The sequence below is a fragment of the Pristiophorus japonicus genome, chromosome 2, assembly GCF_044704955.1.
Source record: "Pristiophorus japonicus isolate sPriJap1 chromosome 2, sPriJap1.hap1, whole genome shotgun sequence".
In the NCBI taxonomy this organism is placed as follows: domain Eukaryota; kingdom Metazoa; phylum Chordata; class Chondrichthyes; family Pristiophoridae; genus Pristiophorus; species Pristiophorus japonicus.
In genome coordinates this window covers 14815047-14959225 of record NC_091978.1, presented here as the reverse complement: position 1 = coordinate 14959225, position 144179 = coordinate 14815047, and positions in this window count along the sequence as shown.

Below are 144179 nucleotides of genomic sequence, written 5' to 3'. Positions count from 1 at the left end.
ACCTATTTGCTATGTTTCTATGTTTTGTTCCCATTAATAGCACTGAGAGCTCATAGCTACACGAGTCTCAGTGCTATTAATGGGAACCTGTGAAATACTTACCTGATTGGCTGAGCAGTCACATGTGACTGCATCTTCTGTATGGGACGGGAGTGCGCTCCGCAGCGCAGGAAGGGAAGGCCTCCCTCCCGGAATCCAGGGTGCCCCCTCGACCACCAGGTACTTTCGTAAAAATTCTCCGGTCGGGAGGTAATTGCCTGCGGGAAGACCTCGAGAGGAATTTCAGCCTCCCTTTTGTCCTTTAATCACTTCTGCCTTCCACCCTGTCACCCTATCACAAACCTTCCACCTTCAACATTCACTCCCTCCACCACCGGTGCACCGTGGCTGCAGTGTGCACCATCTACAAGATGCACTGCAGCAACTCGCCAAGGCTTCTTCGGCAGCACCTCCCAAACCCGTGACCCCTACCACCTAGACGGACAAGGGCAGCATACTACTTGCTTTACCAGATTTATTTAACTAACTGAATTTAAATTCCCCCAGCTGCCGTGGTGGGATTTGAACTGACGTCTCCGGATCATTAGTTTGGGCCTCAGGAACCACTATGCTACCCTACCTCTCGTGTCAATAGTTTCTGCTTATTTACTCCTGTACGGCTTCTAAAGTGCAGCAGTTACTTTTTGTGAGCTGCCTTGCTGATTAATGCCTGGGAAAGGGTTGACAGTAGCTGGCCTGACTGATACATTGCTCAGGTTGGTCACAGTGAGATACATCCCACCGATTCGCCCGGTCTAAGCTGATGTACGGGAAGAGTAAGACTGAAAAGCTGCCCGCAGGAAGCTCGAGTTTCTAAGACTCTCCTTGGAGCAGCGAGGGTTAAGGGGAGATTTAATAGAGGTGTTCAAAATCCCGAGGGGTTTCGATAGAGTAGACAGGGAGAAACTGTTTTTCCAGTGGCAGGAGGGTGGGTAAGCAGAGGACACATATTTCAGATAATTGGCAAACAAACGTCAGGGGGGCGCTGAGAATGAGGAGTTGTGATCGGGAACGCGCTGCCTGAAAGGGCAGTGGAAGAACATTCAATAGTAACTCTCATAAGGGAGTTGGATAAATATTTGAAAAGGGATCATTTGCAGGGCTACGGGGAAGGAGCAGAGGGAAGTGGGTTAGTTCCCTCTTTCAAACAGCCAGCACAGACTCGATGGGCCGAATGGCGCCTGCCTGTGCTGTATGATTCTATGATCTAAACATTGCTTTCCCCTCTCAGCAACTCCTGCTGTTCTATGAAAGCCCTAAGCCAGTCTGAAACCTCGAATCTGAGGAGGCGCTCCCAGTATTTTGGCCGGAGTTTACAGGCCGGAGTCTTTGGCTTGATAAGCATTCTTCCTTTGACTCTGGTCGTCATAGGCAGTCCCTTGGAATCGAGGAAGACTTGCTTCCACTCTTAAAATGAGTCCTTAGGTGGCTGAACAGTCCAATACGAGAGCCACAGTCCCTGTCACAGGTGGGACAGATAGTCGTTGAGGGTAAAGGTGGGTGGGACTGGTTTGCCGCACGCTCCTTCCGCTGCCTGCACTTGGTTTCTGCACATTTTCGGCAATGAGACTCGAGGTGCTCAGCGCCCTCCCGGATGCTCTTCCTCCACTTAGGGCGGTCTTTGGCCACGGACTCCCAGGTGCCGGTGGGGATGTTGCACTTTATCAGGGAGGCTTTGAGGATGTCCTTGTAACGTTTCCTCCGCCCACCTGGGGCTCGCTTGCCGTGTAGGAGTTCCGAGTAGAGCGCTTGCTTTGGGAGTCTCGTGTCGGGCATGTGGACTCTGGTATCAGGCCTCTCTCTCCCTCTCTCACACGCCACTACATCCTTCCTTGGGTTTCTCTGCTTTATTGATGCCACTTTGAACTTTCCTCTCTTGCTCCTGTCAGGTTCCGGGCCCATCCTCCCACACGCTCTTCACTTCCCGACATCCTCATCGAGTTGAAATGAAGATTCATCGCACCGGGCCATTCTGCCTCAATCCTGTTCAAAATGATGGAATGCTTTAGGCCCTCCCTGTCCACACCCCTGCCCCCATACACTCCCCCCCCCCCAACCCGGCTTGTGCACCCCCTCCACCTCCAGCCCTCCCCCACCCCCACGCTCCCTCCCACTCCCTGCCCCGTCAACCTTGCACCTCCCCACTCTGCCCTGCATCCATCATTGACTATATTTAAGATGGAGATAGACAAATTTTTGAATGATAAGGGAGTAAAGGGTTATGGGGAGCGGGCAGGGAAGTGGAGTTGAGGCCAAGATCAGATCAGCCATGATCTTATTGAATGGCGGAGCAGGCTCGAGGGGCCAAATGGCCGACTCCTGCTCCTATTTCTTATGTTCTTATGTTATGTTCGTATGCATCCCCCGAACCTTAATCCAACACTATAGGGGCTAAACTTCCCTTTTGTTTTCGGCGAGTTCGCGGCGATTTTCCCGGCAGTACAGCTGTTTTTCCACCTGGCGAAAGTTTCCCCTTTTATTTTTCAATGGTAGCACTCAAAGCGCCCGCCGGGACCAAACCGCCGACGTGCAACACCCGAGAGAATCGCCAGGGTGTAAGTTTGGCCTCAACGGAAGCCCGTCCAGATCGCCGAGGGAACCGCCCTGTGAAAGCTGCTTCAACAAAGCGGTAGGTCAGCACTCTGCAAAGAAAGGTAAGTTAAAGGTTCTTTATTGATTTTTAAAACATTTTTGAATGACGATTAGGGGTAAAAGTATCTTGGGAATGCTATTTAACTTTTTTTTTGTGAAATTTCTTTTTAAAGTTTCCCCCCCCCTCCCTAGGCCCAACCGCAGCCTCGGACTACATTTTTTAACAACTGCCCGTTTTACTTAGTTTACCTTTAACCACCGAGAAAACCGCCGACAATAAAGGTTCAAGGCCCATTTTCTCGCAGGGTGATTAATTTTAATTAGTTTTACTTAAAAGTGGAAATTTTTACCAGCGTTACTTACCAAACGGTAGCGGTTTTTCTAGGCGGGCAGTCGGGCGTTGAGGGGCTCTCGGGAAAGTCTAGCCCTAGGGCATCGATGAGGGAAGGCCACACCCTTTCATTTGCCCTTGGTGGGATCTTGCTGTTCCAACAGCTGCTGCGTGCGACTATTTAACACGAGCGGCCGCATAGCGAAAGGGAATTAGCGGGCTGCAAAGCACTCTGGGGTATGTTGAGGATGAGTAGCGTTGAGTAACTACACGTCCTTTCTTTCAAGTACAGGTGCAACGTCCCGAATCAAGAACGCCAGAAACCGCAATTGTCTGAAAACCGGATATTTCGGCGGGCAGCGAGGCCGGGAATCCGGCAAAGCCCGAAATCCATCACGGAATCAGTCCCGAGGATTCCCGATTTCAGACTATTAAGTTTCTTGTCTGAAATCCGGAAAACCCCAAAAACTGGCACAGGCTCAGTCCCGAGGTATCCGGATTTCGGATGTTATACCTGTACAGACTAAAGTCTAACAGTTTTTAATGCACAATTATAATTAATGCACAATTTACAGTGTCACGCTCACCCCTGAGTCAGAAGGTTGTGGGTCCAAGTCCGACTCTGGGGATAGAGAATCATGGAACCGTTACAGCACAGAAGGAGGCCATGCGGCCTGTCGAGCCCGTGCCGGCTCTCCACAAGAGAACTTCAGTCAGTCCCACTCCCCCGCCCTTTCCCCATAGCCCTGCAATTTATTTTCTTTCAGGTATTTATCCAATTCCCTTTTGAAAGTCATGATTAAGTCTCCCTCCACCACCCCTGTCAGGTAATGCATGCCGGATTCTAACCACTCACTACGTAAAAACGTTTTCCCTCATGTCGCATTTGGTTCTTTTGCCAATCAACTTAAGTCTGTGTCCTCTGGTTCTCGGCCCTTCTGCCAATGAGAACAGTTTCTCTCCAATCTATCCTTTAGTGCATATTGCCTCTCCTCCTACCGAAATGTATTGCTTCGCACTTTTCTGCGTTAATATTCATCTGCCACGTGTCCGCCCATTCCATCATCCTGTCTATGTCCTCCTGAAGTCTTTCACTCTCCCCCTCACTGTTCACTATACTTCCAAGTTTTGTGTCACCTGCAAATTTTGAAATTGTGCCCTGTACACCCAAGTCTAAATCATTGATATATATCAAGAAAAGCAGTGGTCCTAGAACCGACCCTTGGGGAACACCACTGTATACCTTCCTCCAGTCCGAAAAACAGCCATTCAGCACTACTCTCTGTTTCCTGTCACTTGGTCAATTTCGTATCCATACTGCCACTGTCCCTTTTATTCCAAGGGCTTCAATTTCACTGGAAAACCTATTATGTGGCTTTTTGTCAAATATCGTTTGAAAATCCATGTACACTATGTCAACCGCATTGCCCTCATCAACCCTCTCTGTTACCTCATCAAAATATTCAATCAAGTTGGTTCAACACGATTTGCCTTTAACAAATCCATGCTGGCTTTCCTTAATTAGTCCACACTTGTCCAGTGACTGTTCATTTCTTCCCACTTTGGGCCCAAGTTTCCACAGGATAAAAAACGGGCGCCCCTCCGAGCTGGGCGCCCGTTTTTCGCGCCTAAAAAAAAACTCGCAATTCTGGAGCGTTCTGCAGCTCCTTGTCTGCCTGGCGCGGCGCCCAGGGGGGGCGGAGCCTACACTCGCGCCGATTTTGTAAGTGGGAGGGGGCGGGTACTATTTAAATTAGTTTTTTTTCCTGCCGGTAACACTGCGCGTGCGCGTTGGAGCGTTCGCGCATGCTCAGTGTGAAAAAAACATTGACACTCGGCCATTTTTGTAGTTCTTTGTAGCTGTTTAATTTTTGAACATTTTTTTAATAAAAGCACATTAGCACTTGCAGCCTTCTCACTGTCTCCTCCCCCCCCCCCCCCCGCGGGAACCAAGCGACTGTTTAATTCCCCCCCCCCCCCCCCCCCCGCGGGAACCAAGCGACTGTTTAATTCCCCCCCCCCCCCCGCGGGAACCAAGCGACTGTTTAATTCCCCCCCCCGCCCCCGCGGGAACCAAGCGACTGTTTAATTCCCCCCCCCCCCCCCGCGGGAACCAAGCGACTGTTTAATTCCCCCCCCCCCCCCCGCGGGAACCAAGCGACTGTTTAATTCCCCCCCCCCCCCCCGCGGGAACCAAGCGACTGTTTAATTCCCCCCCCCCCCCCCCGCGGGAACCAAGCGACTGTTTAATTCCCCCCCCCCCCCCCGCGGGAACCAAGCGACTGTTTAATTCCCCCCCCCGCCCCCGCGGGAACCAAGCGACTGTTTAATTCCCCCCCCCCCCCCCCGCGGGAACCAAGCGACTGTTTAATTCCCCCCCCCCCCCCCACAGGAACGAAGCGACTGTTTAATTCCCCCCCCCCCCTCCCCACGGGAACGAAGCGACTGTTTAATTCCCCCCCCCGCCCCCGCGGGAACCAAGCGACTGTTTAATTCCCCCCCCCCCCCCCACGGGAACGAAGCGACTGTTTAATTTCCCCCCCCCCCCCACGGGAACGAAGCGACTGTTTAATTCCCCCCCCCCCCCCCACAGGAACAAAGCGACTGTTTAATTCCCCCCCCCCCCCCACAGGAACGAAGCGACTGTTTAATTCCCCCCCCCCCCCTCCCCACAGGAACGAAGCGACTGTTTAATTCCCCCCCCCCCCCCACAGGAACGAAGCGACTGTTTAATTCCCCCCCCCCCCTCCCCACAGGAACGAAGCGACTGTTTAATTCCCCCCCCCCCCCTCCCCACAGGAACGAAGCGACTGTTTAATTCCCCCCCCCCCCCTCCCCACAGGAACGAAGCGACTGTTTAATTCCCCCCCCCCCCCCCACAGGAACGAAGCGACTGTTTAATTCCCCCCCCCCCCCCCACAGGAACGAAGCGACTGTTTAATTCCCCCCCCCCCCCCCCACAGGAACCAAGCGACTGTTTAATTCCCCCCCCCCTCCCCACGGGAACGAAGCGACTGTTTAATTCCCCCCCCCCCCCCCACGGGAACGAAGCGACTGTTTAATTCCCCCCCCCCCACAGGAACGAAGCGACTGTTTAATTCCCCCCCCCCCACAGGAACGAAGCGACTGTTTAATTCCCCCCCCCCCCCCCCACAGGAACGAAGCGACTGTTTAATTCCCCCCCCCCCCCCCACAGGAACGAAGCGACTGTTTAATTCCCCCCCCCCCCTCCCCACGGGAACGAAGCGACTGTTTAATTCCCCCCCCCCCCCCCGAGGGAACGAAGCGACTGTTTAATTCCCCCCCCCCCCCCCGAGGGAACGAAGCGACTGTTTAATTCCCCCCCCCCCCTCCCCACGGGAACGAAGCGACTGTTTAATTCCCCCCCCCCCCTCCCCACGGGAACGAAGCGACTGTTTAATTCCCCCCCCCCCCACACAGGAACGAAGCGACTGTTTAATTCCCCCCCCCCCTCCCCACGGGAACGAAGCGACTGTTTAATTCCCCCCCCCCCCCCCACAGGAACGAAGCGACTGTTTAACTCCCCCCCCCCTCCCCACGGGAACGAAGCGACTGTTTAATTCCCCCCCCCCCCCCCACAGGAACGAAGCGACTGTTTAATTCCCCCCCCCCCCCCCCACAGGAACGAAGCGACTGTTTAATTCCCCCCCCCCCCCCACGGGAACGAAGCGACTGTTTAATTCCCCCCCCCCCCCCCGGGAACGAAGCGACTGTTTAATTCCCCCCCCCCCCACGGGAACGAAGCGACTGTTTAATTCCCCCCCCCCCCACAGGAACGAAGCGACTGTTTAATTCCCCCCCCCCTCCCCACGGGAACGAAGCGACTGTTTAATTCCCCCCCCCCCCCCACAGGAACGAAGCGACTGTTTAATTCCCCCCCCCCCCCCCCCACAGGAACCAAGCGACTGTTTAATTCCCCCCCCCCTCCCCACGGGAACGAAGCGACTGTTTAATTCCCCCCCCCCCCCCACAGGAACGAAGCGACTGTTTAATTCCCCCCCCCCCCCCCCCACAGGAACCAAGCGACTGTTTAATTCCCCCCCCCCCCCCCCCCACAGGAACGAAGCGACTGTTTAATTCCCCCCCCCCCCCCCCCACGGGAACGAAGCGACTGTTTAATTCCCCCCCCCCCCCCCACAGGAACGAAGCGACTGTTTAATTCCCCCCCCCCCCCCCCCACAGGAACCAAGCGACTGTTTAATTCCCCCCCCCCTCCCCACGGGAACGAAGCGACTGTTTAATTCCCCCCCCCCCCCCCCCCACAGGAACGAAGCGACTGTTTAATTCCCCCCCCCCCCCCCCACGGGAACGAAGCGACTGTTTAATTCCCCCCCCCCCCCCCCCACAGGAACCAAGCGACTGTTTAATTCCCCCCCCCCTCCCCACGGGAACGAAGCGACTGTTTAATTCCCCCCCCCCCCCCCCACAGGAACGAAGCGACTGTTTAATTCCCCCCCCCCCTCCCCACGGGAACGAAGCGACTGTTTAATTCCCCCCCCCCCCCCCCACGGGAACGAAGCGACTGTTTAATTCCCCCCCCCCCCCCCACAGGAACGAAGCGACTGTTTAATTCCCCCCCCCCCCCTCCCCACAGGAACGAAGCGACTGTTTAATTCCCCCCCCCCCCCCCCCCACAGGAACGAAGCGACTGTTTAATTCCCCCCCCCCCCCCCCACAGGAACGAAGCGACTGTTTAATTCCCCCCCCCCCCCCCACGGGAACGAAGCGACTGTTTAATTCCCCCCCCCCCCCCCACGGGAACGAAGCGACTGTTTAATTCCCCCCCCCCCCCCCCACGGGAACGAAGCGACTGTTTAATTCCCCCCCCCCCCCCCACGGGAACGAAGCGACTGTTTAATTCCCCCCCCCCCCCCCACGGGAACCAAGCGACTGTTTAATTCCCCCCCCCCCCCCCACGGGAACGAAGCGACTGTTTAATTCCCCCCCCCCCCCCCACAGGAACGAAGCGACTGTTTAATTCCCCCCCCCCCCCCCACCGGGAACCAAGCGACTGTTTAATTCCCCCCCCCCCCCCCACGGGAACGAAGCGACTGTTTAATTCCCCCCCCCCCCCCACAGGAACGAAGCGACTGTTTAATTCCCCCCCCCCCCCCCACGGGAACGAAGCGACTGTTTAATTCCCCCCCCCCCCCCCCCCCCGGGAACGAAGCGACTGTTTAATTCCCCCCCCCCTCCACGGGAACGAAGCGACTGTTTAATTCCCCCCCCCCCCCCCACGGGAACGAAGCGACTGTTTAATTCCCCCCCCCCCCCACAGGAACGAAGCGACTGTTTAATTCCCCACCCCCCCCCCACGGGAACGAAGCGACTGTTTAATTCCCCCCCCCCCCCACAGGAACGAAGCGACTGTTTAATTCCCCCCCCCCCCCCCACGGGAACGAAGCGACTGTTTAATTCCCCCCCCCCCCCCCACGGGAACGAAGCGACTGTTTAATTCCCCCCCCCCCCCCCCGGGAACGAAGCGACTGTTTAATTCCCCCCCCCCCCCACGGGAACGAAGCGACTGTTTAATTCCCCCCCCCCCCCCACGGGAACGAAGCGACTGTTTAATTCCCCCCCCCCCCCCCAGGAACGAAGCGACTGTTTAATTCCCCCCCCCCCCCACGGGAACGAAGCGACTGTTTAATTCCCCCCCCCCCCCCCCACAGGAACCAAGCGACTGTTTAATTCCCCCCCCCCCCCCGCGGGAACGAAGCGACTGTTTAATTCCCCCCCCCCCCCGCGGGAACGAAGCGACTGTTTAATTCCCCCCCCCCCCCCCCCACGGGAACGAACGGCTGCAGAATTCTCCCTGCCTGAAGCACTTTCACACAGGTAGGAAGATGGTTTATTTAATCTTTTCTTTGCTTATAAATGTTTATTCAGGTTGGATTTATTTGTATAATATTTGTAGAAGTATAAATAAGGATTTATTGTAGAATTTAATGAGTTCCCTTCCCCCCCCCCCCCCCCCCACCCACCTCGTTCTGGACGCCTGATTTGTAACCTGCGCCTGATATTTTAATGTGTAGAACAGGTTTTTTCAGTTCTACAAAAATCTTCACTTGCTCCATTCTACTTTAGTTTGGAGTACGTTTTCACTGTGGAAACTTTCAAATCAGGCGTCAGTGGCCGGACACGCCCCCTTTTGAAGAAAAAATTCTGTTCCAAAGTAGAACTGTTCTACCTGACTAGAACTGCAGAAAAAAAAATGTGGAGAATTGCGATTTCTAAGATAGTCCGTTCTCCACCAGTTGCTCCAAAAAATCAGGCGCAAATCATGTGGAAACTTGGGCCCATTGTTTCTAAAAGCTTCCCCACTGTTGTGTATCTGTAAAGCATGTACTCCCATGTTCCGCCACCAGGGAGCGCATCCCCTGAAGTCTCAAGGGATCCCAGCATCCCTTGGGAGCACTGTATATAAGCCGGCCTCTAAGGCCTGTTCCTCACTCTGGAGTGTCTTAATAAAGACTGAGGTCACTGTTACTTTAACCTCCCTGTGTGCAGTCTCATCTGTGTTAGGAACACAATACCCACTACTGAGGTTAAACTGACTGGTCTGTAGTAGCTGGGTTTATCTTAACACCCTTTTTTGAAGAAGGATGTACCATTTGCAATTCTCCAGTCCTCTAACGAGGATTGGAAGATTATGGTCAGTACCTCTGCCATTTCTTCCTTCACTTCCCTCAGCATCCTAGGATGCATCCCATCTGGTCCTGGTGACTTATCTACTTTTAACAACAGTCTTTCTAGTACCTCATGGCCACTTTTCAAAGAAGAGCAGGGGAGTTCTCTCCAGTGGCCTGGGGTCAATATTTATCCCTCAATCAACATCACTAAAACAGATCATTGGGTCATTATCACGTTGCTGTTTGTGGGAGCTTGCTGTGCAAATTAGCTGCCCCGTTTCCTACATTACAACAGCGACTACACTTAAAAATGTACTTCATTGGCTGTAAAGCACTTTGGGAATTCCTGAGGTCATGAAAGGTGCTATATAAATGCAAGTCTTTCTTTCTTTATCTCTGCAACAAGCTGCCAAGCAAATGTCCTGCTTTCAGAGCACACCATGCCACCTACACCCAATTGACATTAAGGCATATGTATCTGAATCAGGATACCTTGGGTCTGCCTAGGACTTTAGGAACTCTTGCTTGTGTTTCAGATCTACTTCTGCACCGCGAAGACTTGTAGAGCTGGAATTGTCTCCAGAACTAATTATCCTGAGGTCATTTAGCTCATTGCTGCTGGGGGTACATTGCTGTGCGCTGATTGCTGTCCTGGCCAATAGTTATCCCTCAATCAACATCACTAAAACAGATCATCTGGTCATTATCGCATTGTTGTTTGTGGGAGCTTGCTGTGCACAAATCGGCTGCCGCATTTCCTACATTGCAACAGTGACTACACTGCAAAAGGTACTTCATTGGTTGTAAAGCGCTTTGTGTCGTCTGGTGCTCGTGAAAAGCGCTATAGAAATGCAAGTCTTTCTTTATTTAATTCTAGATTTTTCTTTAATAGGTTACCTTTCTTTTCCTCGCCAATTAAAGTCTCCCTCAACAATCACCTGAAGTGGAGATTAAAATAATTAACCTCGACGCAGTCTGTTAGGAATCAAACACTTTGCAAGGGAGAAACAGGCCCGTAAGTCAGTCCCTACTGAAACCTTCGCACCCGTTCTCTCAGTACAAAGAACACACAGAGTTTTTATACAGTTACTCGGCCTATAATGGCCGGACATTCAATACATGAGACATACATTGATTTGAATGGACACAGCCCCTTGTCACTCAAGGCGAAGATGATTTCTATTCCACCTTTCCCCTACAGTTCTCAACCTAATTCTTGTTTCTACGTGGTTTAGTTTGTAAGGACTGCTTCTGATTTCTGCACGTATACACTTTAACCCTCGGGGGCCAGACTTTCCTATCATTCTCGGCGATTTTCCCGGCGCTACAGCTGTTTTTCCCCTTTAGTTTTTTATCGGTAGCGCCCAAATCTAAAAACGCCCGCCGGGACCAAACTGCCGACGTGCAAAGCCGAGAGAATCTCCAGGGCGTAAGTTTGGCCTCAATGGAAGGCTGTCCAGATTGCCGAGGGAACCGCCCTGTGAAAGCTGCTTTAACAGGGCGTTGGTGAGCACTCTGCAAAGAAAGGTAAAGTTAAAGGTTCTTTATTTATTTATTTTTTAATTTTAAAATGGCGATTAGGTGCAAAAGTATCTTGGGAATGCTTTTTATGTTTTTATTTTTTTTTAATTGAAATTTTTTTTTAAAGCTTTCCCCCCTCCCGAGGCCCAACCGGACTAAATTTTTTAACAACCACCCGTTTTACTTAGTTTCCCCTTAGCCACCGAGAAAACCGCCGAGAATAAAGGTGCAAGGCCCACTTTCTCGCCGGGCGATTAGCTTTAATTAGTTTTAACATAGAAGTGGAAATTTCTCGCCAGCCTTGCTTACCAAACATTCGGGTTTTTTTTTTCTGAGCGGGTAATCGTGCGTTGAGGGGCTCTCGGGAAAAGTCTAGCCCATTGTCCCATGTCTGAAATCTTCAGTGTGACCTTTGACCCCGGGTGGCAGCAGTGCACACCTGATTGTTAGCGTCGACATTTAGTCGTGGCTGTATTCCCCGAGTCGTACACTTGAGTCGCAGCTGCTCCAGGTAATAGTGAAGCTGTCATCCATCAGCAGTTAATAGGGTTTGGTTGAATCATTCAGAAGGCAGCAGTAAGTATTGTTTTGTAGGTTCAATCATGTTGCCAGATGTTACTCTCGTTCAGTTTGCTGAGTCGTGCCAATTGGCGCCAGCCCTGCGTGGCATCCATTCTGAGCCATGACCTGCCCCAGCATTCCACATTTATGCTGCAGGCATCTGATACTTGCACCTGTTTCCTGCGTTGCTCTGTCGCTTATAAACAATAGTTTAAACCTTGGCAGGTAACGGTACAGTCTGGAAACCACCCCTCAACCAGAGGGTGGGGCCATTTAAAGGGGCGAGCACAGTTGCAGGCAGGCAAACGTGAGGAAACGTGAATTCGATTTGGCCTGGCTCCAGTCTGAGGACGCCCCCCCCTCCCCTCCGCCCCCTCCTGGCCTACTGCGCAAATTTGTCAGCTTTCCAAATTGGTCCGTCTTTTACTTTAAGAAAACGTCCGTGCAACTGACTTGCTGCACAGTGAGTGGGAGAGCGGAGTTGTATGAGGTGGTCCAGCCAGGTTAGGCCACAGATGAGGCCGATCAGTAGATATTGGGATAGAAATTGTTCTTTGGTCATCTCATAGGGGCTGCCATCTTGGTAAAGGCAGATTTGCGGGCGTCCCGGGCGGCCTCCTAAAGCTGGTCCTAGGCCCCTTGCCGCTGTATCTGAGGGGGCCTGATCTGATGCCTGTTCCAAGGCTTCCCCGCCCTCAGGCAGGTATCGGTTAGGATCGGGCAGCTGCAGGAGCCGGGTCTGTTCCACTCAGGGTACTCGGTCGCCGTGGAATAAGGGGAGGAACTTTTGTTTTATTTTTTAATAGAGATGTTCCCGTGAAGCCAGCTGGATCAGGAGTGCTTACCCTGACTCCACAGCACTTGTGGCATCCGGCCTAACTCCCCACTCAGCACTCCCTCCCTTCCTGTTCGCTGTGGCTCAGTGGGCAGCACTCTCGCTTACTGAGTCACAAGGTTGGGGTTCACAATCCCCACTCCAGAGACTTGAGCACAAACATCCAGGCTGACACCCCCAGTGCAGTTCTGAGGGAGTGCTGCACTGTCAGAGGGACCGTCTTTCGGATGAGATGTTAAACCGAGGCCTTGCTACGCGCTCAGGTGGACGTAAAAGATCCCACGGGAATATTTTGAAGAAGAGCAGGGGAGTTCTTCACGGTATCCTGGGCCAATATTTATCCCTCAACCAACATCATTAAAAACAGATTATCTGATCATTGTCACCTTGGTGTTTGTGGGAGCCCGCTGTGCGCACATTGGCTGCGGCATTTTCTACATGACAACAGACTATGCTTCACTATTGTGACTGAAGCTGAGCATTATTGAATCGTCATCAAACAGCATCATTTTGACCTTATGATGGAGGGAAGGTAATTGATGAAGCAGCTGAAGATAGTTAGGCCATGGGCACTTTCCCGATGAACTCCTGTAGTAATGTACTGAGACTGGGGAACATACTGTGATGTACTGAGACTGGGGAACATACAGTAATGTACTGAGACTGGGGAACTCCTGTAGTAATGTACTGAGACTGGGGAACTCCTGTAGTAATGTACTGAGACTGGGGAACATACAGTAATGTACTGAGACTGGGGAACATACAGTGATGTACTGAGACTGGGGAACTCCTGTAGTAATGTACTGAGACTGGGGAACGTACAGTGATGTACTGAGACTGGGGAACATATAGTGATGTACTGAGACTGGGGAACATACAGTGATGTACTGAGACTGGGGAACATACAGTAATGTACTGAGACTGGGGAACATACAGTGATGTACTGAGACTGGGGAACATACAGTGATGTACTGAGACTGGGGAACATACAGTGATGTACTGAGACTGGGGAACTCCTGCAGTAATGTACTGAGACTGGGGAACATACAGTAATGTACTGAGACTGGGCAACATACAGTGATGTACTGAGACTGGGGAACTCCTGTAGTAATGTACTGAGACTGGGGTACTCCTGTAGTAATGTACTGAGACTGGGGTACTCCTGTAGTAATGTACTGAGACTGGGGAACTCCTGTAGTAATGTACTGAGACTGGGGAACATATAGTGACGTACTGAGACTGGGGAACATACAGTAATGTACTGAGACTGGGGAACATACAGTAATGTACTGAGACTGGGGAACATACAGTGATGTACTGAGACTGGGGAACATACAGTAATGTACTGAGACTGGGGAACATACAGTGATGTACTGAGACTGGGGAACATACAGTAATGTACTGAGACTGGGGAACATACAGTAATGTACTGAGACTGGGGAACATACAGTGATGTACTGAGACTGGGGAACATACAGTAATGTACTGAGACTGGGGAACATACAGTAATGTACTGAGACTGGGGAACATACAGTGATGTACTGAGACTGGGGAACATACAGTAATGTACTGAGACTGGGGAACATACAGTAATGTACTGAGACTGGGGAACATACAGTGATGTACTGAGACTGGGGAACATACAGTAATGTACTGAGACTGGGGAACATACAGTGATGTACTGAGACTGGGGAACATACAGTAATGTACTGAGACTGGGGAACATACAGTGATGTACTGAGACTGGGGAACATACAGTGATGTACTGAGACTGGGGAACATACAGTGATGTACTGAGACTGGGGAACATACAGTAATGTACTGAGACTGGAGAACTCCTGTAGTAATGTACTGAGACTGGGGAACATACAGTGATGTACTGAGACTGGGGAACATACAGTGATGTACTGAGACTGGGGAACATACAGTAATGTACTGAGACTGGGGAACATACAATAATGTACTGAGACTGGGGAACTCCTGTAGTAATGTACTGAGACTGGGGAACATACAGTGATGTACTGAGACTGGGGAACATACAGTGATGTACTGAGACTGGGGAACATATAGTGACGTACTGAGACTGGGGAACTCCTGTAGTGATGTACTGAGACTGGGGAACTCCTGTAGTGATGTACTGAGACTGGGGAACATATAGTGACGTACTGAGACTGGGGAACTCCTGCAGTAATGTACTGAGACTGGGGAACATATAGTGACGTACTGAGACTGGGGAACTCCTGTAGTAATGTACTGAGACTGGGGAACATATAGTGACGTACTGAGACTGGGGTACTCCTGTAGTGATGTACTGAGACTGGGGAACATATAGTGACGTACTGAGACTGGGGAACTCCTGTTGTAATGTACTGAGACTGGGGAACTCCAGTAGTAATGTACTGAGACTGGGGAACTCCAGTAGTAATGTACTGAGACTGGGGTACTCCTGTAGTGATGTACTGAGACTGGGGAACATATAGTGACGTACTGAGACTGGGGAACTCCTGTAGTGATGTACTGAGACTGGGGAACATATAGTGACGTACTGAGACTGGGGAACTCCTGTAGTGATGTACTGAGACTGGGGAACATACAGTAATGTACTGAGACTGGGGAACTCCAGTAGTAATGTACTGAGACTGGGGAACATACAGTGATGTACTGAGACTGGGGAACATACAGTAATGTACTGAGACTGGGGAACATACAGTAATGTACTGAGACTGGGGAACATACAGTGATGTACTGAGACTGGGGAACATACAGTAATGTACTGAGACTGGGGAACATACAGTAATGTACTGAGACTGGGGAACTCCTGTAGTAATGTACTGAGACTGGGGAACATACAGTGATGTACTGAGACTGGGGAACATACAGTGATGTACTGAGACTGGGGAACATACAGTGATGTACTGAGACTGGGGAACTCCTGTAGTAATGTACTGAGACTGGGGAACATATAGTGACGTACTGAGACTGGGAAACTCCTGTAGTGATGTACTGAGACTGGGGAACATACAGTAATGTACTGAGACTGGGGAACATATAGTGACGTACTGAGACTGGGGAACTCCTGTAGTAATGTACTGAGACTGGGGAACATATAGTGACGTACTGAGACTGGGGAACTCCTGTAGTGATGTACTGAGACTGGGGTACTCCTGTAGTGATGTACTGAGACTGGGGAACATATAGTGACGTACTGAGACTGGGGAACTCCTGTTGTAATGTACTGAGACTGGGGAACTCCAGTAGTAATGTACTGAGACTGGGGTACTCCTGTAGTGATGTACTGAAACTGGGGAACATATAGTAACGTACTGAGACTGGGGAACTCCTGTCGTGATGTACTGAGACTGGGGAACATATAGTGACGTACTGAGACTGGGGAACTCCTGTAGTGATGTACTGAGACTGGGGAACATACAGTAATGTACTGAGACTGGGGAACATACAGTGATGTACTGAGACTGGGGAACTCCTGTAGTGATGTACTGAGACTAGAGATTACTTGAGAATGAGGAACTCCTGCATTGATGTCCTGGTGCTATAAAGACTGACCTTTGACAACATAGCCACATTTCCTTTCTGTCGGGTATCATAGAATCATAGAAATTTACAGCACAGAAGGAGGCCATTTCGGCCCATCGTGTCTGCACCGGCCGACCAAGAGATACCCAGCCTAATCCCTCTTTCCAGCTCTTGGTCCTTGGTCCTGTAGGTTACGGCACTTCAAGTGTACGTTCAAGTACTTTTTAAATGTGGTGAGGGTTTCTGCCTCTACCATCCTTTCAGGCAGTGAGTTCCAGACCCCTACCACCCGCCGGGTGAAAATATTTCCCTCCAGATCACCTCTAAACCTTCTACCAATTACTTTAAATCTGTGCCCCCTGGTTGTTGACCCATCTGCTAAGGGAAATAGGTCCTTCCTATCCACTCTATCCAGGTCCCTCATAATTTTATACACCTCAATGTCTCCCCTCAGCCTCCTCATTTATGAAGCAGCTGAAGATGTTTGGGTTCCAGTATGATTCCAGTCATTTAAGGCTTTTCCCTTTGACACCCACTGACCTCAGTTTTGCAAGGCTTGTTGGTGCCACTCTCGGTTAAATGCCACCTTGATGTTGAGGGCAGTCACTCTCATCTCTTCTCCGGCATTTAGCCCTTGTATCCAAGATTGGATCAAGGCTGTGATGAGGTCTAGAGATGGGTGGTTTTGGCGGAACCCAGTGAGTGGGTTATTGCCGAGCAAGTGAAGTCAACGGGAATCAGGGGGAAAACGCTCCACTGGCTGCAGTCATACCTAGCACAAAGGAAGATGGTTGTGGTGGTTGGAGGTCAATCATCCCAGCCCCAGGAGATCGCTGCAGGAGTTCCTCAGGGCAGTGTCCTAGGCCCAACCATCTTCAGCTGCTTCATCAATGACCTTCCCTCCATCATAAGGTCAGAAGTGGGGATGTTCGCTGATGACTGCACAGTGTTCAGTTCCATTCACAACTCCTCAGAAAATGAAGCAATTCATGCCCGCATGCAGCAAGACCTGCAACATTCAGGCTTGGGCTAATAAGTGGAACATAATATTTGTGCCCCACTATCTCCAACAAGAAAGAGTCTAACCACTGCCCCTTGACATTCAGCAGCATTCCCATCTCAAAATCCCCGACCATCATCATCCTGGGGGGGTCACCATTGACCAGAAACTCAACTGGACCAGCCACATAAATACTGTGGCAACAAGAGCAGGTCAGAGGCTGGGTATTCTGCGGCCAGTGTCTCATCTCCTGACTCCCCAAAGCCTTTCCACCATCTACAAGGCACAAGTCAGCAGTGTGATGGAATACTCTCCACTTGCCTGGATGAGTGCAGCTCCACCAACACACAAGAAGCTCGACACCATCCAGGGCAAAGCAGCCGCTTGATTGACCCCCCATCCACCACGTTAAACATGCACTCCCTCCACCACCGGCGCACCGTGGCTGCAGTGTGTACCATCTACAAGGTGCACTGCAGCAACTCGCCAAGGTTTCTTCGGCAGCACCTCCCAAACCCGCGACCTCTACCACTGAGCAGGACCAGGGCAGCAGGCGCATGGGAACACCATTACCTGCAAGTTTCCCTCCGGGTCACACACCATCCTGACTTGGAAATATATCACCGTTCCTTTATTGTCGCTGGGTCAAAATCCAGGAACTCCCTCCCTAACAGCACTTTGGGAGTACCTTCACCACATGTTTCAAGAAGGCGGCTCACCACCACCTTCACAAGGGGCAATTAGGGATGGGCAACAAATTTGCACGCAGCAAGGTCCCAGAAACAGACCCGAAGGTGTGGAATTCCCTCCCCGAACCTATCCACCTCTCTGTCCTCCTTTAAGATGGCTCCTTAAAACCTCAGTTTGTCAATTTCTTGTCTGGGAAGAGACTTGGGGTTGTTTTACAATGTTCGAGGCGCTATATAAATGCAATTCGATGTTGTGGCTGCTCAACTTTCCTTATTCCAAAGTTATCTCCCTCTCTGGGTATAGATGTTCTGCCTCTTGCTCTGATTGCCTGATGGGGCAGGACTGTGGATTTGTGCCCCAGTTGCAGAGTCTTGCCATGCAGGAGACCATGACAGGCGTTCAGGGCGGGGCTCCCTTGTCCCACACCCCGTTTGGTGCCAACCTTCCGCCGAAGGTAACAGCGCAATGGCCGCTACCACTGGACGAGACTCCGTGCGGGCGCGCACAGAATTTAACGGGCCCGCGCAGGGAAAAGAGCGAGAGGCAACTTTGTTTGGTGTCATTAAGAAAGAAAAAAAGCCTTGCATTCGTATAGCACCTTCCACGACCACCGGACGTCACAAAGCACCTTACAGCCAATGAAATACCTTTGGGAGTGTGGTCACTGTCGTAATGTGGGAAACGCGACAGCCCACTTGCGCACAGCAAGCTCCCACACACAGCAATGTGATAATGACCAGCTAATCTGTTTTGTCAAAATTGATTGAGGGATAAATATTGGCCCAGCACACCAGGTTCTTATTCGGAATAGTGCAGTGGGAATCTTTTACGTCCACTTGCGCGAGTAGCAGGGCCTCGGTTTAACATCAGAAAGACGGCACCTCTGACAGTGCAGCGCTCTCTCAGTACTGCACTGGGAGTGTCAGGCCTGGATCATGCACTCTGATATCGGGAGTGGAGTGGAGAGGAGGCTGCCGGCAATGTGGTTTTAAAGTAGAGCAGAGGGAGCGAAAGAAAAGGGTGAGAAAATAAGGTTCACAATGTGGGTAATCGCCCTTTACGACCGGGACAGAGCTCAAGGCCTCGTTGTTCCCTCTCTTCTCCACAAACCCGCATGGTAGAATCAAGTCTAAAATCTGATTCTGATTAGGCGTAGTGGCGACTGACAAGTGTTTCCTAATGTAAGTGTGCGATTACGTGTGTCTGAAGTGTTAGCACCAGACACCAACACAGTTCACCTCCAATTAAAAGTCAAATGAAAAACAGACACAGCCCCGAGTCCAATATTTCAAACTGCCAGACACGCATCTTGGCGCACTGCCAATCTTTAGCTGAACAATGTGTCGGGTGAGGTGATATAATTTCTGGGCAATAAGTTGGTTCTGTTATTTACCTTTTGCTTTGGAGAGGCAAAAAAAACGTTAACATTTTTTTTTTAACAGGGGAACAATGTATTCTTTCATGAATGGCCCTGGTACCCCGAGCTCGAATCTGCCTTCAAACCTCTCGAAAGGAATGTTTTGACAGCTGCTTCGAGAAGTCCCAGCTCTACAGTAAAAACCACTCCTGATGGAACGCTGAAGTGGGGAGTGAATAAGATCATTCTTGGCAGCTCGCGGAGTGAGGCCTTCGTTCACCGAACACCTCGAGTTTCAGGCCTGGGGAGGACGGAGAATGGGAAGGTGGTGGGGGTGGGGGGGGGGGTGGGAAAGGATAAAGGGCAGGGGGGGGTGGGTGGGGGGCAAGGGGTGGGGGGGGGAAGAGACATCGGTGAACCGGTCACATTGTAAGACATAAGTTCGTAGTTTAGGTGAGTTAGGAGAGAATCTTTAGCTGTGAGGAATGATTGGATAGGCTTTCGTTGTTTTCTTCGCAACAGAAGAGGGTGAGGGGAGATTGGTTACGGTGTATAGAAGTGGGAGGCGTTTCAAGAGCCTCCTTAATAAAGTGCAACATCCCCACCGATACCTGGGAGCCCCTGGCTAAAGACCGCCCTACGTGGAGGAAGAGCCTCTGGGAGGGCGCTGAGCACCTCGAGTCTCGTCGCCGAGAGCATGCAGAAAACAAGCGCAGGCAGCGGAAGGAGCGTGCGGCAAACCAGACTCCCCACCCACCCTTTCCTTCAACCACTGTCTGTCCCACCTGTGACAGAGACTGTAATTCCCGTATTGGACTGTGCAGTCGCCTGAGAACTCACTTTTAGAGTGGAAGCAAGTCTTCCTCGATTTTGAGGGACTGCCTGTGATGATGATGATAAAATTATGAGAGGCCTGGATAGAATGGATAGGAAGGACCTATTTCACCTCAGCAGAGAGGTCAATAACCAGGGGGCATAGATTTAAAGTAATTGGTAGGAGGTTTAGAGGGGAGCTGAGGAGAACTTTATTTTCACCCAGAGGGTGGTGGGGGTCTGGAACTCACTGCCTGAAAGGTTGGTAGAGGCAGAAACCCTCACCACATTTAAAAACTACTTGGATGTGCACTTGAAGTGCCGTAACCTACAGGGCTGGAAAGTGCGATTAGACTGGATAGCTCTTGGTCGGCCGGCACGGACAAAATGGGCCAAAATGGCCACCTTCTATGCCGCAAATTGTTACAACTGTACAGGGTATTGGTGAGGCCACACCTGGAATGCTGCGTACAGCTTTGGTTTCCATATTTAAGAAAGGATATACTTGCTTTGGAGGCAGTTCAGAGAAGGTTCACTAGGTTGATTCCGGGGATGAGGGGGTTGACTTATGAGGAAAGGCTGAGGAGGTTGGGCCTCTACTCATTGGAATTTAGAAGAATGAGAGGTGATCTTATCAAAACGTATAAGATTATGAGGGGGCTTGACAAGGTGGATGCAGAGAGGATGTTTCCACTGATGGGGGAGACTAGAACTAGGGGGCATAGTCTTAGAATAAGGGGCCGCCCATTTAAAACTGAGATGAGGAGAAACTTCTTCTTTCAGAGGGTTGTAAATCTGTGGAATTCTCTGCCTCGGAGAGCTGTGGAAGCTGGGACATTGAATATATTTAAGACTTAAACGATAAGGGGATAAGGGGTTATGGGGAGCGGGCAAGGAAGTGGACCTGAGTCTATGATCGGATCAGCCATGACCTTATTAAATGGCGGAGCAGGCTCGAGAGGCCGTATGGCCTACTCCTGTTCCTATTTCTTATGTTCTTAAATGGTAAATCATTCAGATTCTCATATGACCACGGCACCGCATGTACTCACTGCATAGCTCTTGAGATCTACGAATTATGAAGCTGGTGCCATAAAAAACACCAAGCCTTCATTTTCTTTCATTAACCCCCCACCCACTTCCCCACCTTCACTTTGTAACCCTCCGCTGCCCCCCCACCCCGAAACCGCTCGCTTTCGCAGGGGCACGGGTTGGTGGGTGCTCGCAGCGCAGCCCCCTTGCACTCCTCCTCCCCCTCCCTCTCATCTCCGCTTCCTCGCCCACTCCACCTCCCTCTCCCTCTCCCCCTCTGCTCCCTCTCCCACTACCCCTCCCCCTCACTCTCCCCATCCCCCTCACTCTCCATCTCGCTCTCCCCCTCCTACTCCCTCTACCCCTCCCTCACCACTCCCCGTCTCTCCCCTCCCTTTCCCCTCCCCCTCCCACTCTCCCTCCCCCTCCCTCTCCCCCTCCCCATCCCCTCTCCCCCTCACCCTCCCGCTCCACTCAACGTACCCTCACTCTCCTTCACCACCTCCCCCCACTCTCCTCTTCCCCTCCCTTTCCCCCTCCCTCTCCCCCTCCCCCTCCCTCACCCCTCCCCCTCTCTTCCCCTCCTCCTCCCTCTCTCCCTCCCTCTCCCCTCCCCCCTCTTTCCCCCTCTCTCTCCCCTCCCCCAGCATCTACCCCTCCCTCTACCCGTTCCCCTCCCTCCCCTCCCTCTCCACTCACCGCCCCCTCACTCTCCCTCACCCCCCCCTCCCCCTCACTCTCCCCTCCTCTCATTTTCTCGCTCCCCTCCCCCTTCCCCTCCCTCCCACACTTTCCTCCCACTCCCTCTCACCTCCCCCTCCCTTTTTCCCTCCCCATCCGCCTCCGTCTCCCCTCTCCCTCCCTCTCACCCTCCCCCTCACTCTCCCCTCCCCCTCCCCCTCTCTCCCACTCTCTCTCCCCCCTCCCCTCCCTCTCCCCTCCCCCTCTCTCTCCCCCTCTCTCTCCCCTCCCCCACCATCTACCACTCCCTCTACCCGTTCCCCTCCCTCTCTCCCTCCCCCTCCCTCTCCACTCACCGCCCCCTCACTCTACCTCACCCCCTCCCCCTCCGTCTCCCTCTCCCCTCCGTCTCCATCTCCCCCTCCCCCTCCCCCTTCATCTCCCCTCTCCCTCCCTCTCACACTCCCCCCTCTCCCCTCCCTTCCCCCTCCTTCTTCCTCTCCCCCTCCCTCTCCCTCTCCTCCTCCCCCTCCCTCCCTCTCCTTCCCCCTCTCCCCCTCCCTCCCCTCTCCCCTCTCCCTTCTCTCCTCTCTCTCTCTATCTCTCCCCCTCTCTCTTCCCTTCCCTCTCTCTCCCCCTCCCGCTCCCCCTCCCTCTCCCCTCCACCTTCCTCTCCCTCTCCCACTCCCCCTCCCTCTCCCCTCCCCCTCTCTCTCCCCCCTCTCTATCCTTCCCCTCTCTCTCCCCCTACCCCTCTCTCTCCCTCTCCCTCTCCCTTTCCCCCTCTCTCTCCCCCTCCTCTCCCTCTCCCACTCCCACTCCCCCGCTCTCTCCCTCTCCTCCCTACCCTCCCCCTCTCTCCCCCTCTCTCTCCCCTCCCCCTCTCTCTCCCCCTCTCTCTCCCCTCCCCTAATACCCCTCCCCCTCACTCTCCCCCTCCTTCTCCCCCTCCCTCACCCCCTCCCTCTCCCCCTCCCTGTACTCCTCGTGTTCCCCCTCCCCATCCCCCTTCCCCTCTCTCTCCCCCTCTCTCTCCCCTCCCCTTCTCTCTCCCTCTCCCTCTCCCTTTCTTTTGATGGTGTCGTGTTTGCGGACAAGAATATTGACAAGACAGCGGGACCCCAAAATCCTCCCCCAAGCTCTTTTTCAAATCGGTTACTCGCTAAAGTAACCTTGATTCTCATATTCGGCTCATGCCGAACCAGACTGTGTCTACCTTTGACTTCCTGTTTGACCCTGGCGTCTGCTTTTCAACTCCAGATCCCAGCCATCACCAGTGCTGTTTACTTCCATCTCCACTGTCTCCCCGGCCACTTAAACTTCGCAGGGGAATCTAGAACTAGGAGCTGTCGTTTCAGAATAAGAGGTTACCCATGTAAGATGGGTTCGAGGAGAAATTTTTTCTCTCAGTGGGTCGTGAATCTTTGGAATTCTCTGCCCTCGAGAGCTGTGGAGGCTCGGTCTTTGAATATATTCAAGGCTGAGATAGACAGTTTCTTGAACTATAGGGGAGTCAAGGGTTATGGGGAACAGACAGGGAAGTGGAGTTGAGGCCAAGATCAGATCAGCCCATGATCTTATTAAATGGCGGAGCAGGCTCGAGGGGCCGTATGGCCTATTCCTGCTCCGATTTCTTATATTCTTTTGAAACCCTTATCTATTTGTGGTCACCTCAATATCTGACTTCCCTCGATGTCTTCCTGAACTCCTGTGTAGGCAGACCTCTTTTTATTAATTCACCTGCAGAACATGGGTGTGACTTGCCAAGCCAACATTTATTGCCCATCCCTAGTTGCCCTGAGTAGGCCTTCTTGGACCACTTTTCTTTGTAGTGGTTTGATGCAACAGAATGGCTTGCTAGGTCACTTCAGAGGAGGCTTAGGAATCAACCACATTGGTGTGGGACTGGTGTCACATACCGGCCCAGACCGGGTAAGGACGGCAGGCTTTCCTCTCTAAAGGACATAAGTGAACCAGTTGGGATTTTACGAAAATTTTAATGGTCATTTTCACTGATACCAGTTTTCTATTCCCAAGATTTATAAAAATGCAATTCAAAATTCTTAAACTGCGACAGTGGGTTTGAACTCTCGTTCCACTCTGAATTAGTAGCTCAGGCCTCTGGATTACTGTTCTACTAACAGAGTCACTGCACGACTGCACCCGAAAGCTTACTCATTTATCCTACCCCTGGACCAAGACCTGCTCACCCACCACCCCAATCTCTGCCAACCTCTCCTGCATCCACCTGCTCCAACACTCGGAATTTAATTTCCTTGGCCTTGTTTGCAAAACTCTCCATGATCTCGCCTTGACCCTACCTTCCGCTCCACGTCACTTGGTCCTTGGTCCCCTCCAATTTCTCATCGCCAGGCTGCCCCTCGGTGACATCACCCGGTGACACAGTGTGAGTTTTCACAGGTACGTTGATGATGCCCAGCTCTACCTTTGCTCCAATTCTCTCAAACCCTCCACAATCTCTATAAGGGCTAGGGTGGCATAGTGGTTATGTTACTGGACTAGTAATCCAAGAGATGTAAGTTCAAATCCCACCACGGCAGCGAGGGGAATTTAAATTCAATTAAATAAATCTGGAATCAAAAAGATAGTATAGGTGAACTTCCCTTATCTGGGGACCTGGCCTGTTCTGGATAAGGGATTTTTCCGGATGAGGGGTGGTCTTTGGATGGTATAAGTACTGAGCAAGGGGATATCGGGACTAGCTAGCTGGGAGTGTGGCAGAGAGATCATGGGGGGAGGGGCAGTGGATTGTTGGGTCAGGCCAGTGATTGTGGGAGTCGACAGCAAGGAAGGATTTCAATTTGTTCATGCTGCCGTTCTGTGCATGTGCCACCTGTGTAGTGGTTCTGGATAAGGGAAGTTCAACCTGTATCAGTAATGGTGACCATGAAACTACAGGATTGTCGGAAAAACCCATCTGGTTCACAAATGTCCTTTAGGGAAGGAAATCTGCCGTCCTGACCCGGTTTGGGCCTATATGTGACTCCAGACCCACAGCAATGTGGTTGACTCTTAACTGCCCTCTGAAATGGCCGAGCGAGACATTCAATCGTACCAAACCGCTACGGCAAAGTGACTGTGGGAGCACCTTCACCACATGGACTGCAGCGGCTCACCATCACCTTCTCAAGAGTAATTAAGGATGGGCAATAAATGCCGGCCTTGCCAGCAACGCCCACATCCCAGATAACAAAAATAAAAAAATACTCTCAGACTAACCCAGCACTGGCTGAGCAGAAATTTCCTCCAATTAAATATCAGAAAGACCGAAGCCATTGTCTATGATTCATGTCGTTCCCTTGCCACCGATTTGATCTGCACAGTACAACGATAATAAGGTAATGAAATAAGTGGCAGGCCAGATCAACGGGAGGCTTGCCGGGGTTCTGTGGGCACCGTCAGCTTTTTACGAATGATCACAAAAGCATTAAAATTAAACATCCATTAAATTTAAGCGTACAATATATTACAGGAAGCATTTTTTTTTAGACAAAGTTCTCTCCTGAAGTATTACATTCTGCTTTCTAAGCAGATTTAACGAAGGTTGAAGCCTTTGAGGGCCTACCTGCCATAATTCATGTAACTAAAACTTTATTTGTTTGACATTCAGTCTCAGCATGAACAATTTTGTGTTTTTTTTTTAACTTCTTAGAGGAGTTGCTTCTTTTGTAAGCTTTCTCTTGGCTCAGTACATACATAACAACGTAAGAAATAGGAGCAGGAGTCGGCCATTCGACCCCTCGGGCCTGCTCCACCATCGTGGCTGATTTTCCAAAAAAGACAGCGCCTCCGACAGTGCAGTGCTCCCTCAGCACTGCACTGGGAGTGTCAGCCTAGACTTATGTGCTCAAGTCTCAGGAGTGGGACTTGAAAACATAACCTTCTTGACTCAGAGGCGAGGGTGTTACCCACTGAGCCATGGCTAACACTTGAGTAGATAAGAACATAAATAGGAGCATGGGTCGGCCATTTGGCCCCTCGAGCCTGCTCCGCCATTCAATAAGATCACGACTGATCTGATCATGGACTCAGCTCCACTTCCCCGCCCACTCCCCATAACCCTGTGCTCCCTTATCGCTCAAAAATCTGTCTATCTCCGCCTTAAATATATTCAATGTCCCAGCCTCCACAGCTCTCTGGGGCAGAGAATGCCACAGATTTACAACCCTCTGAGAGAAGAAATCCCTCCTCATCTCAGTTTTAAATGGGCGGCCCCTTATTCTGAGACTATGTCCCCTAGTTTTAGTTTCCCATATGAGTGGAAATATCCTCTCTGCATCCACCTTGTCGAGCCCCCTCATTGTTTCGATAAGATCACCTCACATTCTTCTGAACTCCAATGAGTATAGATAGGCCCAACCTACTCAACCTATCTTCATAAGTCAACCCACTCATCTCTGGAACCGAGCGAGCCTTCTCTGAACAGCCTTCAATGCAAGTACAGGTACCTCTCGTTTATCCGGATATGGATCTAACGGAAAACCTGCTGTAACAGAATTTAAAATATTGCGTCTCCATTTCTCACCGGCTGTTTTGATTAACATGGAGTTCATTTTAACCAATGGATAGGTTTAATTTTCTACTTTGCCACCTGAATGGTAACTTGGAAGAGCAAATCACCCATCTGCTGTAGACCCTTCTGTCGCAAAATCCCTCCTCTGCCCTTGCTTTGCCGATGTGTGTGTACGCTGTCCCTCACGGCTGCTGCTGACATTGGGAACGGGGACAGGGCCGGCACCGGGTTCCAGGCTCAGAACGCAGCCCAGAGAGCGCGTTCCGGAACCCCGGAGCTAGACAATCTCCTCCTCGAGGCCACTTGCAGCCATTCCCAGTGCAGCATTCATCCCTCTGCGATTACAGTCCAGGGGAAGTACGTGCATGCTGGTAATGTCCATCTTTTGCACACTTACCTGCCTTGTTACTGTTTGTAGCTGATTGTATTTATTCATTAAAGTTTAAACTTTAAAAAGTAAACTCGTCCGAACGGAAAATTCCTTTACCCGGAATTGCCGAACCCCTGAGCGATCCGGCTAAACGAGAGTTCCCTGTGTATCCTTCCTTAAATACGGACACCAAAACTGTACGCAGTACTCCAGGTGTGGCCTCACCAATACCCTGTACAATTGTAGCAGGACTTCTCTGCTTTTATACTCTATCCCCCTTGCAATAAAGTAAAGAGTAGCAGTTGCAGTGAGGAGGTTGTGAGTTGAAGGTCTATCCCAGAATTTGAGGACTTCAGCTAGACTGGCACTGCAGTGCAGTACTGAGGGAGCTGCTGCATTGACGGAGACAATGTCCTTTAGATGAGACAGACATACCTCATTGCTGTTTGTGCAATCTTGCTGTGTGCAAAAAGGGTTGCCCAAATTATGTTTTGCCTGTCTACAGTCACTGCCCTTCAAAGTAAATCAATGTATGCAAAGCCCCTCAAGCCCCCTCGGAGACAGGATCAGGATTTACCTTTGATGAAGGAAAATTAGTTATATACGTGCAGGGGAAAGAAAAGAAAGAAAGACTTGCATTTATAAAGCGCCTTTCATGGCCACCGGACGTCTCAAAGCGCTTTATAGCCAATGAAGTACTTTTGGAAGTGTAGTCGCTGTTGTAATGTGGGAAACAATGCAGCCAATTTGCGCACAGCAAGCTCCCACAAACAGCAATGTGATAATGACCAGATAATCTGTTTTTGTTGTTGATTGAGGGATAAATAATGGCCAGGACACCAGGGATAACTCCCCCTGCTCTTCTTCAAAATAGTGCCATGGGATCTTTTACGTCCACCTGAGAGGGCAAATGGGGCCTCGGTTTAACGTCTCATCCAAAAGACAGCACCTCCGACAGTGCAGCACTCCCTTAGCACTGCACCGGGGTGTCAGCCTAGATTTCTGTGCTCAAGTCCCTGGAGTGGGACTTGAATCCACAAACTTGCTGACTCAGAGGTGACGAGGCTGCCCACTGAGCCACAGCTGATAGCTGAAGAGCAGCGGGACTGAGGCTAATTGTCAAAGATCAGGCACAGGCAAGATGGGCCGAATGGCCTCCTTCTGTTGTCTCATTTTATGATTATGAATGCAAGGTATCCTTTCATCTTTCCTGTCTCCCTTGAAGATTCCAGGACGGCCATCATCAGAACCGGGGCCAGAAATTTCCTTGAATCCTCCCCATTCCACCATATCTTCCGCCACACTTCCGGGAACAGCAGCACTGGGAAATTCTCCAGTCCAGGACTCCGACCAACGAAACAATTCCATCATGCCTTTGCCATACTGCTCTGGGACTATAGAAACATAGAAAATAGGCCCTTCGAGCCTGCGCCACCATTCAATATGATCATGGCTGATCATGCAACTTCAGTACCCCACTCCCGCCTTCTCTCCATACCCCTTGATCCCTAGATCCTACCTTTGTTTTCACTTATGCTACCAGGGACTAAAGGGTTAAATTATGAGGATAGTTTGCAAAGATTCAGTGTATAGTCCCTTGAATATAGAAATTAGGGGGGTGAGCTAACTGAGGTGTTTTAACATGATTAAAGGATATCAGAGGGTAGATAGAGGGTGTGATGTATTTGCTTCATGGGTGCATTGCTTAAGAATTCATAGCAACACATTGCTCTTAAGAACGAGTTGGTTTATTAGCAAAGGTTCAACAATCACGCTACACATTACATGTTCATCCACCAGGCTCACAACCACCTGCCTCATCGTGGATCCCTCGAACCCAACTGACTGGGGTTTTATTGAGTCTTGTGAACATCACGTGACTGGTTAAGCCACTCACAACTCAACAGCTCTACAACTATTTTGTTGTAATCAGTAATCAAGTGTCCCCTGATTAAAGGGGGGAACACTCCAAAAACTTTTTAAGTGCCCCCTTGGTTTTTTTTGAGGGCACTAGAAACACAAATTATACAAGTGCCCCCTCGCTAAAAGGGGGGGGGGGGGGCGGAGGGGGGGCGGGTACACTAAAACCAACAACTTAAACAAATTAAACTTTAGACATTAAAATCAAATTAAAATGTGGTTGCCGAGGGTGATAATGCACTCCAGTCCCTCCGGCGCCCAGCTCTCGCGGAAGGCCGCGAGCGTACCGGTGGACACTGCGTGCTCCATCTCCAGGGATACTTCAGCAGCTCTACAAACCTGTGGGCATACTCACAGGTTCATACGTTACAGAGTGAAACTATTTCCTCTGGTGGAGGAGTCGAGAACAAAGGGGCATAACCTTAACATTACAGCAAGGCCTTTCAGGGGATTATGTCAGGGAGCATGTCTTCACTCAAAGGGTACTGGAAGTCTGGAACTCTCTCTCCCCAAAAAGCTGGTGAGGCTTTCAAAACGGAGATTGATAGATTTTTGTTAGGCAAGGGTACTAAGGGTTACAGAACCAAGGCGGGTCGATGGATTTAAGATACCGATCAGCCGTGATCTAATTTAATGGCGGAACTTGCTCCACAAGCTCTGCATTTAGGATTAGGGTTACCTAACCCTAAATGGCCTCTTCCTGTTCCCACATTCTTACGGAAGGTTCGGGTTGCCTCCTGTGCCTGTAGGACACAGGAGAGCAGGAGGAGGGGAAGAAGGAGGAGGAGGAAGAGGAGGAGAGGGAGAAAAAAAAAGAGAAGGCAAAGGAAAGGAAGAATAAGATGATGATGATGAAGAAGAGGGAGAAGGAGGCCGCAACACGTTGGGCTGGGTTTTTGCTCTCCCGCCGCCTCTCTTAGCGCCCTAGAGGGGCGGCAATGGTGGCGGAAAGCACGTGCCCGGGCGGGAGGCCAGCTTCCAGCGCCCTGCGAGGACATTCGGTGCCTGTATCGACAGGGCACGGAGCAGTACCGCCCGTGAGAGGCGAGCCGATGTGCAATGGCCCTGGTTGTGACACTCGGTTTTTGGTTGATGCCCGACCCTTGGCGCTCTGTAGCGCCCCCTGGTGGGATCGCCTGTGAAAGTGGGCTTTCCGAGCTGTAGCGGCCGCAATGATAACCTCGTGTAAGCGTGATTGTTTTTTTTAGGGTTTTTCTTTTTGCGATTTATGTTGTGGTGGCGTGAGCTATGGATTAGGAATGTTTTTTTTTCACCCCACCAGGCCTCAATTAGGGCGCATGGGAATTTTAGTTGCTCACCTGGCCGAGTGCCCTAAGAGAGGTGTGCAACGCCTCTCTTCGTGCTCCGCTCCAAACTCCGGACCCAGCTGGTAAATTTTGCGGAGGCAGACGCAAACCATTTGTCGGTGCAAAATTTACCGCTCCGCCCGGGACAACACCCCAACTGAGGCGCGATCGAATTTCCCACCCCTGGGCCTCATTTGGGCCTGTGGCCTTCACTGCAGGGTTCACAAATCAAGAAGAAGTATCTTTGGCAGAAAAGAACTGGTGTACATAAGCTTCTCTCCCCGATCCACATGTGTGGTATAAAGTGTGTTAATACAATGCCAAGTGCTCCCAGTATATCCAGCTCTAATTAACCGCAGTTCATTAGAAGACAGAAGAACACTTTCTTGGCAAGCGAGCGAGCCTGAATTATGCAGTCCTGATCACAAAGGTATTGAGGATGAGATGCTCAACTCATGCATTTTCGTAGAAAAATTAATTACTTGGTGCTTTTTTTTTTCCCCTTTCCAACAAAAAAAAGTTACAACTAACTGGTTTGGCCAGATGTTTAGCAAGGCCCCGATCTACACAACAGCCAGGCGTTCTCTCGGATCACATTTTTATTGATTTTTTTTTTTTATTTTCAGTCTTAGCAGCTAATTTCAGATCATGTGCCCACAGAGACTTGCACAGAACCTTGCTGTCGCTTTTCCAAGGCTGCCGTCCAACTCTAATATTTGTAGAGAAAGCCACACGAAGGGTGTTATATACGCAGACTATATATATATATATATTCTCTGTGCAGTCACTGTATAGTTGCATAAGATGGAGACTTGTTACCTGATGTACTGTCAATAAGGTTTACACTGTGTATACATGCTGGCACCACTAGAGGGTGCAACTGGTGGAGACCGGGGTTTCCTGTCCTGGTGGCAGGGGCTGTATATAAAAGGCTGCCCACCATGCTTGTGCCTCACTCTGGAGTTACGAATAAAGGACCAAGGTCACTACAGTTTGAGTACAACACATTGCCTCGTGGAGTCATTCATAGGTACATTACAGGCATAACAAAGGGGCCTGAAATTGGTGAAGGCTGCCCAAAGGACCGCCAATGGCCGCCAAGGTACCTAGCGGTACTTTGGGCGGGATTTTCGACACCAAGTTTCTTCAAAGGGCAGCGGGCGGCAAATCAGGGACTTACGCCGGCAATCTGGGCGGCAGCCGGCGGAAGCTCCCGATCTCGACGGTAAAGGCGCTTGCCGCCCAAGTGCCGCCGATGATGGATTCGGGCCCAGGGAGGATCAAAGACCCGCAAAGAAAAACAATTAAAAAAAAAAACATCGGAACACCTTCCGGGGACCCAGATAAGTCCCTATAAAGCAAAAAATTAAAAAAAATGTTCACTCACCGTTTTTTTCCAGGATCTTCATACCTACCGTCGGGGACAGACCAGCCTCCTCCCCGCGGTCCACCGCCGTTCTGGCACCGACTCCCTCCGACTCCCGCCCGCAGCAATCGGGCACCTCGGGGGGGGGGGGGGGGCGGGAGTGCACTTACGCCATCATCATCATAGGCAGTCCCTCGGAGTCGCGGTTGACTTGCTTCCACGTTAAAAACGAGTCCTCAGGTGACTGATGAACTCATTTTAAAGGGCGGAAGATGCCTGTGGATTTTTTTACCGTGGGGCGGCCGTTGCACACCAGCCACCACACGGACTTGACGGAGCAAGGTCTTGGTCCAGTGGCGAGGGGGTTCCAAGACGACTGGAGACCAGGGTCCGCTGCATGTGCCAATACATCCACACAAACTCAAACATTCTCCTATTGTCCTCCTCGCTCCCTCCTCCCCACAGGACCTCTCCCTACGTGGGATTCAGAGCACGCAATGTGAGCCAGTCGGCCGTCCGCTGATGTCGGTGGGCGGCTCCCGGCGGCTTCCCCTCCCGCCCGCACCAGACCAGATCGAAAGTGGCACTGGGTGGAACCCGAGGAGCAATGTCGGTGGCAGTCAGCGGCAGCGGGTAGTGAGTGCATCAATTTCGGGCCCTAAGGCTATTAACATAGTGATTCAGCATATAGAATAACATGGAATGTACAGCCCAGACACAGGCCATTCGGCCCAACAGGTCCCTGCCGGTGTTTATGATCCTCAAGGGCCTCCTCTGATGCTTCTTCATCTAAAATATAGATTTTCCAACAGTGCTTTAGCTCACTAAAGCTTACATGCTGATTGCACTGGTGCACAGCTTATTGTTGCTTTCAATCTTACTACTAATGTGGGAAAGTGTGAGGTAATCCACATTGGTAGGAAAAATAAAAAAGCAAATTGTTATTTAAATGGGGAGAGATTACAAAATGCTGCAGTACAGAGGGATCTGGAGGTTCTTGTGCATGAAACACATAAAGTGAGTAATCAGGAAGGCAAATGGAATGTTGGCCTTTATTGCAAGGGGGATAGAGTATAAAAGCAGAGAAATCCTGCTACAACTGTACAGGGTATTGGTGAGGCCACACCTGGAGTACTGCGTGCAGTTTTGGTCTCCGTATTTAAGGAAGGATATACTTGCATTGGAGGTAACTCAGAAAAGGTTCACCAGGTTGATTCCTGAGATGAAGGGGTTGTCATATGAAGAAAGGTTGAGTAGGTTGGGCCTGTACTCATTGGAGTTTAGAAGACTGAGAGGTGATCTTATTGATACGTATAAGATTCTGAGGGGTCTTGACAGGGTAGATGCAGAGAGGATGTTTCCCCTCATGGGGGAATCTAGAACTAGGGGGCATAGTTTCAGAATAAGGCGCCGCCCATTTAAAATTGAAATGAGGAGGAATTTCTTCTCTCAGAGGGTTGTGAATTCTCTGGACACTGGGGAGGTACCAGCGGATTGGAAAGCAGCTAATGTAACGCCTCTGTTTAAAAAAGGGGGCAGACAAAAGGCAGGTAACTATAGGTCGGTTAGTTTAACATCTGTAGTGGGGAAAATGCTTGAAGCTATCATTAAGGAAGAAATAGCGGGACATCTAGATAGGAATAGTGCAATCAAGCAGACGCAGCATGGATTCATGAAGGGGAAATCATGTTTAACTAATTTATTGGAATTCTTTGAGGATATAACGAGCATGGTGGATAGAGGTGTACCGATGGATGTGGTGTATTTAGATTTCCAAAAGGCATTCGATAAGGTGCCACACAAAAGGTTACTGCAGAAGATAAAGATACGCGGAGTCAGAGGAAATGTATTAGCATGGATCGAGAATTGGCTGGCTAACAGAAAGCAGAGAGTCGGGATAAATGGGTCCTTTTCGGGTTGGAAATCGGTGGTTAGTGGTGTGCCACAGGGATCGGTGCTGGGACCACAACTGTTTACAATATACATAGATGACCTGGAAGAGGGGACAGAGTGTAGTGTAACAAAATTTGCAGATGACACAAAGATTAGTGGGAAAGCGGGTTGTGTAGAGGACACAGAGAGGCTGCAAAGAGATTTAGATAGGTTAAGCGAATGGGCTAAGGTTTGGCAGATGGAATACACTGTCGGAAAATGTGAGGTCATCCACCTTGGGAAAAGAAACAGTAAAAGGGAATATTATTTGAATGGGGAGAAATTACAACATGATGCGGTGCAGAGGGACCTGGGGGTCCTTGTGCATGAAACTCTTTTTGGAGTTTATCTGCAAAAACAAAAAACATTAAACCGTGCCACCCTACCTGGGTGACACACCAGACATTTACAAGGCCCTTTTTTTCCTTTTTTTTTTTGAGTTTTTCTTTTTTTTTTTGGGCACTAAAATCACAATTTTCCAGTGCCCCCTATAAAAGGGAAGGGTCCTTGTGCATGAATCCCAAAAAGTTAGTTTGCAGGTGCAGCAGGTAATAAGGAAGGTGAATGGAATGTTGGCCTTCATTGTGAGAGGGATGGAGTACAAAAGCAGGGAAGTTCTGCTGCAACTGTACAGGGTATTGGTGAGGCCGCACCTGGAGTACTGCGTGCAGTTTGGTCACCTTACTTAAGGAAGGATATACTAGCTTTGGAGGGGGTACAGAGACGATTCACTAGGCTGATTCCGGAGATGAGGGGGTTACCTTATGATGATAGATTGAGTAGACTGGGTCTTTACTCGTTGGAGTTCAGAAGGATGAGGGGTGATCTCATAGAAACATTTAAAATAATGAAAGGGATAGACAAGATAGAGGCAGAGAGGTTGTTTCCACTGGTCGGGGAGACTAGAACTAGGGGGCACAGGCTCAAAATATGGGGGAGCCAATTTAAAACCGAGTTGAGAAGGAATTTCTTCTCCCAGAGGGTTGTGAATCTGTGGAATTCTCTGCCCAGGGAAGCAGTTGAGGCTAACTCATTGAATGTATTCAAATCACAGATGGATAGATTTTTAACCAATAAGGGAATTAAGGGTTATGGGGAGCGGGCGGGTAAGTGGAGCTGAGACCATGGCCAGATCAGCCATGATCCTGTTGAATGTCGGAGCAGGCTCGAGGGGCTAGAAGGCCTACTCCTGTTCCTAATTCTTATGGATGTTCTTATGAATCTTTGGAATGCTCTACGCCAGAGAGCTGTGGAGGCTGGGTCATTGAATATATTTAAGTTGGAGATTGATTTTTGAGCGCTAAGGGAGTCAAGGGTTATGGGGAGCGGGCAGGGAAGTGGAGCTGAGTCCATGATCAGATCAGCCATGAACTTATTGAATGGCGGAGCAGGCTCGAGGGGCCAGATGGCCTATTCCTGCTCCTATTTCTTATGTTCTTATGTTCTCATATTTCCAAACTGATACAGTTTCACTGGTACCCAGGCAGAGTTGCAGTATTACATCACAGAAACAGGCCATTTGGCCCAACTGGTCTTTGCAAGTGTTTCTATTCCACTTGAGCCTCCTCTCACCCTCTTTACCTAACTCTATCAGCGTAACCCTTCGCCCTCATGTGCTTGTCTAGCCTCTCCTTAAATGCATTGATACTATTCGCCTCAACCACTCCCTGTGGTAGTGATTTCCACATTCTCACCACTCTCTGGGTAAAGAGGTTTCCATTAATTCCCTATTGGATTTATTAGTGACTATCTTATATTTATGTCCCCTAGTTCTGGACTCCCCTACAAGTGAAAACATCTTCTCTGCATCATTATCTCCAGCTGCTTGGGCCAAAAACTCTGGAATGCCCTCCCTTAGCCACTCCACCTCTCTACTTCTCTCCTCCTTTAAGACGCTCTTTAAAACCTATCTGTGACTAAACTTTTGGTCACCTGTCCTAATATCTCCTCCATAGCTCGGTGTCAAATTTTGTTTGATAACACTCCTGTGAAGCGCCTTGGAACATTTTGCTATTCACTATTTTACGCCATTTAATAAGATCATGGCTGGTCTTCGGCCTTAACTCCACTTTCCCACCCATTTCCCTTGATTCCCTTAGAGACCAAAAATGTCTCGATCTCAGCCTCAATAGTAAGCGTCTACAGCCCTCTAGGGTAGAGAATTCCAAAGATTCACCATCCCTGAGTGAAGAAATTTCTCCTCATCTCAATCAAAAATGGTTGGCCCCTTATCCTGAGACTGTGACCCCTAGTTTTAGACTCTCCAGCCAGGGGAAACATCCTCTCAGCATCTACCCTGTCAATCCCCCTCAGCATCTTATATGTTTCAATGAGATCACCTCTCATTCTTCTAAACTCAAAGTATAGGCCCAATCTCCTTCATCTCTCCTTATAGGACAAATTTCCCAAGTTTATTTATCCCTAAATTGGCCTGGGTTTTTATTTGGTCTTTGCCTCTCCCAGGAGATCACATGGCTCTGGTTGGGGTGGAGTGTAGAATGTTTCAGTGTAAGGGGTGTCGCAGTTGTGTGGGGCGGACTGGTTGGGCTGGGTGTTCTTTACCTTTTCGCCATTGTTCATTGTTCATAGGTTTATATGTAACCTTCAGGGCTGCTGACCGAGGGCCGTGCGGCTCTTTGTCGGCCGGCGCGGACACGATGGGCCAAAATGGTCTCCTTCTGCGCTGTAAATTTCTATGTTTCTATGTTTCTAAATCTCTTAACCCTAGGAATCAATCTACTGTCTTTTATTGCACCCCTCGAAGGCAAGTTCATCCTTCCTCACGTATGGAGATCAAAAATGTGCGCAGTGCTCCTGGTGTGGTCTCACCAAAGCCCCACATAACTGCAGCAAGACTTCCTTAATCTTGCACCCCACCCCTTGCAATAAAGGTCAACATGCCAGTTGCCTTCCGAATTGCTTGCTGTACCCACATGCTAACATTCTCTTCTTCTTCTACGAGGAGACCTAAAACTCTCTGATCAGCGGAGCAAGGAACGACTGACCGCAACTTCAGGATTGACGTGTTTAGCTGCGCATGCGCTAAATCCTGAAGTTGCGGTCAGTTTCAGGGGGGTAATGACGGTGACAGTTTCACCACCATCATTACCATCGCCTCTGTGTCCTCCTCACAGCTTACTTTCCCACATAGCATTTATTGTCAATAAACTTGGATACATTGCACTCAGTCCCTTCATCTAAGTCATTGATACAAATTGTAAATAGCTGAGGCCCCAGCACTGATCCTTGCGGCACCCCACTAGTTACAGCCTGCCAACCGGAAAATGACCCGTCTTGTGTATGCAAGCACTCTAATAACAACTCCACGAGGTAAGGGTATAGTACTTGAACTATAGTGACCTTAGTCCTTTATTGCAGCTCTGAGAGTGAGGACACCAAGAGGTGAGCTCCCTTTTACACTTGGTTACCTACAGTGTACAGGTGACCCTTTGGTCTCCAGCAGCAGCACCCTCTGGTGGTACAGGTATAGTGTATACAGGGTGAAGGTACCTTCAGTGGTCTAGTGTTACAGTACATACATTAACATACATACATAACACGTCTATTCTTACTTTCTTTTTTCTGTGCTATAACCAATCCTCTCTCCACGCTAATATATTACCTCCAACCCCATGAGCCCTTATCCTGTGCAACAGTCGCTCATGCAGAACCTAATTGAATGCCTTTTGGAAATCCAAATTTACTATATCCACTGGTTCCCCTTTATCTACCCTACTTGTTACATCCTTAAAAAGCACTAATAAATTTGTTGAGCACAATTTCCCTTTCATTAAACCATGTTGACTCTGCCTAATCATATTATGGTTTACTAAGTGGTCTGTTACCACTTCCTTAATAATGGATTCCAGCATTTTCCCAATGACTGATGTCAGGGTAACCTGTAGTTCCCTGTTTTCACTCTCCCTTGAATAGCGGGGTTACATTTGCTACCTTCCAATGCGCTGGGACCTTTCCTGAGCCTAGGGAATTTTGGAAAAGCACATCAATGCATCCACTATCTCGACAGTCACTTCTTTTAGCACCCGAAGATGTAGGCCAGGTTTGCTTTTAGTCCCATTAATTTCTCAAGTACTTTTTCTCTACTGACAGTAATTACTTTAAGTTTCTCACTCTCATTAGCCCCTTGGTTCCCCATTATTTCTGGTATATTTTTTGTGTCTTCTACTGTGAAGACAGATACAAAATATTTATTTAACCTTTCCTTATTCCCCATTATAATTTCTCTTGCGTCAGCCTCTAAGGAACCCACGTTTACTCTTGTGACTCTTTCTTTTTAGAAGTTCTTACAGTCTGTTTTTATATTGCTTGCTAGTTTACTCTCGGATTCTATTTTCTTTACTCTTTTTTTTGGTCATCCTTTGCTGGTTTCTGAAGCTCTCCCAATCCTCAGGCTTACTATTCTTCTTGCCAACACGATAAGCCTCTTCTTTTAACCTAATACCATCGTAATGTCTTTAGCTCGCCATGGATGGATCACTTTTGCCGTGGAGTTTTTATTTCTCAATTGGAATGTTTTCTCGTTGAGATTTAGGAAATAATTCTTCACATGTTTGCCATTGCTTGTCTAAAATTTCAATAAAAACATTGACACTCGCAGTGGCCTCGTGGAGGGTATTGCATCACTGCAGCAGGGGAAGCACAGCCATGGTGGCGTTTCCATGGTTACCTACTCATAAGCAGTCCCTCGAATTGAGGATGACTTGTTTCCACGTCAAAAGTTCACAGGTGTTTCAATGAAGGACCTGACATTCCAGGTCCCGAACTACATCCTGAAGGGTGGAAGGTGCCTGTGCGTGGATTTTTTTAACGTGGGGTGGCCGTTGCACACCAGCCACCACACTGGCTTGAGAGAGCTAGGTCTTGGTCCAGTGGCAAGGGTTAACCAGGACGACTGGAGACCAGCTCTGCTGCACGGACCCAGCGCGCACATATCGCAGTGTGGGCTGGCCCGTGCTGTCCCTGGGCCCTCGCCTCCTCTGGGCCTCAATCACGTCCTCTACAAACTCTCGCCGCTCCTTTGCCCCGACCTCGCCCGCTCCTGCTGTACCTGCCCACGCTCCAATCACCGACCTGGACCTTGATGACGTCCCTTTTCTTCTGGGCCCCGAACTCGCGCCTCTCCCGGGCCCCGATCATGTCCCTCTACAATCTCTCGCCGCTCCTTCGCCCCGACCTCCAATGCGGCGTCGTGTGTCTTTAATCCTCTTCCCGCCCCCACACCCCCTCCCCCACCACCCTCACCCCCCTTCACAATGTGGAGGTGAATGTGAAAGCTGAGATTCTGCCTGCCTATTGAGTTAAAAGCCTTTCAATAATGCATTGAACGGAAATGTCTTTGCATATTTCTCTGCTCGTTACTCCCCCACGCACCCCCCTCCCCCGCCTCAACCCCCACCCCCCCGCAAAAAAAAATGTCACATTCCATCGTGCTGTGGGAAATGTGAGAGGAAACAGGAAGGTGAGGAACCAGAACATCTGGTGTTCATTTTTTTTTTTCGGGCAGCGATGAAATATTAAAACGAAATGAGGCCCATACATCAGGGAGATTTCTCCGGCGAGCTCAGGGGTTTTGGTTACCGGTTGAGGATCGCTTTTTGTGCGTGTGCTTGTTGCTTTTTGCTCACTTAAAAATACTGTTTCTCATTAAAAATAAAGGTTTTCTATCCCCCCCCCCCCCCTCGTCGCCCCCACCTTCCCACCTCCACCACTCACGTCCTCTTCTGAAGGTGCACACCTCTCCCTGCAAGCAAGGCTCAATGGGCGTCTCTGGTTGCTCGCCCGAGTGACTATTCGCACGTGAGCCCGGAGGGTCCGCGGGCTCTTCAGCCGCAGGGTGCGGTGCGGCGGAGCCCGATCCCGCCCTCGCCCGACACTGTGCCTGTAGCTTCCAGGTTAGAAACATAGGGCTGGAACCTGCACTTTTGTGGTTATCGCCCAAAAATGGGCGTTATTTCCGGCGTGGTCGGTAAAAAAGGGTTTTCAGATCATCGGCTTCTCGCCCATTCTCAAAGCTTCTAGTCTTCACTTTTGAAAATGGGCGTTACAGCGTGCGATATGAAATGGGCGGAAGCGTTAAATTTTTTTGACCTTCTGCCATAAAGTGTGGCCGTCCTTAGCAACGGCATGGCAACGCTCGATTCCTGTGATTCTGGAGGTCAAGGGTCACCATGACATGCGCAGAAGAGGAGACAGAGAGAGAGGGAGCTCAGAGGGACTGAAGGCGTGTCTGGGTGTGGTGTGGCTGCTTTGGGAGGGAGGAGGGAGACTTTGGAGCTTCACAGCAAGTAGGCAAACAAAAAGTAGCTGTTACCAGCCACATATTTGCCTGAATTTGGCCTATAATGGAGAGAGAGGAGGAGGCATCACAGCACACTGTGGAGACTGACACTGGAGAGAGCAGTGAGGTGGGAGAGGAGCACATTGGAGGCCGCAAAAGAGCCAGGAGATTCTTGGACAAGGCAAATGCCTCCCTCTTGCAGGAGGTCGAGTTACGCTGGAGTGATTTGACACAGGGAGGGCGTGGGAAGCCCACCCCAAAGGCCTACCAGAGGATATAGACCGAGATAGCAGAGGTGGTCTCGTCGGCGACCAACGAGGTGCGTGAGGGCAACCAGTGCCGCAAACAATGGAACTACCTTGTGGGATCCGCAAGAGTAAGTGTTACATTGATTTACATATACTTATGTATTTATATAATTTGATTTGTAACAGTCATGAGTGACTATCAGCAGATGTGAGGTCTTGCACTTTAACCGGGAATGTTTTACTCAAAGCCTGCGGTCACTGTGTATGTCTTTAGGTAAAGAAGGATAATTTTCATAATAATCATGATTATATTATATATGTGTTGTATCAATCTCTGTGACATTACCTAGCAATGATATCACGCAATGATCTCATGCCATGTCGACGTATCACTTTTTACAGAAGAAGCTATCAACGATGAGGTCCGTGCAGAGGCGATCGGGTGGGGGGCCACCAGTCCCCAGTGACATCACTGAGATGGAGGAGCGGGTGCTCGCACTCATGGGGAAGCACCCCCAGACAGCCACGGATGCAACTGCAGACCCTGAAGTGATGCCACGTGAGTAAAGCTTACACCATTGCATCATGTAAAGTCAATAGATGCCACACTCACTCATCTCCAAACAATCATATATGATAGATGATTTCTAAAATTGTCATAGAAATAATGATGGCCAAATGAAAATCATTGCAATGCAAATGTGTTGATGGCCATGAAATGTTATGCGTGCAATGATTTTGAGAGTGGTGGTGCTTTTGTCGTGCGTATGCTGAGTGTAGCGCTGGACTCACCTCGTGACTCTAGCACCCCTCTAATAACCTCATTTGTGTTTTTCAGCTCAGCTAGCAGCACATCCCAAGGCAAGGCCACAGAGGCCAGAAGGCGGGGGCACGGGGCTTAACTCTCCGGACGATCCAACATCTGGTGCTGAGGAGTTCCGATTGTCGCCTGTCAATCCGCTGGGTCTGTTCTTCACGGATGAGAGCGCCGACTTCGAGGAACCTGCATCGCCACGCTCCAGAACCCATTCCACCCTAAGGCCATCTAGTGGTCCTCCAGTCATTCCCGCCTCCACTCTGGAGGTACCGGCCCCAAGCACCTCGCCACAGGGCACCCCATTTGTCCTCAGGATGGCGCCGACCCTACGGAGGCCTCCTGGACGCGGCAGGTCTGTTCCACGAGTGTTACATGACAGTGGAGAGATGGTACAGTTGTCCAGGAGGACAGTAGACATTGGTGACCAGTCATCGAAGCATTGGGGGGGGCATATCCCGACAGCTAGCCACCATGACCGAGTACATTCCGCGGAGGGTGGAAGCCTTGGATGCGATAGCCAGGAACACTGCTGCCACAGGCCTCACAGTGGGCCCTGAGCGCGGCACTCCACCCATAGGTTCCGCACCACCACTGCGAACGACAGATGAGAGCAAGGACCAAGATCCTGCTTTTGCATCTGAGAATATTGCCCCCTCGGCACTCCCCGCTCACGTACCCGTGCAACGACTGCATCTGCCTTCATCCCCCCCAATGAGGCACCGCCTGAGGAACTCCTCGGCCAGGCGCCGTGGAGCGAGGAGGGGAAGGGGTAGAGGTGGGAAGAAGAAGGGGAGGGGGGAAGGAAAGTGAGGTGCATGTCTGCAGGAGATGGCTGTGTTATATCTCCATCTGGATGTATGGAATTTGTTGTAATGTATGGGGGCTGGGGACCACGCTCCTGCTTTGCCTTTGTATTCGTTGTTGCTGGACATGATGAACATGTGATTTATGTCAATGGTGGAAAAAGTAGGGTGTGGGCGGAGGTTGGGTGCTATTGCCTGTGATACTTATGATTTCAGACCAATGTTGGTATAAAATTTTTGTTATTGAACATAACCTTGTTGCGCATCCTCTCAGATAGCTGCATCGTTACACACTGTTGATTCCTTAACATGAAAGGGTTAAATACAACTTTACATCAGTCAACGTAAACTTTAACTGGCACCAAGCTGATGGGCACCATTGATGTCTGAGTCAGAGTATCAGCATTGTCACTCACATCAATGCTCTTTCAGGCAAATCGTTCAGATTACAGCTCCTCGCGTAAGAATGGGATTTTAAAAATGCCAGCCACATCACGGGCGTTCATTTAGAACGCATCCACTTTTTGTGGGCGTTTTTTGGGCGAGCGATATTGTGGGCGACATTTGTGAGAGGTGGTGAAAGTGATGGGGGGCGATCTCCTGGGCGTGAGTTTTGCCAAATGTGCACTTTGCGACAAAAGAAAGTGGGCGGGCGTTATTATTGAATTTCCATGTTAATTCCCTGCGGAAAGTAATGCTGGGCGATATTATCGGTGTTAATTTCACCCATTCTAATGATTTCCCCCCAAAAAAGTGGGCGTGCAGTAATATTTTTTCCTGGCGGTAACCACATGGCGATAACTTTTCTAAAAATGCCCATCAGTTTCCATTTTGTGCCAAAATGGGCGATATCTGGGCGTTATAAAAACATAAACATAAAAAATAGGAGCAGGAGTAGGCTATACGGCCCCTCGAGCCTGCTCCGCCATTCAATACGATCACGGCTGATCTGATCATGGACTCAGCTCCACTTCCCTGCCCGCTCCCCATAACCCCTTATCTCCTTATCGGTTAAGAAACTGTCTATTTCTGTCTTAAATATATTCAATGTCCCAGCCTCCACAGCTCTCTGAGGCAGCGAATTTCACAGATTTACAACCCTCTGAGAGAAGAAATTCCTCCTCATCTCAGTTTTAAATGGGCGGCCTCTTATTCTAAGATCATGCCCTCTAGTTCTAGTCTCCCCCATCAGTGGAAACATCCTCTCTGCATCCAACTTGTCAAGCCCTCTCATAATCTTATACGTTTCAATAAGATCACCTCTCTTTCTTCTGAATTCCAGTGAGTAGAGACCCAACCTACTCAGCCTTTCCTCATAAGTCAACCCCCTCATCTCCGGAATCAACCTCGTGAACCTTCTCTGAACTGCCTCCAAAGCAAGTATATCCTTTCATAAATATGGAAACCAAAACTGCACGCAGTATTCCAGGTGTGGCCTCATCAATCCCCTGTATAGCTGTAGCAAGACTTCCCTGCTTTTATACTCCATCCCCTTACGTCATTTCAGCAGTAAAATGGGCGTTAAGTGGGTATTAAGCATGCAAAAAAAGTGGAGGCTCTAGCCCATAGAAACATAGAAATGTATAGCGCAGAAGGAGGCCATTTCGGCCCATCGTGTCCACGCCGGCCGACAAAGAGCCACATGGCCCTCGGTCTTCTCCCCTGAATGTTACATATAAACTTATAAACAGTGAACAATGGCAGAAAGGTAAAGTGCACCCAGCCCAACCAACCCCTCCCACACAACTGCGACACCCCTTACACCGATACATTGTACACTCCACCTCAACCGGAGCCATGTTGAGTCAGTAGATGGCAACCCATAGCCTCTGTCTTTCTTAATTCTCAACCCCAGCACCTTGAGGGAATCGGGGAATCAGGACAGATGTGCGTCAGCTGTGTCTCAGTGGGTAGCGCACTTGCCTCTGTGTCAGAAGGTCACGTGGGTGCGAGTCCCGCTCCTGTGACTCCCAAGGCGGTACTGAGGGGGGTGCTGCACTGTCAGAGGAGCCTTTTTCTCAGATGAGAGGTTAAATCGAGGCTCCCTCAAGTGGATATAAATGATCCCATGGCAGTGTTGGAAGAAGAGCAGGGGAGTTATCCCTGGTGTCATGGCCAATATTTATCCCTCAATCAACATCACTAAAAGCAGAGTATCTGGCCATGGGTTTTGTACAGGAGTAAATTGCCTCCTCGTTAATGTCTGATGGGCTTTATAAGAAGTTGTTGAGGGGCAAGAAAGACTTGCATTTATATAGAGCCTTTCACAACTATCCATCATCATGGGCAGTCCCTCGGAATCGAGGAAGACTTGCTTCCACTCTAAAAGTGAGTTCTCAGGTGACTGAACAGTCTAATACGGGAATTACAGTCTGTGTCACAGGTGGGACAGACAGTGGTTGAAGGAAAGGGTGGGTGGGGAGTCTGGTTTGCCGCACGCTCCTTCCGATGCCTGCGCTTGTTTTCTGCATGCTCTCGGCGATGAGACTCGAGGTGCTCAGCGCCCTCCCGGATGTTCTTCCTTCACTTAAGGTGGTCTTTGGCCAGGGACTCCCAGGTGTCGGTGGGGATGCTGCATTTTATCAGGGAGGCTTTGAGGGTGTCCTTGAAACATTTCCTCTGCCCACCTAGGGCTCACTTGTCGTGTAGGAGCTCCGAGTAGAGCGTTTGCTTTGGGAGTCTTGTGTCAGGCATGCGAACAACGCGGCCCGCCCAGCAGAGCTGGTCGAGTGTGGTCAATGCTTCGATGCTGGGGATGTTGGCCTAGTCGAGGACACTAACGTTGGTGCGTCTGTCCTCCCAGGGGATTTGCAGGATCTTGCGGAGACATCGTTGGTGGTATTTCTCCAGCGATTTAAGGTGTCTACTGTATATGATCCACATCTCTGAGCCCTGTAGACCATGAGCTTGGTGGCAGATTTGAGGGCCTAATCATCAAACACGCTTTTCTGAAGGCTGCCGAAGGCTGCACTGGCGCACTGGAGGCGGTGTTGAATCTCGTCGTCGATGTCTGCCCTTGTTGATAAGAGGCTCCTGAGGTATGGGAAATGGTCCACATTGTCCAGGGCCGCGCCATGGATCTTGATGACAGGGGGACAGTGCTGTGTGGTGAGGACAGGCTGGTGGAGGACCTTTGTCTTACGGATGTTTAGCGTAAGGCCCATGCTTTCGTACACCTCAGTGAAGATGTTGACTATGACTTTGAGTTCAGAGCCTAAATGTGAGCAGACGCAAGCGTCTTCCACGTACTGCAGTTCGATGACAGAGGATGAGACGGTCTTGGATCAGGCCTGGAGGTGACGAAGGTTGAACAGGTTCCCACTAGTTCTGTAGTTTAGTTCCACTCCAGCGGGGAGCTTGTTGAGTGTGAGGTGGAGCATTGCAGCGAGGAATATTGAGAAGAGGGTTGGGGCGATGACGCAGCCCTGCTTGACCCCGGTCCAGACGTGGATTGGGTCTGTGATGGATCCATTGGTCAGGATCACGCCTGCATGTTATTGTGGAGCAGGCGGAGAATGGTGACGAACTTTTGGGGGCAGCCGAAACGGAGGAGGACGCTCTATAGTTCCTCGTGGTTGACAGTGTCAAAGGCCTTTGTAAGGTCAAAGAAGGCCATGTACAAGGGTTGGTGCTATTCCCTGTATTTTCCTTGCAGGTATCATGCTGTAAAAATCATATCCATTGTACCCTGTAGAGGACGAAATCCGCACTGTGACTCCAGGAGGAGCTCCTCGGCCACAGGGAGAAGACGGTTGAGGAGGACTCTAGCGACGACTTTCCCAGTGGCTGATAACAGGGAGATTCCTCTGTAGTTGCCGCAGTCGGACTTGTCCCCTTTTTTAAAGATGGTCACGATTACTGCATCTCTGAGATCTCCCGGCATGCTCTCCTCCTTACAGATGAGAGAGATGAGGTCACGTATTCGTGGCAATATTGCCTCTCCGCCATACTTTAAGGCCTCAGCGGGGATTCCATCCACTCCCAATGCCTTGTTGCTCTTGAGCTGACGGATGACCTTTTCTACCCCGTGCAGGGCTGGGGTATTGCTGAGATGGTGGCGGGTAGCATGCTGCGGGATGGAGTCAAGGACACTTGAGTCAAAGGCAGAGTCTCGGTTAAGGAGATCTTCGAAGTTCTCCTTCCAACGGGTATTGACTGCCTCGGTGTCCTTGATGAGTGTTTCTCCGTTCTTGGCCAGCAGTGGGGTGGGGCCTTGGGTCTTTGGACCGTAGGTGGCCTTGACTGGGGTGAAAAATCCTCGCATATTGTGGCTGTCGGCCAGCTGCTGAATCTCCTGAGCTTTCTCCACCCACCATCTATTCTTTGGGTTGTGGATATTTTGTTGGACCTCGGCCTTAAGCCGTGTGTAATGCTGTTTGCTGCTCCCAATTTGGGTTGTTGTTTTAGGCTCAGAAATGCCCTGTACTTGTGATTTATTACCACCACCACTAGATGTCTCAAAGCGCTTTACAGCCAATGACGTACTTTTGGGGTATTATAATGTGGGAAACGCAGTATCAACTTGCACACAACCAAGCTCCCACAAACAGCAATGTGATAATGACCAGATAGCCTGTTGATTGAGGGATAAATACTGGCCAGGACACTGCTCTTCTTCAAAATAGTGCCGCGGGATCTTTGTGAGAGCAGAGGGGTCCTCGGTTTAACGTCTCACCCAGAAGACGGCACCTCCAACATTGGGGCGATCCCTCAGTACTGCACTGGAGTGTCAGCCTGGAGTGGGACTTGAACCCACAACCTTCTAACTCAAAGACGACAGCGCTTCCCACTGAGCCACAGCTGACACTGGAAAGGAGAGTTTGGGCATGAAAGAGGAAACTGAGCTTGAGAAAGGCCGGGGAAATCGAGTCTTCGGGAGGAAATGGTATCTGCTGCCTCGGGCACTTACATGCTTTTCCCAAAACCAACCCCGTCAACTGAGGCAGAATGTCAAAAGCTATCAGCAACCAGAACAGAACGGCCAATTGGTTTTGACACTGCGACGCACACGTGCAACTAACCTGATCCCCATTTTCTGCACCGTGGTGACTTTAAATCCGAGACACTAGTTTATGTCTCAGAAAAGAGGCATGAGTTAGCCAAACCCCGATCCTCCGCATGAGAGCCAGAAGCAAGCTCTGTAATACTTTGGGTATACCGATCACGGAGGACATTAGAGGCACCTGCCATGGTGTTGTGATACCCACCCTCCTGTATAGCTCAGAGACGTGGACCATATACAGTAGACACCTCAAATCGCTGGAGAAGTATCACCAGTGCTGCCTCTGCAAGATCCTGCAAGTCCCCTGTGAGGACAGACGCACCAACGTCAGTGTCCTCAATCAGGCCAACATCCCCAGCATTGAAGCACTGACCACACTCGACCAGCTCCGTTGGGCGGGCTACATTGTCCACATGCCCGACACGACTCTCCCAAAGCAAGCGATCTACTAGGAACTCCTACACGGCAAGCGAACCCCAGGAGGGCAGAGGAAACGTTTCAAGGACACCCTCAAAACTTCCTTGATAAAATGCAACATCCCCACTGACACCTGGGAGACCCTGGCCAAAGACCGCCCAAAGTGGAGGAGGAGCATCTGGGAGGGCGCTGAGCACCTCGAGTCTCGTCGCCGAGAGCATGCAGAAAACAAGCGCAGGCAGCGGAAGGAGCGTGCGGCAAACCAGACTCCCCACCCACCCTTTCCCTCAACCACTGTCTGTCCCACCTGTGACACAGACTGTAATTCCCGTATTGGACTGTACAGTCACCTGAGAACTCACTTTTAGAGTGGAAGCAAGTCTTCCTCGATTTCGAGGGACTGCCTGTGATGATGATGATAAATGAAAGTCTTTCTTATTTATTCATTGCACATGGATCAAATGAAAACAAAACACTGGTTCTGTGTGGCTCAGCGCTCTCAACTCTTCATCAAAAGGTTGTGGGTTCAAGCCCCACTCCAGAGACTTTGAATGCAAACTTCATGCTGACACTTCCAGTGCAGAGCTGCACTGTCGGACATGCCGTCTTTCAGAAGAGACATTAAACCGAGGCCCCATCTGCTCTCTCTGGTGGATGTAAAAGATCCCTTGGTGTTATTTCGAAGGAGAGCAGGGGAGTGATCCTTGGTATCCTGACCAATATTTGCAGGTTTGTCTGGTGCATAAAAACACCGGCATAGACCAGTTGGATTGAATGGCCCATTTCTGTGGTGTAAATATGATTGCAGTACCTTCTATAAATGCAGTACAGAGGGACCTGGGGGTCCCTGTGCATGAAACACAAAAGGTTAGTATGCAGATACAGCAAGTGATCAAGAAGGCCAATGGAATCTTGGCCTTTATTTACAAAGAGGATGGAGTATAAAAACAGGGAGGTCTTGCAACAGTTATGCCTGGAATATTGCATGCAGTTTTGGTTTCCATATTTCCGAAAGGGTATACTTGCTTTGGAGGCAGTTCAGAGAAGGTTCACTAGATTGATTCCGGAGATGAGGGGGTTGACTTATGAGGGAAGGTTGGGCCTCTACTCATTGGAATTCAGAAGAATGAGAGGTGATGTTATCGAGAAGTATAAGATTATGAGGGGGCTTGACAAGGTGGAAGCAGAGAGGACGTTTTCACTGATGGGGGAGACTAGAACTAGGGAGTATGATCTTAGAATAAGGGGCCGCCCATTTAAAACTGAAATGAGGAGAAATTTCTTCTCTCAGGGGATTGTAAATCTGTGGAATTCACGGCCTCAGAGAGCTGTGGAAGTTGGGATATTGAATATATTTAAGACAGAAAAAGACAGTTTCATAACCGATAAGGGATTATGGGGAGCAGGCAGGGAAGTGGAGCTGAGTCCATGATCAGATCAGCCATGATCTTATTAATGGTGGAGCAGGCTCGAGGGGCCGTATGGCCTACTCCTGCTCCTATTTCTTATGTTCTTATAATTAAACCCTTTTGTTAGGTCCGAAACGCAGCTTAGAAAGAACGTTTCTTGGCATGTATCTGATTCAAGCAGGACTGCATATATGGCCCATCGCTAGGTGCCCCAATGGCTTTAAGAGTCATCCACAAAGCGTGGACTGGAGTTACAGGTATCCATGGCAAGCCCCCTCCCCTGAAGAAAACCAGTGAAGCAATTGGGTTGTTACAACAGCACAGTGACTTTCGCGGTGCCAACCCTCTAGTTACCAGGATAGCTTAGGAATGCGTAAGCTCTGCGCGCTGATTCCAACACCATAACCACCACTTATGCAGCTCCGTCACGGCAAGGGAGTCCCAGGAGGGGAGAGAAAACGCTTCAAGGACGTTCTCAAAACCTCCTTGACCAAAATGTAACGTTCTCATTGACTCTTGGAAATCCCTGGCCCTAGACCGCTCAATTAGGAGGAGGGGCATCCGAGAAGGCACCGAACACTTTGAGTCTCTTCGTCCGAAGCACGCGGAAAGTCATGTAGAAACAGCGGAAGGAGCGCACGACAAATCAAGCACCCCTCCCACCCGTACCTCCAACCACCGTCTGCTCCACCTGTGACAGAGTCTGTAGATCCCATAAAGGACTCATTAAGAACATAAGAAATAGGAGCAAGAGTAGGCCATACGGCCCCTCGAGCCTGCTCTGCTATTCAATACGATCATGACTGATCTGATAATGGACTCAGGTCCACTTCCCTGCCCGCTCCCCATAACCCTTTACTCCCTTATCGCTCAAAAATCTGTCTGTCTCCGCCTTAAATATATTCAATGACCCAGCCTCCACAGCTCTCTGGGGCAGAGAATTCCACAGATTTACAACCCTCCGAGAGAAGAAATTCCTCCTCATCTCAGTTTTAAATGGGCGGCCCCTTATTCTGAGACTGTGTCCCCTAGTTTTAGTTTCCCCTATGAACTATGAGTGTAAATATCCTCTCTGCATCCACATTGTCGAGCCCCCTCATATGTTTCGATAAGATCACATCTCATTCTTCTGAACCCCAATATGTATAGGCCCAACCTACTCAACCTATCCTCATAAGTCAACCCCCTCATCTCAGGAATCAACCCCGTGATCCTTCTGTGAACAGCCTCCAATGCAAGTATAACCTTCCTGAAATACGGAGACTAAAACTGTATGCAGTACTCCAGGTGTGGCCTCACCAATACCCTGTACAGTCACCTTAGAACCCATAATATTGGTGTGGATGAAAGTCGCCCTCGACTCCGGGGACTGCCTAAGAAGAAGAAGAAAACCACGACACAATTTATTTGGTCGTGAGAGTTTTTCTACAAGGGCAATCTGTGGAGTGGCAAATCGATTCAACTGTCCAGGTGCACAAGTCACTAACAGCGAGTGCACAGGTAGACAAAGCAATCAAAAAGGCCGAGGTAGTGTTGCCCTTTATCTCAAGTGTTGCTTCAGTTGTACAGAGCCTTGGTCAAACCCCACCTGGAGCACTGGGGGTTCAGTTCTGTGCAGCACACCTCAGGAAGCATATATTGGCCTTAGAGATTGAAGGCAGCACCGATTCACCAGAAATGACACTCTGGCTAAAAGGGCTAAAGTATGAGGGCAGATTTAATAGAGCATAAGAACATAAGAAATCGGAGCAGGACTAGGTAATTTGGCCCCTCGAGCCTGCTCCGCCATTCAATAAGATCATGGCTGATCTGATCATGGACTCAGGTCCACTTCCCTGCCTGCTCCCCATAACCCTTTACTCCCTTATCGCTCAAAAATCTGTACATCTCCACCTTACATATATTCAATGACCCAGCCTCCACAGCTCTCTGGGGCAGAGAATTCCACAGATTTACAACCCTCTGAGAGAAGAAATTCCTCCTCATCTCAGTTTTAAATGGGCGGCCCCTTATTCTGAGACAATGTCCCCTAGTTTTAGTTTCCCCTATGAATGGAAATATCCTCTCTGCATCCACCTTGTCGAGCCCCCTCGTTATCTTCTAAGTTTCAATAAGATCACCTCTCATTCTTCTGGGTAGACTTGTATCCGTTTGGGTATAGAAGATTAATAGATGATCTAATTAAGGGGATTAAAGGATTTGATAGGAAACTAGACAGAGAGAAACAATTTCCTCTGGTGGGTGGGGGGGGGGGGGCTGCCCAGAACAAGGGGGAATGACCTTAAAATTAGAACTTGGCCGATCAGAAGTGAAATCAGGAATCTTTTTTCTGCACAAAGGATAGCGGAAATGTTGAATGCTCTCCCCCAAAAGGCTGTGGGTGTTAGCGGGGATTGGAGAGTGGGGTTTAAGTCTGAGTACAGCACAGTTTTTGTTTATTCAAGCTATCAAAGGACTATGGAACAAAGGACGTAAATAGAGCTGAGGAAATCAGCCAAGGTCTAACTGAATGGTGGAACAGGCTCAAAGGGCTGAATAGTCCGCTCTGTTCCGATGTAACTGTGCTCTACACTAAGGTAGATAGGGTCACTGTCAACGGCAAACATCAGCAAAGAGGAGGAGAACGAGAAGGCTGGGATGAGGAACTGAAGACACAGTCAAGGACTAGGGGTTTGAGAAGGTTTTTGAAAGAAGGGAGAGTGGTGAGAGGTTGAAGGGAATAGGGTTGAGAATTCTAGAGGGCAAGAATGCAGTGTCTGAGGAAGAGAGTGTTCGAAGATCAGACCACCAAATCTGCTACCAAGCTCATGGTCTACAGGGCTGTAGTAATACCCGCCCTCCTGTACGGCTCAAGGACATGGACCTTGTACAGTAGACACCTCAAGTCACTGGAGAAATACCATCAACGATGCTTCTGCAAGATCCTGCAAATCTCCTGGGAGGATAGACGCACCAACGTCAGCGTTCTCGATCAGGTCAACATCCCAGCATTGAAGCACTGACCACACTCGACCAGCTCCGTTGGGCGGGCCACGTCATTCACATGACAGACACGAGACTCCCAAAGCAAGCGCTCTACTCGGAACTCCTATACGGCAGGCGATCCCCAGGTGGGCAGAGGAAATACTTCAAGGACACCTTCAAAGCCTCTTTGAAAAGTGCAACATCCCCATCAACACCTGGGAGTCCCTGGCCAAAGACCGCCCTAAGTGGAGGAAGGGCGCTGAGCACCTCGAGTCTCGTCGCCGAGAGCATGCAGAAATCACGCGCAGGCAGTGGAAGGAGCATGCCGCAAACCAGACTCCCCACCCACCCTTTCCTTCAACCACTGTCTGTCCCACCTGTGACAGAGACTGTAATTCCTGTATTGGACTGTACAGTCACCTGAGAACTCACTTTTAGAGTGGAAGCAAGTCTTCCTCGATTTCGAGGGACTGCCTATGATATAATGATGTGTAGAACGAGGAACAAGCTGTCTGGTGTTAGAGGAGAAGAGAATGCCTGCGGACAGAACAAGGCAGGAAGACATTGCATCGGTGCAATGGGATCTAGGCCGTGGCTAGATTTGAAGACAAGGGCGAGAACTCATAAGGAAGGATGTCAAGGCCTTGGAGAAGGAGCAGAGGAGATTTACTCGAACGAAGTCAAGGGTTATGGGGAACGGGCAGGGACGTGGAGCTGAGGCCAGGATCAGATCGTGATCTTATTGAATGGCGGAGCAGGCTCGAGGGGCCAAATGGCCTACTGCTGCTCCGATTTCTTATGTTCTTATGCACTTATGATACGAGGGATGAGTGACTTCAGTTATCTGGGGAGACGAGAGAAGCTGGGATTGTTATCCTGAGAGCAGAGAAGGTTAAGGTGAGTTTTAATGACGTTTGTCAAAATTATGAAGAATTTTGATAGAATAAATAAGGAGAAATAGTTTCCACTCGCAGAAAAGTCTATAACTAGAGGGAAAAGATTTGGTAAAAGAACCAGCGGGAAGATGAGGAAACGTTTTTCACACAGCAAGTTGCCTGAAAGAAGCAGATTTAACAGTAACTTTCAAAAGAGAATTGGATAAATACTTGAAGAGGAAAAATTTGCAGGGCTATGGGGAAAGAGTAGAGGATGAAACAAATTGGATAGCTCTTTCAAAGAACCGGCACAGGCACGATGGGCCGAATGGCTGGGTTCTGTGCTGTACGATGCTATGATTCTATGAATGTTGAAATGAACACACTGGGCCACAGGCAGTCAGCAGGACTTGGAGAGGAGAGTGGTGATAGCAATGTGGGCCACAGCGTTTTGGATGAGTTAATTCAGAAAGAAAGTCATGAAGATATTTGGTCCACTCACGCGGTAGGACATATCGAAGCCTTTGAAGAAGATTCAGAGGAGGGCCAAGCAGAATTATGCATAGCCAATGGTTGTCGTTATTGGGATAGGCTGAGAATAGCTTCTTTTGCCATTGGTGATGCTTCGACCTTTGAGGTGATATGACTGAAGTCTTCAACATGTTGGCGGTCAGGTGAATAGCTTATGTGAGCTAGTTATGGAGGGGAGGAAATGCGAAAACACACAGTCAGGTTAGAGGCCAAATCTGCATAGAACAAATAGGATGCAGAAGCATTGAAGAAGGTGCAAAAAGGATTTACAAGAATGATACCGGAACTGGAAGGGTAAATCTATCCACAGGGCTCAGTGCAAGGTCCCTTGTTTTTGTGGTACATCTCAATGATTTAAACTTGAATGTAGGGGGTATAAGAACATAAGAACATAAGAACATAAGAATTAGGAACAGGAGTAGGCCATCTAGCCCCTCGAGCCTGCTCCGCCATTCAATAAGATCATGGCTGATCTGGCCATGGACTCAGCTGCACTTACCTGCCATCTCCCCGTAACCCTTAATTCCCTTATTGGTTAAAAATCTATCTATCTGTGACTTGAATACATTCAATGAGCTAGCCTCAACTGCTTCCTTGGGCAGAGAATTCCACAGATTCACAACCCTCTGGGAGAAGAAATTCCTTCTCAACTCGGTTTTAAATTGGCTCCCCCGTATTTTGAGGCTGTGCCCCCTAGTTCTAGACTCCCCGACCAGTGGAAACAACCTCTCTGCCTCTATCCTGTCTATCCCTTTCATGATTTTAAATGTTTCTATAAGATCACCCCTCATCCTTCTGAACTCCAAAGAGTATGATCAAGACGTTTGCAGATAATACAAGATTGGCTGTGTGGTTGATAATGAAGTAGAAAGCTGCGGACTGCAGGATGATATCAATCAACTGGTCAGATGGGCAGAACAGTGCAAAATGGAATTTAATCCGGAGAAGTGTGAGGTAATGCATTTGGGGAGGTCTAACAAGGCAAGGGAATACACATTAAATGGTAGGACACTGAGAAGTGTAGAGTAACAAAGGGACCTTGGAGTGCAAGTGCACAGATTCCTGAAGGTAGCAGGCCAGGTAGATAAGGTGGTTAAGAAGGCATATGGAATACTTGCCGAGGCATAGAATACAAGAGTTGGGAGGTTATGCTTGAACTGTATAAAACACTAGTGAGGCCACAGCTGGAGTACTGTGTGCAGTTCTGGTCACCACATTACAGGAAAGATGTGATTGCTCTCGAGAGGGTACAGAGGAGATTTACGAGGATGTTACCTGGACTGGAGGTTCCTCAGAGTTCGGTCGTAAATTGTACAAAAGGCATAGAAACATAGAAATATAGAAAATTGCAGGAGTAGGACATTCGGCTCTTTGAGCCTGCATCACCATTCAATAAGCTCATGGCTGATCATTCACTTCAGTAGCCCTTTCCTGCTTTCTCTCCATACCCCTTGATCCCTTTAGCCGTAAGGACCATATATAACTCCCTCTTGAATATATCCAATGAACTGGCATCAACAACTCTCTGCGGTAGGAAATGCCACAGGTTAACAACTCTCTGAGTGAAGAATTTTCTCATCATCTCAGGCCTAAATGGCTTACCCCTTATCCTTAGACTATGTCCTCTGGTTCTGGACTTCCCCAACATTGGGAACATTCTTCTTGCCTCTAACCTATCCAGTCCCGTCAGAATTTTATATGTTTCTATGAGATCCCCTTTCATCCTTCTAAATTCCAGTGAATACAGGCCCAGTAGATCCAGTCTCTCCTCATATGTCAGTCTTGCCATCCCATGAATCAGTCTGGTGAACCTTTGCTGCACTCCCTCAATAGCAAGAACGTCCTTCCTCAGATTAGGAGACCAAAACTGAACACAATATTCCAGGTGAGGCCTCACCAAGGCCCTGTACAACTGCAGTAAGACCTCCCTGTTCCTATACTCAAATCCCCTAGCTATGAAGGCCAACATACCATTTGCCTTCTTCACCGCCTGCTGTAACTGCATGCCAACTTTCAATGACTGATGTACCATGATACCCAGGTCACGTTGCACCTCCCCTTTTCCTAATCTGCTTCCAATCAGATAATATTCTGCCTTCGTGTTTTTGCCACCAAAGTGGATAACCTCACATTTATCCACATTATACTACATCTGCCACTTGTTTGCCCACTCACCTAACCTGTCCAAGTCACCCTCCAGCTTTTAGCGTACTCATCACAGCTCACACTGCCACCCAACTAATTGTCAGCTGCAAACTTGGAGATATTACACTAAATTCCCTCATCCAAATCATTAATGTATATTGTAAATAGCTGGGGTCCCAGCACTCACCCCTGCGGCACCCCACTAGTCACTGCCTGCCATTTTGAAAAGGACCCGTTTATCCTGACTCTCTGCTTTCTGTCTGTCAACCAGTTCTCTATCCACGTCAGTCCATTACCTCCAATACCATGTGCTTTAATTTTGCACACTATCTCTTGTGTGGAAATTCTAGAAGATTTGTCAAGCAGGATTTCCCTTTCATAAATCCATGCTGAGGTTGGACCGATCCTGCCACTGCTTTCCAAATGTGCTGCTATTTCATCTTTAATAATTGATTCCAACATTTTTCCCACTACTGATGTCAGGCTAACCAGTCTATAATTACCCGTTTTCTCTCTCCCTCCTTAATTAAAAAGTGGTGTTACATGAGCTACCCTCCAGTCCATAGGAACCGTTCCAGAGTCGATACACTGTTGGAAAATGATCACCAATGCATCCACTATTTCTAGGATGCAGACTATCAGGCCCTGGGGATTTATCGGCCTTCAATCCCATCAATTTCCCTCACACAATTTCACGCCTAATAAGGATATCCTTCAGTTCCTCCTTCTCACTAGACCCTCGGTCCCCTAGTACTTCCAGAAGGTTATTTGTGTCTTCCTTCGTGAAGACAGAACCAAAGTATTTGTTCAATTGGTCTGCCATTTCTTTGTTCCCCATTATAAATTCAGCTGAATCTGACTGCAAGGGACCTACGTTTGTCTTCACTAATCTTTTTCTCTTTACATATCTATAGAAGCTTTTGCAGTCGGTTTTTATGTTCACGGCAAGCCCCTTCTCGTACTTTATTTCCCCCCTCTTAATTAAACCCTTTGTCCTCCTCTACTTAATTCTAAAATTCTCCCAGTCCTCAGGTTTGTTGCTTTTTCTGGCCAATTTATATGCCTCATCCTTGGATTTAACAATATCCTTAATTTCCCTTGTTAGCCACGGTTGAGCCACCTTCCCCATTTTATTTTTACTCCAGACAGGGATGTACAATTGCTGAAGTTCATCCATGTGATCTTTAAATGTTTGCCATTGCCTATCCACCATCAACCCTTTAAGTATCATTCGCCAGTCTATTCTAGCCAATTCACGCCTCAAACCATCGAAGTTACCTTTCCTTAAGTTCAGGGCCCTTGTTTCTGAATTAACTGTGTCACTCTCCATCTTTATAAGGAATTCTACCATGTTATGATCACTCTTCCCCAAGGGGCCTCACACAACAAGATTGCTAATTAGTCCCCTCTCATTACACATCACCCAGCTGCCTAGTTGGTTCCTCGACATATTGGTCTAGAAAACCATCCCTAATACACTTCAGGAAATCCTCCTCCACCGCATTGCTACCAGTTTGGTTAGCCCAATCAATATGTAGATTAAAGGCACCCATGATAACTGCTGTACCTTTATTGCATACATCCCTAATTTCTTGTTTGATGCTGTCCCCAACCTTACTACTACCGTTTGGTGGTCTGTACACAACTCCCACTAGCGTTTTCTGCCCCTTGGTATTTCATAGCTCCACCCATACCGATTCCGCATCATCCAAGCTAATGTCCTTCCTTACTATTGCATTAATTTCCTCTTTAACCAGCAATGCCACCCCACCTCCTTTTCCTTTCTATCTATCCTTCCTAAATGTTGAAGACCCCTGGATGTTGAGTTCCCAGCCTTGGTCACCCTGGAGCCATGTCTCCGTGATGCCAATTACAACATACCCGTTAACTGCTATCTGCGCAGTTAATTCGTCCAACTTATTCCGAATACTCCTTGCATTGAGGCACAGAGCCTTCAAGCTTGTCTTCCTAACACACTTTGCCCCTTTAGAATGTTGGTGTAATGTGGCCCTTTTTGCTTTTTGCCTTATGTTTCTCTGCCCTCCACTTTTACTTTTCTTCTTTCTATCTTTTGCTTCTGCCCCCATTCTACTTCCCTCTGTCTCCCTGCATACGTTCCCATCCCCCTGCCATATTAGTTTAACTCCTCCCCAACAGCACTAGCAAACACTCCCCCTCGGACATTGGTTCTGGTCCTGCCCAAGTGCAGACCGTCCAGTTTGTACTGGTCCCACCTCCCATAGAACCAGTTCCAATGTCCCAGGAATTTGAATCCCTCCCTTATGCACCACTCCTCAAGCCACGTATTCATCTGAGCTATCCTGCAATTCCTACTCTGACTAGCACGTGGCACTGGTAGCAATCCTGAGATTACTACTTTTGAGATCCTACTTTTTAATTTTGCTGCTAGCTCCCTAAATTCGTCTCGTAGGACCTCATCCCGTTTTTTTACCTATATCGTTGGTGCCTCTATGCACCACGACAACATGGCTATTCACCCTCCCTTTCCAGAATGTCCTGCACCCGTTCTGAGACATCCTTGACCCTTGCACCAGGGAGAACATACCATCCTGGAGTCTCGGTTGCGGGCCGCAGAAATGTCTGTCTATTCCCCTTACAATAGAATCCCCTATCACTATCGCTCTCCCACTCTTTTTCCTGCCCACCTGTGCAGCAGAGCCAGCCATGGTGCCATGAACTTGGCTGCTGTTGCCCTCCCCTGATGCGTCATCCCCCTCAACAGTACCCAAAGTAGTGTATCTGTTTTGCAGGGGGATGACCGCAGGGGACCCCTGCACTACCTTCCTTGCACTGCACTTCCTGCTGTTCTTCCATTCCCTATCTGGCTGTGTACCCTTTACCTGCGGTAAGACCAACTCACTAAGCATGCTATTCACGTCATTCTCAGCATCGTGGATGCTCCAGAGTGAATCCACCCGCAGCTCCAGTGCCGCAATGCGGTCCGTCAGGAGCTGCAGCCGGATACACTTCCCGCACACGTAGTCGTCAGGGACACCAGAAGCGTCCCTGACTTCCCACATAGTACAGGAGGAGCATAACACGTGTCCGAGCTGTCCTGCCATGACTTAACCCTTAGATAAACTTAAATTGGCAACAACAATGCTAAATGTTACTTACGGATAAAGAAAAGAAAAATAAAAACTACTCACCAATCACCAGCCAATCACTTACCCCCTTGGCTGTGACGTCACCTTTCGATTTCTTTCGACTTCTTTTTTGCTTTCTCTCCCTGCTGCAGCTGCACCCGTTGGCTTTTTATGGGCCTTTCCCGAACTCCCGCACCACCTCTCCTCGACAACGAACACCCGACGACTCACGGATGCTGGGCCTTCGCAGTATTCATCTGAGCTATCCTGCGATTCCTACTCTGACTAGCACGTGGCACTGGTAGCAATCCTGAGATTACTACTTTTGAGGTCCTACCTTTTAATTAAGCTCCTAGCTCTCTAAATTCATCTCATCCCATTTTGTACCTATATCGTTGGTACCTATATGCACCACGACAACTGGCTGTTTACCGGCCCCCTTCAAAATGTCCTCCACTCACTCCTAGACATCCTTGACCCTTGCACCAGGGAGGCAACATACCATCCTGGAGTCTCGGTTGCGGCCACAGAAACGTCCATCTATTCCCTTTACAATAGAATCCCCTACCACTATAGCTCTCCCACTCTTTTTCCTGCCCTCCTGTGCAGCAGAGCCAGCCACGGTGCCATGAACTTGGCTGCTGCTGCCCTCCCCTGATGAGTCATTCCCCCCCAACAGTACCCAAAGCGGTGTATCTGTTTTGCAGGGGGATGACCGCAAGGGATCCCTGCACTACCTTCCTTCCACTGCTCTTCCTGTTGGTCACCCTTCCCCTATCTGGCTGGGTACCCTTGACCTGCAGTGTGGCCAACTCACTAAACGTGCTACTCACGTCATCCTCAGCATCGCCGATGCTCCAGAGTGAATCCACCCGCAGCTCCAGTGCCGCAATGCGGTCTGTCAGGCGCTGCTAATGACTCCCACTGAATTGGGCGGGGGTTTAGCGGCGGCACTACGGCATGGCATCCTGATATCCTGCGCCCGGAGATCATGATGTCATCGCCGTGCGCGTCGCCCCCTTAGCGCCCTGGACCCTAAATTGAGTTTTGCCCCCTGAAGCAGCGTGAGGCAATAACAGCGAAAGCAGCGACAGCGGCGGCTGCGTCAGGGGACGGGTACCTAGCTACCGGGCCGAAAGTTAAAGGGGAGGTGGCTGGCAGCTGAGAAAAAACTTCTGAGCTTTGCGTTGGCGCCCTGGTTGTGGTTTCTTGGCGAGGTCGGTGCAGCGATCGCTCAGCCTGGTGCTCTGCATGAGCCCAACCCCCCCCCCCCCCCACTCCCCCATTCCCGGTCCACATAGGTGGCTTCGTCTTTGGCAGAGTTTGCACCTTGGGCCCTACCCTTTAATTGAGGGACGAGCCCCTCGCTCGTGGCGGCTCTGCGCGGCCCAGCGCATAGCGCCTGCTGCTTCCAACCGGGGGCCGTGACCCGAGTTTAGCGAGCGGGGCGGGACCTCCGCGTATGACACAGAGTTTCCCGCCTCTCAGATGTTATCGCCCCCAGACGTGGCGATAATAAATTTCTTGGCCAACGAATCCGATGGGACTATTGCGAAGAAAAGCAGGGGGCGTTCGTAATTTTGAACACATAGAAACATAGAAATCCATAACGCAGATGGAGGCCATTTCGGCCCATCGTGTCCGCGCCGGCCGATAACGAGCCGCACGGCCCTCGGTCAGCAGCCCTGAAGGTTACATGTAAACCCATGAACAATGGACAATGGCGGAAAGGTAAAGAGCACCCAGCCCAACCAGTCCGCCCCACACAACTTACACCAAAACATTCTACACTCCACCCCAACCAGAGCCATGTGATCACCTCGATTAAATCCCCCCTTAACCTTCTCTGGTCCAAGGAGAACAGGTCTCTCCACATAACTGAAGTCCCTCATCACTTGTGCCATTCTAGCAAACCTTCTCTGCACCCTCTCCAAGGCCTTGACATCCTTGTTAAAGTGCGGTCCCCAGAATTGGGCACAATACTCCAGCTGAGGCTTACCCAGTGATTTATAAAGGTTTAGCATGACTTCCTTGTTTGGAGGGGAAAGGACAGTCAGGCCTCCCATTGCTTATTGCTGTCATGTGACCCCCCCTACTGGAAACTGGATATGTGCAACTCTTGCGTGTGATGCCCCCCACGTTCAAACATGGTATCATTGAAGCATCTTAACTGTTATGTATGCAACACCTTGTAACCAGCATTCTACTGCCACCAGAGGGCGCATCTGTTGGAGTCCCAAGGATCCCAGCATCCCCTGGGAGCACTAAATATAAGCAGGCCTCCCAAGCTGTGTGAGCACTCTGGAGTCAGAATAAAGAGACTAAGGTCACACTTACTCAAGTCTACAGTACTCAGTCACATTGCTTTATTTAAGACATAACAGTAACCAGTGCACATGAATCTATAACCCAGTAATCGTAAACAGAGGAAGGGAACAGACAGGGGGACAACAGGAAAGTAGTCCATATATTTCCTGTAGCGGTCGCACTCTCGCCTCTGAGTCAGAAGGTTGTGTGTTCACTCCAGGGACTTGAACACAAAAATCGAGTCTGACACTCCCAGTGCAGTGCTGAGGGAGTGCTGCACTGTTGGAGGAGGTGCAAAACTGAGGCCCTGTCTGCCCTCTCAGGTGGGCGTAAAGATCCCATGGCAGTATTTCGAAGATGCACAGGGGAGTTCTCCCCAGTGCCCTCGATAATATTTATCACTGAATCAAACACCTAAGACAGATGATCTGGTCATTATCACATCGCTGTTTGTGGGAGCTTGCTGTGTGAAAATTGGCTGCTGTGATTCCTACATTACAACAGTGACTGCACTTCAAAACATACTTCATTGTCTGTAAAGCACTTTGGGGATGCCCTGAGTTCATCGAAAGGTGCTATATAAATGCAAATTCTGGCTTTATTTCTTTCGATGCATTTACACATACCCTATGCATAGCGAAAAAAATAATGGGTTAAGATTTTCACCATTTTGCAAAAGTGTCAATGTTGGTAATAAGTACAAACACCAGGGAATGTGCTGCCCGAGAGGAGGAACGCAAAATAGCTTTTCAAAAGGGAGGCTGATCAAAGTGAATTTGTGCCTACTCGTTCGCAAATCATTGGGCCAGAATTTACTGTAAATGTAACTGTGAGACTAACATCATTCTCCGTCATTGGCACACAAATCAGACGGCAACTTCAGGTGAGCACAGATGTGCAGCTAAATGTGGAAATAAGAACATAAGAAATAGGAGCAGGAGTAGGCCATTTGGCCCCTCGAGCCTGCTCCGTCATTCAATAAGGTCGTGGCTGATCTGATCATGGACTCAGCTCCACTTCCCTGCCCGCTCCCCAGAACCCTTTACTCCCTTATCGCTCAAAAATCTGTCTATCTCCGCCTTAAACACATTCAATGACCCAGCCTCCACAGCTCTCTGGGGCAGAGAATTCCATAGATTTACAACCCTCTGAGAGAAGAAATTCTTCCTCATTTCTGTTTAAATAGGTGACCCCTTATTCTGAGACTATGCCCCCCCCCCCAGTTCTAGATTCCCCCACGAGGGGAAACATCTTCTCTGCATCTACTCTGTCAAGCCCCCTCAGAATCCTAAACATTTCAATAAGATCTCCTCTCCGTCTTCTAAAGTCCAATGAGTATAAACCCAACCTGCTCAATCTTTCTTCAGAAGACAACCCCTTCATCTCAGGAATCAACCTCGTGAACGTTCTCTGAACTGTCTCCAATGCAAGTATATCCCTCCTTAAATAAGGAGACCATTACTATTACTGGATAAGTTCAATTGTTTTATGTTATTTCAATTGCTTATTTCAAATTGCTGGATAATTCAATTTTTTGTGCAAAAAGGTGACTTTGAATTATTAGTAGAGTGTAATCAATTTTGGGATTGAGAGAATGCTTCACTGCTATGGTTTGCAATGTCATTTGGAAATCAGTGCGGGCACAGCCTGCAGGCCGGGGCCATTAGAGGGAGTAGCGTGTGACGGCATACCACGACAGGGAGCAGCGCGTGCTGCTGCAGGAGAGCGACGGCTGATTGCAGTGCGGGCAGGTACAGCAGGAGTGGCGAAGTCGGGGTGAAGGAGCAGCAAGAGTTCGTAGAGGGATGTGATTGGGGCCCAGAAGAGGCGAGGGCCCAGGGGCAGCAAGAGCCAGCCCACACTGCGATATGTGCGCGCACTAGGTCCATGCAGCAGAGCTGGTCTCCAGTCGCCTTGGTTAACCCTTGCCACTGGACCAAGACCTAGCTCTGTCAAGCCCGTGTGGTGGCTGGTGTGCAACGGTCACCACACGTTAAAAAAATCCATGCACAGGCATCTTCCACTCTTCAGGATGTAGTTCGGGACCTGGAATATTAGGTCATTGAAACACCTGTGAACTCACTCCTTTTTGGCGTGGAAACGGGTCTTCCTTGTTTCAAGGGACTGCCTATGATGATGATGTACCTTTGTAGCAGGACTTCCCTACTTTTATACTCTATCCCCCTTGCAATAAAGGCCAACATTCCATTTGCTTTCCTAATTACTTGCTGTACCTGCATGCAAACCTTTTGAGTTTCATGTACAAGAACCCCCAGATCCCTCTGTACCGCAGCATTTTATGATCTCTCCCCACTTAAATAATAATTTGCTTTTTTATTTTTCCTACCAAAGTGGATAACCTCACCTTTCCTCCATATTCTCCATTTGCCAAATTTTTGCCAACTCACTTAGCCTGTCTATATCCCTTTGCAGATTCTTTGCGTCCTCCTCACAACTTGCTTGCCCACCTATCTATGTATCATCAGCACATTTAGCTACATTACACTCGGCCCCTTCATCCAAGTCATTAATATAGATTGTAAATAGTTGAGGCCCCAGCACTGATCCCTGCGGCACCCCACTAGTTACTGTTTGCCAACGGGAAAATAACCCGTTTATCCCGTCTCTTTGTTTTCTGTTAGTTAGCCAATCCTCTATCCATGCTAATATATTATCCCCACCCCCGTGAACATTCATCTTGTGCAGTAATCTTTTATGTGGCACCTTATCAAATGCCTTCTGGAAATCCAAATACACCACATCCACTGGTTCCCCCTTATCTACCTTGCTCATTACATCCTCAAAAAACTCCAGCAAATTTGTCAAACATGATTTCCCTTTCATAAAACCATGCTGACAGTGCTTGGCTGCATTTTGATTTTCTAAATAATGTCCTGCTACTGCTTCCTTAATAATGGACTCCAGCATTTTCACAACGACGGATGCAAAAGCAAAATACTGCGGATGTTGGAGATCTGAAATAAAGACAGACAATGCTGGAAACGCTCAGCAGGTTAAGGCAGCCTTGTGGAGAGAAAAACGGAGTTAACGTTCCAAGTCGATGTCTTTCAGGTTGAAGGACAAGGGAACATCTCTCGGGAATGGGAATATTGTCACGTCTAAGATCCCCTCCCATGTCGCACACATTCCCGACTTGTACATATATCACCAGCCAATCACTTACCCCCTTGGCTGTGACGTCACCTTTCGATTTCTTTCGACTTCTTTTTTGCTTATACATATATCACCCATTCCTTCATCCTGGAACTCAGTGGTTCAAGAAGGCAGCTCACCGCCACCTTCTCAAGGGCAATGAGGGATGGGCAATAAATACTGGCCTTGCTAGTGACATAAGAACATAAGAAATAGGAGCAGGAGTAGGCCACCTGGCCCCTCGAGCCTGCTCCGCCATTCAATAAGATCATGGCTGATCTGATCCACTTCCCTGCCCGCTCCCCGTAACCCCTTAACCCCTTATCACTCAAAAAACTGTCTATTTCTGTCTTAAATTTATTTAATGTCCCAGCTTCCACTGCTTTCCAAGGCAGCAAATTCCACAGATTTGCAACCCCCTGAGAGAAGAAATTCCTCCTCGTCTCTGTTTATGAATTAAAAAAAACACGTGGCGATTGAGGCAGAGACTGTAAGGTTATTTAAAAATAGGATTTGGATCAGTATTTGAAAAGGTAAAATATAAAATGGATGTGGGGAAAGGGCAGTAAAGCTTGGATTAGAATAGGCAGTTCCAGCTGGAAAACCAGCAACGGCGCCTGTGTGATGGGCCGAATGGCCTCATTCTGTGCCATAATCTCAATGATTTGGTTGACTATTCCAACGGCGTCTTGGCCAGCCTCCCACCATCCACCCTCCATAAACTTAAACACATCCAAAACTCGGCTGCCCGTGTCCTAACTCTCACCGTGTCCCGCTCATCCATCACCCCTGTGCTCGCTGACTTACATTGGCTTCCGCTCAGAGATTTCAAAATTCTCATCCGTGTTTGCAAATCCCTCCATGGCCCTCGCCCCTCCCTATCGCTATAATCTGCTCCAGCCCCACATTGCCCTCGAGATGTCTGCGCTCCTCTAATTCTAGCCTTTTGCGCATCCCTGATTTTAATTGCTCCACCATCGGTGGCCGTGCCTTCAGTTGCCAAGGCCCCAAGCGCCCCTCCTAAACCGCTCCACCCCTCTTTCCTCCTTTAAGATGTTGCTTAAAACCTACCTCTGTGATCAAGCTTTTAGTTATCTGACCTGAGCGCCTTGGCACGTTTTACTATGTTAAAGTTGCTATGTAAATGCCAGTTGTTTTGGGGAGTGATTTCCTGATCTAGTGTTCCCTACAAGCAATGCTCAGAGAGAGCGTGGCTTTGCATGTGGGAGGCCAGGAATATAGAGTCACTACTTATTCATATTTTTATGGTACTGTGCCAAAGCAAAAAAAAGACCAACGTGTACTCCTGACTAGACCCTTGTTTTCACTTCTCACATTGTCAGCTTATGTCTTCATTAAGCCTCTTCTCAAAATCTTAACAACGGTGCCAAATTTGAATCGCTCCGGACCATTAATATGATGCGGGAGGGGAGAAGGACATGGGAGGAAGCAATGGAAAGAGAGTGCGACTGAATGGGAGAGGGATCTCCTCGCGGTTGGACTGAACCCATGACTTGGAAGCAGAGAAGGTGTTGAGCAATGATGTGAGCCATGGCTCAGTGGGGAGCAGTCTCACCTCTGAGCCAAATTGCTGTGGTTTCATCGTCTCACTCCAATAGACTCGGTGGCTGCTGTAAGGTTTCTAAATCTCTGGCATTAAATTGACAGTGAGACCGATTCTTTTAAAACAAGTCGGAACAGTTAATTAAATACACACACTTGCACATTTATCAGCAGTTACTAGTTACAACAGATACACTGCTAAAATAATGATTTATAAAAAGGTATACATCACTTCCCTCTGGCTGAACACACGGCCTGCTGTTTCGGCTGGTCTTTGAGCGGGTGTTTTGCTGTGTGCCCAGGAGAGAAGGAGGGATAGAGCAGTCTGTGCTTGGGTTTTTATATCGCTTCAGTCCATTGTTCCTCCGAAAGCCTCAGGATTGGACCTTAGTTCCAGGGCAGTTCCTTATTGGCTCTCCTCGCATATGTGTCTGTCTGGAGGGCCCAGCGATCCCTTGATTAGGGCAATGGCTTTTCAATACACATCTTTAAGCTCTGTCCAGCCAGAAGACAATATATACATAGAACATGCTCGAAATCTGTGAGATTCCATTTTGAATCTTTCAAAACTGTCTTTTCGTATAATCTCATTTTTTTAACATGTATACATACACAGAATCAATTTTATCATTATTGAACACTTTTGTTCTTACACTGCGTCTCCTAACATTGCAGCAGTGACTACACTTCAAAAGTGATTCGTTGAGGGTGAAGAGCTTTGAGATGTCCTGAGGTTATGAAAGGTGCTATATAAATGCAGTGTCAGCTGTCAGTGGGTAGCACACTCACCTCTGAGTCAGAAGGTTGTAGGTTCAAGACCCACTCCAGAAACTAGAACACATTAAAAAAATCCAGGCCGACACTCCCAGTGCAATGCTGAGGGAATGCTGCACTGTCGGAGGTGCCTGCTTTCGGAAGAGACTTTGAACCGAAGCACCGTCTGCTCTCTCAGGTGGACGTAAAAGATCCCATTTCGCACTATTTGGAAGAAGAGCAGAGGAGTTATCCCCAGTGTCCTGGACAATAGTTATCCCTCAATCAACATAACAAAAACAGATTAACTGGTCATTATCACATTGCTGTTTGTGGGAGCCTGCTGTGAGCAAGTTGGCTGCTGCGTTTCCTACATTACAATAGTGACTACGCTCCAAAAGTACTTCATTGGCTGTAAATTGCTGGGAACATAAAAACTGACTGCGAAAGCTTCTATAAATATGTGAAGAGAAAAAGATTAGTGAAGACAAACGTAGGTCCCTTGCAGTCAGATTCAGGCGAATTTATAATGGGGAACAAAGAAATGGCAGACCAGTTGAACAAATACTTTGGTTCTGTCTTCACGCAGGAAGACACAAATAACCTTCCGGAAATACGAGGGGACAGAGGGTCTAGGGAGAAGGAGGAAATGAAGAAAATCCTGATTAGGCGGGAAATTGTGTTAGGGAAATTGATGGGATTGAAGGCCGATAAATCCCTGGGGGCCTGATAGTCTGTATCCCAGAATACTTAAGGAACTGGATCAGTTTCTATTGACTGGAGGGTAGCTAATATAACACCACTTTTAAAAAAAGGAGGAAGAGAGAAAACGGGTAATTATAGGCTGGTTAGCCTAACATCAGTAGTGGGTAAAATGTTGGAATCAATTATTAAAGCTGAAATAGCAGTGCATTTGGAAAGCAGTGACAGGATCTGTCCAAGTCAGCATGGATTTATGAAAGGGAAATTATGCTTGACAACTCTTCTGGAATTTTTGAAGATGTAACTAGCAGAGTGGACAAGGGAGAACCACTGGATGTGATGTATTTGGACTTTCAAAAGGCTTTTGACAACGTCCCACACAAGAGATTGGTGTGCAAAATTAAAGCACATGGTATTGGGGGTAATGTACTGACGTGGATAGAGAACTGGTTGGCAGACAGGAAGCAGAGAGTCAGGATAAACGGGTCCTTTTCAGAATGGCAGGCAGTGGCTAGTGGAGTGCTGCAGGTCTTCATACTGACCCCAGCTATTTACAATATACATCAATGATTTAGATGAAGGAATTGAGTGTAATATCTCCAAGTTTGCAGATGATACTAAGCTGGGTGGTGGTGTGAGCTGTGAGGAGGATGCTAAGAGGCTGTAGGGTGACTTGGACAGGTTAGGTGAGTGGACAACTGCATGGCAGATGCAGTATAATGTGAATAAATGTGAGGTTATCCACTTTAGTGGCAAAAACAGGAAGGCAGAATATTATCTGAATGGTGGCAGATTAGGAAAAGGGCAGGTTCAACGAGACCTGGGTGTCATGGTGCATCAGTCATTGAAAGTTGGCATGCAGGTACAGCAGGCAGTGAAGAAGGCAAATGGTATGTTGGCCTTCATAGCTAGGGGATTTGAGTATAGGAGCAGGGAGGTCTTACTGCAATTGTACAGGACCTTGGTGAGGCCTCACCTGGAATATTGTGTTCAGTTTTGGTCTCCTAATCTGAGGAAGGACGTTCTTGCTATTAAGGGAGTGCAGCGGAAGTTCACCAGACTGATTCCAGGGATGGCGGGACTGACATATGAGGCGAGACTGGATCAACTGGGCCTTTATATACTGGAGTTTAGAAGGATGAGAGGGGATCTCATAGAAATATGTAACATTTTGACGGGACTGGACAAGTTAGATGCAGGAAGAATGTTCCCATTGTTGATGAAGTCCAGAACCAGGGGACATAGTCGAAGGATAAGGGTTCGGCCATTTAGGACTGAGATGAGGAGAAACTTCTTCACTCGGAGAGTTGTTAACCTGTGGAATTCCCTGCCGCAGAGAGTTGTTGATGCCAGTTTATTGGATATATTCAAGAGGGAGTTAGATATGGCCCTTATGGCTAAAGGGATCAAGGGGTATGGAGAGAAAGCAGGAAAGGAGTACTGAGGGAATGATCAACCATGATCTTATTGAATGCCGGTGCAGTCTCGAAGGGCCGAATGGCCTACTACTGCACCTATTTTCTATGTTTCTATGTTTCTATTTTGAGATTAATAATTTGACATCGAGCCGCCTAAGTAGAAATTAGCGCAGGTTTGATCAAAGAGGTATGTTTTAAGGAGCGTATTGAAGGAGGAAAGGGAGGTAGAGAGGCAGAGAGGTTTAGGCAGGGAGTTCCAGAGTTTAGGGCTCAGGCAACAGAAGGCACGGCCACCAATGGTTGAGTGATTATAATCAGGGATGCTCAAGTGGGCAGAATTAGAGGAGCGCAGATATCTCGGGGGGTTGTGGGCTGGAGGAGATTACAGAGAAAGTGAAAGTCTAAACGCAGGTTTGTCTTAAGCATGCAGTCCGAGGGGAATTTTATTTTTATTTTTTAGCATTGAGGAGAAAAGAGATCTCCCGCTCACCTCCCGACTCGATGCTGCTGCTCCCCGGACTGATGGGCCTTTTGTCGGCCTTACTGATCTCCCGCTCCGCCTCCCGACTCGACACTGCTGCTGCCCGGACTGATGGGCCTTTTGTAGGCCTCAGCGATCTCCCGCTCCGCCTCCTGACTCGACGCTGCTGCTCCCTGTGATTACTGTGAAGCACCTTGGGACGTTTCACTATGTTAAAGGCACGATATAAATACATGGCTCCGGTTGGGGTGGAGTGTAGAATGTTGCGGTGTAAGGGGTGTCGCAGTTGTGTGGGGCGGACTTATTGGGCTGGGTGCTCTTTACCTTTCCGCCATTGTTCATTGTTTATATGTAACCTTCAGGGCTGCTGACCGAGGGCCGTGTGGCTCTTTGTTGGCCGGAGCGGACACGATGGACCGAAACGGCCTCCTTCTGTGCTGTAACTTTCGATGTTTCCATGTTTCTTTCTAAGTTGTTATTGCTGTTGGCCTTCTGGATGCTGGTGTCTCTAACTAGCTGCAACTGGAAGGTGTCTTGCTTTCTGCCTCGTAGTTCGGTTCGCCAAAGTGCAGTTCCTGTTTGCGCCGTTATCAGGTGCTGTCTCTTTAAGCCGGCACAACGCACAACTGTGAACTGACTTGGTGGAGCTTTAAACATCGGTGGAGCTTTCAGGTCCTCCAATATCACTCTAATTGCATCATAGGCGGTGCTAATGAATCCCCAAAGTTACGTAAATCACAGCTGCTCAGACGCAGTGAAATATATCTGGCAGATTTGTGACCAGTCATTATTCTCACAGTGTGAGTGCTATTAAACCCGACTTCAGCTTGTACCTTTTGCAGCGCACATGTTTATCACATGAAGGAGCACAAAATGACAAGCCGGGCTGATTTTAGTCAGAGCCACATCTTCATTAGCAGTTTGAGTCATTACGCGTTGCAGAATCATATTATGGGCCTGAGTTTGGTTGACACAGCCGGCTGACGGCAAGTTTTCTCGGCCGGTCTCGATGGTTTCTGGGCGCTCTTCCCTCCGGGCGAGTTTGGTGAGGCCCTCCTGCCGGCGGGGAGAGAGGACCACTGGGGAGCATCCACTGGCATGCGCCAGCATGCAATGCCCACCAGAGTCCTCCCGCCCGTGAGACCCCAGTTTGGTCCGGGCGGTCCTCCGCTCCAGCAGGGGAAAACCCGTCGCTCGGAGGCAGGTCTGACCTCAATGGTCAGTATGAAGACCTGCAAAAAAAAGGTTTCGTGCACTTGTTCTCTTCATTTCTTTTGCAGCGATTGAGGTGGAAGGGGTCCCCTGAAGGGTTTCTGGTGTTTTTGTTTTTACTGATTTGAAAACTTTATTTCATCAGTTCCCCTCTCCCTGGGCCCGACTCTATCCTCGGCAGTACTTTGCCGAGGATCGCATTTACCATCGGGAATGGGAGCTATCGCCCACTGCCGCCCAGAATCGGTCTTTCGCCGGGCGGTCTTTCCCACATTTTTTCGTGAAACTTCCGCCCAAAGTACTGTCAGGATCTCAGCGGTCCTTTGGGTGGTAATTGGACGGAACTTAGGTTTCACTAAACTCGGGCCCTATAGAATCATAGAATGATACTGCACAGAGCGCGGCCATTCGGCCCATCTTAACCGATAAGGGGTTATGGGGAGCGGGCAGGGTAGTGGAGCTGAGTCCATGATCGGATCAGCCATGATCGTATTAAATGGCGGAGCAGGCTCGAGGGGCCGTATGGCCTACTCCTGCTCCTATTTCTTATGTTCTTATGTTCTTATCGTGCCTGTGCCATCTCTTTGAACGCACTATCCAATTAATCCCACTCCCCTCCTCTTTCCCCGTAGCCCTGTATTTTTTTCCCTTCAAGTATTTATCCAATTCTCTTTTGAAAGTTACTATTGAATCTGCTTCCACCGCCCTTTCAGGCAGCGCGTTCCCGATCAAGTCGCTGTCTAAAAATACGTTTGCTCATGTCACCTGTGGTTCTTTTGCCAATCACCTTAAACCTGTGTCCACTGGAAACAGTTTCTCCTCATTTACCCTTTCAAAACCCTTCTATGGAACACCTCTATCAAATCTTCTCTGCTCCAAGGGGAACAATCCCAGCTTCTCCAGTCTATCCACATAAGCAAAGTCCCTCATCCTTGGTACCAACCTATTAATCTCCAGTGCACCATCTCTAAGGGTGCTTTCAACAAGGGGAATAGAGTATAAAAGCAGAGAAGTCCTGCTACAACTGTACAGGGTATTGGTGAGGCTACACCTGGAGTACTACGTACAGTTTTGGTCTCCGTATTTAAGGAAGGATATACTTGCATTGGAGGCTGTTCAGAGAAGGTTCACGAGGTTGATTCCGGAGATGAGGGATTTGACTTATGGGAATAGGTTGAGTAGGTTGGGCCTCTACTCATTGGAGTTCAGAAGAATGAGAGATGATCTTATCGAAACATATAAGATAATGAGGGGGCTCGACAAGGGGGATGCAGAGAGGATGTTTCCACTCATAGGGGAAACTAAAACTAGGCGACATAGTATCAAAATAAAGGGCTGCCCATTTAAAACGGAGATGAGAAGGAATTTCTTCTCTCAGAGGATGTAAATCTGTGGAATTCTCTGCCCCAGATAGCTGAGGAGGCTGGGTCATTGAATAGAAACATAGAAACATAGAAAATAGGTGCAGGAGTAGGCCATTCAGCCCTTCTAGCCTGTACCACCATTCAATGAGTTCATGGCTGAACATGCAACTTCAGTACCCCATTCCTGCTTTCTCGCCCTACCCCTTGATCCCCCTAGTAGTAAGGACTTCATCTAACTCCTTTTTGAATATATTTAGTGAATTGGCCTCAACAACTTTCTGTGGTAGAGAATTCCACAGGTTCACCACTCTCTGGGTGAAGAAGTTTCTCCTCATCTCGGTCCTAAATGGCTTACCCCTTATCCTTAGACTGTGACCCCTGGTTCTGGACTTCCCCAACATTGGGAACATTCTTCCTGCATCTAACCTGTCTGAACCCATCAGAATTTTAAATGTTTCTATGAGGTCCGCTCTCATTCTTCTGAACTCCAGTGAATGCAAGCCCAGTTGATCCGTCTTTCTTGATAGGTTAGTCCCGCCATCCCGGGAATCAGTCTGGTGAACCTTTGCTGCACTCCCTCAATAGCAAGAATGTCCTTCCTCAAGTTAGGAGACCAAAACTGCACACAATACTCCAGGTGTGGCCTCACCAAGGCCCTATACAATTGTAGCAACACATCCCTGCTCCTGTACTCAAATCCCCTCGCTATGAAGGCCAACATGCCATTTACTTTCTTAACCACCTGCTGTACCTGCATGCCAACCTTCAATGACTGATGTACCATGACACCCAGGTCTCGTTGCACCTCCCCTTTTCCTAATCTGTCACCATTCAGATAATAGCCTGTCTCTCTGTTTTTACCACCAAAGTGGATAACCTCACATTTATCCACATTATACTTCATCTGCCATGCATTTGCCCACTCACCTAACCTACCCAAGTCACTCTGCAGCCTCATAGCATCCTCCTCGCAGCTCACACTGCCACCCAACTTAGTGTCATCCCCAAATTTGTAGATACTACATTTAATCCCCTCGTCTAAATCATTAATGTACAGTGTAAACAGCTGGGGCCCCAGCACAGAATCTTGAGGTACCCCACTCGTCACTGCCTGCCATTCTGAAAAGTACCCATTTACTCCTACTCTTTGCTTCCTGTCTGACAACCAGTTCTCAATCCACGTCAGCACACTTCCCCGAATCCCATGTGCTTTAACTTTGCACATTACTCTCTTGTGTGGGACCTTGTCGAAAGCCTTCTGAAAGTCCAAATATACCACATCAACTGGTTCTCCCTTGTCCACTCTACTGGAATATATTTAAGGTGGAGATAGACAGATTTTTGAGCGATAAGGGAGTCAAGGGTTCAGGGGAAGTGGAGCTGAGTCCATGATCGAGGGGCCAAATGGCCTACTCCTGCTCCTATTTCTGATGTTCTTATGTACACGACAAATGAAGAAGGACCTCTTGTCAAAGTGCCCATGCCAAGTGGATGGTACATTTACCACAGATAGGGCAAATCTGGCTTTCTAAAATGTTCACTTGACCCCTGATTTGTAACTAACTATCCGCGCTGAATGTCCGCCATCCATCCCTTTCCAAAACGAATGGCTAACTGTGATGATACCATGGGTTTCAGTTTGATCGTCCCCCACTTGCTCTGGAGAACAGTCGCAGCACTGCCGGTGGTGCGGAGGAGTAATTGCGGGAGCACAGGGCAGGTGGGCAGTGAAGATCCACCAACCAGATAGCCATTCGCTCCTGCGCTGCACAAGTGAGGTGCCCTCCCGCCGACCCCGCGAACTCTGGAGGGGGTCAGCGCCCGAGGCCGCCGTCAGCACGCTTCCCACGAAACCCCGTCGATTGCGGAGTGCGGAACTCTTTGGCCTCCTGTTTCAGAAGGGAGGGGAAGTGCAATTTTTTTGTGCAGAGAGTTGTTATAATCGGGAATGAGCTAAAGAAAGACTTGCATTTATATAGCGCCTTTCATGACCTCAGGATGACCCAGAGCGCTTTGTAACCAATGAAGTACTTTTGAAGTGTGGCCACTGCTCCGCACAGCAAGCTCCCACATACAGCAAATGTGATAATCCGTGTTACTGATGTTGTTAGAGAGATAATTAATGGTCACCAAGGAGAAGTCCCCTGCTCTTCTTCACACTAGGGCCACAGAATCTTTTACGTCCACCTGAGAGAGCAGACGGGGCCTGGGTTTAACGTCTCATCTGAAAGATGGCACCTCCAACAGTGCAGCACTCCAAGGGTACATCCTGGATGTTTATACTCAAGTCTCTAGTGTGGGAGTGAACCCACTGCCTTCTGACACAGAGTGCTACCACCTGAGCCGAGGTTGACACTGCCTGAAAGGGCGGTGGAAGCAGATTCAACAGTAGATCATCTTATTCCAACTCCATAGCGTCGCCTTTCTCCGCCCATGCCTCAGCGCCCCTGCCTTTGTTATCTCGCGTTTCAACTCTTCCAACGCATTCCTCGCTGGCCTCCCACTTTGCACCCTCCGTTAACCTGAAACCATCCAAAACTCGGCAGCCCGTATCCAAACTCGCACCAAGTCCCGGTCACCCATTCATCATCATCATAGGCAGTCCCTCGGAATCGAGGAAGACTTGCTTCCACTCTAAAAGTGAGTTCTCAGGTGACTGAACAGTCCAATAAGGGAATTACAGTCTCTGTCACAGGTGGGACAGACAGTGGTGGAAGGAAAGGGTGGGTTGCCCCTGTGCTCACTGACCTACATTGGCTCCCAGTCCTGCAATGGCTCAATTTTAAAAATCTCATCCTTGTGTTCAAGTCCCTCTATGGCCTTGTTCCTCCCTATCTCTGTAACCTCCGGCAGTCCCACAACCCCCCCCCCCCCCACCGCCCCCGAGATATCTGCACTCCTCTGGTCTCTTGCCTGCCCCAATTTTCTCCGCTCCACCATTGGTGGCCATGCCGTTAACTGCCTGGGCCCTAAGCACTGGAATTCCCTGCTTTGAAGGGTATGGTGGAGGCAGATACAATCGTGGCTTTCAAAAGGGAGTTGGATAAGTACCTGAAGGAAAATAAATTGCAGGGCTACGGGGAAAGGGCGGGGGGGAGTGGGACTAACTGAAGTGCTCTTGTCGAGAGCCGGCATGGGCTCGACGGGCCAAATGGCCTCCTCCTGTACTGTAACCATCCTAATATTCTAGTACTCAAAACCTCTCCGCCTCTCTACCTCTCTTTCCTCCTTCAGGAAGTTCCTTAAAACCTACCTCTTTGACCTTTGGGCTCAGTGTCAATTTTTATCTGATAACGCTCCTGTGAAGCGCCTTGGGACGTTTTACTACGTTAAAGGCGCTATATAAATGCAAGTGGCTGTTGTTGAATAGGTCTAATTGGACAGCTCTTTCAAAGAGCTAGCAGGGGCACAATGGCCCGAGAGGTCTCCCTCTGTCCTGTGATTTGACGCCGCCTTGAGAATGAATGGTTTGAATGTCTTGTTTATTTTTTTCTCCCTCGCTCGCTTATTCCCTTTTTCCGTTATGTCTTATTTCCCACAATAATCTGCAAAGTTTTTTCTCCTCTCAGGGAAAAAGAAATGCAGTGTATCTTGTGAGTGACGGGACAGGTATTGGATTTCAGGAGACCTGAAGTTTACAATTTGACCCCGGCAAGGGGATTCAGCTGTCAAAGGCTGTTAATTTGACGCTCTGTGGACAGAAAATCGCTGGGCGATGAAATCAGGCTGACAGCTCCTAATATCCTCCTGTGTCCTTTTATGAGCTTTCCTTGATAAACAATGGAAGAACAAGGTTCATAACTTTGCACCGTCTGCTCACCCACTTTGCAGTGCCTCTCAAAGCTCAAGGCGTCTTCACCAACAAGTCTCCTGCTTATTGCCTTGGCTTTTCCGCTGCTAAAACCCTCATCCTTGCCTTTGTTACCTCCAGACTTGACTACTCAACGCTCCCCTGGCTGGCCTTCTATCTTCCACCCTCCGTAAACATGAGATCATTGTTAAGCAGGACCAGGGAGCGCACATTTAATTTGTCTAAGGCTAGATCTGGATCTGAGATGTCAGGAGGTGGTTCTTTTCCCAGGGAATAGTAGGCCTCTGGAACAAGCTGCCGTTTCATGTGGGTGGATGCAAACTCGCTGAATTGCTTCAAGCGAGAACTGGATTTGTTTCTGTCTGCGGCGGCGATCACCTCTGACAGAAGGTAGGTACTGCAGGGAATTTAATGGCCAGAGTTTCCATCGCCTACATGGATCCGAGAAAAATTTCCCAGATTTTTTTTCCCCCAAATTGTCCCGGGGTTTTTTTTTTAACCTGTTTTATTTTTGCCTCTCCCAGGAGATCACACGGTTTCAGGTGGGATGGAGTTGTGATACACAGGGTATCGCAATTGTATGGGACATGCTTGATGCACCCGATGGTCTTTACCTGTCCCTCATTGTTCGTATGTTGGTACGTTTCGTATCCAAAACTCGGCTGCCCCATGTCCTAACTCGCACCAAGTCCAATTCACCCAGCACCCCTGTGCTCGCCGACCTACATTGGCTCCTGGTGCAGCAATACCTGGAGAATTTTTAAATTCTCATCCTTGTTTTCAAATCCCTCCATGGCCCTCACTCCGCCATATCTCAGTAACCTCCTCCAGCTCTCCAAGAACTCTGCGATCCTCCGACTCTTGTGAATTCACATTTCCTTTGCCCCACAATTGGCGGCTGTGCCTTCACATAAAGGATAGCGGAACTCTGGAACTCTCTCCCCCAAAAGGCTGGTGAGGCTGGGGGGTGTGGGGGAGGTGGTAGAGAGGCAGCGGGGGGCGGGAGCAATTGAAAATTTGCAAACTGAGATTCAAAACTGTGGCTCACAGAAGTCTACAGGACTGTAGTGATACCCGCCCTCCTGTATGGCTCAGAGACATGGACCTTATACAGTAGACACCTCAAATCGCTGGAGAAATACCACCAATGATGTCGCCGCAAGATCCTGCGAATCCCCTGGGAGGAGAGTCGCACCAACAGCAGCGTCCTCGACCAGCCCAACATCCCCAGCATCGAAGCACTGACCACACTCGACCAGCTCTGCTGGGCGGGCCACATTGTTCGCATGCCCGACATGAGGCTCCCAAAGCAAGCGCTCTACTCGGAACTCCTTCACAGCAAGCGAGCCCCAGGTGGGCAGAGGAAACGTTTCAAGGACACCCTCAAAGCCTCCCTGATAAAGTGCAACATCCCCACCGACACCTGGGAGTCCCTGGCCAAAGACCGCCCTAAGTGGAGGAAGTGCATCCGGGAGGGCGCTGAGCACCTCGAGTCCCGTCGCCGAGAGCACGCAGAAATCAAGCGCAGGCAGCGGAAGGAGCGTGTGGCAAACCAGACTCCCCACCCACCCTTTCCTTCAACCACTGTCTGTCCCACCTGTAACAGAGACTGTAATTCCCATATTGGACTGTTCAGTCACCTGAGAACTCACTTTTAGAGTGGAAGCAAGTCTTCCTCGATTTTGAGGGAGGGACTGCCTATGATGTTGATGATTGAGGCTCACTGAACCATGGCGGGTAGCTGGAGATAAGGCAAAGATCAGCCATGATCTGACTGAATGGCAGAACAGGCTCGAGGGGCTGAATGGCCTCCTCCGTTTCCTACGAATTTTAATTGACAGGAATAATGGGAATGGTACCCATTATATCTTGAAACTTTTGACTGGTGGGCCAGATTGTAAATTCAGCCCTCACACGCTCACCCTCTGCTCACGTTGCTTGTCTGATATTTCCATGGGTTTTATGCTGAAGTTACGGTAGGAGAGCAGAAATGCAACTCCGCCTCGTGAAAATTCAACCCCCCCCCTGCGAAAACTCAGCCTCCCTGTAGATATTCATCCCCTCTCCCACGGATATTCACCTCCCCCCCACCCCGGATATTCAGCCCCCCAGATACTCAACCCCGCTCGGGATATTCACCCCTCCCCCCCCCCAGATATTCATTCCCACCCCAGATATTCCCCCCCCCCCTTGGATATTCATACCCCGCAGATATTCAACCCTGCCCTGGATATTCACCCCCCCCCCCAGATATTCACCCACCCAGATATCCGCCCCCCCCCCCCAACTCGGATATTCACCCGCCCTCCTCGGATATTGAACCCCCCCCCCACAGATATTCACTGTTGTGTATCTGTAAAGCATGCACTCCCATGTTCCGCCACCAGGGAGCGCATCCCCTGAAGTCCCAAGGGATCCCAGCATCCCTTGGGAGCACTGTATATAAGCCGGCCCCTAAGGCCTGTTCCTCACTCTGGACTGTCTTAATAAAGACTGAGGTCACTGTTACTTTAACCTCCCTGTGTGCAGTCTCATCTGTGTTAGGAACACAACAACTGGCGACGAGTATACGAATCCAACGCAAAGATGCAGCAAACTGTGGCCATCCTAGAAAAGTTCTCGGAGGGTGAGGACTGGGAAGCCTATGTCGAATGGCTAGACCAGTACTTTGTAGCCAACGAGCTGGACGGAGAAGGAAGCGCTGCAAAAACGAGAGCGGTCCTCCTCACAGCCTGCGGGGCACCGACCTGCAGCCTCTTAAGAACCTTCTGGCTCCGGTGAAACCCACAGATAAGTCGTATGAGGAGCTGTGTACACTGGTTCGGGAGCATTTTAACCTGAGGGAGAGCGTGCTGATGGCGAGGTATCGGTTCTACACGTGCCAGCGATCTGAAGGTCAGGAAGTGGTGAGCTACATCGCTGAGCTAAGGCGACTTGCAGGACAATGTGAGTTTGATGGCTACCTGGAGCAAATACTCAGAGACTTTTTTGTACTGGGCATTGGCCACGAGACCACCCTACGAAAACTTTTGACTGTAGAGACACCGACCCTCAGAAAGGCCATTGCGATAGCAGAGGCGTTTATGTCCACCAGTGATAACACCAAACAAATCTCTCAGCACACAAGTGCTAGCAATGTTCATAAATTAACTGGAACTGTGTTTGTGAGCAGAAATGTACAGGGCAGAAACCATGAGTCTGCAACTGCCAGCAAGCCTCAGGTGACCCAGATGACTTGTTGGCTCTCTGGAGGCTTCCATTCAGCCTATTCATGCCGCTTCAAAGGGTATTTTTGCAAGAGCTTGGAACAATGGGGCGCCTCCAATGAGCTTGCAGACGATCTGCAAGCTCTGCAAAACCTGATAACCAACACGTGGCAGAGGAAGATCGGTCCATGGTGGATCAAAGCAATTTCAAGCCTCAGAGAAAGGAGGCAGATGCTGAAGTACACGGGGTGCACACATTTTCAACAAAATATCCAACTATAATGCTAAATGTAAAATTGAATGGCTTACCCGTAGCCATGGAACTGGACACTGGCGCTAGCCAATCCATCATGAGTAAAAAGATTATTGAGAGACTGTGGTGCAACAAGGCACTCAGCCCTGAGCCCCATGCACATGAAACTGAGAACGTACAGCAAAGAGCTTATCAATGTCCTGGGCAGCGCCATGGTCAAGGTCACCTACGAGGGCACGGTGCACGAACTGCCACTCTGAATTGTCCCGGGCAATGGCCCCACACTGCTTGGAAGGAGCTGGCTGGGCAAAATCCGCTGGAACTGGGATGACATCCGAGCTCTATCACATGTCGACGAGGCCTCATGTACCCAGGTTCTTAACAAATTTCCTTCCCTTTTTGAGCCAGGCATTGGAAACTTTTCCGGGGCGAAGGTGTGGATCCACTTGGTCCCAGAGGCATGACCAATTCACCACAAGTCGCGAGCGGTACCTCACATGATGAGGGAGAGAGTGGAAATAGAGCTGGACAGGCTGCAACGCGAGGGCATCATCTCCCCAGTGGAATTCAGCGATTGGACCAGCCCGTTTGTTCCAGTACTCAAAAGTGATGGCACGGTCAGGATTTGGAGCGATAATCAAGTAACTATTATTCGTTTCTCACTACAGGACCAATAACCGCTACCGAAGGCAGATGACCTATTTGCGACGCTGGCAGGAGGCAAGACGTTCACCAAGCTCGACCTGACTTCGGCCTACATGACACAGAAGCTGGAGGAGTCTTCGAGGGAGGCCTCACCTGCATCAACACGCACAAGGAACTGTTCATCTACAACAGATGCCCATTTGGAATTCGGTCGGTTACAGCGATGTTCCAGAGACACATGGAGAGCCTACTCAAGTCGGATCGCGTAGGGCTGCGGCTGAAGAGGTCGAAATGCGTCTTCATGGCAACAGAAGTGGAGTTTTTGGGGAGAAAGATCGCGGCGGATGGCATTCGGCCCACAGACGCCAAGACAGAGGCTATCAGGAACGCGCCCAGGCCACAGAACGTCACGGAGCTGCGGTCATTCCTGAGACTCCTCAACTATTTTGGTAACTTCCCAACAGGGTTTAGCACCCTCTTACAGCCCCTACATGCGTAAAGATGAGAACTGGGTATCGGGAAAAAAAACAAGTAATTGCTTTTGAGAAAGGCAGAAACATTTTATGCTCCAACAAGCTGGTTGTATTGTATAACCCGTGTAAAAGACTTGTGCTAGCATGTGATGCGTCATCGTACGGAGTCGGATGTGTATTACAACAAGCTAATGTTGCGGGGAAGTTGCAACCAGTCGCCTATGCCTCCAGGAGCTTGTCTAAGGTCAAGAGGGCCAACAGCACGATTGAGAAAGAGGCATTAGCGTGTGTGTTCGGGGTAAAGAAAATGCATCAGTACCTGTTTGGCCTCAAATTTGAGCTGGAAACCGATCACAAGCCCCTCATATCCCTGTTCGCTGAAAACAAGGAGATAAATACTAACGCGTCTGCCCGTATACAAAGGTGGGCATTCGCGCTATCAGCGTATAACTATACCATCCGGCACAGGCCAGGCATCGAGAACTGTGCGGATGCTCTCAATCGGCAACCATTGACCACCGCGGGGGTGGAAATGGCGCAGCCTGCAAACTTGTTGATGGTGGCGCAAACTTCTTGATGGTCATGGAAGCATTTGAAAATGATAAATCACCTGTCACGGCCCGCCAGATTAGGATTTAGACCAGCCAAGATCCTCTGCTGTCCCTAGTAAAAAACTGTGTACTGCATGGGGGCTGGGCCAGCATCCCCGTTGAAATGCAAGAGCCAATCAAGCCGTTCCAGCGGCGAAAGGTCGAGCTGTCCATTCAGGCAGACTGCCTGTTGTGGGGTAACCGCGTAGTGCTACCCAAAAAGGGCAGGGAGACGTTCTTCTCGGATCTCCACGGCACACACCCGGGTATAGTAATGATGAAAGCGATAGCCAGATCCCACGTGTGGTGGCCCAGTATCGACTCAGACTTAGAGTCCTGTGTACGGCAATGCAGCGTATGTGCTCAGTTGAGCAACGTGCCCAGAGAGGCACCACTAAGTTTGTGGTCCTGGCCCTCCAGACCTATGGTCGAGGATCCATGTCGACTATGTGGGCCCGTTTCTCGGTAAAATGTTCCTGGTGGTGGTGGATACTTTTTCAAAATTGATTGAATGTGAAATAATGTCGGGAAGCACCGCCACCGCCACCATTGAAAGCCTGAGTGCCATGTTTGCCACCCACGGCCTGCCTTACATACTGGTCAGTGACAACGAGCCATGTTTCACCAGTGCTGAATTTAAACAATTCATGACTCGCCATCGGATCAAACATGTCACCTCGGCCCCGTTTAAACCAGCCTCCAATGGGCAGGCAGAGCAGGCAGTACAAACAATCAAACAGAGCCTTAAATGAGTCACAGAAGGCTCAGTCCAAACCCGCCTGTCCCGAGTACTGCTCAGCTACCGCACGAGACCCCACTCACTCACAGGGGTGCCCCCGGCTGAGCTACTCATGAAAAGGACACTTAAAATCAGACTCTCGCTGGTTCACCCAAACCTGCATGATCAGGTAGAGAGCAGGCGGCAGCAACAAAATGTAAATGATGGTCGTGCCACTGTGTCACGGGAAATTGATCTGAATGACCCTGTGTGTGTGCTAAACTATGGACATGGTCCCAAGTAGATCGCGGGCACGGTGATAGCTAAAGAAGGGAATAGGATGTTTGTAGTCAAACTAGACAATGGACAAATTTGCAGAAAACACCTGGACCAAACGAGGCTGCAGTTCACAGACTGCCCTGAACAACCCACAGCAGCCACCACCTCTTTCGAGCCCACAACACACACCCAAAGGATCAACGACACCACCCCGGACTAGGAAATTGAACCCATCACGCCCAACAGCCCAGCAAGGCCAGGCTCACCCAGCAGCCCTGCAGGGCCAACAACACGCCAGCCCAGCGAGGGCACAGCCAACACACCAGAACAGACATTTGTACCGAGGCAGTCCACCAGGGAAAGAAAGGCTCCCGACCCCCTCACCTTGTAAATAGTTTTCACTTTGACTTTGGCAGGGGAGTGATGTTGTGTATCTGTAAAGCATGCACTCCCATGTTCCGCCACCAGGCAGCGCATCCTCTGAAGTCCCAAGGGATCCCAGCATCCCTTGGCAGCACTGTATACAAGCCGGCCCCTAAGGCCTGTTCCTCACTCTGGAATGTCTTATTAAAGACCGAGGTCACTGTTACGTTAACCTCTCTGTGTGTAGCCTCATCTGTGTTAGGAACACAATGTTCACCCACCCCCCCCAGTTATTCCGCCCCCCCCTCGGATATTCAACCCCCCCCCCCCCTGTAGATATTCATCTCCCCCCTGGATATTCACCCCCCCACTCTGTGGATTTTCACCCCACCCAAATGGATATTTAACCCCCACTCCCCAGAGATATTCACTCCCCTCCCCTTTCCCACCCTTTGTATGACGAAGGGCTGCTGTTATCATCCCTAAACAGCCAAACTCTCATTTTAAGGTTGCTCTGGACTCCGCCTCTGCACCAAGCCCCCGCCCCCCACTCCCCGCCCTCAGAGGAAATAGTTTCTCTCTATCTACCCCATCAACTCCTTTAATCATCTTAAACACCTCAATTAGATTACCCTTTAATCTGCTGTACTGGAAGGAATATATTGTGCCCTTTCTACCCAACGTAAACTGGAGGTGACCCAAAACTCGGCAGCCCGTGTCCTAACTCGCACCAAGTCCTGCTCACCCATCACCCCCTGCGCTCGCTGACCTACATTGGCTCCCGGTTAAGCAACGCCTCGATTTCAAAATTCTCATCCTTATATTCAAATCCCTCTAGACTCTCCCCTCCCTATATCTGTAATCTCCTCCAGCTCTACAACCCCCCGAGATGTCTGCGCTCCTCTAATTCTGCCCTCCTGAGCATCCCTGATTATAATCGCTCAAACATTGGTGGCCGTGCCTTCTGTTGCCTGGGCCTCAAGCTCTGAAACTCCCTGCCTAAACCTCACCATCTCTCTACCTCTCTTTCCTCCTTCAAGACTCTCCTTAAAACGTACCTCTTTGACCAAGTTTTTGGTCACCGGTGGCAAATTCTACTTTTGCGGCTCGGTGTCAAATTGTTTTGCCTCATAACACTCCTGTGAAGCACCTTGAGACGTTTCGCGACGTTAAAGGCGCTATATCAATACAAGTTGTTGTTGTGGGCCTTGAACCCACAACCTTCTGACTCAGAGGCGAGAGTGATACCCACTGAACCATGGCCTTCAGGTCCGTCAGGTCTGCTCCATCCACACATCACGTATAACACTCCTTCTATCGGACTCTGCACGGGGTCGCCCATCACTTGCGGAATGGTTCTGCCGAGTTGCTCTCCCTCCCCGCCCCCCACAAAGGTAAATCAAACAAAGGCAACAAAACGCAGCCACATGATAGAACAACATGTCAGCTGGGAATAGGAGAAGTCCAATTATCCCATCACGCCCCCTCTTTAAGGAAGAAAGACTTGCATTTATTATTAAGAACATAAGAATTAGGAGCAGGAGTAGGCCATTCGGCCCCTCAAACCTGCTCCACCATTCATCATCATCATCATCATCATCATAGGCAATCCCTCGTATCGAGGATGACTTGCTTCCACGCCAAAAAGGGATGAGTTCACAGGTGTTTCAATGGAGAACCTTATATCCCAGGTCCTGAACTACATCCTGAAGGGTGGAAGATGCCTGTGCTTGGATTTTTTTTCACGCCACCATTCAATAAGATCACGGCTGATCTTCTACCTCAACTCTACTTTCCTGCATAATCCTCATATCCCTTGATTTCCTTAATATCCAAAAATCTATCGATCTCTGTCTTGAATATACTCAAGGACGGAGGGCCAGACTTTCCCGAAAGGCCCCCTACGCCCGATTGCCCATTGAGAAGGACCGCTAACGTTCAGCGAGAAAAGCGGGCGAGAATTTCCATTTTGAAGGTAAAAGTAAGTCGAACTGATCGCCCGGCGAGAAAATGGGCGCTGTTCACTCATTCTCGGCGGTTTTCTCCGCGGGTAAGTGCAAAGTTAGACAAATGGGCGGTCGGTACCGGAGTGGACGGTTAGTCGGTAAAAAATTTGGTCCGAGGCTGCGGTTGGGCCTAGGGAGGGGCGAAAATTAAAAAAAACATTTCGATACAAAAAATAAAAATGTACAAAGCGTTCGCAAGACAGTTTTAACCCGAATCACCGTGGTAAAATTTAAAAAAAAAAAAATAACCTTTCACTGACCTTTCTTTGCAGGGTCCCCCGTTACCGCCCCGGTTAAGCAGCTTTTCCAGGGCGGGTCTCGCAGCGACCGCGGTTGAGCCCAAACTCGCACCCTGGCGGTTGTTCTCGCCGTTGCACGTGGACGGTTTGGTCCCGACCGGCGTCCTCAGACGTGGCCGATAACGTTCAAGAACTTACGTGCAAACTCTCGCCGGGCGAAAAAACCAGCTGCGACGCCGAGAAAATGGCCGACAATGAAACTGAACGTCTGGCCCTGAGCCTCCATGGCCCTCTGGGGTAGGGAATTGCAGGGATTCACCGCCCACCTGAGTGAAGAAGTTTCTCCTCACCTCAGTCCTTTATATAACCCCACCCACAACCTCACAAATCAATGAAACACTTTTTGGAAAGCTTCTCAGCGCCTTAACTTGCCAGGGCAGGATTCGAACTTGCATTCTCTGGATTACGGGAGAGAAATTGGCCTCCTTTGCGCCTCCCGTTAGCGCCTCCGCGGGGGGGGGGGGGGAGGTGGCCATAACGGGGGCGCTACCGGCTCTGCGACGGGACGCGGCGAGAGCACCGACACCCGCAAACACCCATCGCAGGTGTGCGGCGGCGGCAATCCCCAGCGCCGAGGTCTCCTGCGTCCCGGAGATCGTGACGTCATCCCGCTAGGCTGCGCCCTCCCCGGTACCACCCCCGGAATGCGAACTTCGGTTGCGGCCCCCCCCGTGGCAACACCGGCAGCTGCAGGAGGCGCTGTGAGGTCGGCCGGCCGCTTGGGGAGCGGTAGTTAAAGGGATGGCCAGCGAGGCAGGCGGAAAAATCCTTTACGCGCCCTCTGTGCATTTCTTCCAATATTCCGCCAGCCGCGAGCGATCAGCCCTTTGTGGGCGTGCTTGGGGCTGATCGTCGCGGACGTCAGGCGCTGTCGCCCATCAGCGGATCCCATTTATTGCGGAGCCCGCAGCAATGGCCCTTCCCTTTAAGGGAGGGAAGGAGCCTGTGAATCCGGGCAGCGCTGCGCGGGACATTGCTCCGCGCTCTGCCCCTACAGCCGCTCTCACTCCCCTTTAACGCTCCAAGGGAAGTGTTAGCGCTTGACGTCATACTGCACTTCCCTCCTGGAGCGCCAAACCGCATGTTCACGTTCACCGCTGCAATTGTAAAACACCCGCCGATACTTTTGCACTCCCGCAATTGTTCACACCCCAAACAGGGCGCCACGCAATTTCCAGCCCTCCTGGTCCAGTAATATTTTGTTTTAAAATTGGATTTATTCAGTATTTGAAACGTTTACAGCATCACGATCGTTCCATTGTCTCACACCAATCCATTCTGCCACTCCGCGCAGTCGTTCCTGCACCACTTAGTAACACCAATAAGAGAAGTTTAATTTGCCTCCAGTGACAGATGCTAGTCGATTCATAGAATCACAGAATCACAGAAATTTACAGCACGGAAGGAGGCCATCTTGGCCCATTGTGTCCGCGCCGGCCGACAAAGAGCCATCCACCTGCCAAGAGCTATCAAAGTGTACTTGTGCTTTAAGAACTGACCATAAAATACTATCTTTAAATTCCTTTCTGAATAGAACATCCACAGAGTCGTGGGACGTTTCTCTGCGGTTAAAGGCGCTATATAAATGCAAGTGAAGGGGCGGGGGGGAGATGTGGTGATGCACACGCGTCATGATGTCATCATGTCAGAACCATTCCGCAAGTATGAAAGGTCACACGTGATACCAGCCCAGAGACATTCTCACCATGCTACCCAGATGTTTGGAAACCCTTCTCACTAAAAGGTACCAGTCACAGCGCTTTCACAAGGCTCAAGGCAAACAGATTCTAACAACAGACCGCAGCGATGGGATCATGACCACTTCGGAGTCGGCCCTGGAAGTGCTAAGCCTACCAGGCTGTTCCTGTACGGAGAGCCTCACACTGCCCACGTTGGAGCTGCGGCAATTTCTGAGCTGAATTAAGTATGCCACAAACAACACCAAGGTTAGTTGGTCTGGCGAGCTTTTCTGTGCATTGAACGCGATGTTTCCTTGGGCCTTCTCCAAGTCCGTTAGGTGTTAAAGTTGGGCTGCAGCGCTGCAAATGAGAGAGGAGTATTATTACACATTTCCTGCATGAGTAATTTGTTTCATCTGGGCCCCAGTCGGGCACATTACGTTAACTCTTCAGGGAGAGTCAGATCTTCAACCCTCTTCTGTGGTGAGTACCTGTTGTGTTCATACTCTATTTATTTGTTACAGCTCACTGGACGGGCTTTAGGACCCTGCGGCAGCTATTCACAATTGCTGTATTCATTCTGGTTCATGCTGGTTAGAGACTCCATTTTGGGTTGTTGTATAAAAGCACAGTTAAATTAAGTTACATTTCTCCTGGCTCAGTTTGTCAGTTATTTACACGTACACAACAGTACCTTGCACCACGCGGTACCTCCAACAGCACCTCCCAAACCCGTGACCACCGCCGCCCAGACGGACATGGGCAACAAGTGCCTTGGAGCAAGTTTCATCTGTGGCTCAGTGGGTAGCACCCTCACCTCTGAGTCAAAAGGTTACGGGTTCAAGTCTCACTCCAGAGACTTGTGCACCAAAATCTAGCTGACACTCCCAATGCAGTGCTGAGGGAGCGCTGCACTGTCGGAGGTGCCGTCTTTCGGATGAGATGATAAACCGAGGCCTCGCCTGCCCTTATCGGGTAGATGCAAAAGATCCCATGGCATTGCTTCGAAATCAAGCAGGGGACTTTTCACCGGTGTCCTGGCCAATATTTACCCTCAAACAAATGATCTGGTCATTATCACATTGCTGTTAGTGGGAGCTTCTTTTCCCACATTACAACAGTGACTGCACTTCAAAAATACTTCATTGGCTGTAAATCTCCTCCCACAGTTCATGTACACTCTCCCCTATCATGGATTCTACCCACCTGTTATGTATGTAAACATTGTAACTGGCTAAGACTTACCACCAGAGGGCGCAACTGTTGGAGGCCCAAGGGTCACCTGCAAGGGAGTATAAAAGGTTGTCTGCCATGCTGCTTAGGCACTCTGGAGTTGTATTAAAGAGACTAAGGTCACATCAGTTTTAGCTCACAGTACTCAGTCTTGTGGAGTTCTTCTATACCTAACACCACCCATTTAATCACCTGAGATAAAGTTTTCTGATCCTCAAAGGTAATCAAGCAAAACTCAAGAATATTCTTCCAGCCTCACATTATCATAGCTCTGTAAAGACAGCACCATAAATACGGAATCAGATAGAGTGATTTTAGTACAGTATTTATTCATTTATTCCAATAATATGAGATGAATAGTTCATTTGGAGTTCCCAACATGATTAGTGATGTCTTGGTATCACTAGCCTTCTCCCTATTGTCTTTTCTTAGCCTCAAAATATTTGCCTTTTTCTTTCTTATTTATTCATGGGATGTGGGCATCGCTGGCGAGGCCGGCATTTATTGCCCATCCCTAATTCCCTAATTGCCCATAACTGAGTGGCTTGCCGGGCCATTTCAGAGGGCAGTTAAGACTCAACCACATTGCTGTGGGTCTGGAGTCACATATAGGCCAGACCGGGTAAGGACGGCAGATTTCTTTCCCTAAAGGACATTAGTGAAGTACAGGACCTTGGTGAGGCCACACCTTGAGTATTGTGTACAGTTTTGGTCTCCTAATCTGAGGAAGGACATGCTTGCTACTGAGGGAGTAGAGCGAAGGTTCACCAGACTGATTCCCAGGATGGCAGGACTGACATATGAAGAAAGACTGGATCGACTAGGCTTATATTCACTGGAATTTAGAAGAGTGAGAGGGGATCTCATAGAAACATGTAAAATTCTGATGGGACTGGACAGGTTAGATGCAGGAAGAATGTTCCCGATGTTGGGGAAGTCCGGAACCAGGGGTCACAGTCTAAGGATAAGGGGTAAGCCATTTAGGACCGAGATGAGGAGAAACTTCTTCACCCAGAGAGTGGTGAACCTGTGGAATTCTCTACCACAGAAAGTTGTTGAGGGAGTTAGATGTGGCCCTTGCGGCTAAAGGGATCAAGGGGTACGGAGAGAAAGCAGGAATGGGGTACTGAAGTTGCATGATCAGCCATGATCATATTGAATGGCGGTGCAGGCTCGAAGGGCCGAATGGCCTACTCCTGCACCTATTTTCTATGTTTCTATGTTTCTAGGGAACCAGATGGGTTTTTACGACAATCTGGTACACCAAGATTCTCGGCGGTTTTTGGGCGGTTGCAGCCGAAAATAACGAGAACGGACGGGTCTTAAAATCTTTTTAAAAATTTACTCCAAGGCTGCGGTTAGGCCTAGCGAGGGGGAAAACTTTAAAAAAATTTCACAAAAAAAAATGTTAAAAAACATTCCCAAGACAGTTTTAAAGCTAATCGCCATTTTACAATTTAAAAATAAATACAGAACCTTTAACTTACTTTTATTTGCAGAGTGCTGACCTACTGCCCTGTTTAAGCAGCTTTCACAGGGCGGTTCCCTCGGCGATCTGGACAGCCTTCCGTTGAGGCCAAACTTACGCCCTGGCGATTATCTCGGCGAGGCACGTTGGCTCCCGGCAGGCGTTTTCAGATTTGGGCCGTACCATTCAAAAAGTAAGGGGGAAACTTTGACCGGGCGGTTTCGCTCAAAAAAAACAGCTGTACTGCCGAGAAAAACGCCAAAAATGAAGGCGAAAGTCTAGCCCATGGTCACCATGACTGGCACTAGCATTTCATTCCAGATTTAGTGATGAACTGAATTTAATTTCCCCAGTTGCCATGGTGGGGTTATATCTCCCATCCCATGGATCATTCATCCAGTCGTCTGGAAGTCTAGGCCATTAACATAACCGCTCTGCTACCGTTCCCTCTTTAAAGAGAGTCTTATTGTGTCTCTAAAACATGTCAAAGTGCGTCAGGAACCACCAAACCCTACAAACAGCAATAAGATGAAACAGGAGTTAATCCGTTACTGGCCAGAACAACCCCATGCTTTACCTCATAAAGAGTCATCAGCTCTATCACCGCACAGGTGCCCCAACCATTTGCAGAAGCAGGAAAAGGTCGTTCTGATGTGATAGACCAGCTCCATCTCGTCAACAAACCTTTGCCTTCGCAACACCAGCTGAGGAATTGGTATAACGGTTTCAACTGAGCGCAGAGAGTGAATCCTGTTGTAATGTCGGAAATGCGGAAGCCAATTTATTCTCAGCAAGGTCCCTCAAATAGCAATTAAATCAATGACCACAAAATCTGTTCCTATGATGGTGCTTGAGTGTAAATGTTGGCCAGGAGTCCAGGACTCCCCTGCTTTTCTTCGAAATAGTGCCGAGGGGTCTTTTACGGACAGCTGAGAGGGCAGACGGGGGCCATAAGGACATAAGAACATAAGAAATAGGAACAGGAGTAAGCCATATAGCCCGTCGAGTCTGCTCCACCATTCAATACGATCATGGCTAATCTGATCATGGACTCAGCTCCATTTCCCTGCCCACTCCCCATAACCCCTTGTCCCCTTATCGTTTAAGAAACTGTCGATTTCTGTCTTAAATTTATTCAATGTCCCAGCTTCCACAGCTCTCTGAGGTCATGAATTCCACAGATTTACAACCCTCTGAGAGAAGAAATTTCTCCTCATCTCAGTTTTAAATGGGCGGCCCCTTATTCTAAGATCATGCCCTCTAGTTCTAGTCTCCCCCATCAGTGGAAACATCATCTCTGCATCCACCTTGTCAAGCCCCCTCATAATCTTATACGTTTCGATAAGATCACCTCTCATTCTTCGGAATTCCAATGAGTAGAGGCCCAACCTACCTAATCTTTCCTCATAAGTCAACCCCCCCTCATCCCCGGGATCAACCTAGTGAACCTTCTCTGAACTGCCTCCACAGCAAGTATATCCTTTCGTAAATATGGAAACCAAATCTGCACGCAGTATTGGAGGTGTGGCCTCACCAATACCCTGTACAGCTGGAACAAGACTTCGCTGCTTTTATACTCCATCCCCTTTGCAATAAAGGCCATGATTCCATTGGCCTTCCTGATCACGTGCTGTACCTGCATACAATCTTTTTGTGTTTCATGCACAAGTACCCCCACGTCCCGCTGCACTGCAGCACTTTGCAATCTTTCTCCATTTAAATAATAACTTGCTCTTTGATTTTTTCTGCCAAAGTGCATGACCTCACACTTTACAATATTATACTCCATCTTCAAAATTTGTGCCCACTCATTTAGCCTGTCTCTGTCCTCCTGCAAACTCTTTATGTCCTCCTCACACATTGTCCTTCCTCCCATATTTGTATCGTCAGCAAACTTGGCTACATTACACTCAGTCCCCTCTTCCAAGTCGTTAATATTGATTGTAAATAGTTGGGGTCCCAGCATTGATCCCTGCGGCACCCCACTTTACTGGTTGCTAAACAGAGAATGAACCACTTATCCCTACTCTGTGTTTTCTGTTTGTCAGCCAGTCATTTAGCCATGCTAATATATTACCCCCAAACCCGTGAACTTTTTTCTTGAGCAGTAACCTTTGGTGTGAGACGTGAATTGGCTAGAATAGACTGGCAAATGACACTTAAAGGGTTGACGGAGGATAGGCAATGGCAAGCATTTAAAGATCACATGGATGAACTTCAACAATTGTACATCCCTGTCTGGTTTAAAAATAAAAACGGGCAAGATGGCTCAACCGTGACTAACAAGGGAAATTAAGGATAGTGTTAAATCCAAGGAAGAGGCATATAAATTGGCTAGAAAAAGCAGCAAACCTGAGGACTGGGAGAAATTTAAAATTCAGCAGAGGAGGACAAAGGGTTTAATTATGAGGGGGAAAATAAAGTATGAGAGGAAGCTTGCCTGACTGCAAAAGCTTCTATAGATATGTGAAGAGGAAAAGATTAGTGAAGACAAACGTAGGTCCCTTGCAGTCAGATTCAGGTGAATTTATAATGGGGAACAAAGAAATGGCAGATCAGTTGAAAAAAATAGTTTGGTTCTGTCTTCACGAAGGAAGACACAAATAACCTTCCGGAAGTACTAGGGGACTGAGGGTCTCGTGGGAAGCAGGAACTGAAGGATATCCTTATTAGACAAGAAATTGTGTCAGGGAAATTGATAGGATTGAAGGCCGATAAATGCCCCGGGTCTGATAGGCTGCATCCCAGAGTACTTAAGGAAGTGGCCCTAGAAATAGTGGATGCATTGGTGATCATTTTCCAATGGTCTATTGACTATGGATCAGTTCCTATGGACTGAAGGGTAGCTAATGTAACATGACTGAAAGGTAGCTAATGTAACACGACTTTTTGAAAAAGGAGGGAAAGAGAAAACGGGTAATTATAGATCAGTTAGCATAACATCAGTAGTGGGGAAAATGTTGGAATCCATTATTAAAGATGAAATAACAGCGCATTTGGATAGCAGTGACAGGATCGGTCCAAGTCAACATGGATTTATGAAAGGGAAATCATGCTTGACAAATCTTCCGGAATTTTTTGAAGATGTAACTAGTCGAGTGAACAAGGGAGAACCAGTGGATGTGGTGTATTTGGACTTTCAAAAGGCTTCTGACAAGGTCCCACACAAGAGATTGGTGTGCAAAATTAAAGCACATGGTATTGGGGGTAATGTACTGACGTGGATAGAGAACTGGTTGGCAGTCAGGAAGCAGAGATAAACGGGTCCTTTTCAGAATGGCAGGCAGTGATAGGGTGGGGTGCCGCAGGGCTCAGTGCTGGGACCCCAGCTATTTACAATATACATTAATGATTTGGCTGAAGGAATTGAGTGTAATATCTCCAAGTTTACAAATGAGACTAAACTGGGTGGTGGTGTGAGCTGTGAGGAGGATTCTAAGAAGCTGCAGGGTGACTTGGACAGGTTAGGTGAGTGGGCAAATACATGTCAGATGCAGTATAATGTGGATAAATGTGAAGTTATCCACTTTGGGGGCAAAAACACGAAGGGAGAATATTATCTGAATGGCGGCAGATTAGGAAAAGGGGAGGCGCAACGAGACCTGGGTCTCATGGTACATCAGTCATTGAAAATTGTCATGCAGGTACAGCAGGTGGTGAAAAAGGCAAATGGTATGTTGGCCTTCATAGCTAGGGGTTTTGAGTACAGGAGCAGGGAGGTCTTACTGCAGTTGCACAGGGCCTTGGTGAGGCCTCACCTGGATTATTGTGTTCAGTTTTGGTCTCCTAATCCGAGGAAGAGTGTTCTTGCTATTAAGGGCATGCAGCGAAAGTTCACCTGACTATTTCCTGGGATGGCTGGACTGACATATGAGGAGAGACTGGATCGACTGGGCCTTTATTCACTGAAGTTTAGAAGGATGAGAGGGGATCTATAGAAACATATAAAATTCTGACAGGACTGGACAGGTTAGATGCAGGAAGAATGTTCCCAATGTTGGGGAAGTCCAGAACCAGGGGACACAGTCTAAGGATAAGGGTTAAGCCATTTAGGACCGAGTTGAGGAGAAACTTTTTCACTCAGAGAGTTGTTAACCTGTGGAATTCTCTACCGCAGAGAGTTGTTGATACCAGTTCATTGGATCTATTCAAGAGGGAGTTAGATATGGCCCTTACGGCTAAAGGGATCAAGGGGTATGGAGAGAAAGTAGGAAAGGGATACTGAGGTGAATGATCAGCCATGATCTTATTGAATGGTGGTGCAGGCTCGAAGGGCCGAATGGCGTACTCCTGCACCTATTTTCCATGTTTCTATGTTTCTATGTTTCTATGTGTGTCACCTTATCAAACCTTCTGGAAGTCCAAATACACCACATCCACTGGTTCCCCTTTATCCTCCCTTTCTGTTGCATCCTCAAAGAATTCCAGCAAATTTGTCAAACAAGACTTCCCCTTTATAAATCCGTGCTGATTTTCCTGAACCTAATTTTGCTTTTCCAAATGTTCTGTTCCTGCTTCTTTACTAATGGACTCCAACATTTTCCCAACCACAGATGTTAGGCTAACTGGTCGATAGTTCCTGCTTTTTGTCTGCCTCCTTTTTTGAATAGGGTCATTACATTTGCAATTTTCCAATCTGCTGGGACCGCCCCAGAATCCAGGGAATTTTGGTAAATTACAACCAATGCATCCACAATCCCTGCCGCTACTTCTCTTAAGATCCTAGGATGCAAGCCATCAGGTCCAGGGAATATACCTGCCATTAGTCCCATTATCTTACTAAGCATCGTCTCCTTAGTGATTGTGATTGTGTTAAGTTCCTCTCCCCTATAGCCCCTTGACTATCCACTGTTGGAATATTGTAAGAACTGATACAAAATACTTGTTTAGAGTTTCTGCCATCTCTATGTTCCCCATTACTAATTCCTCAGTCTCGTCCTCTAAGGGACCAACATTTACTTTCTGGCAAGCTGATTGCTGACACAACACAGACTGTGATATCTTTATACAGCTACTCAAGCACAAACCCTTCAAAGTGGCTTCTGAATAGACACTTTCATCATGTGACCTTGCCACATGACCCATTTATTATTACATCAGTAGTTGCATTTCATCAGTATTCCACTAGATGGAGCTCTATAACACAGACCACAATTTGCGTCTAGCAGGACTGACATAAGAACGTAAGAACATAAGAAATAGGAGCAGGAGTCGGCCATTTGGCCCATCAAGCCTGCTCCGCCATTCAATAAGATCATGGCTGATCTGATCATGGACGCAGCTCCACTTGCCTACCCACTCCCCATAACCCTTAATTCCTTTATCGCTCAAAAATCTGTCTATCTCCGCCTTAAATATATTCAATGACCAGCCTCTAGAGCTCTCTGGGGCAGAGAATTCCATAGATTTACAACCCACTGAGAGAAGAAATTCCTCCTCATCTCAGTTTTAAATGGGTGGCCCCTTATTCTAAGACTATGTCCCCTAGTTTTACTTTCCCCTATGAGTGGAATAATCCTCTCTGCATCCACCTTGTCGAGCCCTCTCATTATCTTATAGGTTTCAATAAGATCACCTCTCATTCTCCTGAACTCCAATCAGTATAGGCCCAACCTACTCAACCTGTCTTCATAAGTCAACCCCCTCATCTCCAGAATCAACCTCGTGAACCTTCTCTAGGTTCCAATGCAAGTATATCCTTCTGTAAATATGGAAAACAAAACTGCACGCAATATTCCAGGTGTGGCCTCACCAATATCTTGTATAGCTGCAGCAAGACTTCCCTGCTTTTATACTCCATCCCCTTTGCAATAAAGATCAAGATACTATTGGCCTTCCTGATCACTTGCTGTACCTGCATACTATCCTTTTGTGTTTCATGCACAAGTACCCCCAGGTCCCGCTGTACTGCAGCACATTGCAATCTTTCTCCGTTTAAATAATAATTTGCTTTTCTATTTTTTCTGCCAAAGTGGATAACCTCACACTTTCCCACATTACCTCCATCTGCCAAATTTTTGCCCACTCACTTAGCTTGTCTATATCTCTTTGCAGATTTTTTGTTTCTTTTACCGATATATAAAACGGAAATGAGTGACTAAAGTAGTAAAGTAGTAAATAAGAAAGTAAAGGTTGGTCCCTTAGAAGATGAGAAGGGGGATTTAATAATGGGAAATGTGGAAATGGCTGAGACCTTAAACAATTATATTGCTTCGGTCTTCACAGTGGAAGACACAAAAACCATGCCAAAAATGCTGGTCACAGGAATGTGGGAAGGGAGGACCTTGAGATAATCACTATCACTAGGGGGGTTGTGCTGGACAGGCTAATGGGACTCAAGGTAGACAAGTCCCCTGGTCCTGATGAAATGCATCCCAGGGTATTAAAAGAGATGGTGGAAGTTATAGCAGATGCATTCGTTACAATCTACCAAAATTCTCTGGACTCTGGGGAGGTACCAATGGATTGGAAAGCAGCTAATGTAACGCTTCTGTTTAAAAAAGGGGGCAGACAAAAGGCAGGTAACTATAGGCCGGTTAGTTTAACATCTGAAGTGGGGAAAATGCTTGAAGCTATCATTGAGGAAGAAATAGCGGGACATCTAGATAGGAATAGTGCAATCAAGCAGACGCAACATGGATTCATGAAGGGGAAATCATGTTTAACTAATTTACTGGAATTCTTTGAGGATATAACGAGCATGGTGGATAGAGGTGTACCGATGGATGTGGTGTATTTAGATTTCCAAAAGGCATTCGATAAGGTGCCACACAAAAGGTTACTGCAGAAGATAAAGGTATGCGGAGTCAGAGGAAATGTATTAGCATGGATCGAGAATTGGCTGGCTAACAGAAAGCAGAGAGTCGGGAAAAATGGGTTCTTTTCGGGTTGGAAATCGGTGGTTAGTGGTGTGCCACAGGGATCGATGCTGGGACCACAACTGTTTACAATATACATAGATGACCTGGAAGAGGGGACAGAGTGTAGTGCAACAAAATTTGCAGATGACACAAAGATTAGTGGGAAAGCGGGTTGTGTAGAGGACACAGAGAGGCTGCAAAGAGATTTAGATAGGTTAAGCGAATGGGCTAAGGTTTGGCAGATGGAATACAATGTTGGAAAATGTGAGGTCATCCAGCTTGGAAAAAAAAACAGTAAAAGGAAATATTATTTGAATGGGGAGAAATTACAACATGCTGCGGTGCAGAGGGACCTGGGGGTCCTTGTGCATGAATCCCAAAAAGTTAGTTTGCAGGTGCAGCAGGTAATCAGGAAGGCGAATGGAATGTTGGCCTTCATTGCGAGAGGGATGGAGTACAAAAGCAGGGAGGTCTTGCTGAAACTGTATAGGGTATTGGTGAGGCCGCACCTGGAGTACTGCGTGCAGTTTTGGTCACCTTACTTAAGGAAGGATATACTAGCTTTGGAGGGGGTACAGAGACGATTCACTCGGTCGATTCCGGAGATGAGAGGGTTACCTTATGATGATAGATGGGTCTTTACTCGTTGGAGTTCAGAAGGATGAGGGGTGATCTTATAGAAACATTTAAAATAATGAAAGGGATAGACAAGATAGAGGTAGAGAGGTTGTTTTCACTGGTCGGGGAGACTAGAACTAGGGGGCACAGTCTCAAAATATGGGGGAGCCAATTTAAAACCGAGTTGAGAAGGAATTTCTTCTTCCAGAGGGTTGTGAATCTGTGGAATTCTCTGCCCAAGGAAGCAGTTGAGGCTAACTCATTGAATGTATTCAAGTCACAGATAGATCGATTTTTAACCAATAAGGGAATTAAGGGTTACGCGGAGTGGGCGGGTAAGTGGAGCTGAGTCCACAGCCAGATTATCCATGATCTTGTTCAATGTCGGAGCAGGCTCGAGGGGCTAGATGGCCTACTCCTGTTCCTAATTCTTATGTTCTTATGTTCCGTACGATTTGCTTTCCCACCCATCTTTGTATCATCAGCAAGCTTGGCTACATTACACTCGGTCCCTTCATCCAATTCATTAATATAGATTGTAAATATTTGAGGCCCCATCACCGATTCCTGCAGCAACCCGCTAATTACTGTTTGCCAACCGGAAAATGACCCATTTATCGCGTCTCTCTGTTTTCTGTTAGTTAGCCAATCCATGTTAATATATTACCCCCAACCCCGTGAACTTTTATCTTGTGCAGTAACCTTTTATGTGGCACCTTATTGAACGCCTTCTGGAAATCCAAATACACCATATCCACTGGTTCCCCCTTATCCACCCGAGGATTCAGCTTCCTGCTTTAAAGCAGTTTTTGTTTTTGCCATTGGAGGGGTACAAGGAAGACAGAAAATGGACGAATGTGTCGTGCTACAATGCTTCCTGCCTCTGAGTCAGCAGGTCATGGGTTTAAAGTCCCACTTTGGAGATTTGAGTCATCATAACAGGCAGTCCCTCGAAATCGAGGAAGACTTGCTTCCACTCTAAAAGTGAGTTCTCAGGTGAATGAACAGTCCAATACTGGAATTACAGTCTCTGTCGCAGGTGGGACAGACAGTGGTTGAAGGAAAGGGTGGGTGGGGAGTCTGGTTTGCCGTACGCTCCTTCCGCTGCCTGCGCTTGTTTTCTGCATGCTCTCGGTGACGAAACTCGAGGTGCTCAGCACCCTCCCGGGTGCTCTTCCTCCACTTAGGGTGGTCTTTGGCCAGGGACTCCCAGGTGTCGGTGGGGATGTCGCACTTTTTCAAGGAGGCTTTGAGGGTCAGTATCAGATTTGAGTACAACATTCAAGGCTGACACTTCTGTGCAGTACCGAGGGAGCGCTGTACCATCGGAAGTGCCATTTTTCGTATGAAACGTTTAACGAGGCCTCTTCTGCGCTCTTAGGTTCTCCCCAGTGTCCTGAGCCAATATCTTTCACCAATATCTCTAAGCAGATTATCTGCTCATTTATCACATCGCTGTTTGTGGGAGTTTGCAGTGCTGAAATTGGCTGCCACAATTCCCACATCACAACACTGACTACACTTCAAAAGCACTTCATTGGCTGAATATAAGAACATAAGAAATAGGAGCAGGAATCGGCCATTTGGCCCCTCGAGCCTGCTCCGCCATTCAATAAGATCATGGCTGATCTTCTACCTCAACTCCATTTTCCTGCACCCCTTGATTCCCTTAATATCCAAAAATCTATCGATCTCTGTCTTGAATATACTCAACAACTGCGGCTCCACAGCCCTCTGGGGTAAAGAATTCGAAAGATTCACCACCCTCTGAGTGAAGAAGTTTCTCCTCATCTCAGTTCTAAATGGCCGACCCCTTATTCTGAGACTGTGACCCCTAGTTCTCGACTCCCCAGCCACGGGAAACATCCTCCCTGCATCTACCCTTTCAAGCCTTGTAAGAATTTTGTCTGTTTTAATGAGATCGCCTCTCATTCTTCCAAACTCTAGAGAATATAGTCCTGCGGGTGTGAAAGGCGCTGTATAAATTTTAAGGCTTTCATCCAGATCCTTTGTTTAAGCCTTTGTAAGGTTATGGTCTATAGGGCTGTGGTGATACTCGCCCTCCTCAGAGATATGGACCATAAACAGCAAACACCTCAAATCGCAGGAGAAATACCACCAACGATGCCTCTGCAAGATCCTGCAGGTCCCCTGGGAGGACAGACGCACCAGCGTTTGTGTTCTCGATCAGGCCAACATCCCCAGCATCGAAACACTGACCAAACTCGACCAGCTCCGTTGGGCGGGCCACATTATTCGCATGCCCGACACAAGACTCCCAAAGCAAGCGCACTACTTGGAACTCCTACACAGCAAGCAAGCCCCAGGTGGGCAGAGGAAATGTTTCAAGGACACCCTCAAAGCCTCCTTGATATAGTGCAACATCCCCACTGACACCTGGGAGTCCCTGGCCAAAGACCGCCCTAAGTGGAGGAAGAGCATCCGGGAGGGCGCTGAGCACCTCAAGTCTTATCTCCGAGAGCATGCAGAAAACAAGCGCAAGCAGCGGAAGGAGAGTACGGCAAACCAGACTCCCCACCCACCTTTTCCTTCAACCACTGTCTGTCCCATCTGTGACAGAGACTGTAATTCCCGTATTGGATGGTTCAGTCACCTGAGAACTCACTTTTGGAGTAGAAGCAAGTCTTCCTCGATTTCGAGGGACTGCCTATGATAATGTGTAAGCAGAGAGTGCTGATGATATCGATGAGGGAACTAGCTGGTTTGGGCATTTGACGTTGGACCACCTTTGGGTTAATGACTGAGTTGTGAAGAGGATTGGGTTACTCATGGTTATGTTTTTGTTTCTATGAGCCAGCTGGCAGTCAGTTGGCACCACCCTCGCCTTTGGGTTGGGAGGTTGTGGGTTCCCAATTGACAGACGAGTTGGCCATGATAAACATTTCTGGAGCCGAAGTGAAAACGAAAATGAATGGGGGTTAGCCGTCTTTGGTGTGCAGAGTTTCACACACCCACACACACACACACACACACACCCCAGATTATACACTTGAGGAAGAAACACTTACATGAGCAAGACTGTCTAACGTTTTAGTTCACAGACGTACGATGTTAAAGAGTTTGCTGCCTAAACACCGAGCCGCTAATTAAAATATTTACATGGCTGAACTTCTGACATTGTACCTTAGCTCCAGCCTTTGGTAGGTAGGTTGAGTAGACTGGGTCTTTACTCGTTGGAGTTCAGAAGGATGAGGGGTGATCTTATAGAAACATTTAAAATCATGAAAGGGATAGAGGCAGATAGGTTGTTTCCACTGGTCGGGGAGACTAGAACTAGGGGGCACAGCCTCAAAATACGGGGGAGCCAATTTAAAACCGAGTTGAGAAGGAATTTCTTCTCCCAGAGGGTTGTGAATCTGTGGAATTCTCTGCCCAAGGAAGCAGTTGAGGCTAGCTCATTGAATGTATTCAAATCACAGATAGATAGATTTTTAACCAATAAGGGAATTAAGGGTTACGGGGAGCGGGCGGGTAAGTGGAACTGAGTCCACGGCCAGATCAACCATGATCTTGTTGAATGGCGGAGCAGGCTCGAGGGGCTAGATGGGCCTACTCCTGTTCCTAATTCTTATGTTCTTATGTTCTTATGTCCACCCCATGAAACAGTCTTAGAAATTTGCATACTTTCTTTTTGTTCGGTGCAAGTCATTTGACATTTTTCACTTTGAACTAAGAACATAAGAAATAGGAGTCGGCCATTTGGCCCCTCAAGCCTGCTCCGCCATTCAATAAGATCATGGCTGATCTGATCCTGGCCTCGACTCCACTTCCCTGCCCGCTCCCCCTAACCCTGGACTCCCCTGAACTGATATTAATCTCAGTCTCGCAGTTTGAGGTATGGGTACAGTTCACTGGCGAACACGTCCGTTTTCTGGAGGGAGCACCCTGACTTTCTTGACGTATTCCCGCTCTGAGAGTGAGGCCTTTATGTGAGGCTTTGGCTGCCACCATCCAGAGGTCTGCAGATGGCTTCAGTCAAGGATGTTGCCAAGGGTCTGAGGCAAACCAAGTCATATTACTTTCCCATCAAAGGATTTTTTTTCTTGCAAGAAAACAGTGGAAAATATTGCAGAATGCTGGGCCATTTCACTCAGTGCCTTTGTCGGTGATTTATGGTATGTTTGATGCTAATTTAAAATTGACCAAATATTTTTGTTTCACTGCAGCGTGACTGTGGCTATGAGTTATTTGGCAATCGGGGCCAAGGTTCCTTGAGGGGGGTCAGAAGCGATGGGGAAGGTGGTGGGGGGGAGGGGGTGGGTGGGGTGAGCTGGGAAACCAGGGCACAGCTCCGGGGACGCTATATCATTATCAACGAGAAGCAGTCGGTTCAAAATCCTGCCTAGCTTTGCGTCTCTCTCTCCCAGGATGAGAATTTCCCTCTCGCTAACATTTCCAGATGTGTAATCCCAGCCTCCTATGCCTGCCTCAATTCAGCAGGGTACAAATACCGCAATTAATAGTCATAAATCATCTCTTGGAGAAGGAATTAAAAAAAAAAAAAATCGCTTCAGCTCAGCGGGGGGAATTCTTGGACTAAAGCCCTCCCTCTTATTCCCTGTAAAAGTCAGTGGGAAGCTGCAACATGTTAAACATGTTAAAAGAGTTAGCAGGAGTGATGTGATGCTTGAACCAATTACAAACCTCGGTTACTTCTGAAAAAAAAAACCCTGCCTCTTCCGAATAGGGTATTTTAAACAGTTCCTCAATTTACCGAGGAGTGAATTTGAGTCTTTAAAGGTCGCCAAAAATTTGCAGGGCTATGGGGAGAGCATTGACCTACATTGGCTCCCGGTTAGGCAACGCCTCGATTTTAAAATTCTCCTCAAATCCTTCCAATGCCCTCAGCCCCTCCCTGTCTCTGTAACCTCCTCCAGCCCCACAACCCTCCGAGATACCCGCGCTCCGCCAAGTGGTTACGTTACTGGTACTAGTAATCCAGAGGCCTGGTCTAATGATCCAGAGACGTGAATTCGAATCCCACCACAGCAGCTGGGGGAATTTAAATTCAATTAATCAAATAAATCTGGAATTAAAAAGCCAGTATCAGTAATGGTGACCATGAAACTGCCGGATTGTCGTAAAAACCCATCTGGTACACTGATATCCTTTAGAGAAGGAAATCTGCCGTCCTTACCCAGTCTGGGCCTAAATGTGACTCCAGACCCACAGCAATGTGGTTGACTCTTAACTGCCCTCTGAAATGGCCCAGCGAGACACTCAGTTGTATTCAAAAAGGCATCTCACCACCACCTTTTCGAGGCCAATCAGGGATGGGCAATGAATTCCGGCCTTGCTGACGACATTACGTGAATGAATGAAAAGAAAAGAAATTCTGCCCTCTTGAACATCCCCGATTGTCATCACTCCACCATTGGTGGCCATGCCTTCAGTCATCGAGGCCCCAAGCTCTGGAATTCTCTCCCTAAACCATTCTGCCTCTCCACCTCTCTCTCCTCCTTTAAGACATTCCTTAAAATCCCCTGCCTCTGCCTTAATTTCTCCTTAAGTGGCTCGGTGTCAAATTTTGTTTGCTAGCACTCCTGTGAAGCACCTTGGGACATTTTACTACTAAAGGCGCTATATAAATACAAGTTGTTGTTGTTGCTGGGATGGGACTAGTTGGAGGGCTCGTTCAGAAATTCTAGAAAATTCCTCTGCAGCCCTCTCAGACGATCGGAGCCAGTCCAGGAGATCACATGGGCCGTGTTGTCTAAAAAGACACTAACCAGCTATATGATGCAAACTCTTCCCCCAACAGGGACTTGCATTTGTACAGCGCTGCAGTGTAATGGAACGGCTTTGAGACAAAAAGAAAGACTTGTATTTATACTGCATCTTTCACAACCTCAGGACATCCCAAAACATTTTACGGTACGTTTAAAGTGTAGCCACTGTTGTAATGTGGGAAACGCGGCAGCCAATTTGCGCACAGCAAGCTCCCACAAACAGCAATGTGATAATGACCAGATAATCTGTTATTTTAGGGACGTTGATTGAGGGATAAACATTGACCAGGACACCGAGCAGAATTCACCTGCTCTTCTGCGAATAGTGGTGTTGGATATTTGATGTCCACCTGAGAGGCAGGCAGGACCTCGGTTTAACGTCTGCATCTGAACGACGGCACCTCCGACAGTGCAGCACTCCCTCAGCACTGCACTGGGAGTTTCAGCCTAGAAGTTTATACAAGAGATAGTAAGGTTATGAAAGCGTAATGGGTATGTTACTGGGCTTGTAATCCAGAGGCCTAGAATAATAGTTGTTTGTGGGACCTTGCTGTGCGCATATTGGTTGCCGTGTCTCCCACAGTACAACCGTAACCACACTTCAAAAGTACTTCATTGGCTGTATAGTGCTTTGCGATATCCTGATACCAATATAAATGTAAGGTCTTTCTTTTATTGTCCTGTCTCGAAGTTCTTCCTGGCCCATCCAGTTCAAATAATTATTTTAATGTCTTATTCGGATGCTGAGGAAGTAAGGACTGCAGTCCTTAAAGATGTGTTGATTTGAGTAGGCATCTTGAAGCACTGCAGGAGTACCACCAACGCTGCCTCTGCAAAATCCTGTCAATCCATTGGCAGGATAGACGCACCAACATCGGTGTTCTCGCTCAGGCCAACATCGCCAGCATTGAGGCATTGAGCTCGCCCGATCAGCTCTGCTGGATGGGCCACATTGACCACATGCCCGACATGTCCTACGAAACGAATTTAAGGAGCTAGGAGCTAAATTAAAAAGTAGGACCTCAAAAGTAGTAATCTCGGGATTGCTACCAGTGCCACGTGATAGTCAGAGTAGGAATCGCAGGATAGCGCAGATGAATACGTGGCTTGAGCAGTGGTGCAGCAGGGAGGGATTCAAATTCCTGGGGCATTGGGACCGGTTCTGGGGGAGGTGGGACCAGTACAAACCGGACGGTCTGCACCTGGGCAGGACTGGAACCAATGTCCTAGGGGGAGTGTTTGCTAGTGCTGTTGGGGAGGATTTAAACTAATATGGCAGGGGGATGGGAACCAATGCAGGGAGACAGAGGGAAACAAAAAGGAGCCAAAAGCAAAAGACAGAAAGGAGATGAGGAAAAGTGGAGGGCAGAGAAACCCAAGGCAAAGAACAAAAAGGGCCACTGTACAGCAAAATTCTAGAAGGACAAAGGGTGTTAATAAAACAAGCCTGAAGGCTTTGTGTCTTAATGCAAGGAGTATCCGCAATAAGGTGGATGAATTAATTGTGCAAATAGATGTTAACAAATATGATGTGATTGGGATTACGGAGACGTGGCTCCAGGATGATCAGGGCTGGGAACTCAACATTCAGGGGTATTCAACATTCAGGAAGGATAGAATAAAAGGAAAAGGAGGTGGGGTAGCATTGCTGGTTAAAGAGGAGATTAATGCAATAGTTAGGAAAGACATTAGCTTGGATGATGTGGAATCTACATGGGTAGAGCTGCAGAACACCAAAGGGCAAAAAACGTTAGTAGGAGTTGTGTACAGACCTCCAAACAGTAATAGGGATGTTGGGGAGGGCATCAAACAGGAAATTAGGGGTGCATGCAATAAAGGTGCAGCAGTTATAATGGGTGACTTTAATATGCACATAGATTGGGCTAGCCAAACTGGAAGCAATACGGTGGAGGAGGATTTCCTGGAGTGCATAAGGGATGGTTTTCTAGACCAATATGTTGAGGAACCAACTAGGGGGGAGGCCATCTTAGACTGGGTGTTGTGTAATGAGAGAGGATTAATTAACAATCTCATTGTGCGAGGCCCCTTGGGGAAGAGTGACCATAATATGGTGGAATTCTGCATTAGGATGGAGAATGAAACAGTAATTTCAGAGACCATGGTCCAGAACTTAAAGAAGGGTAACTTTGAAGGTATGAGGCGTAAATTGGCTAGGATAGATTGGCGAATGATACTTAGGGGGTTGACTGTGGATGGGCAATGGCAGACATTTAGAGACCGCATGGATGAAGTACAACAATTGTACATTCCTGTCTGGCGTAAAAATAAAAAGGGGAAGGTGGCTCAACCGTGGCTATCTAGGGAAATCAGGGATAGTATTAAAGCCAAGGAAGTGGCATACAAATTTGCCAGAAATAGCAGCGAACCTGGGGACTGGGAGAAATTTAGAACTCAGCAGAGGAGGACAAAGGGTTTGATTAGGACAGGGAAAATGGAGTACGAGAAGAAGCTTGCAGGGAACATTAAGGCGGATTGCAAAAGTTTCTATAGGTATGTAAAGAGAAAAAGGTTGGTGAAGACAAACGTAGGTCCCCTGCAGTCAGAATCAGGGGAAGTCACAACGGGGAACAAAGAAATGGCGGATCAATTGAATAAGTACTTTGGTTCGGTATTCACTAAGGAGGATACAAACAACCTTCCGGATATAAAAGGGGTCAGAGGGTCTAGTAAGGAAGAGGAACTGAGGGAAATCTTTATTAGTCGGGAAATTGTGTTGGGGAAATTGATGGGATTGAAGGCCGATAAATCCCCAGGGCCTGATGGACTGCATCCTAGAGTACTTAAGGAGGTGGCCTTGGAAATAGCGGATGCATTGACAGTCATTTTCCAACATTCCATTGACTCTGGATCAGTTCCTATGGAGTGGAGGGTAGCCAATGTAACCCCACTTTTTAAAAAAGGAGGGAGAGAGAAAACAGGGAATTATAGACCGGTCAGCCTGACCTCAGTAGTGGGTAAAGTGATGGAATCAATTATTAAGGATGTCATAGCAGTGCATCTGGAAAATGGTGACATGATAGGTCCAAGTCAGCATGGATTTGTGAAAGGGAAATCATGCTTGACAAATCTTCTGGAATTTTTTGAGGATGTTTCCAGTAAAGTGGACAAGGGAGAACCAGTTGATGTGGTATATTTGGACTTTCAGAAGGCTTTCGACAAGGTCCCACACAAGAGATTAATGTGCAAAGTTAAAGCACATGGGATTGGGGGTAGTGTGCTGACGTGGATTGAGAACTGGTTGTCAGACAGGAAGCAAAGAGTAGGAGTAAACGGGTACTTTTCAGAATGGCAGGCAGTGACTAGTGGAGTGCCGCAAGGTTCTGTGCTGGGGCCCCAGCTGTTTACATTGTACATTAATGATTTAGACGAGGGGATTAAATGCAGTATCTCCAAATTTGCGGATGATACTAAGTTGGGTGGCAGTGTGAGCTGCGAGGAGGATGCTATTAGGCTGCAGAGTGACTTGGATAGGTTAGGTGAGTGGGCAAATGCATGGCAGATGAAGTATAATGTGGATAAATGTGAGGTTATCCACTTTGGTGGTAAAAACAGAGAGACAGACTATTATCTGAATGGTGACAGATTAGGAAAAGGGAAGGTGCAACGAGACCTGGGTGTCATGGTACATCAGTCATTGAAGGTTGGCATGCAGGTACAGCAGGCGGTTAAGAAAGCAAATGGCATGTTGGCCTTCATAGCGAGGGGATTTGAATACAGGGGCAGGGAGGTGTTGCTACAGTTGTACAGGGCCTTGGTGAGGCCACACCTGGAGTATTGTGTACAGTTTTGGTCTCCTAACTTGAGGAAGGACATTCTTGCTATTGAGGGAGTGCAGCGAAGGTTCACCAGACTGATTCCCGGGATGGCGGGACTGACCTATCAAGAAAGATTGGATCAATTGGGATTGTATTCACTGGAGTTCAGAAGAATGAGAGGGGACCTCATAGAAACGTTTAAAATTCTGACGGGTTTAGACAGGTTAGATGCAGAAAGAATGTTCCCAATGTTGGGGAAGTCCAGAACCAGGGGTCACAGTCTGAGGATAAGGGGTAAGCCATTTAGGACCGAGATGAGGAGAAACTTCTTCACCCAGAGAGTGGTGAACCTGTGGAATTCTCTACCACAGAAAGTAGTTGAGGCCAATTCACTAAATATATTCAAAAGGGAGTTAGATGAAGTCCTTACTACTCGGGGGATCAAGGGTTATGGCGAGAAAGCAGGAAGGGGGTACTGAAGTTTCATGTTCAGCCATGAACTCATTGAATGGCGGTGCAGGCTAGAAGGGCTGAATGGCCTACTCCTGCACCTATTTTCTATGTTTCTATGTTTCTATGCCCGAAGCAAGCGCTCTACTCCGAGCTCCGCCACGACAAGCGAGTCCCAGGAGGGCAGAGAAAACGCTCCAGAGTCACCCTCAAAGACTCCCTGAAGAAATGTAACACCCCCCACCGACTCTTGGGAATCCCTGACCCAAGACCGCGCAAAGTGGAGGAGAAGGAGCCGAACACCTTGAGTCTCTTCGCCGGGAGCATGCGGAAGCCAAGTACAAACAGCGGAAGGAGCGTACGACAAAACAGGCACCCCCACCCACCCGTCCCTCCAACCACCATCTGACCACCTGTGACAGAGACTGTAGATCCCACATTGGACTCATCTGCACCTTCGAACTCACACTAGTGTGGAAGCAAGTCATCCTCGACTCCGGGGGAACTGCCGAGGAAGGAGTTGTTTTGAGATTCTGTTCGTTTTCTGGTTCTAAAGAGCTGAGTGAGCCTGTTTTACATTCCCTTTAATCACCTAATGCCAAACTACTGTTCCAGTTAGGTTACTGGCTTCAGATATGGGGCACTGTCAAGACACCACACTGCCAAGTGGCATTTGCATGGACGCGGTTTTGATGGTGTTTGTGCAATAAGGAACTATTACATTAAGGAATTGTTTTGCTCACTGAGGGGTGTTCCCATTAAGCGGCTTCCAAATGGAAAGTGTTTCTTGATCCCATGCTCTTCTCCAATTTGTGCTGACCTCTTTTCCTAGCTGGATGTCGGAGCACAGAAACACGGCCAGGAATAAAACAAAGAGCGTTACAGAGAGGCTTGGACAAGAACATGGGAACATACGGAATGAGAAAAGCATGTTGCATTGCTTCCACAGACCCTTGCACTCCACCCAACAGCAGCAACAATATCAACTTGCATTTATATAGCGCCTTTACCGTAGTAAAATATCCCAAGGCGCTTCACAGGAGCGTTTTCAAGCAATATTTGACACAGAGAAAAAGTAGGACCGGAAGTTTTAAGGAGCATCTTAAAGGAGGAGAGAGCGGTAGAGGCGCGGAAAGATTTAAGGGAGGGAGTTCCAGAGCTTAGGGCCCAGATAGCTGAAGGCACGGCTGCCAACAGTTGAGAGAAGGAAATCGGGGCAGGCAACAAGAGAGGGGTTGGGCAAGAGGACAGAATTGGAGAAGAGCAGAAATTGTGGAGGGTTGTAAGGCTGGAGGCAGTTACAGAGATAGGGCAGGACGAAACTATTTGAGAGCATCAGCTGTGGCTTAGTGGGTAGCACTCTTCCCTCTGAGTCCGAAGGTTGTAGGCTCAAGTCCCACTCCAGGAACTTGAGCACATATATCTAGGCTGACACTCCTAGTACAGTGCTGAGGGAGTGCTGCACTGTCAGAGGTGCTGTCTTATCGTATCAGCTGTGGCTCAGTGAGCCGCACACCCGCCTCTGGGTCAGAAGGTTGTGGGTTCCCACTCCAGGAACTTGAGCACATATATCTAGGCTGACACTCCTAGTACAGTGCTGAGGGAGTGCTGCACTGTCGGAGGTGCCGTATTTCAGATGAGACGTTAAACTGAGGCCCCACCTGCCCCACTCTCTCAGGTGGACATAAACGATCCCATGGCACTATTTCGAAGAAGAGCAGGGAAGTTATCCCTGGTGTACTGGGCCAATATTTATCCCTCAATCAACATAACAAAAAACAGATTATCTGGTCATTATCCTATTGCTGTTTGTGGGAGCTTGCTGTGCGCAAGTTGGCTGCCGCGTTTCCCACATTAAACAGTGACTACACTCCAAAAGTACTTCATTGGCTACAAAGTGCTTTGAGACATCCGGTGGTCATGAAAGGCGCTATATAAATCCAAGTCTTTCTTTCTTGCAGATGAGACATTAAACTGAGCCCTGTCTGCCCCCTCAGGTCGACGTAAAAGATCCCATGGCATTATTTCAAAGAAGATCAGGGGAGTTCTCCCCGTGTCCTTGGGGCCAATATTTAGCCCTCAACCAACATCACTAAAACAGATTATCTGGTCATTATCACATTGCTATTTGCGGGAGCTTGCTGTGTGCAAATTGGCTGCCACGTTTCCCACATTACTTCAGTGACTGCACTTCATTAAAGTACTTTATTGGCTGTAAAGCGCACTGGGAGGTCCCGAGGTCATGAATAGGTGCTATCTAAATGCTAGTTCTTTGTTGTATTTCCCCACCGTTTGAAGCCCAGCTCCCCCATTAAAGTTTACCATTCAGTCTCCCATCTCACGATATTTTCTCACAGTAGTTTTCTGAATTGTTTCTGAGCCAAGTCACAGACTGCATATCAATAAATAACAGAACCACCACTGGCATGAAAACTGTGTGTGTGTCTTTGCTGGGGGTGCTATCTGGGGCTCCATGCTCCACAATGTGAGGCCCACATAATTGGATGAGAGGGAGTAAAGGATTTACAAACTACTGGAGAATTATTAATCATGTTGGCATTCCTATGAATTAAAGAACTAGGCCAACAATGTGTACAGGCATCCCTCTTTATTACAAAGTATTTACAGCACAGAAACAGGCCATAGGCACAACTAATCCATGCTCCGCAAAAGTCTCCTCTAACACCATCAACATATTTGTTACGTATTTGCTTCATGGGTTACATAAGAACATAAGAAATAGGAACAGGAGTAGGCCATACGGCCCCTCGAGCCTGCTCTGCCATTCAATACAATCAAGGTTGATCTGATCATGGACTAAGCTCCACTTCCCCGCCCGCTCCCCATAACTCTTTACTCCCTTATCATTTAAGAAACTGTCTATTTCTGTCTTAAATTTATTCAATGTTCCAGCTTCTACAGCTCTTTGAGGCAGCGAATTCCACAGATTAACAACCCTCTGCTTAAGAATTCATAGCAACACATTGCAATTAAGAAGTAGTTGGTTTATTAACAAAGGTTTAACAATCACACTACACAATCACAGTTCATCCACCAGGCTCACAATTGCATACCTCATCGTGGATGACCCAGCCCCAACTGACTGGGGTTTTATTGAGTCTTGTGACCATCATGTGACTGGCTAAGCCACTCACAATGCAACAGCTCGACAAACCTGTGAGTATACTCACAGGTGCATACATTACAATATTCCTTTCTCCCTCATGTGTTTATCCAGCTTCCCCTTCAATGTATCTGTGCCAGTTGTCTCAGCTACTCCTTGTGATAGTGAGTTCCATGTTCTAACCACTCTCTGGGTCAAGAAGTTGTTCCTGAATTTTCTGTTGAATTTATTACTGACTACCTTATATTTGTGGCCTTTAGTTTTGGTCTCTCCCACAAGTGGAAACATCTTGTCCACGTCTACCCTATCTTAAAGACCTCTGTCAGGTCAGTTCTCTTTTCTGGGGAAAAGAGCCCCGGCCTGTTCAATTTTTCCTGATGGGTATAACCTCTCATTTCTGGTAACATTCTATCAAATCTTTTTCGCACCTTTTCCAGTGACTCTATATCCTTTCTAGAATATGGAGACCCGGGAGGGCAAAATTCCCCTATTGTGTGACCCCTGTTAGTGCCTCCGGGGGGGGGGGTTTATTGGGGCTGTGAAGGTGTTTTTGCCATGAGTGAGGTTGGGGGGCGGGGGGGCATTACCAGCTCCCGCAAGCTTTCGTGGGAGTTAGAGTAGGCGCCGGTAATGATGACGTCATCAGCGTGCACGGCAACCTCTTTCTGCCCCGCGCGGGGGTAACGGGCCAGTGCCAGCCTTGCGGGTCACGAACCGGGCCGGTCATCCATTGCGGGGCAAAGGTTAAAGGGGGCCTTTGTGCATCAATGCTGCGGGGTCTGGGCCGCGATAGTGCAGCCCGGTACTTTGACTCCGTGCCGGGCTGTGACCACGGCATCCCTTAGGCCTAGTGGGCCCAGTGGAAGCCCATCGAAAGGCCTGCAGAGCTTGCACTGGCCCTCTCCCCTTTAACTGAAGGGGAGAGGTGTTGAAACACGTCATTTGTCTAACGTTTAATTATATTAATATCGTTTTAAAACTGACAACACAACCCTTATCATTGGAGGGAAGAATAGAGTTCCTGAAGTGGTTGTGTTACTGGGCCAATAATCCAGTGGCCTGGACTAACAATCCAAACAATGTCAGTTCAAATCCCGCCACGACAGTTTAAAAATTCAAATTTAGTTTAGAAATAAAAAGTATCGGTAAAAGTTATTGTGAGGTTGCTGGACTGAAAAACAACTGGTCCACTAATGCCTTGTTTTGTGTACATAAATAACCAGACTAACTGAAACAGGAGCAACTCCCAAAATGGTGTCCCAAAACCTGCATGAACCAGAATGTTTACAGCAACCGTGAATAGCTCCCGCAGGGTCCTAATGCCTGTCTAGTGAAGGTTCGTGTAACACACAAATCGAGTACGAACACAACATATTTCTCCCTGTCTGAAAACACAGTCTATGAACAGACAAAGTCCTTGAGATAGCCAGGCCGTGTTCTGATACGCTGAGACCAGTGTGGAGCTTGCGGTGTTTGATCGAGGTTTTCAGTTGGGGAACAGAACGGTGCCTCTGGTCCATCCTGCTGATCTGTTGGCCTGTGAGTTGGGATCTGTCTACGAGCATTCCATCGAGTTCCATCATTGAGCTCGTAGGTGTGAGGGCTGAACTTTCGCCCGATCTGTTTTGAAGGCGAAAATGAAGATGCGAGCTTATGACTCCAGTTTGGGTGCTTAACTCTGATCCAATCTCCGTTCTTCAGTTGGGGCTTTTGAATGCGTCGTTTTGTGTCAGTGTACGTCTTCGCTTTTCGTTGGCGTTCCAAAATCTGGGATGCGAGTGTGATTGTCTTCGCACTAGGTTTGGCTGGGGGTTTGAGAATGTCCAGTAGCAAACAAAGATTCCGCCCAACCATGAGCTCAGCGGGTGTCCTCCCCATTAGCGAGTGCTTTGTCGAACGGTATGTGCGGAGAATGGTTTGAACCACTTCGGCGAATGTTTGGCCTGCTGCGAGGTTGGCTTTCAAATCCTCTTTGATGATGCGGTTAAACCCCTCAACACCTCCGTTGCTTTGAGGATTGTACCGAGCAGTAAGGCGATGCTCGATAGTATGACTAGTGAGGAAATCTGCGAACTGGTCGGACACAAACTACGGTCCATTGTCAGTGATTATGACCTCTGGGAGGTCCCACTTTGTGAACATACCCTGCAGAATAGTGACGATTGTTGATGAGGTCAATAAAATTATTGTTGCGATTTTGGGCCATTTGGAATTGCAACAAGGAAACGCTGACACTGTGGAGCTGCTTCAACTAGGCTGAAGATATCCAACTGAAGTTGTTGACATGGTCTTTGTGGCCATGGAATGGGCTACATTGGCGCTGGTCGGATGTTTGTGGCCTTTTCGATCAGACTACATGCTTCGCAGTGTGAGACAACCTCCTCGATGTGAGTGTCAATCCCAGGCCACCATACTGCATCCCGACATCTTTGCTTCATGCGGACAATGCCAGGGTGTCCATCGTGTGCCAATGAGAGAACACGCTGTTGAAGCGACTTGGGAATTACTGCTCTATCACCACGAGCTAGGCAGCCATCGTTCCAAATGGAAAATTCATCGCAAAGTCTGTGGAATGTTTTCAGCTCTTCTGGAATTTGCTTAGGCCACTCCGTCTGGAGGAAGTGGCTCACGTACTGGAGCGTAGCATCACGCTGTGATTCGGTGTTGGGTTTGTCGCAGGAGACAAGGTTTCTGATGGACTGAGTGATGATCGACGTGACATATGTGTCGTCATCTGTGAACAAGTCAGCACCAGAGTCCGAAGCAGGTGTCGAGCGGCTGAGCATGTCAGCTACGTGGTTGTGACTGGCAGCGGTGTACTGTACATCAAAGTTCTACTGATGAAGGCGATCTGACCATCGGCGGATTCGTAGTGGTCTGTGCCCAGATCCCGTTGTGGCGAGAAGTGTAGTTAGTGTTGGTGATCCGTACAGAAGGTAGCTTTCCTGCCATAGAGGTAGATGTGTCAGCGTTCACATGTGTAGATGCAAGTGAGTGCTTCGCGTTCCCCTGCAGAGTATTTACATTCTGCAGATGAGAGCGTGCGAGAGGTGAAGGCTACTGGGCATTCCAGGCCGTCAATCCATTGCAAGAGCACAGCACCCATTGTGGTGCCTGATGCATCCGTGGTGACTTATGTCGTGGTATTCGGATCAAAGTGCGCGAGGATAGGAGGGGATGTGATTTTCTCCTCAAGCGTGATGAATGCCTGAGCCTGGGAATCTGTCCATTCCCAAGAGACGTCCTTGCGCAGCAACCTGCGAAGTGGTTCGGCAATGTGCGCGTGGTGCGGGACAAACTTCAGATAGAAGTTGCAAATGCCGAGGAATGACGAAAGTTCTTTGATGTTGGTAGCCTCCTGCATTCGCTGGATTGCGTCAAGGTTGTCAAGCGTTGGCTTGACACTTTGTGCTGTGACACTGTAGCCCAGAAAGTTTATTTCTCCAGCAGCGAATGTGCACTTATCAGCATTAAGTGTAATGTTATGTGTAGCAAGTGTAGCCATAAGGGAATTAAGGGTTACGGGGAGAGGGTGGGTAAGTGGAGCTGAGTCCACGGCCAGATCAACCATGATCTTATTGAATGACGGAGCAGGCTCGAGGGTCTAGATGGCCTACTCCTGTTCCTAATTCTTATGTTCTTATGTTCTTATGTTCTAACTGCGTGAAGTTGCTGGTCATGTTCTTCCATTGTCCGTCCATGGACAACGATATCATCAAGCAGATTGAGGGCTCCCTCTATGTGTGCTAGCATAGGAGTGACAATCTTCTGATATGCACTTGATGCAGAAGATAGTCCGTAGGTCATGCGTCGATACTGATACAGACCATCATGCGTCGTGAATGCCATGAACGATTTGCTGTCATCCACTAGGGGTATTTGCAGGTAACTGCGGTGCATTGAGCCATGGAATTCTGAAAACAGTTCCTCGATGTTAGGAAGAGGGTACTTGTTGGGGATGATGGCCATGTTGACCTCCTTCAGGTCAATGCATAGAAGGATCTCCCCATTTTACGGCAAGCAATGACTAAGTTCGAGATCCAGGGTGAGGAGTTGATGCTCTCAATGATTCCCTGAGATTTGAGTCGCGTTAATTCTGCGTATACTTGGTCTCGAACCACGAATGGGAGACGCCGAAGTCGCTGCGTACCCGGTTTGACGGAAGGGTCAACGCGGGGACAATGCAGAATTTTGTTGTCACTCCAAACCCTCTGAAAATTGAGGGATACTGCTTGTCAAAGTCCATCGTGTACACAGGGGTCTACAGCTACCATTGAGAGCCTTCGTATCATGTTTGCTACTCATGGTTTGCTTGACATTGTTGTGGGCGACAACGGATCTTGCTTCACAAGTCTTGAGTTCCAGGAGTTCATGAAACTCAATGATCAGCTCCATTCAAGCCTGCTTCTAATGGTCAAGCAGAGTGTGCCATTCAAACGATCAAGCAAAGTATGAAACGTTTAACTCAGGGCTCACTGCAGAAATAGTTGTCGTGTATATTGCTCAGTTACAGGTCGAGACCTCATACGCTTACTGGGGTTCCTCGGCTAAACTACTGATGAAGTGAAATCTCAAGACCAGGCTTTCTCTTGTTCATCCTGATTTGACTGATGGTGTTGAAAACAGACGTCAAAGTCAGCAGTTGTGTCATGATTGTGTTGCCGTGTCACGTGACATCTCGGTCAACGATCCGGTTTATGACCTATGGTCAAGGTCCAAAGTGGATCACTGGCACTGTTACAGCCAAGGAGGGTAACAGAGTGTTTATTGTCATGCTCAAAGAATGGGCAAACATGCAGGAAACACCTTGACCAGGTTAAACTGTGGCACACAGATGAACTGGAACCGAGTGAGGAAGATGCAGTCAGTGACCAACCAACCATTGTTCACTCATCAGAGAACTCTGCTGACATTACTGACTCTGAACCTTCAATCTCTGATGTGGTCACGACCACTCCCATCAGACCGGCTACTCAGCCCTCAATCTCAACAGACTCAGAACGCTCGTCCAGAGCCAAAGTTGAACTGAGACGATCAAATCATGAGAGGAAAGTCTCAGACCGTCGTAATTTGTAAAAACACTTGTTAAGATTTTAAAACGTGTGGTTCGGATCCCATCCTCGTCGCCAATTGTAATGACTCAATAGTCTGGTTACTGTAAACTCACTCAGGTGCAACCTAATCCATCTTTATTCCAGCCCGAGAGTGCCTGCGTGACAAAGACACCCAACTTATATACAGGTGACCAAACACACATGCCAGATGTGTACAGCCCGATGATCTCCGACCACAGCGCCCTCTGGTCTCTGGTGACCCCCAAGCATTAATACATAACAACAAGTGTGCCGGTTAGGTCATAAACTTTGAACCCAAGCTTGTCAAAAAGGTCAACACCCATGAGGCTTCATCCCTTCACGGCATGAAAGGAAAAGTTCTCCAATGTTATGTCCTTGTAGTATATCGGGACAGATATCACCCCAAGTACCTCAATTTTGTAGTCGGAGTACGCATGTAGAATGGAAGATGCGGGTTGCAGTTGACAGTGCGTGAAGTGGGATTTGTACCCAGCCTCGCTCAATATGGAGACTTTGGCTTCAAGGTCAATGAGGAGGCAGATGTCCTTGAATTTGCCCGACCCGATGTACGAAATGTCACTAACAGTGTAAACCATGCTGGGTTCATCACTATCAGGGTTGTCTACATGTCGAATAGAGTGACAGACACTAGCAAAATGGTTCATTTTACCACATGCAGAGCATTTCTTCCCACGTACAGGGCAGTTAGGACTCTTTGCTGAATATGATTTGTCCCTACAGTTAAAGCAGTGGAAGTTAGGTCCGCGATCGTAGTGGGTGGCTTACTACTAGCCCTGGGTCTCTGCTGTGATTTCCGCTTTGGACGAACACCTTGAACATGGGCCGTAGCTGCAGTCTGCTGCACAGGGGGAGCAGGGGATCTGATCGCTTTTGAATCGGAGAGCGCTGATTAGATTTAAATGGCTAAATTAGTTGCTTTGTCCAATATCAATTTGTCATTCTCCATTAGTAAGTGTTCCCGAATGCGGGGGATCGTTGTTTTCTCAATAATTTGATCCCTGATCATTTCCTCTGTGAGTGCTCCAAAGTTACACGTAGCGGCCAGTTCAGTTAGTGAAATGATGCACTGTTTGATTGGTTCATCGTTCCCTTACCCACTTTGACAAAATTTGTATCTCTCCATCACGATACTTTTTTTTGGCCCAAAATATTTCTCTTGGGCGCTTGTCGCTTTGTTGTAGGACTCCGTGTCTTCGATTTGGCCAAAGATGCGTTGGCCTTCGGTGCTGAGGCAGTGGATAAGTATTGCACAGCGGTGAGCTAGTGTTACGTGTCACCGTCTAACCCACTCGCCGTGAGATACGTAGAAAAACTTTTTATCCATCTCAGCCATGGGCTTGGAGGGTCCCCGGGTGTGGAGAGGAAAGGCGGGGGACGGGGTGGGGGGGGGGAGGGCGTGATGGGTGGGAGGGTAGGGAGGTTAATTTGATTCATCCTCGTCACCAAATTATGTTGTGTACGTAAATAACCAGACTAACTGAAACAGGAGTAATGTAACTTACTGTGTCCTTTATAGCCACACCCAAAATGGTGTCCAAAACCAGCATGAACCAGCATGTTTACAACAGTGTGTGATTAGCTCCCGCAGGGTCCTAATGCCTGTCTAGTGAGTGCTCGTGTAACAAACAAATCGAGCTTGAACACAACATCGTGTACAGGATAATGGGGAACAAAGAAATGGCAGACTAATTGAACCAATACTTCGGTTCTGTCTTCACGAAGGAAGATACAAATAACCTTCCGAATGTACTAGGGGACAGTGGGTCTAGTGAGAAGGAGGAACTGAAGAATATCCTTATTAGGTGGGAAATTGTGTTAGGGAATTTGATGGGATTGAAGGCCAATAAATTCCTACGGCCTGGTAGTCTGCATCCCAGAGTACGTAAGGAAGTGGCCCTAGAAATAGTGGATGCATTGGTGATCATTTTCCAACAGTCTATCGACTCTGGATCAGTCCCTATGGATTGGATTGGAGGGTAGCTAATATAACACCACTTTTTAAAAAAGGAAGGAGAGAGAAAGCGATTAATTATTGCCCGGTTAGGTGGATATCAGTAGTGGGGAAAATGTTGGAATCAATTATTCAGGATGAAATAGCAGCGCATTTGGAAAGCAGTGACAGGATCGGTCCAAGTCAGCATGGATTTATGAAAAGGAAATCATGCTTGACGAATCTTCTGGAATTTTTTGAGGAGGTAACTAGCAGAGTGAACAAGGGAGAACCAGTGGATGTGGTGTATTTGGACTTTCAAAAGGATTTTGACAAGGTCCCACACAAGAGATTGGTGTGCAAAATTAAAGCACATGGTTTTGGGGGTAATCTACTGACATGGATAGAGAACTGGTTGGTAGACAGGAAGCAGAGAGTCGGGATAAACGGGTCCTTTTCAGAATGGCAGGCAGTGACTAGTGGAGTGCCGCAGGGCTCAGTGCTGGGACCCCAGCTATTTACAATATACGTTAATGATTTAGATGAAGGAATTGAGTGTAATATCTCCAAGTTTGCGGATGACACTAAACTGGGTGGCGGTGTGAGCTGTGAGGGGGACGCTGAGGGGCTGCAGGGTGACTTAGACAGGTTAGGTGAGTGGGAAAATGCATGGCAGATGCAGTATAATGTAGATAAATGTGAGGTCATCCATTTTTGGAGCAAAAACATGAAGGCAGAATATTATCTGAATGGCAGCAGATTAGGCAAAGGGGAGTTGCAACGAGACCTGGGTGTCATGGTTCAACAGTCACTGAAAGTGGGCATGCAGGTACAGCAGGTGGTAGAGAAGGCAAATGGTATGTTGGCCTTCATAGCTAGAGGATTTGAGTATAGGAGCAGGGAGGTCTTATTGCAGTTGTATAGCGCCTTGGTGAGGCCTCACCTGGAATATTGTGTTTAGTTTTGGTCTCCTAATCTGAGGAAGGACGTTCTTGCTATTGAGGGAATGCAGCGAAGGTTCACCAGACTGATTCCCGGGATGGCTGTCATATGAGGAGGGACTGGAAAAAGTGGGCCTTTATTTGCTGGAGTTTAGAAGGATGAGAGAGGATCTCGTAGAAACGTATAAGATTCTGACAGGACTGGACAGGTTAGATGCGGGAAGAATGTCCCCGATGTTGGGGAAGTCCAGAACCAGGGGACACAGTCTAAGGATAAGGGGTAAGCCATTTCGGACTGAGATGAGGAGAAACTGCTTCACTCAGAGAGTTGTTAACCTGTGGAATTCCCTACTGCAGAGAGTTGTTGAAGCCAGTTCATTGGATATATTCAAGAGGGAGTTAGATATGGCCCTTATGGCTAAGGGGATCAAGGGATATGGAGTGAAAGCAGGAAAGGGATGCTGAGGGAATGATCAGCCATGATCTTATTGAATGGCGGTGCAGGCTCGAAGGGCCGAATGGCCTACTCCTGCACCTATTTTCTATGTTTCTATGTTTCTAAGGCACCCTGCCACTGTGTGGCCTATATGTGTCCGGTTCCACACCAAAGCAGTTGACTCCTTATTGCCCTCTGAAGTAGGCTAGTGAGCTATTCAGTTGTGTCACCACCTTCGAAGGGCTAGTCCTTGCCAGTGACACCAACACGCTGGGAGCAGTATTATTTGAAGAAGTGCAGGGAATTCTCTAAATGTTCTGGCCAACTTTTAAACCCCGGCTAACAACAGCAAAATTATTATCTGCTCATTGATCTCATGGTCGTTCGCTGGAAGTTTGCTGTGCCCGAATTGGCACCATTCATCCCTCCCTCCGAGCCAGGATATCTACAGTTAATAACCAAGGAGATCAGCAGACCTATAATTTTGCAGCAGCCCACTCAATGTTCAACTCTGGTAACACTGTCACGCTCACAGATAGCTCTTGCTGCAAGGTGTACTTTTGAACGAAAGCTGAAAAAAAGAGTGACAGATGTAATTGCAGGCTTTGTTCTCTCCCAGGGTCTCCTAGATTGCTGTCTTCTGATTGACGATGAGATCTTGCACGGTACTCATCCCAGGATAATGCTTCGCTTTCCTCGACCGGTCTGTGCAGGGTCCTGAGCGAAATGAGTTCGGGCCGTTCGATCAGTTCCTGCAGGAGAGCGGGCACACGGCTTCCAACAAAACCTTCAATTCCTAATAAACGCTGTCTATCTCCGTAGGAACCTGTTAACGTGAGCTTGGGCTGAGAATTCCAATTGATCACCTTGACCCAACAGGAACGGAAATCTAAGATTCAAGATAAAAGTCAAATTCCAGTTTTTGATGATGTCCCCCAAGCTGATGAGAAATGGCTATCTCAGATATGATATTCCTTTCAAAGTGTCCATTGGTACCACTGTGTCAGACTATGATTTGGAGGTGGGGCAGGCCACACAGCAGGACTTAGAGCAGACTGGGTCTAATTACTCAGCAAACGACAAACAGAATCTATTCACTCAGCAAACAATAAACATAATCTATTTATTCAGCAAGCAATAAACAGAATCTATTTACTCAGCAAACAACAAAGTGAATCTATTTACTCAGCAAAAAACAAAGTGAATCTATTTATTCAGCAAGAAATAAACAGAATCTATTTACTCAACAAACAACAAAGTGAATCTATTTACTCAGCAAACAACAAACAGAATCCATTTACTCAGCAAACAACAAACAGAATCTATTTAAACAGAATCTCTATGAACTACAGAAATAGAAATACCTAAACTACAGCATTGTCTCCCAATAAAAGGAGGATTCTTTCTGCAGCAGAGATTAGTGAGTAGAGCATAATTTGTTCTGAGTGATAATGACAATAGGGGAGCAGACAACATTCTGGTGTGTATCCCTCCCAGTACATTTGTGTAACCTGTTATGTATGAATAAAGAGTCTGACTGGATACTGTGAGCTCAAAGTAAAGTGTGTCCTTAGTCCTTTATTGCAGGTCTTCAGAGTGCATCTCCAGCCTGTGAGGTCTCCTTAAGTACCTGTGTTCCCAAGAGATTGTGGGATTCCTTGGGACTCTAGGGGATGAGCCCTCTGGTGGCTGTACAAGGTATATACAAGCTTACATATATAACAACACTCCCCCCCAAAGTCAACAGTGTAACTATTTAAAAGGTGAGTCGATCTGGGGCCTTTCTTTCCCTGGTTCATCGTCTCGGTGCAAATGCTTGTTTTGGTGAATAGTTTGTTGGACCCTCGCTGGGAAGCTGTGCAGCTGGCCTTGCTAGACTGCCTGGTGTGGTGAGTCCTGCTGGGCTGCTGTGGATGATGGGTTCTGTGGTGTCGGTTACCACTGATGTGTATCTTGGGGGTCAAAGAAGGTAGGGTCCAAGGTGGGTTGCTCAGGATAGTCCGTGAATCTGAGTTTGATTTGGTCCAAGTGTTTCCGGTGAATGAGTCCATTTGAAAGTTTGACCCGAAACACCCTGCTCCCCTCTTTGGCCACAATTGTGCCGGGAAGCCACTTGGGACCTTGTCTATAATTTAATACAAATACAGGATCATTGATTTCAATTTCGCAGGACACAATTGCGCTATCATGATATGTACTTTGTTGAAGCCGCCTGCTCTCTACCTGTTCATGTAGATCAGGGTGAACTAACGAGAGCCTTGTCTTAAGTGCCCTTTTCATGAGCAGTTCAGCAGGTGGGATCCCAGTGAGCGAGTGGGGTCTCGTGCGGTAGCTATGCAGGACTCGGGATAGGCGAGTCTGCAGTGAGCCTTCAGTTAACCTCTTCAAGCCCGGCTCTCTCTGCCTGATCATTGTATGCTGGTTTGAACGGGCCAGATGTAAGATGTTTGATCCAGTTAAGTATCATGAACTCTTTGAACTCGGCACTGGTAAAACATGGCCCATTGTCACTCACAAGGACATCAGGTAGTCTGTGCGTGGCAAACATGGCCTGCAGGCTTTCAGTGGTGGCAACGACGTGCTTGCCGACATTATCTCACATTCAATCTATTTGGAGTATGCATCTACAACCACAAGGAACATTTTACCCAAAAACGGGCCTGCACAGTCGACATGGACCCTGGACCACGGTTTTGAGGGCCAAGACCAGAAGCTTAGTGGCGCCTCCCTGGGTGCATTGCTTAACTGCGAGCATGTGTTGCATCTGTGCACGCAAGACTCTAAGTCCGCATCGATACCAGGCCACCACACATGGGATCTGGCTATCGCTTTCATCATTACCATGCCTGGGTGCCCTTCTTGGTGACCACTACCGGATTGCCCCACAGAAGGCAGTCTGTCTGTATAGACATTTCACATTTGCGCCGCTGGTACAGCTTTATTTCTTCCTGCATTTCCACTGGGATATTGCAGCAGCTCCCGTGAAGCACACAATTTTTTATTAGGGACAGTAAGGGGTCCTGGCCGTTCCTGGTTCTAATCTGTTGGGCTGTGACAGCTGATTGCTCCCATTACCATAACTAAATCTGCGGGTTGCGCCATTTCCACCCCCGTGGTGGGCAATGGCAGCCTACTGAGAGCATCAGCACAGTTTTCTGTGCCTGGCCTGTGGCGGATGGCGTAGTTGTATGCGGACAATGTGAGCGCCCATCTCTGGATGCGGGCCGATGCATTAGTATTTATCCCCTTACTCTCGGAAAACAGGGATATTAGTGGCTTATGGTCAGTTTCCAATTCAAATTTTAGCCCAAACAGATATTGATGCATTTTCTTTACCCCATAGACACACGCTAACGCTTCTTTTTCAATCATACTGTAGGCTCCCTCTGCCTTAGACAGACTTCTGGATGCATAAGCAACTGGTTGCAATTTCCCAGAATCATTAGCTTTTTGCAATACACACCTGACGCCGTACAATGACGCATCACATGCTAGTACCAAACGCTTACATGGATCGTACAACACAAGCAATTTGTTTGAACATAACAATTTTCTAGCTTTTACAGAGGCATTTTCTTGGCTTTTGCCCCATACCCATTCATCCCCTTTACGCAGTAAGGCGTGCAGTGGTTCTAACAGTGTGCTGAGACCCGATAAGAAGTTACCAAAGTAGTCCAGGAGTCCTAGAAATGACCGCAGCTCTGTCACGTTCTGTGGTCTCGGTGCGTTCTCGATTGCCTCCATCTTCGAATCGGTGGGCCTGATGTCATCCGCCGTGATTCTTCTCCCCAGGAACTCTACTTCAAGCGCCAGGAAAACGCACTTCGAGCATTTTAACCTGAGCCCCACATGGTTGAGTCGACTAAGAACCTCCTTCAGGTTCTACAGATGCTCGACTGTGTCCCGACCTGTAACCAAGATGTCGTCCTGGAAGACCACGGTGTGCGGGACCGACTTCAGTAAACTTTCCATGTTTCTCTGGAATATCGCCGCCGCTGATCGAATTCCAAACGGGCATCTGTTATAAATGAAGAGACCTTTGTGCATGTTGATGGAGGTAAGGCCCTTCGATGATTCCTCCAGTTCCTGTGTCATGTAGGCCGAGGTCAAGTCCAGCTTCATGAACGTCTTTCCTCCTGCCAGCGTAGCAAAAAGGTCGTCAGCCTTTGGCAGTGGGTATTGATCCTGCAGGGAGAAACGATTGATAATTACTTTGTAATCACCACAGATTCTGATGGTGCCGTCTTCCTTGAGGACTGGAACAATCGGACTGGCCCACTCATTGAATTCGATTGGGGAAATGATGCCACCTCTTTGCAACCGATCTAGCTCGATCTCCATCCTCTCTCTCATCATGTACAGTACTGCTCTCGCCTTGTGATGGATGGGTCGTATCCCCGGAATTAGGTGGATCTGCACTTTTGCTCCTTGGAACTTCCTGATGCCCGGTTCGAAGAGCGAAGGGAACTTGTTTAAGACCTGGGCACACGAAGTGTCATCAGCGGACGAGAGCGCTCAGACGTCGTCCCAGTTCTAGCGTATCTTCCCCAGCCAGGTCCTGCCGAGCAGTGTGGGACCATCGCCCGGTACCATCCAGAGTGGTAGCTTATGCACCGCTCCATCGTAGGAGACCTTTACAGTAGCACTGCCGATTACGGGAATCAGTTCCTTTGTGTAAGTTCTCAGTTTTGTGCAAACAGGAGTCAAGACTTGCCTTGAGGCCTTGCTGCACCACAATTTTCTGAAAGTCGTTTTGCTCATAATGGACTTGCTCGCACCCGTGTCCAACTCCATTGACACCGGGAGTCCATTTAATTCAACCTTCAGCATTATCGGGTGACACTTTGTGGTAAATATGTGCACCCCATATACCGATGCCTCCTCGGTCTGAGGCTCTCGTTCATCGTGATCCTCCATGGATCTGTCCTCCTCTGCAACATGGTGGTTTTCAGGATTAACAGAATTTGCAGCTCGCCTGCACATACGTGAAGGTGTCCTATTGTTCCACAGTCCTGGCAAACGTACCCTTTGAAGCAGCATAAATGGAAATGATGATCACCCCCGCAGCACCAACAAGGTGTTAATGGCCTAGCATTCATCACGCTTTTTGGTGAACTCTGAGACATCTGTGGACGTGCAGCTGCAGGCATGTGGGGCCTGCCTTGTACGTTGCGATTTGAAAACAACATCACTTTGTTCACAGTACTTGTAGCAGCGCTCGTGTGCTGAGAGCTTTGCTCACTGGTGGCAATGAAAGCCTGGGCTATCGCTATGGCCTTACTCAAGGTTGAAGTCTCTACAATCGAAAGTTTGTGAAGTATCATTTCATGGCCAATGCCAAATATGAAAAAGTCTCTGAGCATGTGCTCCTAATGTCCTTCAAATTCGCAATGTCCTGCAAAGCGTCTTAGCTCGGCGGCATAACTCGCCATTTCCCACAACCTTCTGACTGGAAGAGAGAATTCGACAGATTCACGACCCTCTGAGAAAAGAAATGCCTCCTCATCGATAAGGTGCCACATAAAAGGTTACTGCACGAGATAAAAGCTCACGGGGTTGGGGATAATATATTAGCATGGATAGAGGAATGGCTAACTAACAGAAAACAGAGAGTCAGAAAAATGGGTCATATTCAGGTTGGCAAACTGTAACTAGTGGGATGCCGCATGGATCTGTGCTGGGTGTCAACTATTTGCAATCTATATTAATGATTTGGATTAAGGGACGGAGTGTAATGTAGCCAAATTTGCTGATGATACATCATCATCATAGGCAGTCCCTCGAAATCGGGGAAGATTTGCTTCCATTCAAACAGTGAGTTCTCAGGTGACTGAACAGTCCAATATGGGAATTACAGTCTCTGTCACAGGTGGGTCAGACAGTGGTTGAAGGAAAGGGTGGGTGGGGAGTCTGGTTTGCCGCACGCTCCTTCCGCTGCCTGCGCTTGCCTTCTGCATGCTCTCGGTGTCATGTAGCTTACATTATTATATATAACTGTATAATAAGATATGACCTGTAACCACCAGCATACCTTACCACCAGGGGTGCACTTGCAAGAGACAGGTAGATAAGGACAGAGCTGTGAAATAAAGGTGCAGGTCCAGAGTGACCTTGACTTCACTACATGCCTTGTGTGAATCTGTACTGAGGGGACAGGACTTTACACTTGGCGACGAGACTCGAAGTGCTTAATGCCCTCCCGGATGCTCTTCTTCCACTTAGGGCTGTCTTGGACCAGAGATTCTCAGGTGTCAGTGGGGATGTTGCACTTTATCAGGGAGGCTTTGAGGGTGTCCTTGAAACGTTTCCTCTGCCCACCTGGGCTCGTTTGCCGTGTAGTAGTTCCGAGTGGAGCGCTTGCTTCGGGAGTCTCGTGTCGGGTATGCGGACAATGTGGCCCACCCAACGGAGCTGGTCGAGTGTGCTCAGTACTTCGATGCTGGGGATGTTGGCCTGAGCGAGAACTCTGACGTTGGTGTGTCTGTCCTCCCAGTGGATTTGCAGGATCTTGCGGAGACAGCACTGGTGGTACTTCTCCAGAGCTTTGCGGTGTTTATTGTATATAGTCAACGTCTCTGAGCCATACAGGAGGGCGGGTAGTACTACAGCCCTGCAGACCATAAGCTTGTTGCCGATTTGAGGTCCTGGTTTTCGAACACTCTCTTCCTCAGGCAATCAAAGGCTGCGCTGGCGCACTGGACCTCGTCATCGATGACGGCCTTGCTGATAGTAGGCTCCCAATGATACAAAGATAGGAGGGAAAGCAGGTTGTGAAGAGGGCACAACAAATCTGCAAAGTGATATAGATAGACTAAGTGAGTGGGCAAAAATTTAGCAGATGGAGTATATATGGTGGATCATGTTGATTGAGTTCTTTGAGAAGATAACAAGGAGGGTCGATGAGGGCAGTGTGTTTGATGTAGTTTGCATGGATTTTAGCAAGGCTTTTGACAAGGTCCCACATGGTGGGCTGATCAAAAAAGTAAAATTCCATGGGATCCAAGGGAGAGTGGCAAATTGGATCCAAAATTGGTTCAGAGGCAGGAAGCAAAGCGAAATGTTTGAGGTAAATTTTTGTCATTGGAAGGCTGTTTGCAGTGGGTTTCCACAGGGCTCATTACTCGGTCCCTTACTTTTTGTAGTATATATTAATGATTTGGACTTAAATATAGGGGCCGTTATAAGGAAATTTACAGATGATAAAAAAATTGGCGGTGTGGTTGACAGTGAGGAGGAAAGCAGGAAGATATCGATGAACTGGTCAGTTGGGCAGAAAAGTGGCAAATGGAATTCAATCCGGAAAAGTGTGAGGTCATGCATTTGGGGAGGGACAACAAGGCGAGGGAGTACACAATAAATGGGAGGATATTGAGAGGTGTGGAGGAACAGAACGACCTTGAAGTGCATGTCCACAGACCCTTAAATACGCTGCACCTGTATAAATCCAGAGTGAGAAGATGCATGGAAACAAATTGGGATGGGTACATAGAAACATAGAAACATAGAAAATAGGTGCAGGAGTAGGCCATTCAACCCTTCGAGCCTGCACCACCATTCAATAAGATCATGGCTGACCATTCCCTCAGTACCCCTTTCCTGCTTTCTCTCCATACCTCTTGATCCCTTTAGCCGTAAGGGCCATATCTAACTTCCTCTTGAATATATCCAATGAACTGGCATCAACAACTCTCTGCGATAGGGAATTCCACAGGTTAACAACTCTCTGAGTGAAGAAGTTTCTCCTCATCTCAGTCCTAAATGGCCTACCCCTTATCCTAAGACTATGTCCCCTGGTTCTGGACTTCCCCAACATCGGGAACATTCTTCCCGCATTTAACCTGTCCAGTCCCGTCAGAATCTTATACGTTTCGATGAGATCCCCTCTCATCCTTCTAAACTCCAGTGTATAAAGGCCCAGTTGATCCAGTCTCTCCTCATATGTCAGTCCAGCCATCCCAGGAATCAGTCTGGTGAACCTTCGCTGCAGTCCCTCAATAGGCAGAACATCCCTCCTCAGATTAGGAGACCAAAACTGAACACAATATTCCAGGTGCATGATCAGCCATGATCATATTGAATGGCGGTGCAGCCTCGAAGGGCCGAATGGCCTACTCCTGCACCTATTTTCTCTGTTTCTATTTTTCTCTGACCCAGTTTCCACAGCTCACTGAGGCAGCAAATTTCACAGATTTACAACCCGCTGAGAGAAGAAATTTCTCCTCATCTGTTTTAAATTGGCGGCCCCTTATTCTAAGATCATGCCCTCTAATTCTAGTCTCGCCGATCAGTAGAAACATCCTCTCTGCATCCACCTTGTCAAGCCCCCTCATAATCAGTCAGTCAGTCGAGGAGGCGGGTGCTCGGAGCAGCGCGAGTCCGGGGTCGGCGAGAGGCCTATAAAGACCAGCGGGAGTCGAGCAGTTCGAGCAGTCAGTCGAGGAGGCGGGTGCTCGGAGCAGCGCGAGTCCGGGGTCGGCGAGAGGCCTATAAAGGCCAGCGGGAGTCGAGCAGTTCGAGCAGTCAGTCGAGGAGGCGGGAGCTCGGAGCAGCGCGAGTCCGGGGTCGGCGAGAGGCGTGCCGGTGCAGCTGCAGGGAGAAGGCAAAAAAACAAAGGTGACGTCACAGCCTAGGGGGTAAGTGATTGGCTGGTGATTGGTGAGTAGTTTTTCTTTTTCTTCTTATATTGGTCAGTAACTTTTAACATTGTTATTACCAGTTTAAGTGTATCTAAGGGTTAAGACATGGCAGGAGAGCTCGGTCGGGTGTTATGCTCCTCCTGTACCATGTGGGAACCCAGGGACACTTCCGGTGTCCCTGACGACTACGTGTGCGGGAAGTGTATCCGCCTCCAGCTCCTGACGGTCCGCGTTACGGAATTGGAGCTGAGGGTGGATTTACTTTGGAGCATCCACGATGCTGAGAATGACGTGAGTATCACGTGTAGTGAGTTGGTCTTACCGCAGGGAAAGGGTCCACAGCCAGATAGGGAATGGAAGACCAGCAGGAAGAGTAGAGCAAGGAAGGTAGTGCAGGGGTCCCCTGCGGTCATCCCCCTGCAAAACAGATACACCGCTTTGGGTACTGTTGAGGGGAATGACTCATCAGGGGAGGGCAGCAGCAGCCAAGTTCATGGCACCGTGGCTGGCTCTGCTGCACAGGAGGGCAAGAAAAAGAGTGGGAGAGCGATAGTGATAGGGGATTCAATTGTGAGGGGAATAGATAGGCGTTTCTGCGGCCGCAACCGAGACTCCAGGATGGTATGTTGCCTCCCTGGTGCAAGGGTCAAGGATGTCTCGGAGCGGGTGCAGGACATTCTGAAATGGGAGGGAGAACAGCCAGTTGTCGTGGTGCACATTGGTACCAACGACATAGGCAAAAAAAGGGATGAGGTCCTACGAAACGAATTTAAGGAGCTAGGAGCTAAATTAAAAAGTAGGACCTCAAAAGTAGTAATCTCGGGATTGCTACCAGTGCCACGTGATAGTCAGAGTAGGAATCGCAGGATAGCGCAGATGAATACGTGGCTTGAGCAGTGGTGCAGCAGGGAGGGATTCAAATTCCTGGGGCATTGGGACCGGTTCTGGGGGAGGTGGGACCAGTACAAACCGGACGGTCTGCACCTGGGCAGGACTGGAACCAATGTCCTAGGGGGAGTGTTTGCTAGTGCTGTTGGGGAGGATTTAAACTAATATGGCAGGGGGATGGGAACCAATGCAGGGAGACAGAGGGAAACAAAAAGGAGCCAAAAGCAAAAGACAGAAAGGAGATGAGGAAAAGTGGAGGGCAGAGAAACCCAAGGCAAAGAACAAAAAGGGCCACTGTACAGCAAAATTCTAAAAGGACAAAGGGTGTTAATAAAACAAGCCTGAAGGCTTTGTGTCTTAATGCAAGGAGTATCCGCAATAAGGTGGATGAATTAATTCTGCAAATAGATGTTAACAAATATGATGTGATTGGGATTACGGAGACGTGGCTCCAAGATGATCAGGGCTGGGAACTCAACATTCAGGGGTATTCAACATTCAGGAAGGATAGAATAAAAGGAAAAGGAGGTGGGGTAGCATTGCTGGTTAAAGAGGAGATTAATGCAATAGTTAGGAAAGACATTAGCTTGGATGATGTGGAATCTATATGGGTAGAGCTGCAGAACACCAAAGGGCAAAAAACGTTAGTAGGAGTTGTGTACAGACCTCCAAACAGTAATAGGGATGTTGGGGAGGGCATCAAACAGGAAATTAGGGGTGCATGCAATAAAGGTGCAGCAGTTATAATGGGTGACTTTAATATGCACATAGATTGGGCTAGCCAAACTGGAAGCAATACGGTGGAGGAGGATTTCCTGGAGTGCATAAGGGATGGTTTTCTAGACCAATATGTTGAGGAACCAACTAGGGGGGAGGCCATCTTAGACTGGGTGTTGTGTAATGAGAGAGGATTAATTAGCAATCTCATTGTGCGAGGCCCCTTGGGGAAGAGTGACCATAATATGGTGGAATTCTGCATTAGGATGGAGAATGAAACAGTAATTTCAGAGACCATGGTCCAGAACTTAAAGAAGGGTAACTTTGAAGGTATGAGGCGTGAATTGGCTAGGATAGATTGGCGAATGATACTTAGGGGGTTGACTGTGGATGGGCAATGGCAGACATTTAGAGACCGCATGGATGAAGTACAACAATTGTACATTCCTGTCTGGCGTAAAAATAAAAAGGGGAAGGTGGCTCAACCGTGGCTATCTAGGGAAATCAGGGATAGTATTAAAGCCAAGGAAGTGGCATACAAATTGGCCAGAAATAGCAGCGAACCTGGGGACTGGGAGAAATTTAGAACTCAGCAGAGGAGGACAAAGGGTTTGATTAGGACAGGGAAAATGGAGTACGAGAAGAAGCTTGCAGGGAACATTAAGGCGGATTGCAAAAGTTTCTATAGGTATGTAAAGAGAAAAAGGTTGGTGAAGACAAACGTAGGTTCCCTGCAGTCAGAATCAGGGGAAGTCATAACGGGGAACAAAGAAATGGCGGATCAATTGAACAAGTACTTTGGTTCGGTATTCACTAAGGAGGATACAAACAACCTTCCGGATATAAAAGGGGTCAGAGGGTCTAGTAAGGAAGAGGAACTGAGGGAAATCTTTATTAGTCGGGAAATTGTGTTGGGGAAATTGATGGGATTGAAGGCCGATAAATCCCCAGGGCCTGATGGACTGCATCCTAGAGTACTTAAGGAGGTGGCCTTGGAAATAGCGGATGCATTGACAGTCATTTTCCAACATTCCATTGACTCTGGATCAGTTCCTATGGAGTGGAGGGTAGCCAATGTAACCCCACTTTTTAAAAAAGGAGGGAGAGAGAAAACAGGGAATTATAGACCGGTCAGCCTGACCTCAGTAGTGGGTAAAGTGATGGAATCAATTATTAAGGATGTCATAGCAGTGCATCTGGAAAATGGTGACATGATAGGTCCAAGTCAGCATGGATTTGTGAAAGGGAAATCATGCTTGACAAATCTTCTGGAATTTTTTGAGGATGTTTCCAGTAAAGTGGACAAGGGAGAACCAGTTGATGTGGTATATTTGGACTTTCAGAAGGCTTTCGACAAGGTCCCACACAAGAGATTAATGTGCAAAGTTAAAGCACATGGGATTGGGGGTAGTGTGCTGACGTGGATTGAGAACTGGTTGTCAGACAGGAAGCAAAGAGTAGGAGTAAACGGGTACTTTTCAGAATGGCAGGCAGTGACTAGTGGAGTGCCGCAAGGTTCTGTGCTGGGGCCCCAGCTGTTTACATTGTACATTAATGATTTGGACGAGGGGATTAAATGCAGTATCTCCAAATTTGCGGATGATACTAAGTTGGGTGGCAGTGTGAGCTGCGAGGAGGATGCTATTAGGCTGCAGAGTGACTTGGATAGGTTAGGTGAGTGGGCAAATGCATGGCAGATGAAGTATAATGTGGATAAATGTGAGGTTATCCACTTTGGTGGTAAAAACAGAGAGACAGACTATTATCTGAATGGTGACAGATTAGGAAAAGGGAAGGTGCAACGAGACCTGGGTGTCATGGTACATCAGTCATTGAAGGTTGGCATGCAGGTACAGCAGGCGGTTAAGAAAGCAAATGGCATGTTGGCCTTCATAGCGAGGGGATTTGAATACAGGGGCAGGGAGGTGTTGCTACAGTTGTACAGGGCCTTGGTGAGGCCACACCTGGAGTATTGTGTACAGTTTTGGTCTCCTAACTTGAGGAAGGACATTCTTGCTATTGAGGGAGTGCAGCGAAGGTTCACCAGACTGATTCCCGGGATGGCGGGACTGACCTATCAAGAAAGATTGGATCAATTGGGATTGTATTCACTGGAGTTCAGAAGAATGAGAGGGGACCTCATAGAAACGTTTAAAATTCTGACGGGTTTAGACAGGTTAGATGCAGAAAGAATGTTCCCAATGTTGGGGAAGTCCAGAACCAGGGGTCACAGTCTGAGGATAAGGGGTAAGCCATTTAGGACCGAGATGAGGAGAAACTTCTTCACCCAGAGAGTGGTGAACCTGTGGAATTCTCTACCACAGAAAGTAGTTGAGGCCAATTCACTAAATATATTCAAAAGGGAGTTAGATGAAGTCCTTACTACTCGGGGGATCAAGGGTTATGGCGAGAAAGCAGGAAGGGGGTACTGAAGTTTCATGTTCAGCCATGAACTCATTGAATGGCGGTGCAGGCTAGAAGGGCTGAATGGCCTGCTCCTGCACCTATTTTCTATGTTTCTATGTTTCTATGTAATCTTATACGTTTCGATGAAGTCACCTCTCATTCTTCTGAATTCTTCTGAATTCCAATGGGTAGAGGTCCAACCTACTCAACCTTTCCTCATGAGTCAACCCCCTCATCCCCAGAATCAACCTAGTGAACCTTCTCTGAACTGCCTCCAAAGCAAGTATATCCTTTCGTAAATATGGAAACCAAAACTGCACGCAGTATTCTCGGTGTGGCCTCACCAATACCCTGTACAAGTGTAGCACGACTTCCCTGCTTTTATACTCCATCCCCTTTGCAATAAAGGCCAAGATTGCATTGGCCTTCCTGATCACTTGCTAACCCATCTGCATGTCATTAAATGAGTAGACGAAAGCACCCATCAGTTCTGTTTAATTCGATTCTTTTGCTCAACATTTCTGGATTCATCTTTGCCTTTGTAGCACATGCTCGATATATTGATGCTGCATCTCCATCTGTTCGAAGAGCGACTGCTTGATAATTCCTACCATTTGCCCGATGTCCAAGGCAGGAGTGCTGTGCCTGAATGAAGAGAATGCTGTTCAAACAGCTACCTATTCCTTTGTGTCTCTCTTCCTTTGATTTTTGTTGAATATTGGACGTTAATCAACAATTAATAATTCTGAACGAGCTTGAAAGAAAGACTTGTGTAACCTGCTGCTTGGACCAAGCTTTTAATCATCTGCCAAGGGGTAAGCCATTTAGGACCGAGATGAGGAGAAACTTCTTCAGGTGAACCTGTGGAATTCTCTACCACAGAAAGTTGTTGAGGCCAATTCACTATAAATATATTCAAAAAGGAGTTAGATGCAGTCCTTACTACTCGGGGGATCAAGGGGTATGGCGAGAAAGCAGGAATGGGGTACTGAAGTTGCATGTTCAGCCATGAACTCATTGAATGGTGGTGCAGGCTAGAAGGGCCGAATGGCCTACTCCTGCACCTATTTTCTATGTTTCTACGTTTCTATCTCCTTATGTGGCTCAGTGACAAATTTTGATCGTTATGTCTCCTCGGAAACGCCTTGGGTCGTTTTACTACGTTAAATGCAAGTCATTGTTATTGTTATCTATTGTTATCTCATGAACTCGGGACGTCCCAAAGCGCTTTACAGCCGATGAACTCCCAAACCCGTGACCTTTACCACCTAGAAGGTCAAGGGCAGCGGGCACATGGGAACACCACCACCTCCACGTTCCCCTCCAAGTCACACACCATCCTGACTTGGAAATATATCTCCGTTCCTTCATCGTCGCTGGGTCAAAAGCCTAGAACTCCCTCCCTAACAGCACTGTGGGTGTTCCTTCACCACACGGACTGCAGCGGTTCAAGAAGATGGCTCACCACCACCTTCTCAAGGGGCAATTAGGGATGGGCAATAAATACCGGCCTTGCCAGCGACGCCCACATTCCAGGAACAAATTAATAATCAGTATTTTTGAAATGCAGTCACTGCTGTGATGCAGGGAAACACAAGAACATAATTTAGCTATCCTAACAGTGCATCAGAATGTTAATTAACCTGTTCGTTCAACAGATAGTTGAGTATGCACAATTGAAAAAGCTGAAAAAAGGGGATATAAGAAAAAGAAAGACTTGGATTTATATGGCGCCTTTCACGACCACCAGATGTCTCAAAGCACTTTACAACCAATTAAGTACTTTTGGAGCGTAGTCACTGTTGTAATGTGGGAAATGCGGCAGCCAATTTGCGCACAGCAAGCTCCCACAAGCAGTAATGACCAGATAATTTGTTTTATTGATGTTGATTGAGGGATGAATATTGGCCAGGACACCGGGGATAACTCCCCTGAACTTCTTCGAAATAGTGCCATGGAATCTTGTGCATGCACCCGAAAAAACAGACGGGGCCTCGGTTTAACGTCTCATCTGAAAGACAGCACCTCCGACAGTGCAGCGCTCCCTCAGCACTGCACTGAGAGTGTCAGCCTAGATTTTGTTGTGCTCAAGTCTCTGCAGTGAAACTTGTGCCTTCTGTTGCCTGGGCCCCAATCTCTGGAACTACCTGCCTAAACCTCTCCGCCTCTCTACCTCTCTTTCCTCCTTCCAGACGTTCCTTAAAACCTATCTCTTTGACCAAGCTTCTGCCATAATTTCTTCCTTCGCGGCTCGGTGTCGAATTGATCTGTTTTGTCTTATGACACTGCTGTGAAGCACCTTGGGATGTTAGATGTGGCCCTTACGGCTAAAGGGATCAAGGGGTACGGAGAGAAAGCAGGAAAGGGGTACTGAGGTGAATGATCAGCCGTGATCTTATTGAATGGCGGTGCAGGCTCGAAGGGCCGAATGGCCTACTCCTGTACCTATTTTCTATGTTTCTATGTTTCACTACGTTAAAGGCGCGATATAAATTACAAGTTGTTGTTATTGTTGAAACGAGCCTCTGCCTGTTGTTGTGGTGTTTAATCAGGATCCTGCGTGCGGGGGCGGGAGCGGGGGAGTAGAACTGCTGGAAGTTCAGGAGCGTTACCTGGGATCCCTCGATGGTGCTTCAACCAGGTGCTGCCCGCAACAGGCAATTAGTGGAGGAGTAGGCCGCGGTGTCAATCACCAGGCCCGGCTAGATTAACTCTCCGCCGTAATTAGTGGGCAAGCTGAGCTTCAGCCCAGAGGATAACCTTTTGCCAATAATGGGCCCAAGGGTATCAATTACTGAAGGTCGAATCCTCAGCAAAGGCCAGGATTTCAACAGCGCGCTCATATAATGATTGTTTAGATTTTCTTTTCTTAAATAATATCGGCGTGACAGTCATGCCCTCTCCCCACAGAGCAACTGCAGAAAGTGGATGTGAAGTAATTAGTCTGAAAAGGAGGGCCGGCTTCGGGGAGTTTTTTTTTTCTTAAATTTTTTTTCAAGTAAGCACAAACACCTTCTGTAAATAGGCCTTTTCTGCTCCTTGAGGGAGCTTTGCGTTTCTGATCCATGAATGGTTACTCTATCAGATCGCTGTTAAGGAAAACTGCAGCGTTTTTTTTGAGGGATACACTCACTCAGTTTGACAGTCAAAGTAATGCTATAGTTAGGCTTTGACTACTCTATCATCATCATAGGCAGTCCCTCGGAATCGAGAAAGACTTGATTCCACTCTTAGCATGAGTTCTTAGGTGGCTGAACAGTCCAATACGAGAACCACAGTCTCGGTCACAGGCGGGACAGACTGTGGTTGAAAGAAAGGGTGGGTGGGGAGTCTGGTTTGCCGTATGCTCCTTCCACTGCCTGCGCTTGCTTTCTGCATGCTCTCGGCGACGATACTCGAGGAGCTCAGCGCCCTCCCGGATGCACTCCTGGCTGGCCTCCCATGTTCTACCCTACGTAAAATTGAGGTCATTCAAAACTCGGCTGTCCATGTCCTAACTCGCACCAAGTCCCGCTCACCCATCACCCACTGTGCTCACTGACCTACATTGGCTCCTGGTTAAGCAACGCCTCAATTTCAAAATTCTCATCCTTGTTTGCAATCCCTCCATGCCCTCGCCCCTCCCTATCTCTGTACTCTCCTCCAGTCCCACAACCCCCCGAGATGTCTACGCTCCTCTAATTCTGCCCTCTTGAGCATCCCTGATTATAATCGCTCAACCATCGGTGGCCGTGCCTTCAGCTGCCTGGGCCCTAAGCTCTGGAACTCCCTGCCTAAACCTCTCTGCCTCTACACCTCTCTTTCCTCCTTGAAGACGCTCCTTAAAACCTACCTCTTTGAACAAGCTTTTGGTTATCTGCTGTAATTTCTTCCTATATGGCTCAGTGTCAAATTTATTTGATTTGTCATAACATTGCTGTGAAGCGCCTGGGGACGTTTTACTACGTTAAAGGCACTATATAAATACAAGTTGTTGTTGTTATAAATGTTTTGTATGTATATACCTGTACACTTAATGTACAGTTACATAAGACCTTTTAATGTATCTTCACACTGTACACACTATGCCTGTACCACCAGAGGGTGCAACTGGTGGAGACCTAGAGGTCACCTGCACCCTGCAGGTAACCAGGTATAAAAAGGGAGCTCACTTTACTGTACCCTCATTCAGGAGCTGCAATAAAAATGACTAAGGTCACAACAGTTCAAGTGCAATACCTTACCTCATGGAGTCATTACCTGAGTGCTTGGAGACACAACAATTGGCGACGAGAATATGAATTAACACTCAAAAAATGTCTAACCTGGGCAACTTTCAACAATTCGCTGATGGGGAAGATTGGGAGGCCCTGGTGGAAAGGCTAGAACACTGCTTCATCGTGAACAACTTAGCAGGAGACACACCGACCTCGCTGGCTGATAAGTGCAGAGCTATCCTGCTCAGCAGTTGTGGGCCCACCGTCTCTGGCCTTGTCAGGGACTTGCTAGCCCCAGAGAAAACGACAACCAAAACGTTCGCGGAGCTCCTAACGCTCATACAGGAACAGCTCAAGCCTAAAGAGAGCATCCTCCCACCAGACACCGGTTCTACACACACCAGAGGCCCGAAGGCCAAGAAATCGCAAAATATGCCGCGGACCTGAGACGATTGGCTGTGATTTTGGCGACCACCTCACCGAAGCACTGAGGGACATCTTTGTTGTTGGAATCGGCCGCGAAGGCCTCCTCAGGCTGCTCTCTGCAGACACCACGGTCACCCTGCAGAAGGCAATCAACGTCAGCCAGGCATTCAAGGCCTCGGCCTGCGATTCCAGAAAGGTGATGACTCACCCCCAGCACTCTAACCCGACGAGCACCGTGAACCGACTGGCGCCTTTCAAAGGCAAGGCTGCTGCCCCGTGTCCCGCAACCCAGAGTCCGCCGCATGGGGCCAACCGGCCAGCCCCATGCTGGCGCTGTGGAGGAAACGACAGAGCCCACCAGTGCTGGTACAGAGACTATACTTGCAAAGGCTGCAATACTAAAGGCCAGCTCCAGCGAACGTGTAAAAAATTTTACTCACCGAGTCGCTGACGAGTTGGCCGACCACCCGGGCTCCAGCGCTGATGAAGACGAAGAGAGAGCCCATGAGGCAGCTCGGCTCCAGGAAGAGGTGGACGGAGTGTTTACCTGCTGCATCGAGAGTTCGCCATTAAAAATAGAAGTCGAAATCAACGGTGTTCCAGTCTCGATGGAGGTGGACACAGGGGCGAGCCAATTGCTGATGAATCAGGCGGCCTTCGAGAAACTCTGGGACAGTCCCGCCGAATGACCCAAAATGCTACCGATCCAGGCGAAGCTGCTCACTTACACAAAAGACACCATCCCACTCGTTGGCAGCGTGGATATCCAGGAGTCCTACGGTGGCGCGATGCACAAGTTACCTTTGTGGATCGTTGCTGGTGATGGTCCAACGCTGCTAGGGAGAAGATGGATGAAACAAATCCAATTCCATTGGAGCTGCGAAAGCCTCCGGGCCCCGGCGATCGACGTCCTATGCGGCCCCAAATTTGGATCCATCGCATGAAGATCCTACCGTCCAACACAGACTGCACTACCCAATGGCGAAATGATCCAACCCGAACGACCAGATCTCACCTTCCGGGCTCCAGTGGCAGGACTCCGAAGGAAGAAGATCGACACAGAAGGTAAATTCCCGGCTTCCGTGGCAGAACCTGGGGAGAGAAGGATCAGCGCAGCCTACCTCGTGGAGAGAGAGAAGATGGCGCCCGCACCACGAGGTGAAGCGCCTGAAATCAAGATGGCCGCGACCAGACCACGAGGGGCAGCGTTGAGGGAGCAACACGTGATGCCGAGCAGCGAACCGGATTGGGGTAAAGATTGCAAGGCCCTCTTAAAGGGGACCGGCAACCCAGAACAATTAAAGGGACAGTTCCACTTTTTGTACAGCGATGCCGGTGATACTAACGTAAGAAATGTAATTGACAAATGCAAATATATAAATGTACCTGTGAACAGCGATGCCGGTTGGATATGTGGAAAAGATGTAATTGATGGATGCAAGTATCTAAATGTAATATTGTACAGCGATGCCGGTAGCATACAGAGAAAAGATGTAACTGAGGGAAAAGATGTAATTGACAAATGTGATTTTGTAAAGACAATCAACAATATCGAATCGGGTGATTGCAATCGGAGCCAATGTAGCATGCATGTAAATGATGGGATAATGTATGAAGCTGGGTTCAACATGTACGCTGACAAAACCAAGGGCAAACTCCCGTAGGAAGCACCCAGGTCCAGCGGGCTACCCGATCATGCAGCCTGTGCCTCCGGGATCAAGGTGATGTTCCAGGGAGTCTGGACACACACAGTGGGAGCATATCCACTGCAGGGCCAGCGATCAGCGGACAGCACAGGCACCACTACTGGCACCCTGCCCCAGATCAGCCCTAACTCTCTGGCCACCAGGACCAGCACCGGGAGCAAGAGACCAGCACCCTCCAGCCCTCCCGAAGGGACCTGGGATGACCAGGCTCCCACCACCGCTGAAGGGCAGCAGGGAGACCCTGCAGCCCTCAAAGGAGGACAGGGAAGCCACACACATTCCTGTGGCTCTGCCCATCACTAGGCAACGGCAAAGGGCCTGAGACTCAGCCAGGTGAGCGATCCGAGCTGGCAGGGGGCACAGCGCGGCCATCAGACAACCTGGATACAGTCTGGTCACTCTGGAACTAGTGTCCTCACCCACCTGCACCAACACTCCAGGGGCAAGACTGTGATACCACGTAGGTACCTTATCTGTTAAATGTACTTGTTCCACTACTGCAGAACCCAAACAGTCACATAACTAATCCTATTCTTCATTCTCTGTTCATGTATGTCAATGCAGATGTTGAGCAACACACATGGTCCATGTATGGAGGGGGAAAATGGATGTATGTAGCCATGGACACATGGATCACACCCAGAACCCACACAACCTTCACTGCAACCTCCAACCGTCCACTGCTGACCATTTCCCAATGTCGTGGCAATAAGGATTTGGGGGTTCACAGGGAGAGAGCCATTCCCAAGCACAGACAAAGTGCAAGGGCTTTGGGCACTCAAGTCGAGGGCCAGAGAACCCAGTGCAAAGGCCAGTGACACAAGATTTAGGGGGGAGTGATGTTGTGGATGTATATACCCTGTACACTTAATGTACAGTTACATAAAACCTTTGAATGTATCTTCACACTGTATACAATATGCCTGTACCACCAGAGGGTGCAACTGGTGGAGACCTGGAGATCACCTGCACCCTGCAGGTAACCAGGTATAAAAAGGGAGCTCACTTTACTGTACCCTCATTCAGGAGCTGCAATAAAAAGGCCTAAGGTCACAACAGTTCAAGTGCAATACCTTACCTCGTGGAATCATTACTTGAGTGCTTGCAGACACAATAATAAAGGGAGGTCTAGTTGCGCGGGATTGACTCAAAGTGCTTCATGCGAGTAATTAGTGACGACTGTTATGTGGGTACACATGTTTATACAAAGCCGTTATGAATCACTGGTTAGGCCCCAGCTGGATAAATGTGTCCCATTCTGGGCGCCACACTTTAGGAAGGATGTAAAGGCCTTGGAGAGGGTGCAGAGGAGATTTACTGGAATGGTACCAGGGATGAGGGACTTCAGCTACGTGGAGAGACTGGCTACGGAGCCAGAGCTGGAAAGTGGGATAAGGCTGGATAGCTCTTTTGTGGCCGGCACGGACTCAATGGGCCGAATGGCCTCCTTCTGTCCCCACTCCAGGAACTTGAGCATAAAAATCTCGGCTGACGCTTCCAGTGCAGTGCTGAGGGAGTGCTGCACTGTCACAGGCCCCGTCTGCTCCCTCAGATGGATGTAAAAAAATCCCATGGCACTATTTTGAAGAAGAGCAGGTGAATTCTCCCCGGATATGGGGTAAGCCATTTAGGACCGAGATGAGGAGAAACTTCTTCACCCAGAGAGTGGTGAACCTGTGGAATTCTCTACCACAGGAAGTTCTTGAGGCCAATTCATTAAATATATTCAAAAAGGAGTTAGATGTAGTCCTTACTACTAGGAGGATCAAGGGGTATGGCGAGAAAGCAGGAAGGGGGTACTGAAGTTGCATGTTCAGCCATGAACTCATTGAATGGCGGTGCAGGCTAGAAGGGCTGAGTGGCCTACTCCTGCACCTATTTTCTATGTTTCTATGTTTCTATGTTTCTATGTGTCCTGGCCAATATTTATCCCTCAATCAACATAACATAAAAAACATAACATAAAAACTGGTCATTATCACATTGCGTTTGTGGGAGCTTGCTGTGCGCAAGTTGGCTGCTGCGTTTCCTACATTACAACAGTGATTACACTTCAAAAGTACTTCATTGGCTGTAAAGTGCCATGAGACGTCCGGTGGTCATGAAAGACAATATATAAATGCAAGTCTTTCTTTTTTCTTAAATTTCTATGATTCTATGATTCTGAGCTGGAATTGTTCTCCTTGAAGCAGAAGGTTAAGTGGAGATTTAATACAGCTATTTGAATTCTGAGGTGTTTTGATAGGGGAGATAGGGAGAAATTGTTCCCACTGGCAGAAGTGTTGGTAACCAGAGGACACAGATTTAAGATAATTGGGAAAAAAAGCAGAGGGCATGTGAGGAGAATTTTGTTTACGCAGTGAGCTGTTACGACCTGGAATGCACTGCCTGAAAGTGTGGTGGAAGCAGATTCCATGGCAACTCTCAATGTAGAATTAGATAGATACTTGAGAAAGAAGGGCTGTGGGGAAAGAGCAGGGGGAGTAGGACGAATTGGATAGCTCTTTCAAAGAGCTGGCACAGGCACGATGGGCCGATTGAACCCCTTCTACATTAGAACATAAGAAATAGGAGCAGGAGTAGGACATACGGCCCCTTGAGCCTGCTCCGCCATTCAATAAGATCATGGACTCAGCTCCCCAGAGCCCCTTATCCCCTTATCGCTCAAGAAACTGTCTATTTCTGTCTTAAATTTATTCAATGTCCCAACTTCCACAGCTCTCTGAGGCAGAGAAGTCCACAGATTTACAACCCTCTGAGAGAAGAAATTCCTCCTCATCTCTGTTTTAAATGGACGGTCCCTTATTCTAAGATGATGCCCTCTAGTTCTAGTCTCCCCCATCAGTGGAAACATCCTCTCTGCACCCACCTTGTCAAGCCCCCTCATAATCTTATACGTTTCGATAAGGTCACCTCTCATTCTTCTGAATTCCAATGAGTAGAGGCCCAACCTACTCAACCTTTCATAGAAACATAGAAACATAGAAAATAGAAACATAGAAAATAGGTGCAGGAGTAGGCCATTCGGCCCTTCGAGCCTGCACCGCCATTCAATGAGTTCATGGCTGAACATGCAACTTCAGTACCCCATTAATCATTTCCTCAAAAATCAACCCCCTCATCCCTGGGATCAACCTAGTGAACCTTCTCTGAACTGCCTCCAAAGCAAGTTTATCCTTGGAAACCAAAACTGCACACGGTATTCCAGGTGTGGCCACACCAATACCTTGTATAGCTGTAGCAAGACTTCCCTGCTTTTATACTCCATCGTCTGTGCTGTAAGATTCTATGATTCAATATAGCTCGTGCATCTTTGAGTCAGCGCCTCTTGGGTTTGAAGCCTGTTCTAGCGAAGAGCACGAACTGAAGTTGAGTCTCCAGTGCAGCACCAAGGGAGCTCCGTACTGTTGGAGGGGCCGCCTTTTGGCAGTCGGATGTTAAACTTGATAGGCCCCCTTGGCTGGAATGTAAAAGATTCCATTGTGCTATTTGAAGATTAGCAAAGGGAGTTGTTCTGGCCGACATTTATCCCTCAACCAATCACCCCAACACCAGAGTATATAGTCGCTCGTCTCATTGCTGCTTGTGGCACGGTATTTGCCCCGCTGCAGCGTTACTGCCTGAGACCCCAATTAGCGCCCCGTCCAGGCGCTAACTGGGAGCACTTAACATGAGGAATTTCTACCCCTTTGCCTCTATTTATGAAGCCCAGGATCCAGTATGCTTTTTTAACTGCTTTCCCAACCTGCACTGCCACCTTCAACCATTTGAGCACATACACCCCCCAGGTCTCTCTGTTCCTGTGCTCCCTTTAGAATTGCAAATAAGCAAGGAGTTCTCTCACCTTAGGGAAATTGATGGGATTGAAGGCCAATAAATCCCCAGGGCCTGATAGGCTGCATCCCAGAGTACTTCATCTAAATCACAGATAGATAGATTTTTTAACCAATAAGGGAATTAAGGGTTATGGGGAGCAGGCAGGTAAGTGGAGCTGAGTCCACGGCCAGATCAGCCATGATTTTGTTGAGTGGCGGAGCAGGCTCAAGGGGCTAGATGGCCTACTCCTGTTTCTAATTCTTATGTTCTTATGTTCTTAAGTAAGTGGCCCTAGAAATAGTGGATGCATTGGTGATCATTTTCCAACATTCTACCGACTCTGGGTCAGTTCCTATGGACTGAAGGGTAGCTATTGTAACCCCACTTTTTAAAAAAGGAGGGAAGAGAGAAAACAGGGAATTACAGACAAGTCAGCCTGACATCGGTAGTGGGAAAAATGCTGGAATCAATTATTAAAGATGTAATAGCAGCGCATTTGGAAAGCAGTGACAGGATCGGTCCAAGTCAGCATGGATTTATGAAAGACAAATCTTCTTGAGATTTTTGAGGATGTAACTAGTAGAGTGGACAAGGGGGAGCCAGTGGATGTGGTGTATTTGGACTTTCAAAAGGCTTTTGACAAGGTCCCACACAAGAGATTGGTGTGCAAAATTGAAGCACATGGTATTGGGGGTAATGTACTGATGTGGATAGAGAACTGGTTGGCAGACTTGAAGCAGAGAGTCAGGATAAATGGATCCTTTTCAGAATGGCAGACAGTGACTAGTGGGGTGCTGCAGGGTTCAGTGCTGGGACCCCAGCTATTTAAAATATACATTAATGATTTAGACGAAGGAATTGAATGTAATATCTCCAAGTTTGCAGGTGATACTAAGCTGGGTGGCAGCGTGAGCTGTGAGGAGGATGCTAAGAGGCTGCAGGGTGACTTGGACAGGTTAGGTGAGTGGGCAAATACATGGCAGATGCAGTATAATTTAGATAAATGTGAGGTTATCCACTTTGGTGGTAAAAACAGGAGGGCTGATTATTATCTGACAGATTGGTAAAGGGGGAGGTGCAACGAGACTTGGGTGTCATGGTACATCAGTCATTGAAAGTTTGCATGCTAAGTACAGCAGGCGGTGAAGAAGGCAAATGGTATGTTGGCCTTCATAGCAAGAGGATTTGAGTATAGGAGCAGGGAGGTCTTACTGCAGTTGTACAGGGCCTTGGTGAGGCCTCACCTGGAATATTGTGTTCAGTTTTGGTCTCCTAATCTGAGGAAGGACATTATTGCTATTGAGGGAGTGCAGCGAAGGTTCACCAGACTGATTCCCGGGATGACAGGACTGATATATGAGGAAAGGCTGGATCGACTAGGCTTATATTCACTGGAATTTAGAAGAATGAGAGGGGATTTCATAGAAACATATAAAATTCTGACGGGATTGGACAGATTAGATGCGGGAAGAATGTTCCCGATGTTGGGGAAGTCCAGAACCAGGCATCACAGTCTAAGGATATGGGGTAAGCCATTTAGGACCGAGATGAGGAGAAATCTCTTCACTCAGAGAGTGGTGGGCATGTGGAATTCTCTACCACAGAAAGTTATTGAGGCCAGCTATATTCAAGAGGGAGTTAGATGTGTCCCTCACGGCTAAAGGGATCAAGGAGTATGGAGAGAAAGCAGGAATGGGGTACGGAAATGCATGATCAGCCATGATCACATTGAATGGTGGTGCAGGCTCGAAGGGCCGAACGGCCTACACCTGCACCTATTTGCCATGTTTTTATGTTTCTGTGTTAGTGTTCTAATATACAGCTGGGGGCTTTAGAGCGCGTGGTTCTTCCATCTCCTGTATAGGTGCTGGCATCATTCATCAATGTCCAACTTACAGTGCAGGCACAGTGGCCAAGTGGTAAGGTGTTTGGACTTAATTTTGAGATGGGGAGTGTGCCTGAGTCTAGCAGAGTGTTCTAGGGAGCAGCGTGCGGCGGCCCGGCCCGGAAATCGGTGTGATCCCGACCTGCAAGACCATCAGCAGGCCAGGGCCATTAGAGGGAGCAGCGGGCGGCGGCATACCACTGCAGGGAGCAGCGCGTGCTGCTGCAGGAGGGCGACGGCTGACTGCAGTGCGGGCAGTTACAGCAGGAGCCGAAAAGGTCGGGGCGAAGGAACGGCAAGAGTTCGTAGAGGGATGTGAACAGGGCCCAGAAGAGGCCAGGGGCCCAGGGGCAGCACGGACCAGCCCACACTGCGATATGTGTGCGCACTAGGTCCGTGCAGCAGAGCTGGTCTCCAGTTGTCTTGATTAACCCTCGTCCCTGGACCAAGACCTAGCTCTGTCAAGCCCGTGTGGTGGCTGGTGTGCAACGGCCACCACACATTGAAAAAATCCACGCACAGGCATCTTCCACCCTTCAACATGTAGTGCGGGACCTGGAATATTAGGTCCTTCATTGAAACACCTGTGAACTCATCCCTTTTTCTTTGTGGAAGCAAGTCATCCTCGACATGCGGGACCACCTATGATGGTGATGATTAATTTAATGTTTATTGGGGCTAGATTCGTGATTGTGTAAAGAAGGAGTGCTCTGCTTTATAAGGGGAGGAGGATAAACCTAAAAAGGGTATTTTAATTATAACTTAAAGGATCATTACTAAGGCTCTGTGGGTTTTCTATTCGGAAAGCAATTTAAAGATAGTATTTTATGACCAGTTCTTCAAGTACAATATATATCACGGGAGAGAAATTAAACTTTGAAGTTAATAAGGAGTGGAGGAATGGCTGCATAGAGTGGCGGAATGGGTTTGTACAAGACAATGACAATGAAGATCACAATGTTGCAAATGTTTTTACTGTTGAATAAATCCAAATTTAAAAAAAGGTGTTGGTTTCGTAAACCAAAGATCACGGGTTTGAACCCCACCCGCGCCTGAGAAAAAAAAGCTCAAATTGTTTTCAATGTCAGCTGTGGCTCAGTGGGCAACAAAAAGTCGTGGGTTCAACTCCTACCTCAGAGACTGTTGGAGGGAGCGCTCCGCTGCAGTATCAGAGGGGCCGTCTTTCAGATGAGACGTTAAACCTGTAATAGAGCACCCTCCAGTCTACTGTAGTAATGCAACTACTGAAGTATAATAATAAAATGGTCATGTGACAAGGTCACATGCTGTCAGTTTCCAGTAAGCGTCGCCTTGTGTAATGTGCGTTTTAGAGATGTCGTAAAAAATATATCGCAAAACCGAGTTCCCTCCTGCCCTCTCAGGTGGACGTAACAGATCCAGTTTGAAGAAGAGCAGGGGAACTCTATCTGGTATCCGGGCTAATATCTATCCCTCAACAACCATCACTAAAACAAATGATCTGGTCATTTATTGCATCGCTGTCTGTGGGAGCTTGCTGTGGACAAATTGTCTGCCGCGTTTCCTACATTTCAACAGTGACTACACGTCAAAAGTTGGATGTATAGTGTTTTGGGATGTCATGGGGTAGCGAAAGGCGACCAATCAATGCAAGAAGTGCAAGCTGGTGCAGGAAGTGACGGCAGTGAAAAGGGCGACTGGATTGGGTGTAGCCATAATCCAGGTTGGTGATTGGAGCGTGGGCAGGTACAGCAGGAGCGGCGAGAGAAAGTAGAGGGATGTGATCGGGGCCCAGGAGAGGCGTGAGTTAGGGGCCCAGAAGAGGCGAGGGCCCAGGGGGCAGCACGGGCCAGCCCACACTGCGATGTGTGCGCGCACCAGGTCCGTGCAGAAGAGCTGGTCTCCAGTCGACTTGGTTAATCCTTGCCACTGGACCAAGACCTAGCTCTGTCAAGCCCGTGTGGTGGCTGGTGTGCAAAGGCCACCACACGTTAAAAAAATCCACTCACAGGCATCTTCAACCCTTCAACATGTAGTTCGGGATCTGGAATATTAGGTCCTTCATTGAAATACCTGTGAACTCATCCCTTTTTGGTGTGGAAGCAAGTCATCCTCGCTTCGAGGGACCGCCTAAGAAGAAACATAGAAACATAGAAAATAGATGCAGGAGTAGGCCGTTCGGCCCTTCGAGCCTGCACCACCATTCAATAAGATCATAGCTGATCATTCACCTCATTAGCCCTTTCCTGCTTTCTCACCATACCCCTTGATCCCTTTAACCATAAGGGCCATATCTAAAAACCTCTTGAATATATCCAATGGACTGGAATCAACAACTCTCCGCGGTAGGGAATTCCACAGGTTAACAACTCTCTGAGTGAAGAAGTTTCTCCTCATCTCAGTTCTAAATGGCTTACCCCTTATCCTTAGACTATGTACCCTGGTTCTGGACTTCCCCAACATCGGGAACATTCTTCCCGCATCTCACCTGTCCCGTCCCATAAGAATTTTATATGTTTCTATGAGATACCCTCTCATCGTTCTAAACCCCAGTGAATACAGGCCCAGTCGATCCAGTCTCTCCTCATATGTCAGTCCAGCCATCCCGGAACTCAGTCTGGTGAACTTTCGCTGCACTCTCTCAATAGCAAGAATGTCTTTCCTCAGATTAGGAGACCAAAACTGAACATAATATTCAAGGTGAGGCCTCACCAAGGCCCTGTACAACTGCAGTAAGACCTCCTTGCTCCTATACTCAAATCCCCTTGCTATGAAGGCCAACATACCATTTGCCTTCTTCACCGCCTGCTGTACCTGCATGCCAACTTTCAATGACTGATGTACCATGACACCCAGGTCTCGTTGCACCTCCCCTTTTCCTAATCT